A 144,179-nucleotide genomic window follows, 5' to 3' on the forward strand; every position below is an offset into this window, starting at 1 on the left:
GCGGCGATACCTAATATGTTTGTGATTTTTACTGTTTATTATGTTTTATATCCGTTCTAGGGAAAGGGGGGTGATTTGAACTTTTAATATTTTATTAATTTTTTTTTTTTTTTTAACTTTTTTTTTTCTTTTTTTTTCCACTATTTTTTAGACCATCTAGGGTACATTAACCCTAGATGATCAGATCGCTCCTACCATATACTCCAATACTACAGTATTGCAATATATGGCATTTTTGCAGGTCATACATTACAATGAGCCACTGGCTCATTGTAATGAACCTGCATAAGCCATGTAGCCTCGTGTCAAAAGAAGACCCGAGGCTACCATGGCAACCGATTTGTGACGATTTTCCCTGAATTGCCCTGGGATTTTGGCGCACGTGATCGGATTGTGGCGCATCGGCGCTGGTATGCATGCAACGGAAATCGGGGGGCGTGGCCGAACGAAAACCCGACGGATTCAGAAAAAACGCCGCATCTTTTTTAAAAAAATGCCGCTGGACTCGCACTTACCTTCACTAGGAATAGGCCGGTGAACTTCAGTGCATTCTGGCGGGCCTCGGGGAACTTCAGCGCAGCAGCGCCACCTGGTGGATGTCGGAGGAACTACCTTACTGAATCCCGGCCGAACCCGAATCCACCGCAGACAACGCGCCGCTGGATCACGAATGGACCGGGTCAGTAAATCTGCCCCAATGTGTCTCACAGATAACAAGCCCTAATTTAGCTGAAGGGGTTAATCTGCTCTCATTGTAGTACCAAAGTGATGGGGCATATATTTCTGCGGCGTTCTAGGGAGAAAGGGGCAAAATCAGTATATGGGTGGACCAAAGGTGGTAAATTGGCAGATAATTGGTAGCTTGGGAATTTGATCCTTCCTAAATCAGCCGCTATCTGGTAGTAGGGCCTGAAAAAGATGCATCTCAGTCTGTATGGCAAACAAAAGAAAAAAGGTTTCTCCATTGGATGGTAGAATAAAAATCTTCTTTTTTTATTTCTATTTAAGCATATAAAGTCCATAGTGCAAATAAACATGTAGCCGCTAAACCGACACGTATCAACTAATGATAGTCTTAATCATGTTTGTTAATCCGGTATCTGCTTCGGAGCGAAGATCAGTGCTCTTTTTGAATGTGAGAGGGCCAGGTGAGCTGAGTTTCTGGATTTGGTCACAGTCTGTATGAGTGTATTTTACATCTGAAGGAGACCTCCTACATGGAGCAGGGGAGTCGGGCTCTAGGCAGTGAGTTGGTCTATTTGTGATGCCAAGTATAGCATTTTGGCTTGTCTGGAGCAGGGGAGCATAACATGTGCCATATTGGTTGGCTGCACAGCCCAAAAAATCTCTAAGAAAGCAGGCAATAATGTTTGGAGTGTGGTGGTCACTGTCCTTCTAAAGTTTATCAGGCATCCACCCGGTGAACAGGTAACAGCAGTATGCAGTGGAGCTGTATTAACAGCTTTATAAAAGTACTTTTTCACTGAGACCTGCACATAGTTCACATCACCTGCTTGTGCCTCAATGGCCATTTTGCCTGTTCTTGCCAACACAGATTCTGTTATCTGGATCAACCTGATAGGTTGAAACATGCGCTGGGAAAGCAGTTTGCGTCAGAACAAGTGCATTGTGAAGAGTCAGCTTATGTCTGTACCTCTGAACATTCCTTTTACTTTAGAAATAAGAATGTGTATTGGGCATTCAAACTCTATATATCTAGTACCCAGTAGCTTCCCCTTCCTTTCATAAAAGCTTGTGCAACATCCCCCACCAGGGCCTAGCCTTTCTTCGGTGACTGTAGACAGCCGGGGCCCAGAATACCAGAGCAGCTTTGGGCACGCTATGGTCACAGTGCTTGGTATTGGGCCTACAGCCTGGCAGGTCTCCAGCAGGTGGTGTGTGCAAGAAATATAGATGGAAAGGCTGATGCAATAGGTTTCTCCCTGGGCCAACCCCTGAAGTCCTTGGATGATGGAGGTTGGGGAGCCTGTGATGGTGATGCAGCCTGATCCAGGGATTACACGGAGGCACGTTGTGCAAATCAACTTACATTTCTTTATTCAACTCCAAACGGTAGGCAACAGCCTTAATAGTAGCAACAGATTCAGCAAGCTGGAAAGTTGGTGGGAGATAGCTTGTCCACAGGGAGGATTGCTCACAACCTGGTAGTAGCTTCAGGCTGGGGTGGTAAGGATGAAGCCGAGTCCAGATGATGGACCTCTGCTCAGGGGCTTAGTCTCCAGACTTGCTCTAAGGTTGTCAGTCATTGGCCTGAGGCACCTCTGCTTCCTGGTAGTGTGTCTGGATGGCAGCTCTGCAGGAGCTGCGCACTGGACCTGCTTCTCCAAATGCTGACTAAAATTCAAGACCTTGCAGCACTGACATGTGGTGCACTCTGACCATGTTCTGCACTCTCTTCTGCTTACTAGAACAGACAAATGCTCTATGTTAACTCCTGCATTACCATGCAATGGCTACAGCTGCAATTACAAAGTTCTCCACCATTTAGAGACTTCCTGGAGAGGTGATCAGTCTCCCTAACAGCTCCCAACATGGAGAGGGGCGCTATTTGCAACTACCATCTTGCCTATGCATTGGCAGGGGAGTTGCACTTGATGAACTAGAATATTGTTTTTTTTATCTTAGCATATATATGCATCATTAATTCCCTGCAATGCCTTATGTGTCCGGCACAGTTTTCTCTGTATACTGTTTTTAGCCATCATAGCATTTTCATGTATTTTTCAAATGTTTGGCATACTATGTTTTTTTTCTTCACAAATGGAAGTCAGTAAGATATCATGTAAGGCTGTAGTTGTGCGTCTTCTCCTTGCTGGCTGTAAGCAAACTGGTAAGCTTCTATTTCCTGTCCAATATCCTCCACCCCGCTCTACCCTGTAGAAAACTTTTCATGTATTAATTTGGCTTAAGACCATAATTTCCTTCAGGTTAAAGTTTATTTGTTTTGTTATTTTATGCAGCATTGCATTTTTCTAATTACCATCCATAGTTTATATCACATACCTTATAGAAATGTATCTTAATATCATCACTGTGGGCATTTTTAAGGCTTTTACAAAGTCTCACAGAATCATGGAAGTCCTTTTAAAGCCTATAATGTTATGGTCGGGGTTCTGCTTACATAGAGCACTTCTTGAGGTATCTTATTCTAGTCTGGTACTTGTAATACTACCTGACTGCTCACTATTGCTGACTACAGTTCTGCCCTAATGCTTAGATATTTTGTCTGTTCCTTGTGATGGCGGTCTATTCCGATTGACCAAATTCCTGGATTTCTTATCCTGTTCATTGCTTTTGGTCCTGAACTAACTGGTCGTGTTTCAGGAATGTTGGTTCTTTTTTTTTACCTGGTGACTTTTCAGGCCATTACAACCTGGTAAACATGTAGTCCATTCCTCTTAGCAAGGATTAAGTGGGAAAACCACCAAATCCCATATAGGGAAGATCCGGGGCACTGGACTCAAAATGGTAGCATTGAAAACATAATTTCCATACACTGAATACACTGATACATTGAGTATCCCTGTGATTGTACTGACCCAAAGAATAAAGTAGTGTCTTTTGGGGCACACAGTGAAAACCAAGCCCACAAGAAAACGGCCTAAATGCATTCTTCACCAATTTCACTGAATGTGGAATTCTTTCCAGTACATGGAGAAGGCAGGTTCAGAATCCAAAGAATTATAAGAAAATTCTGCCCATAGCAATAGGGTGGACCAGTCATCCTGTTGGGTGGAGACAAAATGGTGGAGATAGCAGCCCAGGGTCTGATTAACCCTCTAAGCCTGCCCATTTTACTGCAGATGGTATGAAAAAGAAGCCCAGTTTCACTTGAAGTTGGTTACACAGAGAACACCAGAATTGGGAAACAAACTGGACCCCTCGGTCCGATACAATATGTAGAGGGAGTCCATGAAGCCGGAAGATGTTGATAAAAAACAAGCTGGCAAGGCGTGGAGCTGACAGCAGACCTGGCAGAGGAACAAAGTGAGACATCTTTGAGAATATGATGACGGTATTACCAGAAGAAGATGGAAGGTCTGTAATAAAGTTCATAGCCAGCTAGGTATCGGCAATGGAAGAATAAGGCCAGCAGGTTTTAGACGAGATGGCTTGTTTCCAGTGCAGGAGGCCATAAAATCCCGTACATCCTTGACCAGATCTGGCCACCAGTAGAAATGGGAAATTAGGGCAACAGAACGTTGCACCCCAGGGTGCCCAGCCACTCGAGAGCAATGTCCCCAAGTCAGTATCCTCTTCCATAGAGCAGATCGGATGTAAGTCCTGCAAGGAGGAAGCTGCCACAGATCCACAGGAGCAGTGAGAACCAGGCGTTCAGGTGGATTGATATGTCGAGGAGCAGGATCTTCCCCAATGATATTGGAGGCATGAGAGAGGGCATCGGCCTTAAAATTCTTCTACGCAGAATGAAAATGTATTAGGAAATTGAAGCGGGAGAATAAGAGGGACCACCAAGCCTGTCGTGAGTTGAGACGCTGAACAGTCTGGAGGTACAAGAGGTTCTTGTGATCCATATAGATACTGACTGGATGAATACCACTCTTCTAAGGCACGTTTTATGGCCAGGAGCTTGTGATCACCGATAGAATAGTTCCTTTCTGCGGACGAGAATTTCTTGGAGAAGAAGTCGCATGTGAAGATTCGACCCTTGGACCCTTTCTTAGTAAGAATTGCTCCAGCACCAACAGAGGAAGCGTCAACCTCAAGCAGGAACGGTCTCTCAGTATTGGGCTGGTTGAGCACAGGTGCACAGGCAAAGGCAGACTTCAGCTTGGAGAAAGCTCCTTCAGCCACCGGAGGCCACATCTTAGGATTGGCATTTTTCCGTGTCAGTGCCACTAAGGCGGAGAATCTTTGAATAGGCCACTGTAGTATCGCAGACAACTTGGCAGAATTCATCTGTAAGCCTATGTCAGAGATGATGTATCAGAGGAACGGTAGACTTTTCTGGTGAAACTGGCACTTTTCAAGTTTTGCATATAGGCGTTTAGCCCTTAGGTGCCTTAGGACTTGTCGCATGTGGACCTGATGAGACTCTAGGTCAGAAGAGAACACGGGGATATTGTCCAAGTGGACCACAACACAAGTGTACAGTAGGTCTCTAAAGATGTCATTGACAAATTCTTGAAATACTGCAGGCGCGTTGCACAGTCCAAAGGACATGACCAGATACTCAAAGTGACCATCCCAAGTGTTAAATGAGGTCTTCCACTCATCACCCTCACAGATAGGAATAAGATTATATGCCCCCTGAGAGTCCAATTTTGTGAAGAGTTCCGTGATCAGGGGTAGTGGGTACGGGTTCTTCACCGTAACCTTATTAAGACCACGGTAGTCGATGCATGGGCAGAGAGAATCGTCTTTCTTGGCCACAAAGAAGAAACCAGCGAATTAACCATCTCTACAAATACTCCTTGATGTAGGCCGACAGACAGTAGGTATACACAACCCCATGGATGAGATGTGCCTGGCAGCAGGTCAATAGGACACTCATAGGGATGGTGCAGTGGCAGAGTCTCTGCTTGCTTCTCTGAGAACACGTCACCAAATTCCATATAAGCAGCAAGGAAAGCCATCAGAGCCTTGGAGCACACCAGAGAGGCACGGGAGCCACAGGATGAAGTGTCACCAGACAGCGAAACTGTCATTCAAATCCCCAACAAAGAACTTCCCCAGTATGCCAATTGAGCACAGATGCATGGAGCTGTAACCATGTAAGACCCAGAAGAACACAGATGAGGTGGACCGGGGTAGCACGTAAAATTAAAGTCTGTCCTTGTGCAACACCCCTATTGCAGATATAGTGAGTTAGCTGGGCTTTATCCACCTGCATGGGTTCCTCGGTAGCAGACACAGGGGACGGCAGAGGAGGCCTTTGGAAGACCGGAGCCAAATGGGATAGTCATCAGATTCCGGCTTGCATTAGTTGAGATCGCAGTTCCTCCGAGAGTTCAGAAAAGCAGATCCCGTGCAGACAGGGCGTCTTTGATCTGACCAGATAGTCCTTTTTTAAAAGTAGCTATCAAGGCCGCTTCATTCCAATCCAGCTCGGAGGCTAAAGTATGGAGCTGGGCCGCGTAGTCTCCAACAGAGTCCACTTGGCGCAGATTCAGCAGAGCAGTTTCAGCAGAAGATGCCAGTCCCTCAAAGATGGACCGGAATTCAGTGAAAAGGTAGTGATATTGGCTGTGACCTGGTCCTTTCTGTCCTAGAGGGGAGTAACCCATGCCAGGACCTGATGATGGCTGATGATGAAGGCCACTTTAGAATGTTCAGAGACTGGGTGGGCATAAGTTCAGTGTGCAAGGAGCACTGGGTGAGTCTCAGTCCAAGAAGGCATGGAGAGTCTCAGTCTAGGTTCTGCTGGATGTAGAGAGGCGGAGTTGCAGGAACTTGATGCTGCTTCTAAATCGCCATCAATTGCTGAAACATGGTGGGGACACTGACCCTGTCCTCCTAGGGTGCGCGTGCGCCGGCTCTGTAAGATTTAAAGGCTTAGTGCACCGATAATTGCCTCTGACCAGCCACCTGCCCTGATAAATTCCTGGCCCTTCCTGTATCCCCTACCGGATGTTTGTGCTTCTATGCGGGGACCGCAGAGACCGCCTCTGAAACCCGGGAAGCATACAGGCTAGCTCTGGGAGCACAGGAAGGCACCGGGTGTGCCTGCGACCCTGGATATGGGTTGCAGGAGCTGCCGTGATAATGTGTACTCTACTCCCCTTAATCTTTAGGTGGCAATGGCCTTCCAGATATTCGGAGATACCATTGGGCACCAATTGTTTCCAGAGTTTTTGACTGGTTTAAACACGCTCCCTTCAAACATTGGGTCTGCTTGGATGAGATTATGACACAGAAGTCTCTCCAGTCTCTTCAGCCTTGGGTTGCACCCCAACTTCGCAATTGTGATGTCCTCCCATTTATCACTTGTCAATTTCTGTCTCTTTGGAATCGAAAACTGTCTAATGGAACCCTCTATAGCAGAATAGGTTCCCTAGCACCTCTATTTGACAATCCTGAACGCCTCCAGCCTTAAAGTGGCATTCTCATTTCAGCAATTAATGTTATTGTTTGTGTGATGAAAAGTTATGCAATCCGTAACGGTTTTCGAAATCTCTGCTTGCTGTCATTCTATAGAAAGCTTCTACGGTAACTTCCAGTGGACAGAAATATGACCATGGTCACACAAGTGCATCGGTGAGACCATAATCAGATTTCTGTCCACTAGTAGTAATTAAATGACATCTACCATCAGATTTTCCAGAAAATCTGGAAAATTGCTTTGCGATTTGTAAGCCTCCTAATATCCTAATAACATTTAAAAATGATGTCAACATAAAGCAGACATATGGTTAATTTTTGTTATCAACCAATTTGAGAGGTTGAACTAACTGTATGATGAGCATAACATTTAGAAATCAGAAATACTGTATATAATCTAGTAAAAAAACTATATGCTGAAAAACTCAAGATCAGCTTATACTAGAGTCAAGCAAAAAAATAAAGTCAAAACTCACATTTCTGGCGCCAACCGCAGGTCTTCTTTTCTTCCGTTGGCGCAGTGGGCACTGTTCAAAGACCCGTCGCTGACCTGGAGCTGAAGCAAGAAGAGGACCTGCCCAGGGCGTCGTAAAGGTGAATACTTACCGTAGTTAAGTATTACATGGGGCTGAATGGCTTTATACTACACGTGGATGACTCGCTAAATACTGCAGGGGCCTGACTATATACTACATGGGGCTGGCTGGCTATATACTAAAGGGGGCTGGCTGCCTATATACTAAAGGGGACTGGGCAGGGCCTATTCTAGCCTGTTTGCCACTTGAGGCAAAAATTGAAATGCCGCCTGAATCTACAACCTGATAAAAGAAAATAATGTGCTAAGAGCCAGTAGTCATTCACTGGCATCTAGTAGCTCACAGGTGACGATCAGCTTCATCTGGAAGAAAACTTCATTATGTCTTTTCCCAGGACTGTTGAATATGCTGCCAGATGTCTTCAGCTCTCAGCACCACATCTCCGCACTACACCTATAAAACACCACAGTTACTTACAGTATAAAGTCACCTAAAAATAGGAATATTGAAAATATAACAGACATAAAACAGGACATATACTACTAACCATGTATAAGTATAATTTATGTAAGGTGCTATTTTAGATTATAATTGTCACACGTGCACCTGCGTGCCTTCCCGTTGCCCCAAAGCTCTGCAGATTCACTTACCTCGCCGTGCTCCATCCACCTTCTCCTCGCTCCGACGTGTGCGTTCCTGCCTCCAAGGGCTCGTCAGGGTGGCCGTCTAAGATTTAAAGGGCCAGCGCACCAATGATTGGTGTTGGCCGACCGCCTTCCCAGATAAATCCCTAGCCCTTCCTGTGCCTCTTCCTTGATCTTTGTGCCTTGTGCCTTAGAGAAAGCTTTCTCCTGATGTCTCCTGGGTTTATGGTGATTTGCTGATGTGACCTCAGCTCCGTTCCTTTGCTGCCAGCCCTGACCTATTGCAACGTCCCTGACTCTGATCCCGTGCTGCCTGTCCTGACCTACTGCCTAAGTACGACTCTGTGCCTGCTTTCTGATTCTGTACCTTGCCTTGTCCACCTGTGGAGCGACCTGGTGGTACCAAGTCAAGCAGCAAGTCCAACCTGCTTTGCGGCAGGCTCTGGTGAAAACCGGGTGCCACTTAGACTCCGCTCCCAGGTGTCAGCTTACGTCATCATCCGTGGTGGTACAGTGGGTCCACTACCCCTGAATCCTGACAGTAATGTTGATAAGGATGTATTTATATGAAATGTGTAATTTAAAAATGATCTGTTGATGTAAGTTTGTTAATAAAGATTTTTTTTAAAAAAAGCTGCAGGGATGCAGGACTGCTATAATACAGGACTGAATACTTAGAAGTAATTTCCAGAAGATGCAAAATTTTACAGTGTAAATATTTCATGATTTGGCTCTACACACAACATACAGATGCACAGCGCCATCTACTGGTTTGTTATTATTATTAACCGGAACTCTGTTCTGTAGAAATCTGAAGAAATCTGTAAAATCTATAGAATTAAACATTACATTGAATTGCGATGTACAATGATTATTAAAGATTTATACTAGACATTCATTTTTCATGCAATAGCAATGTAATTTTGATGTGCTTGATTAATATTCTGGATGATTTCCCCATGAAAACACTATTTAAGTTTCAAAAATATAATTTGTGGACTCAGATGTAGGAATGAGTAAGAATGAGTACAATGCTTGGCTACAGTATCTCTAGAAAGTCTGACTGAATGGCAGCACAATGTAATGATCGTGGCCCCTTTCACTATGTGCCCCCTGTTCTCCACTATCCTGAGGTAAGAGATACTACTGGAGATAAGTTGTCTTTTGCTGAAATCACCATTTGACCACAAAGTATGTGGATGTACTAATTGTAAAAAAAACGTTGTCCCTAAGGGGCCAATCCCTGATATTAGATTCAGATGATTACATTTGTAAAATTAACAAGTATAATAATATAATACACTGTTCAAAAAATAAAGGGACACTCAAATAACACATCTTAGATCTGAATGAATGAAATATTCTCATTGAATACTTTGTTCTGTACAAAGTTGAAGGTGCTGACATCAAAATCACAAAAAAATCATCAATGGAAATCAAATTTATTAACCAATGGAGTCCTGGATTTGGAGTCAACCCCAAAATTAAAGTGGAAAAACACACTACAGGCTGTACAACATTGATGTAATGTCTGTAAAACAAGACAGAATGAGGCTCGGTATTGTATTTGTGGTCTCCACGTGCCTTTATGACCTCCCTACAACGCCTCGGCATGCTCCTGATGAGGTTGCAGATGCACTTCTAAGGGATCTGGACTAAAGCATCCAACATGATGTCCCAGATTCAGGTCTGGGGAATGAGCGAGCCAGTCCATAGCTTCAGTGCCTTCATCTTTCAGGAAAGACTGACATACTCCAGCCACATGAGGTCTAGCATTGTTCTGCATTAGGAGGAACCCAGGGCCAACTGCACCAGAATATGGTCTTACAAAGGGTCTGAGGATCTCATCTCGGCACCTAATGGCAGTAAGGCTACAACTGGCAAGCACATGGATGGCTGTGTAGCCCTCCAAAAAAATACTACCCCACACCATTACTGACCCACTTTCAAACCGTTAATGCTGAAGGATGTTGCAGGCAGCAGATCACTCTCCACGGTATCCCCAGACTCTGTCATGTCTGTTAAATGTTCTCAGTGTGAACCTGCTTTCATCTGTGAAAAGCACAGGATGCCAGTGGTGAATTTACCAATCCTGCACGGTGTTGGGCTGTAAGCACAACTCCCGTCTGTGGACGTCCGGCCCTAATTCCATCCTCATGGAGTTGGTTTCTAACCATTTGTGCAGACATATGCACATTTATGGCTGCTAAAGGTCAGTTTACAGAGCTCTGGCAGTGCTCCTCCTGTTCCTTCATGCACAAAGGCAAATAGCAGTTCTGCCAGTGGCGTAACAACCGCAGTAGCAGCCGTAGCGGCTGCTACAGGGCACGTGCTGGTAGGGGCCCGGGATTGGCGGCGGAACTTTGTTTGTGCCGTTTTCCTGGGCCCTTCTCTCCCTGCAAACAGCACAGCAGTAACTGTGCTGAATGTAGAGCCGCCGCCTGTACCTTGTTTACATGGTGATTTCAGGAAAAATTTTATTTTTAGTAGCTTTTTATTTTGTGTGTCATATATTTTTAAACACATTTGTGAATGTCACGGTTTTTGTTTTAGCATTTTTGGGAGTGTAAATTCTTGATGTTGAGTATTGTGGTATATATAACTCTGCTCACTTTGTGTTATTATTTTTAAATCCCTATTTGTGCATAAACCTCTAATTTGATGTGAGTTTTATGTAAAAACACTTAAGGCACTTTCAGTGTACTTTTTGTTTAATAATTTGTGTTTGTCACAAAGTTACATGAGGTGGTCAAATATTAATTGCCAAATGCATCTCCTGGTTGTCTTATTTCAAAATTATATAGGTTTTACTGGTGCCTTTACTTTTTAATTTGTTTTATTTTCTTTGCAGGTTGTGACTGTCTTAAAATTTATACCTTAAATGCAGATATTTAGTTATTTCAGTTTGAGTGATATTATGTGGATTTATTTATGTGTGCATATCAATATGAGACATTTGTGAACTACACATGTCAATTTATTACATTTAGGAGAAGTGAAGGTAAATTTTTTCTGTTTGGAGCACATTTTTGGCCATCAAAGTCAAATTTTAAGTATTTTTTATAAAATGTTTCAGTTTGAATCAAAATTGCATTTGAAGGCGCCTATGTCTATTAACTCTTTAATGCAATTTTGAAAATGGGTCAAGTGTCTGCTTTCAGAAAATATGTGGTTTGCTGCAGTTTACTTTAATTCATTTTCGCTGTAATTTCGATTTTATTTGTAAACGTCAAATTTGTAAAAATTGCTCTGGCCAATAACACGACAAAATATCCAGTGATGCCTAGCTGTGAAAGGGTTAATACCTCTTGGTTGAATTCCCAGGTGAAGAAGCTTATCATTTATCTCCTGTCTATATATCTATCATCTATCTGTCTAGTTATCTATCTCCTATAATCTGATATCCATTTATGTATCTCACTTTTTATTAATTTTTCAATCAATCTTTTATTTCTCTTTTCTGTATTTATCTCTCATATGCATCTACTGTATATATCTTCTACTTTATAGTTCTGCATCTAGAAATATCATCATCTTATATCTATCTTCTATCATAATAATTGTATATATTATAAATTCCTTTATATAGCGCAAACAGATTACGCTGCGCTGCACAGAGCTCCCCAAATCATTCCCTGTCCCCATGGGGTTCACAACTATTCAACCTATCAGTAAGTTTTTGGAGTGTGGGAGGAAACTGGAGAGAACATACAAACTCTCCCATATTAAAGTTTGTTTTACCATACTAGAGAGAGCCTCTTACTATCTGTGACTGGTCAGAAAATAGTTTTATTTTGGGGCCCCACTTTTAGTTTTGCCTAGGGCCCCACTTTGTCTAGAACAGGCCCTGTATAAATGCATATATACTGTATGAGTTTGTATATACTGTGTGTATTAGTGTATAAATGTATATATGAGTTCATAAATGTGTGCGTATAAGTGTATACAAGTATATAAAAGTAAGTGTATGAGTTTAGAACTTTATGTGTGTGTATATATAATATAAATGTGTGTACATGAGTGCATAAATGTGTGTGATTGAATAAATGTGTCGGTACCAATATGTATATCTTTTTTGAGGGGGCCCCATGCAGAAATCTGCTACGGGTCCCAATTTCTACTAGTTACGCTCCTGGGTTCTGCTGCTGGGTTGTTGCCCACCCATGGCCCCCTCCACATCTCCTGGTGTACTGCCCTGTCTCCGGGTAGCGCCTCCAGCCTTTAGATACTACACTGACAGAAACAGCAAACCTTCTGGCCACAGCTTGCATTGATGTGCCATCCTGGATGAGCTGCACTACCTGAGCCACTTGTGTGGGTTGGCAAGACATTGTAGGGAGGTCATACAGGAGGTATCTGTAGGCTACACACAATATTGAGCTTCATTTTGTTTGTTTTATTTTAAGGACATTACATCAAAGTTGGTTCATCCTGTAGTGTGTTTTTCCACTTAAATTTTGTGTGTGACTCCAAATCCAGGCCACCATTGGTTAATAAATTTGATTTCCATTGATGATTTATTTTGTGATTTTGTTGTAAGCACATTCAACTTTGTACAGAACGTAATACTGAAGAATTCAATGAGAATATTTAATTTATTCAGCTCTAGGATGTGTTATTTGAGTGTTCCCTTTAGTTTTTTGAGCAGTGTATATTATTTTTATAATATAATAGTAATACAACAGTATAGCGCCTCAATCACACAACCGTTGTGGAGACATGTATACAACAACAAGTTTGTGGCTAGATATACGTCCCCGTAGATGCCTATGTCGCCTATGTCGTGGTATGGTGAGCACGACGTGCTCCTATGGGGAGGAGAGGGATGAGCAGCGCTCATATCTTATCCTCTCTAACACGCTGCCATAGCCGGCAGAGCATACAAGCCTAAAGGTAGAATAGCAGCGATAAGATAAGTGTTCTATATGCAGAGTGAACCAGGCCCGAGCACATGCATTAACAGGTGCATATTTTAAACGTTACATTAAAGATGGTATAATGAAGACATGAGGAGATGATGATGGTGGTTATACTTGTGACAGGGAGGCTGGTGGCTTGTGAATCTTCCACTGTGTCCACGATGTTGTTGGTATATCACGGTACATAGCTGGGGTCTCTCTCCTCTATAACTCCCTGGGTGCTGAGACAGCCAGTGATGAGGGGGCCGCACTTGTGGAAGATGCTGGTGATGGTAGTCATTTCCCCCCTGGGTGCTCTCTGTTTATAGTGTCCCTGGCCCTGCAGCTGGGACACACAAAAATTCTTGTTGTGATATAAAAAATGAACCATCCACAGTTCCCAGCTGCTAGCTGTGGATCTATTCAGAAAACTATCTCTTGTGGTTCCTCTCTTATTGTATCTGAAGAGGGGCTGAACCCAATTACTACTCACAGAAATAACCGTGTCACTCTTCCTAAAATTCTCCTCTCACTCACAGCTTTACTACCTCCTAACAGGACCGCAGAACTGCTCCTTACCCCCACTCTGACTAACCCCAAACTAAACATAAGACTTCTCTACCACTATATCTACAGTAACAGTTGGTTTTAGTGATGGGAAAATTCCTCCCACTTTCTGGACCCAGCCAATAAGGATGTGGTACCCATCCGTCCAGATCTCAATCAGACTGTAGTAAACAGCCACTGGGGTAAACATTTAATTTGTTATGACAATTGCATAACATATACATACACTACATTGCATTAATGGGTCATTACTAGAGATGGGCAATTTATCTTATTAAAATTTCAATTCGCCGATTTCAACAAATTTTCTGATAAAATTTGATGTGACCCGAATCGAATCATGGATGCAGGCATGCAGGCATTTCCTGGCTGCAGAGAGCCTGTAGGGTGTTGTAGAAAGTTGTGCAATGCTCAAATATGCATAAGGAGCGTGGTTTGGTCTTAAAACAATGTTGTGTTTTAGTATGACACGCACATGACAGCCACCGTTCTTAGAATCACATCACTCTTCAATTCCATCCCAAGTGCGATGGGCTACATCAGTGATTTTCAACCAGTGTGCCGCGACACATGGTCGGGTGTGCCGCGGGGGAAAGTTCCCCAAACTATGGTGCCACCTGTGTTTTGTTTCCCAGAGAAATGTAAAATGAGAAATACTATAGTCATGAGGCTGGAGTACTACTACTAATATGCTAAGTATATGAGCTGGCACTCGTACTCTGGCCTCATGGCCATAGTACTTCTCATTGTACCCCTTTATTTTGCAGTATATTGTGTGTGTCTTTCCACCATTCCTGCCAGGATATCCCTTTTGTGTTCATCGAAACAGGCCGAGGTTTCACACTGAGTGAGAAAAATAAATTTAGAATCTATATTATTAACTATATGTATAATATGACTGTTTTAGTGTCATTTTGTGCTATTTTGGTTGGTGGTGTGCCCCAGGATTTTCTAAGTATAAAAAGTGTGCCACGGTTCAAAAAAGGTTGAAAATCACTGGGCTACATCATCATCGATTTGTGTTTTCCTGTCACTGCTATTCTCCTCAACGTATGCACAGACAACGACTTGCAAGTGCAACATAACCTCCCGTGCCACTCTCCGCATCTCTACTTTCCCGCCTACTGCACAAAGCAGCGGATATCTGCCCCACCTCTTCACTGTCAAGCAGCTATAATGAATGCATGTCCATATCACACATGGTTTGTGTCTCCCCCCTCTTTCATAGTGGGGTGTTGTATTTGCATAGTCTTCCAACTTGATTAGATGTGCACACATTTTTGGGAACCTTACCACCTACCTTTCCTTTTTTTTTGTGTTAAAAACCTTTTATTTATCTATAATTCATATTCACTCTTGCACTTGAATTCCTTAGCACTTTTGTACCTTTTATTACACACAGAATTTCCATACACTCGGATTGTAGATTGGCCTCTTGTAATGTTATGAAGGTGCAGCTATTACTTACCTTCCTCATGTGCAAGTCCTCAGTGTGCATCTACCCGGCAGTTATGGACTGATACAGTTCTCTGGCTTCTGGTCATGCGCTCATTGGGCCTGAAGACACAGTGGCTTCGAAAGGACACGAGCAAACGAGGTAACTTCAAGAGCCTTATAAAACAGGGCACACCTAAGGTTTACTTCACTTACCCCTGAGGCAGTCACAGGAATGTGCTGATAGGTGTAGGATGCCAGTCTGCACTTGACTCACTACGGACGTCCATTACTGTCCAATGGTGTTACTATTGCAGGTATACTTTGGTCTGTTATAGTGCTGTTCTCCTATTTTTCCACATTGTTATTGGACAGATATGTTGTCTTTATAGTGATTGGCTTTCATATTGAGTGGTTCCTAGTGGTACCTGGGCTGTGGGAACACCATTATCCCAGCCCAGGAGTTGTGGGTACAAATAGGTTTTGCACCATTGTAAGTGTTTTTATCACTTTTTCAGTGTGTCTTGTATACTTATTCTAAATGTATCAAATTAAATGTTTGTGCATACTATTGGGACAATTCATCAATTAGTCTTGCTTCTTATTTGATTTAAATACCTGTGATAAATATGGCCAGGTCATCAGTGTTGGTACAAATTACCTCTTCCCTCCAGTCTCATTTTGATTAGCTTAATTGAGCTTGGGTGTCATCAAATCTCCAGATAGCAGAGCTTCAAAGGACGGTCCAGCCACAGTGGTTTCAAGGATCTTTCAGAGGCTCCCCTCCATTTTGTATGACAAAGGGTCATAAAAATCCCAGACCAATATATTGGCTATGGACAGTTATGGAGTTACGGTCCATCTCAGCCCACGGGCAAATATATCTTTGGAACCGGCATAGCCAGGGGAGTGGATACCACTGACTCACTAGATTCTAGCATTCTTGGACAAAGAGATACAAATATCTCTAAATGGAACCATAATAGATGGGTCAGGTTTGGTATCAATGTGATCCAGGAATTTACCCAGATCCAATGAGACCAGAACCCTGACATATGACTTCCCCTTGAGAAGCTAGAACTTCTCCAAGGTTCTGAATTTAATACCAGATAGGAGGGTCCTTAGAGCACTCCTGTGGGTGTGCAGGGGTGTGTCAGCACCTAATATAATCAGAGCACCCCAGTGTCTTTTTTCTGGGAAACCATTTACCATCATGTGCCCACACACAAGGTAACTTACATACTGTATCATGATACTTGTAGTTCTACCTGTGTACTTTATACTCTGCTTAACTGTATGTTAACATGTCTCGGTTTAATACATGCTGCCGGGTTGGTTCCTCACCCTATATAATCCGGTTATGGACTGGGCTTATATTAAAGGGGAGCTGGTTGCGGCTTATTTGGGTTTAAAGGTTCTGTTTCACAGAGGCTAGTGAGAGGGATCTTATAGCCTTCAGGGTTGTGCTGTATTGTTGTGCCATATCCAGAGGTTGTGTGGACAACTCTAAATCACTTCCTGCGCCTTCCAGAACCTGGAATTACAAGAGATATTGCAAACTTGATTTCTACAACTTCTAAGTCAATTCTGGTTGTCTTTGATGTGCTAAATGACCACCTTCCCATTGGAAAAAACTCTTGATTCACTATGGCAGCTCTCAAGATGGTCATCATGTTTTGCATGTAGACTAAAAGATGGGCTCTAACACACATGTGTCATTTTCCCTTTGCTATCTACCCTTCTATCTATTCATCTATCTAGCACAGTCACCTTCTACCAAGAGAAACATCCTGCGTTGGGGATCAGTATGAAAACATAGAGAGTGCAATTCACTGTTACCCAGTTTAAAGGACATCTACTATCAAATGAATAATGATAAACCAGGGACATTTACTAATAGATCCAAGCACCGTGACTGTGGCAATCTTCATGACCTTATCCATGGCCTCCTTCCTTCTAAAATCAACTTTTACATTTATGCTAATGAGTCAGAAGGGTGTTACTAGAGCCCCTCTGTGCTCTGTCTTCACAGGTTGTTACACTCCCCAATAGGCAGGCAGAGGGGGAATTGCTGAGAGTGCAGGGGGGAGGGGTGTAACAGCCTGTGAAGCTACAGTACAGAAGGGCTCTTGTAATGCCCCAGACCTCTTCTGACTCATTAGCATAAATGTAACAGTTGATTTTAGAAAGAAGGAGGCCATGGGTAAAAAATACAAGAAGATTACCAGTCACAGAGCCTGGATATATGATTAATTGTCTTGGGTTTATCATGCTGATTTTAATGGTAGAGTTGCATTTCAGATGCATGTAGTTGCCATTTCAGGGAAAACTTTATTACCACAAAGGAACTAAAGTTTCATGACAAATTGATGTTTTCAGAAGCCTCTGATTAAATTCCATTTCTTCCACTTTGATGTATGAATCTCTACTTGTGCTTTGCTGTGTTACAATAAGTTTCTATTGTTGATTTTAAAATATGGAATAAAAACTGATGCTAAATCCTTTATATATTTACTAAATATGGCAACACTAAATAGGAATTAGATCAGCTTAGAATGTTCGCTTTATTAGAAACAAACTGTAAAACAGAGGAATGTATGGATTCAGTAGGCTATAGATGCTGAGGAATACAGATGTTATATATTTTGTCTATGATCACACCACTTAGCTGCTGTAGAGCTCAGATAAAACGGCACTTTCATAAAAACCACCTTGAACGCTTCAAGGACACTTAGCAGTGATTCCTGTTTTACGCAGCCTATAACTGGTAACAAGTGCTACTGTAATTTACCATTGCATTCTTTATTGTCCTTTGTTTCGTGAATGAAGCAAGTGCTATAATTCCTAATTGTAGTGCAAAATCAATATGTTTAGAGGCCTTTCCCTTCAGACAAGCGCTCATGGCTCGTAGTTAAAGCAATTCTCCTAATATTTATCAGTCAGATGTTCTTCTCGTTGATTTATTTTCTACTAGCGCTTTTATGTTTTTTTATTCTTATTACAAGAAGGATAACATTATGCAAGTGAAAGTCTTTTTCCTCAGCGGCACACCGGTGAGAATTGTTGTAACCACATTACTTCCAACTGGAAAATTGGTGCTTATATATTTTATGGGCCAAAGCTCTTGTATGTTTTCCAGGCAGTAGCCATAGCTGTCCGCAGGTTACATGTAATTACCAAGGGTGAAGTTTGTGTCATTGCTTCTTCCTGTGTTTGATTTATACAGTTGTGATGAAACAACAGGATTGTTAACCCGCAGCAGGGGTCAGAGTAAACTAAATGGCCATTATTGATGATTATACACATAATAAAACGTATGACGATGACAATATCTCACTATATTCACTACAAACTGAGCACAGTGGAAATAACCTTGTTAAGGAGAAGGCTATTTATCTTTTGCATTGCTGTGGATTTCTATGCAATCCTGTATGAAGGAAAAAATTTTAATGAAAGTGCAATACAATGTGACACTCCAAGAATACACAAGTGCGTTGATGTATTAAGGCATCCTCCAATCAATGTGGTATTTGCATTACCTCTGAGGAAACTTCTCATCCTCTTCTTCTTCATCATGGCCCTGAATTCCCCCGTGCTCCCCGGCAGCAGTATGTTACCATTCTTCTTCCATGATATTTGCATTTGTTCTTCCTCTATTCCTACGTTCCGCCACTAACAAGATCTAGCTCTACACCAATAACCAATGCATTTGCATTTACATTACAGGGAGCAGTACTCCTAACTTTACTTCTACTATGAAAACACATTTTCCTGTTGAAAAAGGCAGTTGTTTTTTGTTCCGATTATATGAGATATTTCTGCGCAGTCATAAATCAAAGGTGTCAAAGTTGTCTAATAATGTGGGAACTAGTATATCCTACAAAGAGCAGTGTAAATGACAAATGTAATGTCTTTTAAATTGTAAGCTCTCAAGAGCAGGTTTCTGATTGTATCTCCAAGCTAAGTCATTCTTAGAACATTTGCTACTTACATTTTGCTCTGTATAGCTTACTATATGGAAGACTATTTATTAAACCCACAATAGGGTTAATTTTATAGATAATAAATCCAATTATACTGTTCAACAAAAATATTAAAAACCATATTCCCTTGGCACACAGGGTGGCCTGACTATTTGAGTGACTGTACACTTTGCAGCTACCAGACTCAAGACATAATTTATGTTCCACCTTTACAAAAAGAGTGAATAAACGGATCAAATTTCATGCCACTTTTGGTGCAGACCTCCATGAGTGATTTCTGGAGCAGGTATATAGAGATGCTCAGCACAGGTGAAGATACTCAGAATATTGTCCTTGTTGTATCTGCTATCTCATTTCATAGAATACATGTTCAAGCTCTGCAGCTGGTAGAAGATCTTTTGTCATGATTTGTGAAGACTTACAAACCCAGCTTTCTGGCAAACAAGCCATGAAAAAGGGTACATATTGTTACACTTTGTATAGCACAGTGATTTATCCTCAGCAGAAAATCCACTCTTTCAGGTGCCAATTCTACGAAGTTTTTCTTTTCACTAATTTATAAAATCATTTACATGATTGTCCGCATGCCTACAGATCGACCAGTTAAAACAATAGAAGGATAGAAGAGGAGACACGTTTCGAGTGCCCGAACTAGGCCCATCATCAGTCCATCTTTGCAAGAAGTCCAGCAGAAGATATTAAAAACTGTAAGTAACAGTAATGAAAGTAATGAAAACTTCCTATATAGGATTGACAGCTGAAAGAGTATATTTTTACTGTGAACTCCTCTGTTGAGGATTAATCATTGTGCTATATGCCCAATTTAGTCATACAGACGTGGGTTCCATTGGCACAAAGCCTTACATTGTTGTTGTGACATCTCAGAAAGGTGAGCAGATCAACTTACTAATATCTACTGGTATTGGTGTCGGATAGTACTACAGTATATGCACCTCTGTATCTTGTTTCTCTTTTTTCTTTTTCTGCTTATTTATACTTATACTTACTATAGAATATTCTAAGCTAGGAGCAAGTAATAGTCTTATTGCTACAGGTGGGGGACCTTAATTATGGCTACTTGTGAGGGGTACATTAATTTTTTCTACTGGTGGATGGGGAACACTAATTATGACTACTGGTGGATGGGGAAACATTAATTATGGCTACTGGTGAGGGGGAAAAACATTAATTATGGCTACTGGTGGGAGGGACATTACTAATGGGTACTGGTGGGTGGGGGAAAATTACTTATGGTTACTGGGGGGAGGGGATATTACTAATGACTACTGGTGGGGTCAGGATATTACTAATGGCTACTGATAGGGGGTATGATATTACTAATGGCTACTGGTGAGGGGCAGGATATTACTAATGGCTACTGGTGAGGAGCCGGATATTACTAATTACTACTGGTGGTAGCAGGATATTACTAATAGCTACTGGAGGGGGCAGAATATTACTAATGGCTGCTGGTGAGGGATGCTATTACTAATTGCTCATGGTGGGGGGGGAGGATATTACTAATTGCTAATGGTGGGGGAGGCTATTACTAATGGCTGATGGTGGGGGGCAGGATATTACTAATGGCTATTGTGGGAGGGATATTACTGATATGGCAAAATTAATAATGGCTGTGACATGGCTACTTTGGGGGGCACTAGGGCTTGGCTACTGTGGGGAACACTGTGACTGTTTGCTGCTGTGGTGGTCCTGTGACTCTTTTAAATAAAATAAGTGTGTACTTACTTCCTCCGGTGCTGCTGATGTCCCACACTGCGGTCTGTTTGATCTGTGTACACATTTTTTAATTTTACATTTTTTCTAAATTATTTCTTAAACTCGGATAACCCCTTTAACTTAACCACTTTTTGGGACTTTTTGAGTTTCAGCCATTGTTTTAGTGGCTAGCACGCGGCCTCATTACTTTCTATTGGCTCACAAATCATAAAGCGGGTTCTCATTCATTGCTGACATGCTGCAAAAATCCCCCTCAAGTGTGACACTATAAAAAACTGAAATGCGGGAGTAGGGTTGAATGTTTTTATGCCCTGTTGGGAATTTTGCCCTGGGGCCTAGAGGACTCTGGTTACGCCACTGGCTGCAACCCTGCTATCTGTGTATGTTGCCAGTGAAGGAAGCCAGCTGTGTATCCTGCCAGTGCTGCAACCCTGCTATCTGTGTATTGTGCCAGTGCTTCAACCCAGCTATCTGTGTATGTTGCCAGTGCTGCAACCCAGCTGTGTATCCTACCAGTGCTGCAACCCTGCTATCCGTGTATCCTGCCAGCGCTGCAACCCTGCTATCTGTGTATCCTGCCAGTGCTAGAACCCTTCTATCCGTGTATCCTGCCAGTGCTGCAGCCCTCTTATCCATGTATCCTGCCAGTGCTGGAGCCCTGATATATGTGTATATAGCCACTTCTGCAACCCTGCTATCCGTGTATCCTGCCAGTGCTGCAACCCTATTATCTCTGTATCCTGCCAGTGCTGCAATCCTGCTGTCTGTGTATCCTGAACAGTGCTAGAACCCTGCCAGTGCTAGAAGCCCAGCTTTCCTTACTACCTGCATGGGAGCCCAGCTTTCCTGCAAGCCTGCTCTAGACTTTGCTTTCAGTTTTGTGTATTCTGTTTGGGGGCTTTGTTGCTTTTGCTCTGTTTTCCTGTGTTTTGATTTTTGTAATAAATGTTTTTGTACCAAAACCATTACAGTATTGATATGTTTTCATTTTCAAATTAACTCAAAATGAACATTGTAAATTAATTTCTTATTTTTTGTCAATTATGTATAGTCTGGGGAAACGGGCGACTATTGCAATATTTTTTGTAGTGTTGATGTAGATTTTTATTTATTGGGAAATATTAATATGTATTTATGTACATTTAATTATATATTATGTGTGTGTATGTGTTTTTTTTTTTACTTTTTATATCCCCATTGTGGTCATAAAAAAACCCAGGGGGACAGTTTCACTTTTTTTATCTATAAGAGTCCCAGTTACAGAGGAAATGACCCCTGTGGGGGCAAATGTCTGTTGCAGAACTGTACTGCAACTGATCAGAACCAGCAGCTTTAAATAACGCCTGAAGACCTGCCAATCACCAGCTGGGGTATAGAGCAGTGTCGCCTCTGCTATTTACTGCATAGCACTACTTCAGGCAGTCTTAGTGGAAAATATTCTAATGTTGAGCATATCTGCCGCCTGGTAGAGCTGTAATGATGCTTTGCTGTGTGATTTTCATGCATTCACCTTCCAGTCACTCAGCTGCATTGTCTGTGTCTAATAACCGTTTCATGTTTTAGAAAAGCTTCCCTTATCCTAGTTGGGCACATAAAACAATGTGGGGAGCTTTATCTCATTTCAGAAAAAAGCTCATTTTCAGTGCATCGTATATTTTATGATTTAAAGCCCTCAAGAATATCAGTTAAACAAGCTATATTATAATTGTCTGTGTAGAGAATGGCTGGACCATTGCACTGTCCTGCACCTCCTGTGTCACCCCTTCCCCCTAATACAGTAGATTGTAAGTAGAGATGAATGGACCAGAAGTGTAGGTTTGGGTTCAGTGTATGGGTACGTTTCTCCCGACCCTGACATATTGCCCAATTGGCTACCAATTGCCTTGTCTGGGTCGAATATGTCTGAACGCTGAACCTGAACCTACACTTCAGGTCCACTCATCTATATTGTAAGCCCTTGTGACCAGAGCCCTTATCACCGTTGTTTCATCTGACCATTTTATTGCTCTGTTATGTCTAAATGTATTGGTATATGATCTGTAAAGCACTAAGGAATATGATAGCGCTGTATGAAAAACAATTTATTATTTACTTATATAGATCTACGATTGATCATAATTTTATAAATACCACAAATGTATTGTTTTTTCTGGTTTGGACTGCCAACCATTTTTACTGAAGATTAGCCAATCTATTTTAAAACGAATGTACAGCTTTCAATATTGTGCCACTCTTAGGTTCTAAACCTTTTATACAGTATATCTTCATACTATATAAATCTTTGTGCAGAGACACTGCTTACTCCCACACACATTTAATTATAAAAGTTTATGTCTTTATGTATGGTAAACAATTTCCAAAGACTGGCTGCTGTCTTTATCCAAAGGTCATGCCAAACTATGTAGTCCAAATCTCCAAATTCCTAATATCACTTAAAACTTTCAAGTGGCCGAGGTGCTCTATCTTGTGGACCTCGCCCATAGCATAATTAATCCCATGAATAAACATTCCCTCAGGTCGCCTTAAATTTTTTATCAACCATGTCTCAGCACAACTACCCCTACTACCCCTTTTACTTCATGGTTTTGTATCCTCTGGGGGGTTCAGTTCCTGCATAACTAGTGGAAAACATATCCACTGCTCTTACGAGTAGTACAGGTACCTTTAACACATTGCCCTCTTCTGTGAAACTTCACATCTCCCAAAACTCTAATTTGAAATTTGAACTATCGCAATTGCTCTTGGTCTTATTGTATCATATATATGACTCAACTGTCCTATTTTTCTTAATGATGGTGGATTAAAATGGATTATGGCTCCATGCTAGTAGACTATGATTGGGCTCACATGTGGGAGTCAGTGCTCAGAACACTATACTGCTGGAGATTTCTTTTAAAGCTTTAATGCACTGGTCTTTGGTCCCTACCAGGTCCCTCAGTGACTGCATGATAGCGGGAGATATGCTTGACATTTAGTGGTCTTACCCTACAATCAAACACCTGTGGATTAGGATCTATGCTGGCGACTATTTACTCTGTTATGGGGCACAACATTCAGTAGTGCCCTTGGAAAGAATGGTTAAGAGAAAACTTAACTGGTATATGATCAACATAAAATCTCAATCAAATGACAGGCACAACAGGGGATTTGTATCAATTTATTAATTTGAACCTGAAAAGCCACATTTGTTAAAGATTTTACGCCATTTTTAGGCTGCTTTCAGACTCCACCAAAAAGGGGCATATCTTCGGTAACTAGAGGATGTGACCAAACAGAAAATAGCTGGTGTGCCAGAAAATTCAATATTGTGGCACACAGGGCCAATTCTAGCTTTTTTTGCTCCCTGAGGCAAAAGCTGAAATGCTGCCCCCCACTAAAAAAAAATCCTAGCCCGGATCTTCTTCTATATTCATCCCACTGTATTTACATATGCATCTTACACTATGCTCCTAAGGGCAATTTTTCAACGTGCTGTTTTCACTGCATTTTTAAATACATCCAAACCCCCTCTGCCTTGCGTTTTGGATGTGATTTGGATGCAACCAAAACGTGCAATGCATGACACCAGGTTCTGATTGCTTACCGATAGCTGTTGCTGAACTTCAGAAGCTCAGAGCTGGTGGGCGGAGCTTGCGAATCTGAGTTTCTGCAGCAAGTGCAGAGAAATCTCCGGAGGATCCTTTGCGGGGCCAATCAGAGGTTGTCTTCTTTTACAGAACCCTTGGAGAAGCTGTGATAGAGCAGCAGCAAAGCGATCATACTTCATCTGACTGCTACTCCACCAGTCAGTGAAGCCTCTGCACATGGGTCAGGCAGGGCCCTTTTTCTCCATCTGCAGACAAGGAGCAGCCCACCGGACCCTTCCCCATACAAAACATTGGCAGTCCGCTCCTAGTGTCGGGCAGTGCTGCTGTGCATGGATGCAGGCAGCGTGACCTCATCAAATGCCGCCTGCATCCTCCATGGCCATCTGCAAAGCTTGCCTCCGTGTCTGTAGTGATACTAATCATGGCAGTACGGACTGCCCAAGTGTGCCCAAATCACCCACAGCTTTTGTGCCGCCTCCTTCAGGGCTCCACATCTGCCGCCTGAGGCGAAATTTTCATCCCGCGTGGTGGCACAGCAAATTAGACCAACTAATAGGAGGTGTAAAGTACTCACCAGTATTATACTGCACCATATTAATCATCCAGAATTAGACAGAGTGATTAATCTGACGCAGCAGAGAACGGTCTAGTTATACTCAGCACTGGTCTAATGACCAATACATCTCCCACATTGTATATTTAACAATCTGGTCTCCACGGTGGGACTATACTCACTTCTCCCACAGCACAGCCTCCCTTCTTTCCCTTTAGGTTTATTAGACATGCTTGGCCCAACTTTGCTCTATTGAGGGAAGTGCCCTCCCTTCCCCCTCTTACCCTTGTTTGTCTATCTTCTATTCTTTTTTGTGACTGCTCTACAATTATTTTGTAACTGCTGAAGCATCGCCTTTGTAATTAGGGCTCTTAAAACCATGTTGTTTGATGTCACCTAGAAACATGCTCACCTATTTACTTTTTGTTTTATGCTACATGCGCTGTTCACCCACATCCACTGTGTTGTACTCTATTTCAGAAACAAAACATTTATTGTAAAACAAATTAAATACCGCTTTTTAATTTCAGGTGATATCATACTGACCTGCAAGAAAGGCTGAAATGCCATTTCTATGGTACAGTAGAATTCCATTATTTTCTCCAGCATACAAGAACACAAACGGTGAGTTGCTGATCAGATCCTGTAGGGTTCCTGCTTGATGACAACTCCTAAGGATGCCTTCTTCATTATGTAGGTGTTGAATGATCCAGATAAATGTTGCTAAATAAAAAGTTATTATCATATCCTATAAAGTACATTTATAAAGTAAAGCATATTCACGGAATATCACTTCAGCGACCACCTCCCCTGATTTCATAAGCAATAAGGAATCTGACTTCATAAGCAACCACTTTAAAACAATTATTTTGCAAATTGGAAAGTGAGAAATAACCCTTTCTCTAAAATACTAGTACACAAATCCCTAATGCACCAATGTTAAATTTCATTGTGTACCCAGAAGCATACAAACTTAGCCAAGTCCGATTCTGTATCAAAGTGGTGGACAAGGACCATGCCCCTAGTCAGAGGTACAGTGTTCATTTTTGGAGACTGGTCCACTCTCTCCTGTGCAGTCTTTAAAAGAGCAAACAAGTCACTTCTATAATCACAACTCTGAGTGTGACCCTTGATATATTACTCAACATGTTATATCACCCAGTGTCTAAGTGCAGCATGAAGAAGCTTTGAAGTGGTCCCTATTTGTAGCATTTTGTTGTGATTAGATTTAAGTTTGCTCCCAGGGTATAAGTGTGTCCTGCATGACATACTGCCAGATTGGTGGCCGTACAGACAATCCGGCAAATTGACGCCCCTACCTACTAGTCATGTTAGTGAATGTCAAATCTAGTACTTTTGAATTCACTGAAGGCCCAATTTGATCACCACAGAACCTCCTCTGACTTAAAAGTGTTTGTGGCTGGTTTCATCCAATCTCCCCCAGTTTAACTCCTTGCCATAAGATCCTTTTCTCAGTAAGGGTTCTGAAAAGCTCCTATATGATAAAAGTTCTTTCAGGGGTTCCAATCATTTTGTTATGCCCACAAAGTGTACTATTTCAAGATGATACAGGGTACATACCTCTTGCACTGTTGATTGTAAACTACTACTGTAACTTGGTGGTGTAGAGTGGGGATGGAGACAATCTAGTGGGGCTGATTCACATGGTCTGAACAGTGGTCCCTTTTTTATTGAGATAACATGCAAAACTGTTCCCAACATTAATTAAGACCTTTTTTCATGTTGCCCCATGGGGATTTTATCAATGTAAAATATCTGTCACCACACACACTGCTAGTAGGGAGCCAGATAATATTAAATAAAGTTTTATAAAGTAATGAAATATTCAGAATACTGCCACAGGCTTTTTTAAGATCAGCATAGCATAGGCTATAGGCCAATAATGACATTACTGGTCACAGGTGCGAAATATGTCCCAATTCAGTGATTAAAAATAAAAAAAGATTATTGACTACCTACAGTTTGCTCATTTTTGTAGCTAATGATTTTAATTATTATGTGATATCTGCAATCCTTTAAAATTTCACACAACTCAGTCAGGCATATTTATCAGTTAAGACTGCACCAAACTGTGCCACGTTGTAGTATGCAATATTTGGGCACTTTTACAACTTATATGTCAAATGGAGAGTTGCTTAAGTTTTGCCTTAGATAATACCAATGTTCCAAAAAATGTGGGTAACTTTCACTCTTACAAATAGAAGCTGAAAACTAGACAGTCTTTAGCTGCGACAGATTTCTCATTCAGCATTAGACACTTTGCGTCATAGACAGACACTCTTAGGGTGGTTTCACATTGGTATTTTTTCACATAAGTGATTTCTCATTGAACCCATTTTGGCGTATGAACACATACAAAAACTGAAGTGTGAAAAAGCCCATTGAAAAGATGGGGTCAGTAAGGCATCAGTGACAAATCACTGAAGCCAGGAAGAGACAACCAATCTCTATGTGTCTATAAGCCAAAATGGTTCAGTGTAAAATCACTGATGTGAAAAAAACACCAATTTGTGCCTATTAGTAAATCTATCCCCACCTATTGCTTTGGACTCCAGTTGCAAATAGTTAAAATCGGTCAGCAGTACTACTAAAAGTCTCTGGTGACGCTCTGTCAGTAGGCTCTATTATATTAGATTACAATTAACCATTTCCTTTGTGTAACTTCTGTGGAAGAGGCTGAATAACATGTCACAAGCAAAGAGTTGCTTACAGAGAAGGAATTAGCTGCATTATTGCTGACCGCATTACAAGTAAAAGCTGCAACGTACGCAGTGACTGTAAATTAAGCCTCAGGATTGTTCTCCAATTTGCTTTCAGCCTCTTGTTTGTATATAATGACTGAACCCTATACATATGGTACAATAAAGAATTTGTTAGTAGTACAAATAGAAGTGGAGCTCATGTCTGTGCTGAATGTTTAACTATTTCATCATTCTGATTTAGCATGGATAGTAGATTCCTTAATGCGCTGTGAAAATGAACTATAAACACGTGTCCCCTGGCATGTCACATGTTTCATTTTTCTCGTTTAAAAAAATTGTTTTTATTGCTTAGTTGTATTTAACCCCTTCATAGAGCACTGTAGGAAATACTTTGACGATAAAGTTCTTATCTAGCTTTATGTTATCCAATTAGTCATTTTCATAGAGCGTTGTGAAGGTTATTCCACACTGCACAGTACTGCGGCATACTCTAAATGATTGATTGTAACACCAAAAGCCACCAGTGCTCTACTCTTCCTATTCTTGTCCCAGTTGTAGATTCATGCAGCGATTGAAGCATAGGAGACACTCCAGGAGTGATGCGGCAAACCTCCTTCTTGCAGCAAAGTGTGGGAAGATGTTCGCTCCTTTGTACAGAAGGACAATGCCGTATCCAGGATTCTCATACAAAATCCCTATCTTTTTCTAGTAATACAACCCACTATTCAGTTTTCAATTGATGCATCCAAAAAAAAATCTGATATACTTGTAGAAACCTATGACAGTAAAATCTTTTGAATTATGGTGAAGTCCAAAAAACGAAGAACCAGCTTAATGCTGCAAAAAAAGTTTTGACACCTTCTGGGACATGAATCTGAAGGAGCGCCAACTAACTGATTAAAATCACACAGAAACAATGATTCACTTAAAAAATGGCTTAGTTAATTCCAACAACTTAGGATAGTGCTTTGTTGGCCACAGTCCCAGCCAATGCAGGTCCAGGGTCATGAGTTAGACCAATAGCATCATCTTCATCATCCATTGCCACTTTACTGGCTTGGACCCTGTTCAGTAAATTTTATGTGAGGATGTGCATATTCATTACAGTGTTTAACACTTCCGTTGTAAGAAGACCTGTGTAATAGAACATGCTGTTACATTAACGCAAAGCACTTAGAATATTCAGAATATAAAGAACAGTCCAACTTCTGCGATACTAAATTGTATCGACTCAATTGTTATCTATTGCACATTCCGTACTTTACTGCGCTTTACAAAAGGAGATCTCCAAGTCAGTCCATTGATACGGAATGTAGCATAATCCTCCATATTACACCATCACTGTTGTAGTATATAAACAAGTTGTCTAAGACGTTACATAGTCCTGAAACATCTTGCATTCTAGTAGTAATTTAACAGATTAAAACACAGTTGCCATATATATCTACAAAGCATTAATAGACCATAAACACGTTGCATAACAGAGAGGCAAAGAGTTAACATTCTCTTGCATGGAAAAGAAGTATTTACGGCTCTGGCAAAGCTTGGATAGAATGCAGTAAATGTTCATCTTTTACAGCTCATATATCACAGTTGCTGCATTCTGTATATTGAGGCAGCGCTCATGCGTATTGGCTGTGACTGAATATTTGGGTGTGCCCAGTCACCTCTGATGCAAGTATGATAAAGAAAGGTTTGCTGGTTAACCGTTTATCTTAGTCCTCTCATATGAGCTTTTGTTAGAAGGACTACAATATAGATGATGATTTTGTCTGGACATAATATCACTGCTGGTTGAATTCCTTTCATCACATATCTTAGCCAGTTTATACTGATGTAGGAACATTAAATTAAGCTTTTTAAAGATGTGGTTTCTGCGATGGGGAAAACATATGCAGTTACCAAACTCCTGATGTGACCTATGTGGTACAACTCAGAAAAGTAAAATACCAACTGTGTGACTATTTTTTTCATTGTCACAATCAGAATTTGCCCTTTTTATACTTCAGGCAACAACAATAATCAAATCAGATTGGGAAACAGAAAACCTCTAGTGCTAATTATAAGAAGGAAAAGTATGAAGTTCCCCACAGGTCAATTCCTGACCTTCAAGAAGCCTTGTTACATAACTTGGGACATGACTTAGTAGCCCAAAAATATACTCAACTGCAGACAGTAACTCACAGATGCAGAGACTTTGATTCTCATCAGTACAGTTCAGGAAACTGGTTTGGCTAGATGAGAGATCCTAGATCTGGCTTCATCCATACTAGAAAATGGCATGTGTACAATTGACCTAGATTTAATGGACCTTCAATTTTTTCACTGACCAAAATTGGATGATTTTACACTTGGTTCATTGGACAATTGGCACTTGAAGGCTTGCGACCATTAAAGAACATCTACCACCAGGATCAATGCTTGTAAACCAAGCACACGGACATATTGGCATGTTCCCCAGGCAGGATCTTCTTTAAGATCCCCTTCTTTAAACGTCTTTTGCTCTTGTTTTTAAAGGAAACCTACCACTTGAAGTGGCAGGTTTCTGATGGAAATACCGGGCACCAGCTCTGGGTGAGCTGGTGCCGGAGCTTATTTTCGTTAGTGTTTTAAACCGCGGTATCGCGGTTTAAAACACTTTTTAAACTTTATAGCCGGCGCAGGCAGGTACGCGCTCGGCGCTTACCATGCGCGCGGCTCTCATTCACTTCCTATGTAGCCGCGTGCACGGTAAGCGCCGAGCGCGTACCTCCCTGCACCGGCTATAAAGTTTAAAAAGTGTTTTAAACCGCGATACCGCGGTTTAAAACACTAACGAAAATAAGCTCCAGCACCAGCTCACCCTGAGCTGGTGCTCGGTATTGCCATCGGAAACCTGCCACTTCAAGTGGTAGGTTTCCTTTAAGAAAAAAAGGCATAAAAAATTATGCAAATAAGACTAGGGGGCTATTGGCTCCATAAACACATATGGAGCCGCAGGATCCTTAGATTCAATTAAATAATTTAAAAAATCCTTTTTTGTAAAAACCAGGGAATAAGCGGCACGCACCAGTATGTCAGTTGTCTTAGTTTTACAATTCTTCATCCTAGTGGTAGATGTCCTTTAAGTCATGCTGCATTTTTAAAACTGCATTAACCCAAAATATGACAGGAAAAAAATAAAATGCTTTGGTGTGGTACAATTACGTGTGGACATTCAGGTAGCATCATGGCCACAGCCAAATAAATATGATGACAATCACAGGTGTCAACATAAGCTCTCTGCTTCCTGAGGCAAGTTATTGAATGATGCCCTCTCCACCCCATCTAGTAGTCACAGGTTATTTTTTATAACAGTGTCACTGATGCTGACATCAGATATGAAGAAAAACTATTTTGAAGTGGCAGGTCATGCTTTGTAGCAGATGACTTTGCCCCTGATGCAACCCCCCATCTTGCTGCAAGTGGTACTGCCTGAGGCAAGAGGCTCAGCCCCCCCTCATGGCTGGTGCACCCCTTGTCTGGCAAGTCAGACTACTAGATATCAGGCACACTGATCTGATACCGAAGGATGATTGATCAATATCTGGGTCCCAGCATACACTTTCAACTTGAGCTTTGAATAAAATGAAGCCATTGTTAATAAATATGTGAAAGTTTTTTTTCTTTCTACAGGTGCTGCCATTTTTGTAGGGTGCATTGTATGTGTTGTATTATTTTGGTTTTGTTGACATTGATATTTATAAAATATAATTACATAATGTTATAACTTATCAGTTGAGGTACCTTTAACCCTTCAGACATAATTCATTAAATTGGTATTAATCCTTTTCCTATGAATATTGATTTCACGTAATTCTGCGGTACCATCCTCCATCAACAGGTGGGAAATTTGCCAGGAGGTTGTAATATTTCGGCAACTGGCACTCGTACTAGCCTGTCAAATGAAAGGGATGTTATATAGATAGCAGGGATAAAAGCCAAAGAAATAAGAGTGTGATGGAATAAATGAGGAAGAAGAGTTACTGGAAATGGATTTAATAACAACGAACGGCAGGCCAGCAAAATTGGGGTAAACTGCAGCAAAATCTCACCGCGTGTTTAATTATACTCTGCAATGCGGGTTCTTTACACACTGAGACATGAGCGTCCCTGCATGCAGAGTAGCCAAGAGGGTGTAAGGTTAAGGAAGATAGTTCGCACCTCCCCTGAGCCTCTTTATTAACCCTGACCTTGCCTGACCCCCCATGATCTCTTAGCCTGTTTATGCATTTCATACCACCAAAGGCTAATCAATAGTCTCTCTTGCATTAATGTTTCTGCTTCCCTTCACAGACTTGAGTTCCATAACACAGGAGAACAAAAGGAACTGATACAGGGATATGTAACATAAAAGTGCAACTCCCTAAATTATGGGATGAATAAAATGGGTAGAATTAGTGATACATGAAAAGTGTATAGTAAGTTGTCTGTATGGCCCCCTGTGCTAAATCCTACTAATAATCATATCCGGAATTACATGGAAAACCTGTTAAGAAAGCCTTTTAGCTTCACCAAGATCAAGAAATGTTACACTACATGAATCTAGCTAGCAAGGACTGAAGCCGAAGGAAATATGTCTAATACATAAGATGATTAAGTAATTACTTAGAGGAAATAATTCATGGGGGAAGGCAATTGTCAAAGCTAGGAACTGGTACTACAAGTCAGAGATGTGGAAAGGGACAGGTTAGAAGTTCTTGCTTAGCTTCTTCTATATGTGCTCAATCTGGACGTCTCAATGCTAAAGTTATAGGGGTATCTGCACACATTGTGGATTACACAGATTTTGTTGCAGAAATACTGCAGTGCAATATAGTCGCACTACAGTGAATGTGATCTGGAAACAGTAATGTAGACTCTCTGGGAGAATGAAAATCTGTACCAATTCTACACCAAATCCACATCAAATAAGAATCATGATGTGGATTTTGTGCAGATTGTTGCTAGAAATTATGTCAAATCCAGTGGAGAAAAAAAGGAGGAAAAAATGTTTGTGGAAAGAATGCATGTAAATCTGCAACAAAATCACACTACAAATACAGACAGTCCCTTGGTTACATACAACATAGGTTATTATGTCCCTCCTTGTCCCATGGACATCAAGATATGATGTCATAGCTAGTGGTCCAGTGATGCTACTTACATGCAATAACATTTCGTTTAATAGAGAGTTCAACAGTGTTAATTAATATTGTGTTCCCTGCATCCACAGCGGGAGCCAGCCAGTGGCAGAAGCAACAGAAAGAAGGGCATGTATTATTATTTATATGTTATTTTTTATGGGGGAAGCACTGTGTAGATAACGTCTTAGGGGTACTGTACATAAGCTAATTTATTGAGGAAACACTGTATGTATGCCAATGCAATGGAGCACAGTTCAAGCTGTAAACTTCTTTCTCTTCCTATGAAATGAGGATTCGGCACACAGGATGAGTTGAATGCTCAAAAAAATTGGAATGGGACCCTCTTCATGCTTGTGCTCGATGATTCAAAAAAATTTTCTTAAGAGATATGATTTCCCCAATAACTGGCAATATGCTTGGATTGGGCAATTGATGGCATGATTCTCCAGTTTTGTCATCGGTATCTTCTACATAACACTTCTCTGCCTTCTCCTTTTATGGATTAGATAATTACAGTTACAGCAATAAATTAGATGGATTGGAGCTGCGCAGCCATGAAAGGCATTTAACCTCTTTGCTACTGTTAGGGTTATCAGGTCCCTGCACTCTCTGCACTCCTTCTGCATTTATAACATATTATTGTCTATCTCAACAGGAGCTGCTGATTCTTAAAAACAGATTTATTTTATGATTGTATTTGGCTCATTCCCAGATTTGAAGACAAAGCTTTTAAATACTTGAGTTTTATAACATTCATTTAATGTACGAAATAAAACATTGTATTTATTATTTAAAGAAACTCCAAGCAAGAAATTCTAAGAACTAGAATTCTTACTCATATTTGTCACAGATGTAGTGGGACAATCATGGATTTCAGGCATTGGGCGCAGTGTCCTGCCATTAATTAAGTGTCTCTATGGTAGTGTCCTGCCATATAGCTGGATTCAATGGTAAAGCAGGTAGTCCTCTCTTCTCCATCCCTTGTATGCCAATATTGTGTTTTTTTGTGGCTGAAAGGTGTGATGTTATTATGTCATCTTCAAGTCATTCAAGGGCCCTAGTGGAGGAGATCTACTATGGGTGAACAGGTAAGGAGAGTATGTGAGTTTTATTTTACAGGAATTTTCTGATAGAATTAGCAGATTTTTTCAGGTGTAAGCTGCTTGCACAGGTATTTAACAAGTACCACTATTGTGTTGCATGCGACCATTTTGTGGCACAGCTGCACTAGCCTCCATGGAATACAAATTAGGGGGCGTTGAGTCGAACCGTGTGCCTGATTTAACATGCAAAGTCTGTTGCACGCCCTATGTTAAAGGTGCACCAAAAAAGTTGGTGAACTTTGTCAGGCCAGTGCAGGGAAGCAACAGATTCATGATTTCTGTTGCACGTTCTTAATGAATCTGTCGCACTCAGCATTATACACGGGCAGTGCACTTTTAGTGCAGTTTCCCACATTTTTAGCAAATGTGCCCCTGACCGTGGATCAGTTTTTGTCCACTGGAAGTAAACAAGGAAGCGTTTTGCTGAATAATGGCGAGCAGAGATCTAGAAAACAAGGAGGGATTGATACAGAAAGTATTTTGGAAAATTGTTTAAATGATACACAAACAATAACAAATATTTGCTGAAAGAGGACAACCCCTTTAAGTCTGCACCTTGTCCCACAAAATATTAACCTTTTTCAAAGAACCATGCTTTTTAATGAAATAAATCATAAATGTGGCGCACAGCTTGCTTGCCGGCTATGGCAGAAACTGCACTAGAATTCAGGCTCATTATAAATCTGCCCAATTGTTTCTAATCTTTTTGGTGGTCAACATGAAGGATGAAGAGATATTGTATAATTTATAATGAAGTATAATTGTGGGTAAGTGCACACCTAGTAATTAGTGATTGGATGTGTGCAGAATTCTATAATATGGCAATGTAAATGCAAATGTCTGTATCTTACATCTAAGCAATCACAATTCAGCAGCCAGAAAGTCTGCTAATTACCCTCATCACTGATATCTTGCTTGTGAATGATACCTATTCTAACTTGGTGCATTCAGTATTGAATTTCTGTAATAATCTCTGAAATGGTCATAGTGTTATCTGCATTGCGGACTGACTTCGGTTTAGTAAAATGATGCAAAATGCTGAGATGAAGGTGAAATAGAACTTGGTAGACCAGCTTTTAGCTCCTCTGTTTGTGCGCCAAAAAAAGTATATGGAAACTAGAAGAGCAGAAAAAGTGTCAGGATTCCACAGCTGCGGTCAAATTTTGCGACCAATAAAAAAGGCGTGACTGTTGAAAAATCTGCAATATTGTGGCCGACATGTGAAAAATATGGCGCTCAAGGCACAGCAAGATAAAAAAGTAAACCAAAACTGGTGGAAACCTTGCACAGGATGTGAGTCCTTGCGTCATAGAGAAATATTAACTGTTACAGTGATTGGATTGAAGTTTGGCCTGCAGACAGGAAGTCCTTGCATCATATTTCTGTATGATGCAGGGATTCTATTCCTTTACAATGTGTACAGCTCGTGGGATCACGCGAACATGGACTGTACACATTGGTGTGTTTGTACAAGTTAGCTCTAGAAAAATAAATATTTCTCCTTCAGCTGACCAAGAGGACATTGAGACACAGATACAGATGAGACTCAGCTGCAACCACTAATGCTTAGTTTTACAGCTGCAGCTTCACAGGCTGTTAGACTGTCTCCCCCTCTGCTCTCTCAGCACTCCCCCTTCTTCTGCCTGATGTAATATCACTGCAGCAGAGGATGTTTCAACACACAGTGAGAGGGGGGAAGTTCTTTTGCACACTGTAACAGCCTGTGAATCTGCAGCACAGAGGGGCTCTGGTAAAGCCCCCCAGAGAACTTCTGGCTCATTAGCACAATTTTAAATGTTGATTGTAGATTGAAGGAGGCCATGGATGACACATGTAAAAAGATGTCTGCATCTATGAGTAAGTGTCCTTGGTTTGTCATGCTTGATTTTAATGGTAGATTTTCTCAGTGATATGACCAAGGGCATCTTGGTAATTAAAGGGGTATTCTCATTTCAGCAAATAAATGTTACTGTTTGTACGATGAAAAATTATACAACTTTCCAATATGCTTTCTGTATTAATTACTCACTGTTTTCTTTATCTCTGCTTGCTGTCCTGCTATAGAAAGCTTCTATGTTTACTTCCAGTACACAAAATCTGCTCACTGTCACACAGGTGCAGTCCACAGCTCTGATTACTAACAAGCCGTGCACCTGTGTGATCATTGTCAGATTTATATCCACTGGAAGTAATCATAGAAGCTTTTTACAGAAGGACAGCAAGCAGAGATCTAGAAACAGTAAGAAACAGTGAATAATAGGAATACCCCTTTAAGGGTATAACTCAAGCAGTTCCCCCCAACACTCATGTTATACCACAAGGCTAAAATCACGCAACCATTGATGGTTCATGAATCAAAGACTGTGTGCTGCCAAGATTTCACGGACCAACCCTAGTCCCAAGGAGAATGAGTGATATATAATGTAAGAAGTCCCTTCTACCTTGCTTAGCCCCTCTCTGACCCGGCCTTTGAAGGCTTTAATGACCATGCATTTTAACAAAACTTCCTACCTGTGTAAGGGCTATAATTTTTTATAATATTATTTTTTTTAATATCTTGTGTGTTTTTTTCACGTTATATGTCCCCCATAAGGTCATACATTTTTTTTTCATGTACATGTTTTTACCTGTAACGGGGGCATCGGTTTTCACCTATAACGGGGACCCACGCTCAGGGTTCCCATACATATTGTTGTCAGGCCCCATGTGATCACAGTCATTTGCCAGTCTGCACCTTTTTTCTTCTATATCTACCGCCTTGCAGTACAATGCTGCAATTTGCTACAATTTTGTGGTACTCATGGCAAAGCAAATACAGACAAAGTAGAAACTTAGCAATTGTATGATTCCTTCCCCTACTCTCACAAGCCAGTAAGCACTAACCTGCACTGAACTCCCTCATCCCATCTATGTTAGTATCATTTTGTGTACTGCTGCTTGTCTAACCCTGTGACCAGCAATAGGCAGTTGTATAGTTATTGTTTGCACCCTGTACCTGTTCCTGTACCAGCCTTGTAACCCATCATACAGTTTTCTCTCTCTGGAGCTTTAAACACTCAATGTAAGATTACTCGAAATAGTTCGGTGGTTTAGTGCGGCTAATTACATTAGCCAATTCAAGAGCTCAAGTTCATTAAGGCAGAGACAACTGGCAATTAAATACAATGATTTAATCCTGCAAATGGTCAACACCACAAAGAACTACTGAGAGCGAGCAACAAGGGAGGCACAGGGCTGTAGTACAGGCTGTATGGCCGATATACAGATGTGAGGCAGACGAGAATACTACAGTACATTATATTTTACATTATTATTATCCAAATTTTAAATGAGAACTTTTTGCAAAAACATTTAAATAAACCCAATCCTGTGAAAGTAATCTTTTGCATTTACATGGGCATTTTTGTTCAGGTGTATGAATTAGGGACATTTTTCTCTGGATTTTCAACTGTGTTTGATGAAAGAGAAAAAGGTAGTTGATCACACAGACAGGATCCAAAGTAGACAAAGTGTAGTTCCTTTAGGCAGCCCTGTTCCACAGTTGCCTTTCAATGCACTAAAAGGAAATCAAAATCAAGCATGATAAACCAGGGGCACTTACTCATACATCCAGGCACTGTGACTGTGGTAATTTACTTATATTTTCTATCCATGACCTCCGTCCTTCTGAAATCAACTTTTAAAATAATGCTAAGGGGAATTGGCAATGCCCCCCAGAGCCTTTCTGGTTAATGATCGCAACTCGATGTAACCGATGTAACGTTTGCTGTACCACTAATAAAGAATTGGATTTTAGAAGACCCAAGTACCTGCGCTGGAGTTTGTTTGTTTTCTCTTTCTGGTTCATTAGTATAATTTTAAAAGTTGATTTTAGGATAACAAATTTAAGAGCGTTACCACAGTCACAGTGCCCCTAGTTTACCTTTCTTGATTTTGATGGTAGATTTTCTTAAAACCATAATATAAGGACTAATGTACATGGAAAATTGTATGGTTGTATTGTGATGGTCCAAAATCTGGCACTTAATTCCAGTTGTAGTTCAATACTTTACTTTACAATAATGTGTCAATGATGTTACAGAGAGACACCTTGTTACCTGAGACAACACCGGAAAATTGAGGTAAGCTCCATTACATTCTGCAGTCAAAATCTTGTCTGGCACTTATAGAGATTTTCTCTTTTATAAATATTGTACCAAGAGGAGAAGATGGTATTACACATCATCTGAGCAACCAGTCAATGGTGTCTGTGGTCTATGACATACCATGCTTTAAACCCATTGTTGGACACTACCTCTCCACCCCTTGGGAGGATCTTGTTTCCTCCTCCCTGTGTCGCATATCTACACCTCACCAACCCTTTGGTGGGGTCATAACACCTCAACAGAAGGTCATAGAGTGGTGGTCCTGGAGCCAAGCTCCCACCACATTAGAACACCAAGTAGGTGTCTATGCTTCCATTATGTGATGTGCATATCTCCCTATCCCAGAGTCTTAGGAAAGATCGGTGGGCAATCTTTCTTTGTCTCCAGATCTTGGAAACTTAGCTGATATGTGGCTAGGGAGTACCATAACTCCATCACCCCCATATTAAATTACAGTGCTATATGTCTAGTAGTATAATTTTGCAATAGGGTTGTTCTCCTTAGAAAAGTCTGCTGAAGGTGAGAAATTTTCCATTCAGAGCCATTGACACTACCCCCCTTCAGAAAACCTGTTATGTCCTTATACTTAAAATCACAGAATTGAAAAGGGATGAACCTTCTTTTATCATCACCGTTAATATGCTTGTTTTAGTGAGAAAATGTGTGGCCAGCAAACAGATTTTCCTTGACATAATAACCCGTTGTGTGATATATTTACCTTTACATATGGACTTTTTGGAAAACTGCACATGTTGCAGTTTGTTATATAGAAATAATGCATGTAAATCACTAAATATGTGACTTTTTAATGTACTTAATTAATGCAGAAATGTATATTGCATTTTCTATGCTGATTTTCCGCATTCCAGTTTGTGGATTACTTGCAAATTTTCATATGCCCATAAACACGCACAGAAATTGTCATTAAGCACCATTAATTCATTTTCAGCATCGCATGACAATTTCCGCATGGAAAAAAATAATTGGGGAGAATTCATTATTGCTTCTGCACCAAAAAATTATGGATTTGTGCCACAAAATCAGTCTAAAACACCTTCTGATACTTTCAAGAAGGCTTTTAGATCTTTTTTGGAGCTTTTTAGATTTGTTCAATGAAGGGGTGTGGTTGTTAGAAACGGCACATGTTTATGGCCGTGGCTATATGGGAATTAGTCCGTGTGCCAAAAAAAATTAGGAGGGTGCGCACATTGTGGTACACAGTTTAGACCAGGTAAAAGCCGGTCTTAACATAGAACTCTAGAGTCTTACACTGAAATAGAGTCATCATCACAATGATAAATCTAGCGCAGCACTAGACTGGTGTTGTCGAGGTCTGCACTGCAACACATTAATGAATCCCCCCCATTGCCTACATTAAATGTGTGTAATGTGTAGCAGATTTGTGTGCTCTAAAGGGAACCTGTCACCAGAATTTTCAATACTAAACCTACAGTACCCTCAGAATATTAAAAATCTTTTGTAGCTTTCCTTCATGTATTTTAAAAAGTTACCTGTAAAGAATCTCTTTCACGTCATATGCAAATTAGCAGAGAAGAAGCAGTGTTAGTTTTTTACACAAATAAACTTCACAGAACTGCTTTAGGAGAAGAGTCTCTTCAGGCACTTCTATCTTCAGCTTCATATCACCTAGAATATGTTTTTGGTACAATTTTAATAATGAGAATCTCAGCTGTACAACAGAGTTGAAATCTGGTGGAATTTGAGCTGTACAGAAAGAAACAATTCCCAACTAAGGCTACATTCACACACATGTATGGGGGACATATATACGGCCGATATACGTCCCCCATACACTTCTATGGGCTCATGGCACCATATGGGAGCGGCACCGTACCGCTCCGTAGCCCATGGAAAGATAGGACATGTCCTATCTTTCCACATGATACAGCACCCTGCGCTGTATATGCCTAAGGAGTGCTCATCACCTTCTCCACTCTGCAGCGCGGGCATACATCGTGTGAATGTAGCCTAAGGGAGACATTTATAATACACCGTAATGGAAGAAAAAGCAAGTGGAACCGTCGGCATCAGGCAATAGAAGGTTAAAGTTTCTTTTTTTAAATTTCTATTGCCTGATGCCGATGGTTCCCCTTGTTTTTTCTTCCATTACATTGTCTCCGGACCGGACTATCCATCTTGGCACAGCATCCACTCCTGCTGCTGATTTAAAGGTGAGCCGACACTACTTTTATGCTCTTTTGTTTTTCCATTTATAATACACCGGTGCTCCAGCCTCCTATCCGATGGGCAGCTGGTGTACAGGCCCTGAGAAACCTCTCCCTATGTCTTTATCTCCCATTCTATAGCACAGAGAATCACAGCCCTGATCCATTATGAAATCCATGGGACTTACATCTTAAATCATTACTCATGTGACTCCTTTTAGTATATGCCTTGGTAGGTAAATGAGAACTTTTTAACATAAAAGAGGGAATGGCAAAAAAAATATTTCATACCTTACCTGAGGGGGGTGTTGGTTTAGTAGTGAATGTGCTGGTGACGGGTTCCCTTTAATGAATTGGTTGAATGGACTGAGTTATATTCCACAATTTTGTTACAAATCAATATAAGCAAAGCTGAGATTTTTATTGTTAGTATACATAGAATATTCTTGTATCTGAAAAAAAAAGCTTGTTTAACACTTGCAAGTAGTGATAGTAATAAAACATTTTCCATTAGTTCTCTGTCTGGTGACAGGATAGTTTTGTTTCATCTCAGTGAAAAACATTTACTGATTCTCAGGATTTTAATTTAATTATGTAACACCCATTACATTTTAACTGTGCCATAACCGAGCGAATGCTGTGTAGTTTTATGTCGCTTCAGGTAATAAAGTACATCGTATTCATAAACCTACGTTGTCACCATGTAATGACTGAGAGAGAGCGAGAGATTAAAACACAGTAACAAATAATGATTTTGCCTTTCAGGAATTAACTGTGTCATTTCCTGAACATATTCTCCATTTTTGATACAGTGGCTGGCGTTTGGCAAGAACATCTTCTCAATATGGAGCTTGCTGAAGTGTAATATGAGAGCAATTTTGTGGCAGCAAGGGTGGAGGGAATTACAATTTCAGCATATTGGAATAGATTTTCTTTCCACCACCATGATGGTTGTTCACGAACACTTCCATAATACTAGGTCAGTATGATGGTGAAAACGTGAGTTGTGGCTATTATATTATATACCTTGTTGTAAAGGCCTACGATTACCACCATGCTGTGGATCTAGGATGACTGCAGCATCTACGCAGTTAGGCAGAGGAGGGAATTTCCAAAATTCATCACATTGGAACATCTGTGACACAATCACGTGGTTATAAAAGATGAGGGCCTGACAAAGGAAAAATCACATGTTCTTTTTACATTTGGGGACTTAAAAAGATAAAATAAGTTTAGAAAAGTTATCTGAATCATAGCCTTTCTTATCAAGACCATAAAACTTGAGTTTTTTATTGTTGATCCTCATGACATAGGTTTTTGAATGCAGAAACATAAAAACTAAGAATTTTGGAAGAAAAATGTACAAAAATGTACAATAATAGTAAAACTTAAAGAGGACCTGAGGACCAGTGGTTTATTCCGCAGTGCAGCCGCGATGTATAAGAAATGGCTTCACTGGGTGACTGTGCAGGAGCACAGAGCACCAGACAGATGTAAGTACATAGTTTTTTTTTTACTAGATGCCATGGAGGGACTATCTGAATGGCGATTTGTGTCTGTATTGACCTGTGGTTTGTTTAGTGTCCTTAATCACCATTACAGGTTCTCTTTAACAATTAATAAACATAATCAACACTTTTATCACTAAATTGAAATGATCCTCAGTTAATATGTATTTTATACAACTTATTTACACTGTGAAACACAACACACATTGTGGGATATGTATCATATACCGGCCCCTTAGATGCATCAAGAGGCTCCGTTTTCCTGACGTATTGGATGGCTGACTGCGCTAAAATACAATTCTAGATATTGCTAGTACCTGTGAGTGATTAGGTCTAAATGGTTGCAGGCTATAGTGGGTGCCCTGTTGCACCAGCCCACTCTACAGCTGGGCCTGCCCTCCTCTACACCACTGCCATAAAGAGGGAAATAATTGCAATGCCTGGTGGTTTGCAGAAAATTGTAATAATTATGCTTGCAGGACAGCAAACTATCGTACAAGCTCTGATGAATGTCCCCCCATTAATCGCTTTTTGTTCCCACAAAAACAAATTAAAGCAATATTTATGCGCTATTTACTAATTAAAGGGTGGCATTTCAATATTAGTATGCTCCTTAGAAACCACATTCGTGCATAAAAGGGAAAAAATTAAGGCTTTAAAAAAAAAAGAATACTTCCTAACAATTCCTATTACGTACTTAACTGTTATTTGTTCTAAAGAGGTTGATGGGGTTTTCCCAAGAAATAAGTTAGGCCCTATCATGCTTGCTGATTGGCACAGGTCTCAATGATGAGACCCCCCACAGATCATGAGAACATGGGTCCAAGGTGGTCAGAGGTACCTCCGTCAGACTCCTTGTCGCAGACGGCTGCACATGTCCGTTCTGCTCTATGGATCTCTTTGAACCTGGCAGAAATTGCCATGAGGGGTCCAACAAAAGTACCTCGGACCCCATTGGATTCTCCGTTCTCTTGATCTGTCGGGGTCTCATCACTGAGACCTCAACCAGTCAGCAAGTTAGTCCATATCCTGTGGATAGCTGTGGATAGATGTCTGTAATGCAGTTTTATTGAAAGTCCTTGTTTCCATTACAGCAAAAATTTTTGAAAATCCAATTGTCACTGGGACAAAATTTTTTTTTGTCTGGAGCAACAATTATCATAGTATCATAGTATATAAGGCTGGAAAAAGACACAAGTCCATCAAGTCCAACCTTTAAGAATTAAATAAATGTTTTAACCCGTGATATTTTTTCTCTCCAGAAAGGCATCCAGGCCTCTCTTGAACATGTACATAGAGTCCGCCATAACAACCTCCTGCGGCAGAGAGTTCCACAGTCTCACTGCTCTTACAGTAAATAACCTTTGTCTATGTTGATGGTAAAATCGCCTCTTTTCTAGGCGTAGACGATGCCCCTTGTCCTGGTCACAGGCCTAGGTATAAAAAGATTTTTGGAGAGATCCTTATACTGTCCATTCAGGTATTTGTACATTATAATTAGGTCTCCCCTCAGTCGTCTTTTTTCTAAACTAAATAATCCCAAATTTTGTAATTTGTCATTGTATTCTAATCCCCCCATTCCCCTAATAATCCTGGTTGCTCTCCTCTGCACCCGTTCCAGCTCTACTATATCCTTTTTATACACTGGTGCCCAAAACTGTACACAATATTCCATGTGTGGTCTGATCAGGGATTTGTATAAGGGCAAAACTATGTCTTTATCATGAGAATCTATCCCTCTCTTGATACATCCCATAATTTTATTTGCTTTGGCAGCAGCCGCCTGGCTCTGGTCACTAAAATTAAGTTTACCATCCACCAATACCCCCAAGTCCTTTTCAGCTCCAGTTTTACCGAGTAATTGACTGTTTAGAACATAATTATACTTTTTGTTTTCATGGCCCAAGTGCATAACTTTACATTTATCTACATTAAACCTCATCAACCATTTCTCTGCCCACTCCTCAAGCTCCCACAAAACCCTCTGTAATGCTAAACTATCGAACCTCAGTATTTATTACTTTACACAGCTTAGTATCATCTGCAAATATTGAAACTTGACTGTGTAAACCCACTACAAGGTCATTAATAAAAATATTGAAAAGAAGTGGCGCCAATACTGATCCCTGTGGCACTCCACTGGTAATGTCAACCTAATCTGAGAATGTGCCATTAATGATGACCCTCTGTTTTCTATCACTAAGCCAATTACTTACCCAAATACACAGATTTTCTCCTATTCCCAGCAGTCTCATTTTATATACCAACCTTTTATGTGGCACAGTGTCAAATGCCTTTGAAAAGTCCAGATATACAACATCCACAGCGTCCCCCAGATCCAGTCTTGAACTTACCTCCTCGTAGAAACCAATCAGATTAGTCTGACAGGACCGATCTCTCATAAACCCATAAAATGTACAGTTCCAACTTACATACAAATTCAACTTAAATAAAAACCTAAAGAACCTATATTGTACGTAACCCAGGGACTGCCTGTATACACTTATATATTTAGTCAGACAAACCTATATATGAAAGGGCAAATCTTCACTCCTTCACATTCTCAGATTTACTTCAAAAGAAGTTGTAATTTATAGTAGGTAAAAATAGCTGAAAAGCTTGCTCATGTTCCATGTATTTGCATTCTTGATTCTCACCATTTTGCACTAGCTTGCGTTAGTAGTGCTGTATAACATGCCACAGGAGCTATGTAATTCTTGATTCTGTTGCTGTTTTATTCTATTCTCGGCCCTGCACTGCTGAGCATCACTATAAATTTTCTGCACTGAAATCCCCTTCTTCATGTTGTACTCGGTAAGTAAACGTAAGAGATATATGCAACCTGGGAGAACACAAAGCAAATTTGAAGACATCAGTTCATCACTGCAGAAGGTGTCTAGTGTTTTTGTGATACATAAGATTTAATGTCCTTACTCTGTGGAACGAATACAGGGTAAAGTAAGACATCGACATTATTGTTATCACATTGGAAAAAATATACCGAATTTCACAAAATATAGTAAATAAAATTAAGATGAATACAAACCCCTATATTTGTGGAAAATACACAGTTATCAGCCGATAAGTAAAGACCTCTATTATCTCTATTCTATAAAGGAGGCCAATTGTCCAGGGAATTCTGAATGTCTTACTGCTTCTACAGATGCAGGTGCAATGTACAAATCTTCAGGAGATTAAAGCTGGTAATCAGCTAATTTTCATTTTAAGATATGATTAGAGATGAGCGAACACTAAAATGCTCGGGTACTCGTTATTCGAGACGAACTTTTCCCGATGCTCGAGTGCTCGTCTCGAATAACGAACCCCATTGAAGTCAATGGGAGACTCGAGCATTTTTCAAGGGGACCAAGGCTCTGCACAGGGAAGCTTGGCCAAACACCTGGGAACCTCAGAAAAGGATGGAAACACCACGGAAATGGACAGGAAACAGCAGGGGCAGCATGCATGGATGCCTCTGAGGCTGCTTAATCGCACCATTATGCCGAAATTATGGGCAACAGCATGGCCATGACAGAGTGACAGAATGAAGCTAGATAGCATGTAAAACATCCAATAATTGACCCTGACACTATAGGGGACGGCATGCAGAGGCAGAGGCAGCGGCAGCAGGCTAGAGAGTGGCATGGCGACATACCCTAATTGGACTCAGGCTTCAAACCAATGGGTGTCAGAGAGGAACCAAAGGAGGTGAGCAAGAAGCGCTCAAATAATATCGGTACATGATAAAAGTTTGCCAGTATATTTTGTGGATTACACAGCAGGGTGGCGACAAAGTTAACATGGAAGCCATGAAAACAACCCAAAATTCTGCCTGACACAGCTCGTTTGATAAGGGGACCATGTATGCTTACAGTTCATGCCAGTCGCTGCACTGGCTGCCAGTCTCCTTTCGAATACAGTTTAAAATAATAATAACCCTCATCCATAAAGCTCTGTATAATGCTGCACCCCCCTACCTCTCCTCTCTTATCTCAGTCTATCGCCCAACCCGTGCTCTTAGATCCGCCAGTGATCTTAGATTAACCTCTACCCTAGTGCGGACCTCCCACTCGCGTCTCCAAGACTTCTCTAGAGCTGCACCAATTCTATGGAATGCTCTGCCCTGGACTATCAGACTAATACCTAACCTCCAAAGTTTCAAACGTGCTCTTAAAACCCATTTCTTTAGGCAAGCCTATAACACTCATTAACTGCATGAAGTTTTAACTCTTCTACTAACCCGTCCTGTGTCGTCCTCCCATCTGTTATCCAGCAACCAACAGGCACCAGACTTCTCTGCAGTCCCACTCACCCTGGACCTGGTATATAAGATGACGGCTGAGTGGTTCAAGCGACAGCAATTCCATTTATTATATTTTTTTCTATTCCCTAAGAAGAATGGCTTGACCATTAAATATTCTTTTACCTCGTGTTACCCCATCATCTTCATAAACCGTAAGCTCTGGCGAGCAGGGACCTCACTCCTGTTGTTCCATACAAATGTTGTGCTCTGTTACATTACATTTGTATTTGTTTCCTATGATTTGTAAAGCGCTACAGAATATGATGACGCTATATAAATAAAGATTATTATTATTATTATTATGGAGGCAGTGAACTAGTAGTAGATTAAAGGTGCTGCAACTATGTTAGTTGGATCTTGGGATGGAGCTGGCGCTCTGCAGCCAGGCGAGCTTTTGCCAATCCAAGCCCCTGTCTCTAGGCTACTCCCCAAACAGCACTTCTAAGAACCTTTTGTATAAGATCAAGTGTAGTAGCGTTCTTATAAGTTTAGGATATGGCGGGTGAGGGGAATGTAAACAGATGCGCAAGAAGCGCTGAAATAATATCCCTAAATGGTAAAAGTTTGCAAGTATATTTTGTGGATTACACAGCAGGGTGGCGACAAAGTTAACAACTTTGATGTGGAATGCCCTGTAATAGCTCTTGGGCGGTGTGCCTTTTATCGCCTAGGCTCAGCAGTTTCAGCACCGCCTGCTGTCGCTTAGCGACGGCACTGCTGCTGTGCCTAGAGCTACCGACTGATGGCGCCATGCCCACGGATGGTAATTCGGAGGAGGAGGAGGTGGAGGAGGGGTGGGAGGAGGTATAGTAGGCCTTTGAGACCTGGACCGAGGTAGGCCCCGCAATTCTCTGCGTCGGCAGTATATGACCAGCCCCAGGGTCAGACTCGGTCCCAGCCTGCACCAAGTTAAGTGTAGTAGCGTTCTTATAAGTTTGGGATATGGCGGGTGAGGGGAATGTAAACAGATGCGCAAGAAGCGCATGATGCGCATGGAGCTGGCGCTCCGCTGCCAGGCGAGCTTTCGCCAATTCAAGCCCCTGTCTCTAGGCTACTCCCCAAACAGCACTTCTAAGAACCTTTTGTATAAGATCAAGTGTAGTAGCGTTCTTATAAGTTTAGGATATGCCGGGTGAGGGGAATGTAAACAGATGCGCAAGAAGCGCATGATGCGCATGGAGCTGGCGCTCCGCTGCCAGGCGAGCTTTCGCCAATTCAAGCCCCTGTCTCTAGGCTACTCCCCAAACAGCACTTCTAAGAACCTTTTGTATAAGATCAAGTGTAGTAGCGTTCTTATAAGTTTAGGATATGCCGGGTGAGGGGAATGTAAACAGATGCGCAAGAAGCGCTGAAATAATATCCCTAAATGGTAAAAGTTTGCCAGTATATTTTGTGGATAACACAGCAGGGTGGCGACAAAGTTAACAACTTTGATGTGGAATCCATGAAAACAACCCAAATTTCTGCCTGACACACCTCGTTTGATAAAGGGACGATGTATGGAGGCAGCTATATGGACGACTTTTGGAGGTAGCAATGGAGACAACGTGTGGAGGCTGCTATGGAGACAATTTAATTTGGATAGTGCCTGTATGTGGCAGTCCCAAACATTTTTCAAACCAGAGGAGCAGGTAGGTGGCCCTCCAGTAAAATGGAATAGATTGAGTGCCTGTATGTGGCAGTCCCAAAAATGTTTCAAACCAGAGGAGCAGGTAGGTGGCCCTGCAGTAAAATGGAATAGATTGAGTGCCTGTATGTGGCAGTCCCAAAAATTTTTCAAACCAGAGGAGCAGGTAGGTGGCCCTCCAGTAAAATGGAATAGATTGAGTGCCTGTATGTGGCAGTCCCAAAAATGTTTCAAACCAGAGGAGCAGGTAGGTGGCCCTGCAGTAAAATGGAATAGATTGAGTGCCTGTATGTGGCAGTCCCAAAAATTTTTCAAACCAGAGGAGCAGGTAGGTGGCCCTCCAGTAAAATGGAATAGATTGAGTGCCTGTATGTGGCAGTCCCAAAAATGTTTCAAACCAGAGGAGCAGGTAGGTGGCCCTGCAGTAAAATGGAATAGATTGAGTGCCTGTATGTGGCACTCACAAAAATTGTTTCAAACAGAGGACCGGGTAGGTGGCCCTCCAGAAAAATTAAATGCATGAAGTACTATAGCAAGAGCCAGTGGGCCCTGTCAAAAAATAGCCATTTTCCTCTGCTTTACTGTACAAAGAGGAGGAGAAGGAGGAAAATGAGGAGGAGGAGGAGTGGATCAATTATTCAGGTTGAGCTTCCTTCACCTGGTGGAGATTGGAAATTCTGAGAAATCCAGCCTTTATTCATTTTAATAAGCGTCAGCCTGTCAGCGCTGTCAGTCGACAGGCGTGTACGCTTATCGGTGATGATGCCACCAGCTGCACTGAAAACCCGCTCGGACAAGACGCTAGCGGCAGGGCAGGCAAGAACCTCCAAGGCGTACAGCGCCAGTTCGTGCCACATGTCCAGCTTTGAAACCCAGTAGTTGTAGGGAGCTGTGTGATCATTTAGGACGATGGTATGGTCAGCTACGTACTCCCTCACCATCTTTCTGTAAAGATCAGCCCTACTCTGCCGAGACTGGGGACAGGTGACAGTGTCTTGCTGGGGTGACATAAAGCTGGCAAAAGCCTTGTAAAGCGTACCCTTGCCAGTGCTGGACAAGCTGCCTGCTCGCCTACTCTCCCTCGCTACTTGTCCCGCAGAACTACGCACTCTGCCGCTAGCGCTGTCAGAAGGGAAATACTGTTTCAGCTTGTGCACCAGGGCCTGCTGGTATTCATGCATTCTCACACTCCTTTCCTCTGCAGGGATGAGAGTGGAAAGATTTTGCTTGTACCGTGGGTCCAGGAGAGTGAACACCCAGTAATCGGTGCTGGAATAAATTCTTTGAACGCGAGGGTCACGGGATAGGCAGCCTAGCATGAAATCTGCCATATGCGCCAGAGTACCAACGCGTAAGAATTCACTCCCCTCACTGGCCTGACTGTCCATTTCCTCCTCCTCCAACTCCTCCAACTCCTCTTCTTCTGCCCATACACGCTGAACAGTAAAGGACTCAACAATGGTCCCCTCTTGTGTCTCACCAACATTCTCCTCCTCTTCCTCCTCATCCTCCTCCACCTCCACCTCCTCCGATATGCGCTGAGAAACAGACCTGAGGGTGCTTTGGCTATCAACAAGGGAATATTCTTCCCCTGTCTCTTGTGACGAGCGCAAAGCTTCCGACTTCATGCTGACCAGAGAGTTTTTCAACAGGCCAAGCAGCGGGATGGTGAGGCTGATGATGGCGGCATCGCCACTGACCATCTGTGTTGACTCCTCAAAGTTACTCAGCACCTGACAGATATCAGACATCCACGTCCACTCCTCATTGTAGACTTGAGGAAGCTGACTGACCTGACTACCAGTTCTGGTGGAAGTTGACATCTGGCAGTCTACAATCGCTCTGCGCTGCTGGTAAACTCTGGATAACATGGTCAGTGTTGAATTCCACCTCGTGGGCACGTCGCACAACAGTCGGTGAGCGGGCAGTTGGAGGCGGCGCTGCGCTGCCCTGAGAGTGGCAGCATCTGGGCTGGACTTCCTGAAATGCGCACAGATGCGGCGCACCTTCGTGAGCAAATCAGACAGATTGGGGTATGTCTTGAGGAAACGCTGAACTATCAGATTTAACACATGGGCCAGGCATGGCACATGTGTCAGTCTGCCGAGTTGCAGAGCCGCCACCAGGTTACGGCCGTTGTCACACACAACCATTCCCGGCTTGAGGTTCAGCGGTGCCAGCCACAGATCAGTCTGCGCCGTGATGCCCTGTAATAGCTCTTGGGCGGTGTGCCTTTTGTCGCCTAGGCTCAGCAGTTTGAGCACCGCCTGCTGTCGCTTAGCGACGGCACTGCTGCTGTGCCTAGAGCTACCGACTGATGGCGCCGTGCCCACGGATGGTAGTTCGGAGGAGGAGGTGGAGGAGGGGTGGGAGGAGGAGGAGGCATAGTAGGCCTGAAACACCTGGACCGAGGTAGGCCCCGCAATCCTCGGCGTCGGCAGTATATGAGCAGCCCCAGTGTCAGACTCGGTCCCAGCCTCCACCAAGTTAACCCAATGTGCCGTCAGCGATATATAGTGGCCCTGCCCGGCAGCACTCGTCCACGTGTCCGTGGTCAGGTGGACCTTGTCAGAAACGGCGTTGGTCAGGGCACGGATGATGTTGTCTGACACGTGCTGGTGCAGGGCTGGGACGGCACATCGGGAAAAGTAGTGGCGGCTGGGGACCGAATACCGAGGGGCGGCCGCCGCCATGAGGTTGCGAAAGGCCTCGGTCTCTACTAGCCTATAGGGCAGCATCTCCAGGCTAAGCAATCTGGAGATGTGCACATTAAGGGCTTGGGCGTGCGGGTGGGTTGCACTATATTTGCGTTTCCGCTCCAGCGTCTGGGGTATGGAGAGCTGAACGCTGGTGGATGCTGTGGAGGATCGTGGAGGCGACGATGGGGTTTTTGTGGCAGGGTCCTGGGCAGGGGGCTGACTAGCAGCTGACACAGGGGAAGGAGCAGTGGTGTGCACGGCCGGAGGTGAACGGGCTTGTTGCCACTGAGTGGGGTGTTTAGCATTCATATGCCTGCGCATACTGGTGGTAGTTAAGCTAGTAGTGGTGGAACCCCTGCTGAGCCTGGTTTGGCAAATGTTGCACACCACAGTCCGTCGGTCATCCGGTGTTTCCTTAAAGAACCTCCAGACTTCTGAAGATCTAGCCCTCGCCGCAGGAGCCCTCGCCACGGGAGCTTCACTAGTTGACACATTTGGCGCTGATGCACCAGCTCTGGCCCTGCCTCTCCGTCTGGCCCCACCACTGCCTCTTCCAACCTGTTCTGGTCGAGGACTCTCCTCCGTCTCAGAAGCACTGTGTTCACCCGGCCTCTCAACCCAGCTTGGGTCTGTCACCTCATCATCCTCCGATCCCTCAGTCTGCTCCCCCCTCGGACTTCCTGCCCTGACAACAACTTCCCCACTGTCTGACAACCGTGTCTCCTCATCGTCGGACACCTCTTTACACACTTCCACTACGTCAAGAAGGTCATCATCACCCACAGACTGTGACTGTTGGAAAACCTGGGCATCGGAAAATTGCTCAGCAGCAACCGGACAAGTGGTTTGTGACTGTGGGAAGGGTCCAGAAAACAGTTCCTCAGAGTATGCCGGTTCAAATGCCAAATTTTCCTGGGAGGGGGCAGACTGGGGGGGAGGAGGCTGAGGTGCAGGAGCTGGAGGAGTGGCGATTTCGGTGACATGGGTGGACTGCGTGGAAGACTGACTGGTGGTGGACAAATTGCTCGAAGCATTGTCAGCAATCCACGACATCACCTGTTCGCACTGTTCTGGCCTCAACAGTGCTCTACCACGAGTCCCAGTAACTTCAGACATGAACCTAGGGAGTGTAGCTCTGCGGCGTTCCCCTGCTCCCTCATCAGCAGGTGGTGTCTCACCCCGCCCAGGACCACGGCCTCTGACCCCTGCAGTAGTTGGACGCCCACGTCCCCGCCCTCGTCCTCTACCCCTAGCCCTCGGGTTAAACATTTTTAAAATGAGAGTTATAACTTTATTTTTTTTTTTACTTTTTTTTGTTTTTTTTTGTGTTTTTTTTTTTTTTTTGTGTTTTTTGTTTTTTTTTGAGTTTTTAAAACCAAACAATGCTATCCTATTGCTATGGCTATTTTCTAGCCAAGTATCAAAGCACACTACTATGCCAGATGAGATGACACTGAGTTAGTGCCTAATTGAAATCCAACCCCTACTAAATTTTCCCACTTCGGTCTTTGCTATGGATATGTGCGTCACTAAGCGCAGAACACAGCGGTCGCAAGTCTCACTACAAATTGCTCAGAATTGGCTAGTACATGCACTGCAGAAAGTACAGCCACCAGCAGATCAACCAGAAATCAAATATATAGAACGCTACTGTATGCGTAAGTAAGCTCTTTGTATTCTCCTATGGCTATTTTCTAGCCAAGTATCAAAGCACACTACTATGCCAGATGAGATGACACTGAGTTAGTGCCTAATTGAAATCCAACCCCTACTAAATTTTCCCACTTCGGTCTTTGCTATGGATATGTGCGTCACTAAGCGCAGAACACAGCGGTCGCAAGTCTCACTACAAATTGCTCAGAATTGGCTAGTACATGCACTGCAGAAAGTACAGCCACCAGCAGATCAACCAGAAATCAAATATATAGAACGCTACTGTATGCGTAAGTAAGCTCTTTGTATTCTCCTATGGCTATTTTCTAGCCAAGTATCAAAGCACACTACTATGCCAGATGAGATGACACTGAGTTAGTGCCTAATTGAAATCCAACCCCTACTAAATTTTCCCACTTCGGTCTTTGCTATGGATATGTGCGTCACTAAGCGCAGAACACAGCGGTCGCAAGTCTCACTACAAATTGCTCAGAATTGGCTAGTACATGCACTGCAGAAAGTACAGCCACCAGCAGATCAACCAGAAATCAAATATATAGAACGCTACTGTATGCGTAAGTAAGCTCTTTGTATTCTCCTATGGCTATTTTCTAGCCAAGTATCAAAGCACACTACTATGCCAGATGAGATGACACTGAGTTAGTGCCTAATTGAAATCCAACCCCTACTAAATTTTCCCACTTCGGTCTTTGCTATGGATATGTGCGTCACTAAGCGCAGAACACAGCGGTCGCAAGTCTCACTACAAATTGCTCAGAATTGGCTAGTACATGCACTGCAGAAAGTACAGCCACCAGCAGATCAACCAGAAATCAAATATATAGAACGCTACTGTATGCGTAAGTAAGCTCTTTGTATTCTCCTATGGCTATTTTCTAGCCAAGTATCAAAGCACACTACTATGCCAGATGAGATGACACTGAGTTAGTGCCTAATTGAAATCCAACCCCTACTAAATTTTCCCACTTCGGTCTTTGCTATGGATATGTGCGTCACTAAGCGCAGAACACAGCGGTCGCAAGTCTCACTACAAATTGCTCAGAATTGGCTAGTACATGCACTGCAGAAAGTACAGCCACCAGCAGATCAACCAGAAATCAAATATATAGAACGCTACTGTATGCGTAAGTAAGCTCTTTGTATTCTCCTATGGCTATTTTCTAGCCAAGTATCAAAGCACACTACTATGCCAGATGAGATGACACTGAGTTAGTGCCTAATTGAAATCCAACCCCTACTAAATTTTCCCACTTCGGTCTTTGCTATGGATATGTGCGTCACTAAGCGCAGAACACAGCGGTCGCAAGTCTCACTACAAATTGCTCAGAATTGGCTAGTACATGCACTGCAGAAAGTACAGCCACCAGCAGATCAACCAGAAATCAAATATATAGAACGCTACTGTATGCGTAAGTAAGCTCTTTGTATTCTCCTATGGCTATTTTCTAGCCAAGTATCAAAGCACACTACTATGCCAGATGAGATGACACTGAGTTAGTGCCTAATTGAAATCCAACCCCTACTAAATTTTCCCACTTCGGTCTTTGCTATGGATATGTGTGCCACTAAGAGCTAAACACAACGGTAGCAAGTCCCCCTGCTAATTCCTCACAAAATGGTACTAGATGCAAATTAAAATAAAAAAAGTAGAACGTTATTGTAGCCCTAAGAAGGGCTGTTGGGTTCTTTGAGAATCACTCCTGCCTAACAGTAAGCTAATAGAACACCCTAACGCTTTCCCTGACCAGCAGCAGCTCTCTCCCTAGCGGCATCCAGACACAGAATGATCCGAGCAGCGCGGGCAGCGGCTAGTCTATCCCAGGGTCACCTGATCTGGCCAGCCAACCACTGCTATCGACGTGTAAGGGTACCACGTCATGCTGGGTGGAGTGCAGAGTCTCCTGGCTTGTGATTGGCTCTGTTTCTGGCCGCCAAAAAGCAAAACGGCGGGAGCTGCCATTTTCTCGAGCGGGCGAAGTATTCGTCCGAGCAACGAGCAGTTTCGAGTACCCTAATGCTCGACCGAGCATCAAGCTCGGACGAGCATGTTCGCTCATCTCTAGATATGATGTTATAAACATTGAAGTTATTATTATTATTATTATTATATATTTTATGCCAAGTGTCTCCAAAACCTTATAGTCTCTGCCATAGTGTGAATTACTGCTACCCAGACAGGATGACGGCAGAATGGATAGAATTATATTCAACAATATAACACTTTGTTTTGCTCTTTTGTTATCCAGAACTCATACTGGAGAAGTTCATTGCTCAGGATTGGCTTAGGGGAGACAGAAAAGGTGGCAAATTTGGTGAATATGGTGCTGGTTAGTCCACAGTCTGTCAATCTGTAGTCTAGTGTGAACACTACCTCATCATCAGTTGTTATGACACCTAGAAGCTTATCAAAGGCTCTCTGGCCTGTTACAACACTTATTACATCCTTATTGTGTTAAGCAAAAAATCAAAAATCGTCATCTTAAAGGCTGCCATTTTGGATCAAGGGCATGTTTTTCCTTTGGGAATGTAGATATGTCTTCCATTGGGATAAATGGATGTGATAGATGAAGTACCGTACTCACGTACTCACCTCTTTGAAAACTGAGAGCCACTTAGTATATTCAGTTTCCGTTGAGGCAAACTTGAGTCATCTTTATTTGGCCATTGGATAGAAAATGCTTTGATTTATGCAGCTACGTCAACAAAAACAAATGTTTGCAACAGGTAGGATTCAAGGCAATGAGCTTATTGATGTGGTCGATATATTCATGAGACAATCCCTTTGGGCTACATTCATACAGGATGGATAAGTTGCAGACTTTCTGCCAGGAATTTTGTTAGTTTAAAGGAAATCTACCATCAAAATCCATAATGATAAACCGGGAACACTTACTCCTAGTTCCAGGTACTGTGACTGTCGTAATCTTCTTATATTTGTTATCCATATCTGGTTGCAGACTTAGGGCATGTGCATTTTTATATCCAAAATATATAGGGCCTCTCAGCATGTAACTTTTGTAGTTTTATAGTTTTAGTATTTCTACAGTTTAGGAGACAACTTGCTGTTCGGTGGAGGTCTCAAAGGAAATGGCCTAACTTGCCTGGAACCTATCAATTGGGTAGGGCCTAACTTGCCCAGGACCTAACAAGTGGATAGGGCCTAATTTGCGTAGGACCTAACAAGTGGATAGGGCCTAACTTGCATAGGGCCTAACAAGTGAATAGGGCCTAATTTGCCTAGGACCTAACAAGTGGATAGGGCCTAACTTGCCTCGGACCTAACAAGTGGATTGGGGCTAACTTGCCTGGCACCTAACAAGTGGATATGGCCTAACTTGCCTGGGACCTAACAAGTGGATAGTACCTAACTTGCTTGGTGGTAACCTCTTTAATGCGGCATCTGTACATTATAGAGCTACTCTGTACACGGTATACAGCTACATACCTCCCAACCATCCTGGGTTTAGTGGGACAGGCCCGATTTTCTGTATCTGTCCTGCTGTCCCACCCTGCGGGAGGTATGAGCTGGGACATCAGCTCTGCGGGCATCAGAGTTCATTACAGTGATAGTGAAGAGAGACGACAGCTCCTCTTTTAACTCTTTAATAGTTTCTGACACGCTCCTTCCTAGCTTATTACAAGCAGCAGACTCGGACTAGTCCACAGGTGAACAGGTGAGAGGGGGCCACAGTATGGGGGGATATGAGAGGGTGCCCACAATATGGGGGGTATGAGAGGGGCCCAAAATATGGAGGATATGAGAAAGGGCCCACTATTCATGTATGAGAGGGGACCTGCAATATGAGGGTATGTGTGGGGGGCTACGATACAAGGCATAGATGAGAGAGGCCACAATATGAGGAGGAGATTAGAAGGGCCACAATAGGAGGTGATGAGAGGGGCCACACTGTGAGGGGGTATGAGAGGCCACAATATTAGAGGGAGGGGAGAGAAGCCACAATATGAGGAGATGAGAGGCTACAATCAGAGGAGTAGATGAGAGGATCCACAATATGTGGGGGAGATGACAGGCCACAATGTGAGCAGGAGGTATGGGGCAACAATATGAGGGGCAACAATATTAGGGGGAGATGGGAGGCCACAATATGAGCAGGAGGTGTGTTGCCACAATATGAGGAGGAGATGAGAGGCCACAATAAGAGCAGGAGGTGTGGGGCCACAATATGAGTGGTAGATGAGAGGGTCCACAATATGAGCAGGAGGTGAGGGGCCACAATAGGAGCTGGCAGAGGCAATGATTGCTTTGAATTAGTCCTACCATTGCTGGACCTTACATCCATGTTCACAAGATTGAATTTTAGGTGCATCTGGATAATCTTCTCCTTGAATGAAAACTCAGACACGCAGACATGTTTAGAATTAAATGCTTGTGGCTAGGTAAGTAGCAACAAAGCACATTACTACTTACCGAACACAAGCATTTAGGTCTAAACACATATGCGTTTCGAAGATTCTCTAGAATCTAAAATGAATTTTACAACACAATTCAATCACATCTTGTGCACATGGTCTTAGTTTGCGTTCACATTATGTGTTTGCATTGCATTTTAAAACATGTTGCAAACACATGGGGAAAAAACTCTCCTCAAAATACATCCATTAACATACATGTGTTTTGGGGTGCGTTTTGCCTGATGTGTTTATTCTGTCTTCCAGAAGCAATGAAAATGCATTCTGTAAACACGGCCTAAGAACATACAGGTAATGTTTCCATGTAGCGGTAAGTGGGCCATCAGAATCTATTTCACTGGTGGGTCCTAGGCCCCCCAGACCATCCATGACTAGCAGTGACTAGTGAGCCAGGCTGTAACAGAAGATTTCCCCTTGTGATCCAGAGATGAACCCATCACTGCCTTTTCACACTTGTAATATAAATTAGTGCAGGAATTTTGGTGGAGAGAAGTGTTTAATGTCAAAACTGCCTGTAGATGTGGCTGCATACTGGCTCGTGAATGCTGATCTTAATAAGGTTATGCTGGCTGAGGCCATGTTTTATTCAGTGAAACATTTTTCTTTAAAGGCTTATACTATGGATTTACAATAAAAGGAAAGGCACAAGACAACACATGAACCTTCTTAACAATCTTGATCAAACAAACAACCACATTCTGCCTTTTACCATTAGCATAATGTCAATGCTCATTAGATGCCATTGGGACTTCTTGGGAAGGGGAAGGTCATAGGAAAGGAGAAACTAGAATTTGTGGCAGGCATTTTATGTTCATAGGAAATAATAGAATTGTCTCTTTAAAGAGGATTTGTCAGAACTCTATATAATATTTTAATCTCCTATGATATATCAATCATATTACATAGCTTCTTTTAACTCTAAATCGTACCATTCTTCTACTATTTGTACCTTTTGAATGAAAGTAACATTGGATGTTAATAGCTGGGGCAAGTCCTTCCTCAATTCTTCAAGTTATTCATTAATTTGAAGGACCAATAACTGAGGAACGTATTATGCAGAGTTTTAAGCAAATATACTATTGAATTACCTTATTTCACTGCTATACAAATGTTTAACAAAACAGACATTAAATATACAGTTTGACACTTTTCCATCTACCATGATAGTATAGAAAAACAAGCATGGATACGCCACAAAGAGTTATTACATTGCAGAGATATGAGTCTAACATCATTGCAGCTAACACCATACATTTGTGGTGGAGTTAGCATAATTTTGCTTATACAGGCAGTCCCCGGTTATGTACAGGATAGGTTCCATAGGATTGCTCTGAAGTTGAATTTGTATGCAAGTCAAAACTGTATATTTTATAATTGTTGCTGCAGACAAACTCCATCCCCCCCTTGGTTACAATCGGAGTTTCACATTTTTTTGCTGTAATTGGACCAGGGATTATCAATAAAGCTTCATTACAGACACCTTACAGCTGATCATTGCAGCCTGGGACTATAGCAAAGCATCCAGAGAGCTTCTCCATAGGTCACAGGGGGCAGGGGGGGCCGTCTGTAACTAGGGGTCGTCTGTAAGTTGGGTGTCCTTAAGTAGGGGACCGCCTGTACTTATAAAATATGTGCATCTTGCAACACTATTCATTAAAATTAACCAACTAACTTTTCTGTGATTCAACATACACAAATTTAAAATGACCTCAGGGACAACTGATTTAATCATTTAACCGGTTAAGGACCGGGCCCAGTCCTGGTTTTTCATGTCCATTTTTCACTCCCCACCTTCAAAAATATATCATTTTTTATTTTTACATGTACAGAGCTGTGTGACGGCTTGTTTTCTGCATAACAAATTGCACTTCATAGTGATGGTATGTAATATTCCATGCCATGTACTGGGAAGCGGGAAAAAAATTCCAAATGCAGTGAAAATTGTGAAAAAACGCATTTGCGCCATTTTCTTGTGGGCTTGGATATTAGGGCTTTCACTGAGCGCCCCAAATGACATATCTACTTTATTTTTTGGGTTGGTACGATTACGGGGATACCAAATTTGTATAGGTTTTATAATGTTTTCATACATTTACAAAAATTTAAACCTCCTGTACAAAATTTTTTTTTTTGATTTTACCATCTTCTGGCGCTAATAACTTTTTTATACTTTGTTGTACGGAGCTGTGGGTGGTGTAATTTTTTGCGACATTTGATAATATTTTCAATGATATCATTTTTAGGACTGTATGACCTTTTGATCACTTTTTATAGATTTTTTTATATTTTTCAAAATGGCAAAAAAGTGCCATTTTTTACTTTGGGCGCTATTTTCCGTTACGGGGTTAAACGCATTGAAAAACCGTTAATATCTTTTGATAGATCAGGCATTTTCGGACGCGTCGATACCTAATGTGTTTATGATTTTTACTGTTTATTTATATTTATGTCAGTTCTAGGGAAAGGGGGGTGATTAGAATTTTTAGGTTTTTTTATTATAATTTTTTTTTTAACTTTTTTTTATTTTCTTTTTACTAGTTTTCAGACTCCCTAGGGTATTTTAACCCTAGGTTGTCTGATCGATCCTATCATATACTGCCATACTACAGTATGGCAGTATATGTGGATTTTCCTCCTCATTCATTACAATGTGCTATCAGCAATCGCCGTTCCCCGATGACGTTATAACACCCGCGATCGGTGCTAGGGTGTTACCGCGTGGGTGTTAACGGTAAGTCTTTGCTGCAATATGCAGCAAAGTCTTACCAGCTATGGAGAGGGCGCAGCCCGTGAGCCCTCTCCATGCAGCGGGACCCGACTGCCACCGTAATTACACGGCGGGCGGTCGCGAACCAGTTAATATACAGCAAACCCTTATTGCAGTCTTTATGTGGAACACTATAAGACAGTCTGAGCGGAGTGTAACTATATTGTAAGCTGCTACACAGTGATTTAAACAGGACATTTAATGATAAATGACTTAAAGAAAATCTACCATTTGATTTGATGCATTATGAACCAAACATACCTTGAGAATGCTGTAGCTACACTGATGCAGAAACATATCTTGTTAATCCCTGAACTGAGTGGTTTTGTTGAAAAAACAATTATAAAATTATGTTAATGAGACTCTGTCACTCCTGTGGCTACCTGGCGCTTCTCCTCTTACCCTAATTATGCACTGCTCCAGAGAATTATGTAATCACTGTGTTGTCCCTAACAGGCAGAAGTAATCAATTGCTGCACCATCCCCCAGCTGCTGTGTACGAGTCATCCAGTTCACGTAGACCAGTCCTGTCTGGATAGTTCATGAAGCTCTGTGTTTATGTAGACACCCAGCTTTCTCAAGATCCTGAATGTTATAATAGTTTTTTTGAGCAAAACCACTCAGATCAGGGATTAAGCAAGATATGTTTCTACATCAGTGTCACTACAGCATCTCAAGGTATGTTTGGTTCACAATGCATGAAAACAAATGGTAGATTTTCCTTTAAATTCTTGGAAAGTTTTATTAAATCCACCCATTCACAAAAAGGTTGTCAGTGGGTCATGGCGCCAAAAAGGGGGGGATTTATCAAGGTTTTCTGAGTGTGAGAACAGAAAATAATTTGTGGCACAACAAATAATAAGTAATGCAAGACCCCCATGGTTTCTGCAGTGTCTTTTAGCAGCAACATCTGCTGCCGTAATTCCAGCAGCAGCACTAATCTCTGTGTCCTCAGCCTCAGAGAGTCATTGTAAGGTCCGTGCCAAGACAGTTTCTCTGTATGTAGGTGGACTTAATTTGTTTGTATTTTCTGTGTGTGAAGTGTGGCTTAGGTTTCTCTTGTGTTTGGTATGATTGAGCCACACCCTGCAGTTCAGCTCTGTCCAGCAAAGGGTTTACTATTCTGATGGACCGCTGCTGCTGGAGCTACCTGCCCAGTCCTATCAGACCTCGCTGGTTATTTTACATATCTCAGCTTTGTTTCTTGCTTGTGCTATTCTATTGTTATTCTGGTTATTGTTATTGTGGTACAGATATTGTACCTTCCACTATCCATTCTGTACCATAGACGCTATCTACGTTGTGAGCAGGATCCCTGACCTTGCTTTCTGTGTTATTCGTTTGTAAGTCTTGTTTTGTGTCTGCGCTGTGGCTTAGGGAGGGCGCCCAGTTACTGCCCGCTGCTTAGAGTGGCGACCAGTAAGGCCCCATTCACACTTGCGTTTTTCATGCGCATGTTCTGCGCATGCTTTTGATGTGCAGAACTTGCATTGTACTCTGCGCGTGAAAAACACATTAAAAATGCATTGGAAACAAAAAAACGTATGTGAAAAACTGAGACACTGAACAAACTCTGAGGCCTCTTCCACACTTTTTCACGCGTGTGTTCTGTGTGTGCTTTTGACGTGGAAAACTTGCATTGCACTCTGACCCATTTGTAATCAATGGCTTTTTTCAGACTTGCTTTATTTTTCATGTACACAAGTGCGTTTTTTTAATGCTAGTTTAAATCTCGACATGCTCTACTTTTGCAAGCCACGCGGGTGAAAAACGCACCATACAAGTCTATGGAGATGCATCAAAAACGTGTTTAAGGGTCTTTATGATCTTTAACAGTGTTACACCATCAGCACCTTTCATTTCCTATTGTTATATGATATTATATAACATTAAACTGTGAAATGTTTCCTACCAAAAGAATCCATATATACCTTGTTAAACTGCCTTAAAGGGGTATTCCAGGAATATGAATGTCTGACACAAAAGCCCATGATGATATAAATAAATGAATACAACAATACTCAATGTCATTAGTCACAAAACGGAGCTTAAATAGTTTGATTTTATGATTTACAAAATGTATGGCCTCTCTAAAGTAGGTGGAGTTATCACTAAGATGGCCGCCTCTGGAAACTACAAGTTCCATGATCCTTTAGTTCTCAGTAACTCCTCCTCCCTCTTATGCTCTGCTAACAGTGATGATCTATCAGGTTTTCTTGCTCTGTTACCATATTAATGATATGTAACTGCCATCACCACAACTCTGTCCATACTGGATGCACTGCAACCAACCGACTACAGCCAAACGTAGTGGTGATCACATGACCTGCCCAGGCAGGTGCAGGACATGTGATGTGCACATGTGACCAGCGGCCATCTTCTGTTCTGCGACGGACCGCGCGGAGGAAATTAACGGACTGATTAAAGGGCCAGTAGCATTTTATTTCTTCATTACAGTCTATGTCACCAGCATTTACTGCTAAGGGGAGCAAAATTTTAAATAACAACTAATTACACATTAGTTTATATTTTGAGTAGCCATTTGCATATGAATTATGCTGATTCCTGGAATACCCCTTTAAGCAATTACTAGACATCTGCCTTATTCAATTTTTTACTAGCATTGCCCTACATTTAATGTGTTTACAAGTGGCATATTTAAAAGACAGAAAATTAGTTTGGATACAAAAGTTATGGATTTTTTTTAAAAAATTACTTTATTTAGGTTAAAAAGAAAAATTACATTTACAGAAACCAATTGAAAAAATTGATTGGATTTTTACAGACACTATAACCACTCTGTAGTCCTGCCTTCTGTCTGAAACACTACAGTCGGAGCTATCTACCTCCTGCTCTATCCCTATTGTAGGAGTCATAGGTCATTAGTAGTTGAAGTGTTTGTTAAACACCTTTGTAAACCAACATATAACAACATCTCAATATACAGTATATAACTATTTTTAACATAAGGTGCAGTGTAAATGACATAAAGTTTTTCCTTATTAAACAAAAAATTTGGAAAACATCCACTCTCTTATAATTATATGGTTTACTATTTCTGGACAATTGTCTTAAAATCTTAAATGAGGTAAATACAACTTCAGATGAATAACACCACACAACAGATTCCACTGTGTCATTTGTTATTTAACACAAATATAGGCTAAATTAAAATGTTATGTGTGAAAAAGGACCCCCATTAATCAAATCCTTCAGAACCACCTTTGTCAGCAATAACCTGAGATCATCTGTAGGAATTTGTCCCACTCTTTGTAATGTTGCTTCAGTTCATTGAGCTTTGTGGGCATTTATACTTAAAGGGGTTGTCCACTTTCAGGAATTATTTGATATGCTTTGTGTAAGGAAAAGTTATCCAATTTTCCAATACTTTTTGTATAAATTCCTCATGGTTTTCTAGACCTCTGCTTGCTGCCCTGTTGTAGAAAGCTTCTTTATTTACTTTCAGTGTATAGAAATCTGCCCATGTGATGTGATGGACATGCAGGTGCAGGAGCCATTATATCACAGAGAGTAATAGGAGTTGTGTTATAATAAAGGCACCTGCATGTGCATCACATCACATGAACAGATTTCTATCCACTCAAAGTAAACATAGAAGCTTTCTACAGAAGGACAGCAAGCAGAGATCTAGAAAACCATGAGGAATTGATACAGAAAGTATATTGGAAAAAGTAACTTTTACTTACACAAACCATATCAAATATTTGCTGAAATTGGACAACCCATTTCACTCTTTGAAGGTCCCACTGCATTCTATTGTAGACTTGAAGGGGCAGATTTATCTGTTTCTATACCAGTTTTCTGGTATAGAAGGAGTGAAATACTGGTGATTGCAAATTCTTGCAATACACAAAAAAAGGGAGTTGAGGGGCCCAGCGGTAGGTGGAGGTTGCTGTGCCGCGGGGATTCTTCTACGCTTGCTCTCTCCTGGCATAAAATTGCGCCACAGCCTTCATAACCGTGAACGGGTGCCCACGTGGGGCAGCGATGCTCTATCCTGGCTAACTGGGCAGCACAGCCGCGCTTGAACGCCTGTTTTCAGTGGCTATTAGTCTCATTAATCCACTGTTTAGTCTACTCCATATTGGTGGGGATCATGTTTGGTTTCTTATTATTTTAGTTGAGACAAAAAAGTCTCAAACAGTAATGTAAGAAACCAGACAAGGTGGTATTAAACCCCCCTAACCCAGTGACTGCAAGGCGCTCCAGCTGCTACACTGCATTTTGGCTTCATTTTTGCTGAATAAATAAGAATCTGGTGGAATCGGTAAGTTGAGGTTGCATTTATCTGATTGTAAGCCATAGAATTAAAATATGGATCCAATATAATCAACATTATGCAGATTTTTCATAAACTGGTTCCAAATTGCAGCAACACTGGCTTTAGTACAATAGTGTGTTGGATTTTCATTGAAAATGTGCGTGTTGCCAAGTCATAATACTGTAGCCGAAACACAGGGGAAGAACAATTTACATGAAATCAACCCCGTCTGCCTCAACGCAAGATCGATACAGAATGAATATGTAGATTATTAATCTTCTAAGGGTTTACTTCCATAGAATTGACCGGCAAATCTTCAAGCACTGCCCCCTGAATTAGAGAAGGGATTGTTGATGAAGATGCCGGTCATTATCATTAGTTATTCATAGCAGTCTGTGCTGTGATGTTTGTCCCCGGGATGATGTCGATGCTTCCCTCTTCCTTTGGTCGGCGGCTGCGTCATCAGAGTGATCAATGCACAGCTGCAGCTGGTTGAAGGGGACCAAATCCATTCAACAGTTGATTTGGTTCCATTTTACCAGCTTTAGCAAAGCATTCAGTCATGAGAAGAGGGACCGTTGTTTAGGTATGTACTGTAGCTCCTCTTTAGAAGTTCTGTTGAATATCAGGGAAGTAAACACACTTTAGTATCACACAATACATTTGTTTACCAAATATTACAAACATTTTTTTTTAAGAGCACAGTGTGAGGTCTGTCATAATTAGCGCCAAGTCATAAAGGACACACAGGATGGAACCACATGGGAACTGTAGCATTGTGGTTACCGACCACAACAAGAGCATTTCCAACACTTTCTGGTATCGCCTAAAGCGCCCAATCCCACACATTGTAATTTCCTACTGTATTACTTGTTGGGAAATATGTCAACATGCATGGTATCAGGCTGTATATCTAGGTAAAGCCCAGAAATTAATAGAACATTATGCACATTAGGAGCGGGCTCCCTAATGATTACTTTCCCAAAGCCATCCTAGCATCAACAATCATGATTGTGATCAGGGCCGGCTCCAGGTTTCCATAGGCCTATGGTCGACAGAGCCTGAGTGGTGACCCTTTGTAGTGAACTCACGTGGTGGCATTAAGAATACAGAAACTAAAACATTCCCTAGTTTATCATCCCAAACACCCCTCGTAGTTTAATTATATATAGCCCCTTCATGGGTTATAATATATACAGGCTCCTCGTAGTTTAATTATATATAGTCCCACATGGTTATATTATACACTGAGATTCGGGCCCCACCAACAGCTCTGGGCCCCCGGCACTTGCCCGGGTACGCCTGGTGCTGGTGCCGGCCTGGATTGTGACAGCTGTACCACAGAGATAGCATCTGTGAATGTGCCCTACACAGGCCATACAATGATGGCAGAACTCATTCCACCTAGTAATTGAAGCACTGAAAAACGAAAGAATATAACAAATGTAAGTAGGATACTGATATTCTTCCTTAGAGGACATCTACCACCATGATGAAAAATTGTAAACCAAGAACACTGACATTCATGGTGCGTGCCCCCTCTTGCAGGATCTGCTCTTATTTTAGCTTCTTATTCTCTGTTTTTTTTAAAACATTCTTAAACACAAGGGCATAGAAATCCTAAAGAAAGATGGATCCAAGAAAGGTGGATCCTGCCAGAGGGGGCACACACCAGCATGTAAGTGTGCTTGGCTTACAATCCTAGTGGTAGATTTCCTTTACACAAACTGGACACCAGAACAATTGATCTAAATGTTAAAAAGGTAATAAAAGCATAGAATACAAGTACAATATTAGTTATATCAGTATAGATATATTTCCTTTACTTTATATACTCAATTTTAATGTATATCGAGGTGTTTTTAAAATTTCCTCAAAACTGAACTTTAAGAACTATGCTTTATTGCTTGTTGTAGTTTTGCTTTATGATTTTTTTTTCAGGTAAAGCACATTAAATTGCTTTTTTTCACCTGCAAAAAGACTGCAGCTAAAACCCCATTTTTAAATTCAGAACTGATGTAGTTTTAAGTACACCTCAACCACTAAGTATGAATTCATCTTTATGAATGTCCAAAGCAACAGTAGTAAAATACGGAAAATTAAGAATTAAGGGATGAACTCCTTTGCATACAGCTTTTATGACCTTTTCCTATACAGAAATAGTAAAAAATGCATCATATCTGTTAAATACCCTGAATAAGTTTGAGTTAATGGCTGCTGTTAGTATGTGTGTGTTTTTACCAGTGTAAAATGGATTGCAAATCATCAGTCGGTAATAAGGTGTGAAACACCTTTTGGATGTGGGTCATTAATGCTTACTAGAGATTGGAAAGTGCAGATTACATGGGAGGAAGATTTATGATTCCCAGAAGCCTGATAACCAAATACACTCACATTTCTAGTAATTCATTTTCTGAGAAACCAGTGCAAAATGTAACAATGGGACCTGTGCCACCTACATGGCCATGTACCATACAATAATAATTCCTTTGTTTATATAGTGCACACAGATTATGCAGCGCTGCACAGAGCTTGCAAAATCAGTCCCTGTCCCCATAGACTCACAATCTAATCAACCTACCAATATGTTTTGGCATGGGGGAGATAACTAGAGGACCTGGAAGAAAACCACGGAAACACGGAGAGAACATACAAACTCTTTGCAGATGTGGACCTGGATGGAACATTAATCCAGAACTCCAGCGCTGCAAGGCTGTAGTGCTAACCACTGAGCTGCTTGCTGCCCTGTATGAGATTATGAATTAGTTTAGGCTTAGATCTTCTTTTTTTTAGCAATAAAAGAAGAATTAGCACTGGAGATGTTTTCAGATGCAGCAGATGAGCTGAAAAGTCAAAACTGTACTCACATGAATGAGCTGTAAAAGGTAAAGGCATTCATTTCTAGTAGGAAATAAAACCCATTGTCGAGGATGCCAGTGGTCTTGACCAGGTCTCTTGCTCAGTAATCTTCCACAGTATGGAATTACTACAGCACTAGGGTCAGCAACAGAAGCAAAGGGAGAAAAATATGTCGTCACCTAGCAGTACAGATAAAGAAAGGCATAAACCATGTACTGGCTCCATAACTAGATCTTTGTGATCTCTCATTCCTATTGTTTCATATGACCATGTTATATTCTGTAATGTATGATTTTATTTGTATTTGTGGCCCAAAATCTGTAAAGCGCTACAGAATATGATGGGGCCATAGAAATAAGTATTAATTCTTATTATTTACGACAGCCACAATAAGTAAAACAACGGCATGTGACGTCACGGTTGTCTGCAGCTCTTCCCGCTGGCACCGAAGATGAATAGACATAAGGGGGCGTGCATATATTAGGTTCCAATGGAGCAAGGAGGCGCTCAGGTAACCAAATGGTGTGCGCCTCTGGCTCATTTGCATAAAGTTTATAAGAGCATTTTTCTTTATGAAAGATGGCCAGGAGCATGACAGCAGCGGTCCCCCGTCCCCCGTCACCCCTAAAGTAATGAGCATACGTTTGGGGACAGTCTAGTCTACCACCCCTAAATGTGGTGTTCATTTCTTATTCACTGTTAAATAAAAGTCGGAAATGGAAAGCTGTACGTAAAATTCACTAATTTACTACAACTTTAACAGTGGATAACTTTGGCGACACTTAAATGCAATTAAGATATAACATTATGGGTGTGTCCAAAGTGTGTCCAGTGAAAACTGCATCACATTCAGTTTTGGTGTGGTTTCAGGTGCAATTTGTTACTTTAACAAGTGAAAGACTTGAACTGAACAGGTGAATCCCATTTCCCCTTCAAAATTAAATTTAACTGTTCAGTCCATGTCTTTTAACAGTTACATTAACAATACTGCACCAAAAATCACAACTTATAATGTTTGTTCGTAGGAAGTTTGTAGGAAGCAACTTTCAAGACATCTATACACATGCTATCTGCACAGGGTATATGGTATATGTGAAGGGGTTAAGGAAAGCAGCTCCCTGTAAATCAATGCTTGAGGGTGCTGTCACACGTCGCGTTTACTGCATGCGTTTAAAAACGCATTGCTACAGCTGAAGGGATATTTCCCTAATTAAACAGCTGTTAACGCTTGCGTTTACAAAACCGCATGCGTTAACCGCGATGTTAACGCATGCGTTAACAATGCGTTAACGCTTGCGTTTTGTAAACGCAAGCGTTAACAGCTGTTTAATTAGGGAAATACCCCTTCAGCTGTAGCAATGCGTTTTTAAACGCATGCAGTAAACGCGACGTGTGACAGCACCCTCACTTTTAAGAAGTCTTGCGAAATGACTTGGGATAGTAGCCAAACCATTAAGTCACTTCTAGAAGGTAAACACCCAACTCTAGACATTGCTTCTTGTCAGTTCAGTGTAGGGTTCTGTTTTGGCTACGTGAGAGTCCATAGATGTAGGTAAGGAAAGGGAATCTTCCCTTAGTCTATGTCCTGTGTTCTATATACACTCAATAACCTTTATTGGGTTTTGATTTCAATTGCCATACATGTGTTCAATTTTATTTATTAGTGAGTTAAACTATAAAATATCTATAGCCTTTAGCAGATTTGCTGATGGAAAACACCCAATAAGGTCCGTGTTTGTCCATGGAGAGGGACTGTAAATATTTCTTCAGTATTGTATCTGTATATACAGTAATTCAATGATGTGCACAGACCGTAAAGGACTCCTGCACAAGAGCAGAACATGCTGTGATAAAGTATTAATATTGTGAGCCATGACATTCATTAGCTAAGGCATTTACTATGATCTAAAAGACAGTAGGGGGTTGCCACTGGATGACAGCGGACTCTCTTACCTACTGGGCCTATACAGTTTGTGCCAATTTTATACCTGCCCTTTCATTCTATGTTCTATTGGCTAAAAGAAGAAATAAAATGCTGACGGAATTCTAATGCATTTTTTTTATTGTATGTTTGTATGACGGGTCCATATTACTGATGCATAACAATGCTTAACTATCAATTTTACTGGTTGGCTCTAGGAACCTCAGTGCGACACTGCACTTAGCTGTGGTTTCCATGAGTTGCTGCATGTTTATTGTTAGGACCGACTCCCGGTTTTGACTAATTAATACTGATGCACAAATACTGTAGTATGAAAGTAGCCTAAGACCAGGTACCGGCATAGCAGAATTTCTGCAACTGACATTCTACAGCAATTCTGAAAAAGGCTCTCAGTCTCGGGGGTGGGGGGTTATTTAAAGGTAGAATTCAGCGATTATAATCCATAGCCGTAATTGACATGCTGCAATATACATCATTGCACACCGCAGGGTTTTTTTACACAGCATGTGAATGCAATTTGTGTTTAGAATTGGTCTGCAATTTTTTCACCAATATATGAGCCACTTGGGGATTTTTGCTTTCCTCTGGATCAACACTATAGGTTTATAGCTTGGACATGAAGGACTTGACTCCTTATTCAAGCTAATCTACTATAATACTATGTGTGTAAATATTATGTATTAACACAACCAGACATGAAGATAATATTCAGGCACCAACCATTGGCAATTATCTTCCATGTATAGATCAATATATTTGTAGTTTAAACACGGGGCCCCCTCGTCTCCTACACATAACCAGCACGTCCTTTATAAATTGTGGTACTTTTTTTTTAAACAGAGCAACAATTAAGTAGGTTTTAAAACATCTGCTGACTACGTAATCCCATGCAGTGTAGTACGCTCAGCATTTTTTCACAGCTTTGGCGTCTAAATACTGCTTTATATGGCAAAACCCTAGCATCGTCGTTATAATCAATAGAAAATGAGACTCCATGAAAATGCAATATGTGTCCAATTAGTTATAATTGGAGCAAATGGTGATGCAGATAAACTATTGAAGTAAGATGTATTTATATTGTTCATTGGGTGCGTATTTCAATACTGTCACTAGTATAGCAGCAGACGTTACTTCTCTCATCATGAATGATGAGACTCTTCATGCACTTATCTTAGAGCGCCACTCTCATTACTTTGCCTAAAATTAAACTGTTTCCGTGAATTGACCTCCTTATCACAAATAGCATTATGACAAGCTCCAGCTGGAACAATGAGTATGACTTCCGAGTTTAAATAATATAGGTAGCATATTAATAATATGTATGTATATATGTATATATAAATCTGGGTGTGTATGTATGCCCGCTAAAGGAATCTGCACTGATGCATTTATCAGACAGTCAAAGACAGACATTCAATGAAAGACAGAGAGAGACCGTCAAAGACAGAGAGAGTCAAAGACAGAAAGAGACAGTCAAAGTCATACAGAGAGAGACAACGACAGAAAGAAACAGAGACAGACAGAGAGAAACAGTCAAAGACAGTCAGAGACAGACAAAGAGAGACAGTAAAAGACAAACAGAGAAAGTCAGAGAGAGACAGTCAAAGACAGAGAGAGACACTCAAAGACAAAAAGAGAGAGACAGCCAAAGACAGAGAGAGACAGTGAAAGACAGAGAGAGACAGTCAAAGACAATTAGAGAGACAGAGACAGTCAGAGAGAGACAGTCAAAGACAGACAGTCAAAGATAGAGAGAGAGAGAGAGAGAGTCAAACACAGAGAGAGACAGTCAAAGTCAGACCGGGAGACAAAGACATAGAGAAACAGAGACAGACAGAGAGAAACAGAGACAGACAGTCAAAGACAGACAGAGACAGTTACAGACAGACAGAGAGGGACAGAGAGACACTCAAAGACAGAAAAAGTCAGAAAGAGACCGTCAAAGACAGACAGAGAGACAAACAAAGACAGTCTAAGATATACAGACAGAGAAAGCGACAGTCAAAGACAGAAAAAGATAGACCGCTAAAGACAGAAAGAGACAGAGAGAGACAGTCAAAGACAGTTAGAGAGACAATCAAAGACAGTCAAAAATAGACAGAGAGAGACAGTCAAAGACAGACAGACAGTCAAAGTTCAACAGGGAGACAGTCAAAGATGGACAAAGAGACAGTCAAAGTCAAACTGAGAGAGTCAGACAGTGACAATCGGAGAGAGACAGTCAAAGACAGACAGTGAGAGACAGTCAAAGATAGACAGAGAGAGACAGTTAAAGACAGACAGACAGGGGCTCATTTACTAAGGGCCCCATGGACCGCACTTTCGTTGGACACCCCGACGATTTCAGTTTTGCGCCTCTGAGACAGGGATTTAAAAGGGGTTTTTGACGCATGAGATAGGATTTCATGCACACAAATCGGGAAGAAGAAGGTGAACTCCTGCGGACCTGATCAGGGAAGCGACACATGCAGAATATCAGGCACACGATCTTCATGAATCGCAGCAATTATAGAGCACTTCATTCTTCCCTCTACTGACAAGCTTTTTGGAGATGGAATTTTCATTTTCCAGCAAAACTTGGCACCTGTCCACACTGCCAAAAGTACCAATACCTGGTTTAACCACAGTATCACTGAGTTTAATTAGCCAGCAAATTTGCCTGACCTTAATCCCATAGAGTAGTGGTGGCGAACCTATGGCACGGATGCCAGAGGTGGCACTCGGAGCCATTTCTGTGGGCACCCAGACCATCACCCCAGAGTTCACCAAACAGGACCAAATCCACCAAGTCCCAGGTAACTTAAGAGATGCTGCTCTCAGCTCTATTTTAAAGCAACACTTCATTGGCTGTTCGGAACTGTGGGAAAAGGGAGAAGGTGTTGACAGAACTGCAAACTTCTGAAGGTCATCCTGCTGAACCAACCATTTTTCCTCTACCGAGAGACCCTGGAGAGAAGCTGCAACGAGAGTCTGAATTTGCTCTCCTTCTTTCAACTGTATTGTTAGCCTCAGGGGGGCCATACAATTGAAAGATGTGGAGGAACAGGTAGCAATAAGTTACTGCTTAAAATGCCATGTTGGCACTTCACGGTAAATAAGTGGATTTTGGTTGTAGTTTGGGCACTCGGTCTCCAAAAGGTTCGCCATCACTGCCATAGAGAGTCTATGGAGTATTGTCAAGAGGAAGCTGAGAGACATTGGACCCAAAAATGTAGACAAGGTTAATATTAAAGCAACCTGGGCTTCCATAACACCTCGCAGTGCCATCAGCCGATCATCTCCACACCACATTGATGCAGTCATTCATGTAGAAGGATCCCCGGCCATTGAGTGCTTTTACTACTTTTAGTACTTTTCATTTGGCCAAAATGTATATACAGTTGGTCTATAATATTCTAATTTTCTGAGATTTTTGGGTTTTCCTCGGCTGTAAGCCACAATCATCAGCATTAACATAAATAAAAAGTTCACTCTGTTTGTAAATCGTCTGTTTTGAATTGAATTCCTATAAAAAAAAAACCTTTTTGCTGATATTCAAATTTATTGCAAAGTTGTGTATACTTTGTATATCATTTTTTTTTTTTAATTTTTATTAGAGGTGGGGGCTGGAAGGCTAACCATGCAGTGGCGTATTCAGGATAGGGTCACACCCCATTAGATAATTACATTCAGCATTTTGAAAGCCTAGGTGTAGGTAGCTGTATGGCTATGGGCGCGTTCACACGTTCCGCTAGCGTCGTGTGAACGTGCCATATAGCTTAGCTTTTATTCTATGGTTTAGTAAAGAGTAGACACCCCAGTCACTAGTTATATAAATATAAGTGCACTAAAAGACTTGAAATTCTGTATTTCATATAGACATTTCCCTTTCTATAATGTACTGTAGTAGGAACTAAGAGGTCTCACGGACATTTGTAAAAAGAAAAGAAATTAGCTTTCCACTAAAAGTGTGATTATAAAAGAAAAACTAAGAAGATAATTACAAAATATCCAGGTTCAGCATAAGGAATCAATGTAAATAAATCAGGGTTCTGGGGATATACATTTGCCTCACTTATTGGGTATACAGTAGCAAGTGCATATAATAAAAAAGATCTAGTTCTTGGGTAAATGGAGGCTGCCTGGTTGTGTACATAGAAATCCCCTAATGTGCTGACACAGTCTGAATCAAGGTCACAGTCAGGACATGCTGCACATTGTCATTAAGGATGGGATGGAAGATCTACTCATGTTATGCAAACAATTTTCTTTCTGCATGCAGGAATCAAAGAGTAAGAAGCGTGCAGCAGCCACACATCCATGTAGGTCTCCGAGATTGCAGGTTACAATACATAAATCATGTTGTTTTTTAAGCATATTAAGCAATGATACCAGTATTTCATGTGCTATATATATATATATATATATATATATATATATATATATATATATATAAAACAATCAAGAGTACAGTAAATATGTATATTTTTGGCAATGGTTCTTTATAGATTGGAGTATTCAATAGCTATTTTGCAGCTGCAGCAGATTATTGCCACATTTATAAAAAATCATCATCATATTGGCTTATGTAACAGCATGGTCCTTTTCTTATTTTCTTGCTAATGAAACTGTAATAAGAAATGTGTGATTGTTTCAAGCCACTAAACCTATAGAAAAGGCAGTCTGAGGCTCTGGGCTATCTGCCATCACACAATGGAGTCCACTGCACCCTGGCTGCTGGTTATCCACTTGTTGTCTGCACTGCAATGCTGAGGTTTTCCTCCTGCAATCAGACGTGCACATATCCTAGGCTGAGTCAGCACCATTGTCTTTTTTTTTATTGGATGATCCGCAAATAACACTTTCAATTTATTCTAAAGTAGAGCAATTCATTAAACCCCCCTCCCCTTTAACATCTTCTGTCACCTCAGCCAAATGAAAGAAGAACTTGAGGCTTGATTCCTCTTGCCTATCACTTTAACTAATGCACAAAGTCTTTTTTATCTGCCACATACACATCACATGTACTATGTTTCTTTCCTTGGTATTGAGTAATTGAATAATTTAGTATTAGCTTTACACAGCTTATAAAATGATGTAACTCACTAGCATCCTTCTGTACATTAAGAAATTGGAGACTGGAAGGGATATACGACTCTCTAATAAACCTCCTGTCTCTATCCTACCTTCCTGCACCATTAATGGGGCTCCTGGGAGATATTGCAGAAGTAAACTTCCTGAACATCTTTACAGTAAGTCCTTTTCTTAGCGTTGATGTTATAGAATAGTGTTTCCCTGTATACAAAAGAACATGGGGGAGACTTATCTTTATTTTTCTTTCACATGGTAGAACAAAAAGTTGCAGATTTTTGAGCAGTTTGCTTTCTGCACATGTTTTGCGACTTTTCCATATTTGCACCACAACTTGTGGTGGATTTGCTTCATTTATCTAATGAATCCAGATGTTTAGACTAAAGTCAGTTGTATGAACAAAAAAAGTCTATAAAAGAGTGAGCAAAAGCTTGCTCGGTCCTAAGTGGTGAACATTACAGGATGACGCAGGACAACCAACTTTGCACCTTTCCAACAAAATTTTACCACAAACTCCTCTACACCAGGTAGCAATGTTAGACTAACAGGCACAAGTGCACAGGAAAATCCACCTAATTTTCCACGATTAGACTAAGAAACAAGACAAACTAGAACTGGACTGACAGGAAAACTAAAATGAAAAGATAAATCTCCCTCTTGGAGTCTCTGGAGCTCTGATCTATGGAGTCTCTCAGAGCTGCTGTTTGGTGTTTCTGAACAAAGACAATGCAGTTTATTTGCTTTAAAGAGAACCCATCAGGCAAATTAACCCCCTAAACTAAATATATATTTTTATAAACTGCCATTAGAAAGCATTGCCTCTATCCCTTCATTGTCCCTCTACATGCCTGTCCTAAAGCAATGACCTGTGAGATGTCCAATGAATCATCAGCATATTCAAGCTGTCCAGCTTATTCATGAGTGGGAGGCACAGCCACACCCCCAGCCTGTGTAATGATGTGAAGTATAATGGTGTAATGGCTCCTCCATGTGCTTCCAAACTATTACATACATATTTACAGATGGTATCCTAATATGTTGTAAGCAGCCCACTCAGCCAGCAGGCTTGATATGCCACAAATGACTAAGGCTATATATCACAAGAGCCACAGTCATTCCACAACCAACCAGTGGTCTCTGGTTTCTGATGCATTTTTTGGCTGCAATTTTGCAGTATTGTAGATAAGTTGGTGCCAGAGTGACGGCGCCTAGGCTGTCATATGTTTGGCCAAACTATTAGTGCCTGTTTATGGACAGATCTTTCAATTAAAAAAAGGCCTTCGTGGTTAGGGCTTCCATTTTAGCACATTTTACTAATATATTTTAGAAGTAAAAAGAGAATAATATATTAAAAATCACAATTAATACTCTGGTTATATATCCTAAGCATATTCCTGTACTCTAGCACTGTTTATTACGCCTGGGACACTTACTCCAACCATTCCTGTCAGAGGTATAGAAGAACATAGCTCAGCAGAATAGCAAAGTGATTTATATATCTACTTGTATACATCCCCGCACATATTCCCAGCATTCCTTATACTAGTGACATGAATATATTTGTTTATCAAAAGAAATCTGATTTTGTTTTCTATCGTTTAGCAGATTACATGGTGATGTCATAATCCATCACTTCCTGCTAATAAGCACCAACAGAGCTTCTTTACACGATAAAGCTACAAATATACCCGCTTTAGGGTAACTGGAAATAATACATGACAAAACTGCTCAGAAAATATGCACAAGTAGGTGTTGTCAGAACCCTCTGAATGGGATCAGGTTTCGGGCTTCTTTCCTTCTTAACCGCTCCCATGGCTGCTTTATGTTGACAGCTGCCTTTCAGGGTCTTTTCCTTGGGGAAAGCTGGGTGTGGACTGAGCTTAGTCAGTCAGCTGCCATGGGCGGCATCCAGGAACTCCTATATATCTGCCCAGTTCTGATGCAAAGTATTAGTGCTCTGAAGTGTATACCCACCACCAGACTGCAGGAAGAAGCGGGAGGAGGGGCACAGAGAATTTGCATACAGCTCATATATAAAGTAAATATTGACTTTATCTGTAGCTAGATTTTGGAGAGCAATGACTTAAACTAATATTTATGTTATTTACCCTCTCCAACCCAGAACAAACAGAGAGTACACTTGCTCATGTAAGCAACCATGAATTTTGCAGCCCCGTGCTTGAGCCTAGATGTAATAAAAAGAGCTGGTCCTATTACTGCAATCATTTTCAATAGTTATTGGCGCATGAGCAGAGATCGCCTTCGGATGACACATGGGATACATACAAAGGTCCACTAGACCCTTACACTTCTTCAACACAGAAAAACAGTTTCATATATACAACCTGTAGGTCTTATCTTTATCCATAACCAAAAAAAATGTGCAGTTTTTGTAGCTCAGCAATAATTATATGTGGGTGTTCATTTGTGTTGTAGTGTGACAATGGCTCAGTTCCTCAAGGGAATATAGGGTTATACAATAATACAGATTGTCATCACCTTTCATACAAACATGTTATAGAACCTTGTCCAATAATAATTGGATAAATTCAGGCATGAACAGAATGTTTGTAGACAGATTTCCCCCTTGATTATTGTGAGCAGCTAGTGTACTACAGGCAAATAAGAAGGTTTCCAGTTTGATAATTATACAGCTCAAAAATTATTATAAAATGTTCTGCTATTTTCTAATATGCTGTAAAGCAGTCATTAAAGACGTTTTTACAACATTTAAGAAGTCGCAAACAGCTTTTTATTTAGTTTTTTATGAAGTTGCAACTTGCATCTGGAATTAGGTGATAACTCAAGGAAAACTGCAGAAAACTTGATTATGATGAACTTTGAAGCAAGGTTGTTTTAGGTGCAGAAAAAGTCATAATGTGCCATAAAAATCTAATATATAAACCTAAGTGTATGTGTGTGTGTATGTACACTCACCGGCCACTTTATTAGGTACACCATGCTAGTAACGGGTTGGACCCCCTTTTGCCTTCAGAACTGCCTCAATTCTTCGTGGCATAGATTCAACAAGGTGCTGGAAGCATTCCTCAGAGATTTTGGTCCATATTGACATGATGGCATTACACAGTTGCCGCAGTTTTTTCGGCTGCACATCCATGATGCGAATCTCCCGTTCCACCACATCCCAAATATGCTCTATTGGATTGAGATATGGTGACTGTGGGGGCCATTTGAGTACAGTGAACTCATTGTCATGTTCAAGAAACCAGTCTGAGATTATTCCAGCTTTATGACATGGTGCATTATCCTGCTGAAAGTAGCCATCAGATGTTGGGTACATTGTGGTCATAAAGGGATGGACATGGTCAGCAACAATACTCTGGTAGGCTGTGGCGTTGCAACGATGCTCAATTGGTACCAAGGGGCCCAAAGAGTGCCAAGAAAATATTCCCCACACCATGACACCACCGCCACCAGCCTGAACCGTTGATACAAGGCAGGATGGATCCATGCTTTCATGTTGTTGACGCCAAATTCTGACCCTACCATCCGAATGTCGCAGCAGAAATCGAGACTCATCAGACCAGGCAACATTTTTCCAATCTTCTACTGTCCAATTTCGATGAGCTTGTGCAAATTGTAGCCTCAGTTTCCTGTTCTTAGCTGAAAGGAGTGGCACCCGGTGTGGTCTTCTGCTGCTGTAGCCCATCTGCCTCAAAGTTCGACGTACTGTGCGTTCAGAGATGCTCTTCTGCCTACCTTGGTTGTAGTGGGTGGCGATTTGAGTCACTCTTGCCTTTCTATCAGCTCGAACCAGTCTGCCCATTCTCCTCTGACCTCTGGCATCAACAAGGCATTTCCGCCCACAGAACTGCCGCTCACTGGATGTTTTTTCTTTTTTGGACCATTCTCTGTAAACCCTAGAGATGGTTGTGCGTGAAAATCCCAGTAGATCAGCAGTTTCTGAAATACTCAGACCAGCCCTTCTGGCACCAACAACCATGCCACGTTCAAAGGCACTCAAATCACCTTTCTTCCCCATACTGATGCTTGGTTTGAACTGCAGGAGATTGTCTTGACCATGTCTACATGCCTAAATGCCTAAGTCGCCGCCATGTGATTGGCTGATTAGAAATTAAGTGTTAACGAGCAGTTGGACAGGTGTACCTAATAAAGTGGCCGGTGAGTGTATGTCCGCTAAAGGAATCTGCACCGTCACGTTCACAATCACCGAATTTTCCATGGCCACTCCCTGTGACTCAGGAAACAAGATTTTCACCCTGTATTTTCCAAAATTCACTTATTAACCACCTTATACATGAGCCATTGTCTGCTGCTGTGGCAGTAAGCAACCAATCTAAGCTCAGTTTCTATTATGCCACAGGGCTTTATTATGAGTATAAAACAGTGGCAATGAGTATAAAACAGCTTAAATGTGAGGCACGGATGTTGCTAGGGTGGTAAAATATTCGGGGCCCCATGCATATGTATCGCACTTTCAGTTATACCCTCTCCTATACATAACCCCCTCACATTTGGTTGTGCCAATAACAACGTTACTGAGTGCATATACACCTATAGAAACCACAGGAGAAATCCCTACTTGTTACAGTGACTACAGGTGACGTGTCCACCTCACTATTAGGCCTGGCATCACCAGGTCTCCTCCTTAGCCATGTGTCCTTTCTGTGGAGTTCACCACACAGACATCTTATGTCCTTCATTGTCCCGCAATCATGGTTCTATTAAGGTGTGTTCACATGTTGCAGTTACAAACACATTGTAATCAGTTAAATTAACAAAACTGCACCCAAAACCACCTCAAAACTGATAAACTGTAACGTGTGACCGCACCCTGACACTGTTCTCCTGTCTGCACCCTACTGTAAGGCTGCGTCCCATACACAGCCCCCCTGTAATGTCCCCCAGTAGTGTCCCCACACACAGCCCACCTGTAATGTCCCCCAGTAGTGTCCCCACACACAGCCCCTTTAATGTCCCTCACACAGCCCCCCTGTAATTTCCCCACACACAACCCCTCCTGTAATGTCCCCCAGTAGTGTCCCCACACACAGCCCCCCTGTAATGTCCCCCAGTAGTGTCCCCACACACAGCCCCCCTGTAATGTCCCCCAGTAGTGTTCCCATACAGATCCCCTATGTTCTCCCTCTCACCTCTCTCGTGCAGCTCTGTGCACTGCTTGCCCCTGCAGGTCATGTGATTGTGGCATCATCACAGGTCCTGCAGGAGAAAGCAGTGTGCACTGTGCACAGATCAGGATGAGAGAGGGGAGGATGCCCGGGCAGCAGGACAAATGTTCTGCTGACCCGGGTAGATCCGGGGTCCGGAAAAAAGCGACACCCCTGATGTGAGGTAATACGTGAAGTAAAATGATAGATGATACATAGATAGATACAAAGATCTAGATAGATTTTTCTAGATATACAATTTTCTACCATTTTATATTCACTATAGAGCCTGTATAGCAGTGTTTATACTCGGAAGTGAAGCCAAAATCAGCATTTTGTTTTATTTATCTGTGGGAACCAAATATTGTGCTACACATAAAGGTCAAGTTGTAATAAACATTTAGGTGACCAGTATGGGGTTTTTTTTTCTAGGTTTAATTTTTTTTTTATTAGGCTTTATTTTAGTTTTTCCTAATGATTTTCACTTTTATTTACCTTTGTAGTGCACTATATTATACACTGTCGTTATTACTGACAGGCTAAATATAAGGCCCTGTCCTCCATTAAAGAAGTGACCCTGCAACGTGCTATAAATGCCAGCAGAGGTAAGTAAATTATCTAGTTCTGCAAAAGAACACTATGACATCTAAAAAGTTAACCACTGCCTCTGCTTTCCTACCTAGCTCTCTGCAAGCTGATAGCATAGTACTACTAGCAGATTGGGGGCCTGGTAGGTAATGATTCCTTCCAGGATCAGTGGATGGGGCACTATAGACCTAAAGACTTTTCTAACAGCAAATTAGGCAGCCCAGAGTTAATCAGTTAAAAAAAACCATTGTTTACAATAAAATGTATATGGTTTATTTTCCACAAAGTAGCATAAAAAGTATTTAGAATTTCAATTTTTTTTTATAACATACCTACAAAATGTAATATGCATTTAATGCTTTCTGTTACAGCGGTACAGGCAGTCCCAAACTTTAGAACACCTGGCACCTATTTTAAGATTCTCTGCACCCTGTGATCTTTGGTGAAGCTCTCTGGATGCAGACAATTTACTGATCTGTACCCCAAATATACAATGATGAACTGGAGTAGTTACTCCTCTAGAAGTAAAATAACAGGTAACAGAAACAACATATGGAACCACACAAAATGAATCATTTGGGGCGCAAGGTCTCAGTGATGTTTTGCACTGTGAGTTTACATTGTGGCATGTGGCTTTGTACATGGATTGTATTTGCTGCAACGGAAAAAAAAAATACCCATCAGAAATGACAAACAACATTTATTCACTGACGCAAAATAAAAAAAAATCCCTGGGATTGTCCAACACAAAAACAGGCACAAAAGCATTGATAGATTCCCCCTAAAGTGCCTTTTAGTGAGTAGTGTTATAAATAATAGTCAGAAAAAAAGATTACTCACATTTTCCTAATTCATGATAAACAGTTCAAGACTAAGGGGGTTATTTATCATACGCCGGCACTCGTGCGCCGCTGCTCTGGCTTTGGCCTCTTGATGTATCCGCCGGGGTTCTGCGCAGCGTAGAAATAGCGTGCATTCAGTAACGCCCTGCACCGACCCTTGGAAAATAATTCCAAGTGCTAGCAGGTCTTCTACACCACTGATGAATATCCCCCTAAATTCACATTATATTTGGTTATCATTTGCCAAGTAGTGGATTAGAAGATAGATGCTTTGGTGCGATACCCAAACCACCCACCAAATTTTATACTGAGAAGGACCTTCACCCATGAAATCCTCATACATATGTTCATGTTCTCAATACATGTATACAAGAGCCATTTCAGGACCTTTGAAGGTCCTCCAAAGGTTCTGAAACCGCAGATTGAAAGAAGGCATAAGGGACACATTAGTCATTCTCCAAGTAGCTGGACTCGAGTATGATATGTAGGAAGTGAATTCCAGAATTGTAGGAGTTATAATATTCATTCAGCCCAAGGCCCATGGCTGTCTTAATGAAAACCTATTCTGTATGGCACCTATAAACTTGTATATGGAAAAGGTATGTCAGAGGTGTAACTTAAAGGGCATCTAAATACTATAGGTTTGTGTGATAATCAGAAATATACAATACAGTAATCTGTCACTTTCCTGCATTGAAAGTTATATTAGCCCAAATCTGCAATTTGACACCTAAAGGGGTATTCTCATCTGGGCATTCACATTCAGATTCATTAATGTGCCATGTATAAACATTTCTTCAATTAGATGTCATTAAAAAATGTTTACCTGTGTGAAGATAATTTCTCATAAATGTAGTCATATGGTCCCTTAGAAACAAGACTGACTCCTTGGATACGGCCACCTCTGCTGGAGGGATTGCACAAAGAAACAAAACATTTTTGTATATGAAATGTCCGGCAGTTATTGTATATACTAGAGCCGTCCTATGATAATGAATGCTGAATCCAGGAGGTCAGGCAGAGCTCAATAGTACATGTCTGGCCACCACTGCCAAAATGTGAGGTGGTCGTATCCGAGGAAGCTATCTTGTTTCTAAGGGACAACATTTATGAGAAATTATCTTCACACAGGAACATTTATAACAATCCAATTGAAGAAATGTTTACATATGGCAGATGAATTAAATTAAATTTAAATGCCCAGATGGGAATGCCCCTTTAAGATTCCAAAGATGCTCCAAACAATAACTTTATCCTAGCGTACAGCCTGGCATTACTTCTAACACAGCAGATGCTTCTGTGCTCGCATGGCAATAACTTGTGAGTTCCACCACCTTTTTACTTTTTATTCCTTGCGGTTAGATGCTTATAGCTTACGCTGTATTTGCTTTTATGTGAGTTGTACTGTTCTATTCTACATTGTTTTATGCGTTTGTTATTCACATGGACAGTAGTTATTTAGTGAAGGGGCACTATTCAGTTTGTGTTTATTTTTAAGTGTGAGGGAATTATTCAGTGGGGGGCATTATTTAGTGTGGGTAGTATAAGGTGTGGGCTCCCTTCAGTGTGTATGTTTACAAAGAGGCCATTGAGTGTAGACACATTGGGGCACATTTACTTACCCGTCTGGAGGAGTTCACAAAGTACGGAGTGTCCATTGATAATGTACTCTGCCGCAATTTACTAAGATTGTGCGACCCGATATCCTGCATGCGCCGGAGTTCACCTGCTTCTTCCTGATGCATGTAAGTGCATTGTCTTGAGACACAATTCAAATCTTAAATCCCGTGCTCAGTCCGAATCAGTCGGATCATCCGACGACAAATCCCCTATTTTCTGTCGCATGAAAACCAGCTCAGCTGCGCCACTATGCGATCGCTGGCTACACAATCCCCAGTTAAATACCTGCCCAAGCGGTGCAAATCCCGAAAACTTCGAAAATCCGAAAAAGTGCGCTCCGCAGTAAATAAGCCGCATTGAGTGTAACATAGAGGTGTCATCATGTAGTGCAGGGCACATTGAGGGGGAAATAGTAGAGGCCACAAGTATAAATGGGGTATTCTCATCTGGGCATCCACATTCTGTTTCATTAATCTGCCATATATAAACATTTCTTCTATTCGATGTTAGTCATATGGTTCCTTAGAAACAAGACTGTGTGCTTGGATACGACCACCTCTGCTGGGGTGATTGCACAAAGAAACAAAAGGTTTTTTTATATGAAATGTCCGGGAGTTACTGCATGTCCTACAGCCGCCCTGTGGTAACGAACCCTGAATCCAGGATGTCATGCAGGTCTCAATAGCGCATGTCTGGCCACTGCTGCCAGAGTGCGGGGTGGTCTTATCAGAGGAATCTATCTCATTTCTAAGGGAAAACATGGCTACATTTATGAGAATTATCTTCACACAGGAACTTTTTTTTAATAACATCCAATTGAAGAAATGTTTACATATGGCAAATGAATTAAATTAAATGTAAATGCCCAGATGGGAATACCCCTTTAAGTGTAGGTTACTCTATTACATGCACATTTGGGAAACATTATTTCGCCTGCATTTTCTGTAGCTGTAAATGAAATGTACAATTGGTTTTGGCACAAGCATGTGAGGAGTAGAAACCAATGAAAATGTGGGTCTTTTATGACCATAGTGACGCCCCTGCTGCAGGTGGTAAATTCAAACTATGTCATATATTTTCTTAACCCCTTCCCACACCCTGATGTAACTGTATGTCATAATGCACGGGTAATTACATACAGTCATAGTGAAGCTGAGCCTTTGCAATCACCGCAGGATCCCAGCAGCATGTGAGAGCCAGGCTCCCACAGTAACTGCCAGAATCGCAACTATCGTGATACCCGGTTGTTTAAACCTATAGATGCAGCAGTCATGGTGACCGTGTTATCTATAGGTCATTACCAGGATGATCGTTGCTATGGCAGCTCTGAGGTCTGATTCAGGACCCCAGGGCTGCCTTGGGTCTAACATAGAAGCCTGTTAGGTCTAACAATCTAACAATGCTGATGTCAGCCTATGCAGAATGTCCACTGATTCCCTATCCCAAGTAAAAATCAAAAAGTGAAAACTACCAAAAAACACTACGTACTGGTTATCACCACGTCCGTTGCAATCTGTAGAAAAAAATAAAATTGTCACTGAACACGCATGGTGAACATCGTGAAAAAAAAGAACCCTGACATAATACAGGTACAGCTTCTCCCGCAAAAACAAGCCCTAAAACAGCTCTGTAAACAAAAAAGATTTCTATATTCTGCAAAACAAGTCAACCATATAAAAGCTATATAAATGAGTAAAAAAGCTATACTCTTGGTGACCCATAGAATATAGATAACACATTGGGGGTCATTTACTAAGGGCCCGTTTCGCGTTTTCCCTACATGTTACCCGAATATTTCCGATTTGCACCAATTTTCCCTGAATTGCCCCATGTTTTTGGCGAACGCGATGTGGCGCATCGGCGCCGGCATGCATGCGACGGAAAAGGGGGGCGTGGCCAAACGAAAACCCGACGGATTCGGAGAAACCGCCGCATTTTAAAAAAAAAAGTGTCGCTGGACACGCGCTTACCTTCACCAAGAATAGGATCGTGAACTCCAGCGGACCTCGGCGGACTTCAGCGCAGCAGCGACACCTGGTGAATCGTCGGAAGACCTGAATCCAACGCAGAGAACGCGCTGCTGGATCGCGAATGGACCGGGTAAGTATATCTGCCCCATTATTTTTATGGTATGGTGAACGGCCAAAAAAAAAATCTAAAAACCTTAAACCAAAATTAATGTTTTTTGAACCACCCTAAATGATGAACCTGAAAACTGGATCCCATCACACAAAATATAATCCCCCATATGTCAAAATTACTAAATAAAATTAACATTTTATGGCCTGTAAAATGTGACAATGCAGATCTGCTCTGTATGGCACTCTTTCAGTTCTATGCCTGGCCATGTGCCCATACAACAGTTTACAACCACATATGGGAGATCCTCACATTTGGGAGGAATTGGGTATCAAACTTTTTTCCTTTTTTAATACTTTGTGACTGTTAAATTTTTGGTCAAAAGTAATGTATTACCAAAAATACTACAGTTTGTAAATTCTACCTCGATTTTGTCATAACAGGGGTTATACAGCTAAAGAGTTAACAAACTTCTAAAAGTAGATTTTTTTATACATTAAGGTGTGTAGTTTCCAAAATGGCATAATTTATGGCGTTTTACTATTATTTAGGCCTCTCAAAGTCACTTAAAGCTGAGCAGGTGCCTCTAAATACAGGTTTTGGTGATTTTCATAAAATGAGAAAAATTTTCACCCAAAATTCTGAACCTCGTAACAAGCTAGTATAGAGAGAGGATGCATAAAAAGCCACAGCGATATAAAGCAGACATTTGGGAAATGCTACTTATTAGGGTGGTACGACTATCTGCCTAAATTGAGAACTTTGAAAATGAAGAATTTTTGCCAAATTTCCATTTTTTTCATCACTACACACAAAAGATATCATCCAAATTTTTGAGCTAATTTAAAGTACCATGTGTGATGAGAAAACAATCTCAATATACCCTGGATATGTTAAAGCGTTACAAAGTGATAACCACTTATAATGACACAGGGCAAATTAAAAAAAATCAGACTTGGTCCTAAATCCCTAAAATGACTTAGACCTTAAGGGGTTAAAGAAAAATGTTTGTTCTGTATTTGTTTTTCTCCTCAATCCCTCTAAAGTGAACAGAGTACCTATGTCTAAACAAAGAGATCAGACAGATAAAGAGAGGAGGCCAATACTTCAGGGCATTGATGCAGGGCCGGCGCCAGCACCCGGCAAACCCGGGCAAGTGCCGGGGCCCACAGCTGCTTGGAGGGCCCACTCGTGGCCACATCTCATTCCCCAGCAGCCGGGCCGTGCCGGGTGCTGGCACCGTAAAGTGGCGCTCCGCTTGCGGCAAGACGCTGCCGTGAGGTGAGACCCCCGTCCCAAGCAGCTTGGCTGTGCCGGAATGCTCACGCAGTAAAGTGACGCTCCGTGTGCTGCTGGACGCTGTGCGGCTGCCGGCAGGAGGAGGAAGACAGCGAAGGGGGAAGCTCCGGACCTAGAACAAGAATGAGGTGAGTACTATTCTTTTATTTTTAATGCTCACATTAGGAGGGGACTGTATATAATGAATGGGGGGGGGGTGTGAAGATGGGGCTCTATATAATGAACGGGGGGGGGGTGAGGAGGGGACTGTATATAATGAATGGGGGGGAAGAGGAGGGGACTGTATATAATGAAGGGGGGGGTGAAGATGGGGCTCTATATAATGAACGGGGGGGGGGGGGGGTGAGGAGGGGACTGTATATAATGAATGGGGGGGAAGAGGAGGGGACTGTATATAATGAAGGGGGGGTGAAGAGTGGGCTCTATATAATGAATGGGGGGGTGAGGAGGGGACTGTATATAATGAATGGGGGGTGAAGAGGAGCTGTATGTAATGAATGGGGGGATGAGGAGGGGACTGTATATAATGAATGGGGGGTGCGTTCAGGGGGCTGCATATAATGGGTGGTGAGGGGGATGCATATAATCCCTGTGGGGGGGGGGGGCTGCATACAATTAAACTATGGGTGGTGAGGGGGGTCTGGGCTGTATATAATTAATCCATGGGTGGGGGCTGCATATAATTAATTTATGGGGGTGAGGAGGCTGTATAAAATGAATGCAAAGGGGCCCACTGAGGTTCTGTCGCCCAAGGGCCCACTGAAACCTGGAGCCGGCCCTGCATTGATGGCACACCTTTTAGAAGCTAAGTGCCCAAACTAGTACCAACATGGTTATTTAAGCAGTAACTTAGTTTTAACTGATCAATCCTGCAGCCACTTTCAATTGTATCAGTGTCTTGAGAGCAACAATACAGTAGAATTATTATTGTTATTATGATTATATTTTATATTATGATTATTGTATGATTATATTATGATTATTGTATGATTATATTATGATTAGTATAGTAGAAAGAAGGTGGAAAAATTTAGATTATCATTGTGGCTTCCATCCAGGTTCACCTGAATAGGGAGACTCAGAAGGCTTGGTGCAGGAGCTCCAATGATAATTCAGCTCTGTCCACACCTTCTCCCACCTCCAGCAGTCCCTACACTTAAATAGCACTTAGTGTGGCACATTCTGGGATTCCTAGAGAAGGAGACCATGTCTGGCAAACTGTGCAGGGATGATGGCACCAGTGCCATAGTTCCGCCATAGGAGTTGGATACTATTGCTAAATGTTAACAGGGTATGACCCAGTTCAGACGTAAATCTCTGTTCCTTACCTCCCCTAAAAATAAAAGTATAAACTGGATGTTTACGCATCCTATTGCCACCAAGGTAAATTTTATGTCTTCTGTTATATTAAGGAAATCATCCGTTATTCATTAATGTTTTTTTCGCTGTAAAAATTACCGTGGCTGAAGCATTTTTCCTTTGAAATAATAGATGTATAAAGGATATTATAATTTTTACACTGAAATTGATGGGATACAAATTACAGTGGCATTCAGTTACTTCAGGAGGTTTTTTTTCATGATAGAGAGATAGATATAGATAGGCATAGATACTTAATCTTTACATACGGTATATCATATATATGTATATAGGTATATCATATACAGAGACAGAGAGAAAAGAGAAATAAATGGATAAACAGATTATAGATGATAGATCGATGTGCAGATTGTAGATAATAGATACAAGAGATTGATAGAAAAGATAAAAAATAAAAAATCAAGAGCAGCACAGCATTGCCTAAATAGGTGGGTGCTAAGCCACGGCCCGGAATTCTTAATACAATGCAGAGAAAAGGCAGCACTCCAATATTCAGAAAGCAAAAACGGTGATCCTTCAATCCATATTAAATTATCTGCTGCTTGAGGAAGTTTTTTAACCTAAACTTCGTGCTTAGTATGGAATAAAGGATCACTGTTTTTACTTTCTGAATATTGGAGTGCTGCATTTTCTCTGGAATAGATAGAAGAGATAGATGATATCTGTTTGATTGCAGATGGGAAGTTTATTTAGAAACAATAGTAGGTGCAGAGAAAGAATCATTTTTACAAAATACCAAATATATAGCAAAGTTTACTATTATCATCTGCACTATTCATTCTTGAAAAAAAGGGTTTCAAATTTTAGTTACACATTCAAATAGTTGTACCCTATGTCAGACATTAAATACAGAACCCAGAATACCTTAAGAGAATCTGATAATCTTATCAATATAAACAGTTGAGATTACTTTAATATTGTCTATTACAAAATTTTGGCTCAATTTATGCCCAAAAAATACCATACATGTTTTATATTTTTTGCCAGGATTATGTTTTATGCACTATGGCCCAGATTTAAAACTGCATAAAAATCTCCCTGTCCCCAGCACTTTTCGGCACTTATTCAGACTTATTCCAGAGGTCGGAGCCTCTTATTGAATATCGGTGAGGACCGTTAGATTTTTCAGTTGACCATTTTTTAAGACAGACATAACTTGACTTTAAATGCATCAGTATGTTCTAATATGAAGGTGTCTAGCAGAATGCGCCAAATCAGTGCAAGCCAAGCTAAGAATATATGTCGACCCTTTATTAATATTAGACAAAATTAAAGGTTAGTAAACCTTGTTTAATACACACCAGCAAATAACATCCAGTTATAAAATTTGAGTATAAGGACCTCCTTATTGTAAATACATTTTTAGGGAATAAAAATTTCCCTATGACACCGCAGTCTGCAGAGAGTACATAGACTGTTTTGCTCCAGCAATTTATCCAATAATCTTTTGCAGAGGTTCTTCTAAATCCTGTGCATTTATTTACTGCACTTCTCAAAAGCTGTTGAAATGGCAATAAATAATTGTAGAGCTCAGTGACAAGCATCAGAAATAGTGGAAATCCACAAGAGCAAATAGTTATTACTAGGTAAATTTCTATCCTAACCTGACTTCAGGAAATGTGCTGCTCATCAGATAGGTATCTCAGGTGTATTAGTATTTCCTGGAAAATCTACAAAACTCAGTGTAGTGTCAGTTCCTGGCAGTATTAGCTATATCCTGGGAATCAATACACTAGCGAACCATGTGCCTATTCATTCTTCTTAAAGGGGTTTCTAAAATGTTTGCTAACTAAAATCCCAACAGCAATGGCAGGCCAAGTGACACGCGGACATTAGCAAATGTGGGTTCAGAACTAGCTTTCAGCAACGTAAGGTCTAAACAAGCACTGCTACTCTGTACAAACCTATGACTGGTAATATGATACATCTGAGAGGGTTTAGGAGACAGGCTACTATCAAAGAGGCAACATTTACATAGGGCAATCAGGTTCCATAGGTGACTGAATCTTAGAAAAAGCTTAAACTCTTCCCTGTTTATTAAATATTTTTGTTTGTATAATGAAAAGTTATACAGTTTTCCAGTATACTTTCTTTATCAACTCCTCATGGCTTTATAGATCTCTGCTTGCTGTCATTCTATAGGAAGCTTCATTGTTTACTTCCAGTGGACAGAAATCTGACCGTGGTCACACAGGTGCACAGCTCATCATAACACACAGTTTTGATTACTCTCTGTGATATAAGAGCCGTGCACCTGTGTGACCACGGTCAGATTTCTGTCCACTGACAGTAAACTTAAAAGCTTTCAACAGCAAGCAGAGATGTAGAAAACCATGACGCGAGGAATTGATACAGAAAGTGCATTCGGAAATTGTATAACTTTTTATGATACAAATAATAACAGTAATTTGCTGAAATGGGAACATCCTTGTAATCCTTCACCAACAATATACATTTTACTTTTAAATCATGGCGATACATAAAAAGATATTACACTGATAGATAAACATGACATAGAAGCTGCTTCTGTACACACATCTTTCACAATACTGATATAAAACATGTCCTTAACCCCTTATCACCGACACTTGTTTTCAGCTTAATGACCAGACTCTGACATGTGTCATAATTGGTTATAACTTTGTAAAGCTTTTACATATCCTGGTGATTTTTAGATTGTTTTCTCGTTACACATTGCACTTCATGTTAGTTGAACAATTTAAGTGATAAGTTTAGCATTTTTACGCCTTTCACCGTGCGGGTTCCATAATGTTTTAGAGTTATTGTACAGATTGAAACTGAAATATGTAGGGTGTTTTGTATACTTTATTTGATTGTATATGTAAGTGTGATGACTAGGGAACTTTATTTTATTTTTTTTATTAATAAAAATGATTTCACTTTTTTTTTAAACTTTATTTTTTCCACACTTGGGCTTGAACAAGCGTTCGCCCGATCACTTGTTCAAGCCCTTACACACTGCAATACACAAATATTGCAATGTGTAATGTAAGTAACTGAGCAGGCTGATGCTTGCTCAGTTACTTACAGCCAGGTCCTGTAGGAGGCAGAGCCCAGCATACAGACCAAGCATCCTCGTAGCACACGCCGGACCTCGGGGGTGCAGCAGGATGCATTGGATCCCCTGGTAAGCTCATCCAGGAGGAATTACACGCCACGGACATGCTTGACTGCGACTTGTAAGGGGTTAAAAACACATGTACAGGTGTTTTAGCCTGGTCTGGGCTGTAATGACACAGCCTGGCTGGACTCGATCTCCTGCAATCTTCTTCTGACACTCCGCCTTTCTACGCCACCACATAAAACCCAATACAGCTGTAATAAAGGGGTAAAAGGAACACTGTCACCCGGTGTTGTGTTTCTTTGAACTATAGAACTGCAGCTAAAGATCTAATTCTTGGGTATTTCTTTAACTGCCTGTAATATTATTTTTGGCTCTCATGACCACAATCCTGATAAGATCTTATCTTTAATTTGATTCAATGTACTATAGAACAGACAATTGGGGCATCTGAAAAGACAGCTTCTTAACTACAGCTTTTTAACTTGACTCAACTTAGGCAAAATATGACTCTTCTCTGCTCGTTTTCCAATTACATTAGAGAGGAATTTATATAGGTAAATGGCTGAGATTTCACATAAAAGAGGAAATTCTAGAAAGGGCATTTCATACCCTATCTTAGGGGGCTAGGGCTTAACGGGGAAAATTCTGGTGACAAAGTATCTTTAACCATAAACTGGCAACTTAAGGCATATATGACTTATTTTGTAAACATCCACCCCAATAAACCTTTGTAAAAAATAATTGTGGGTAGTTCCTGCACCTTGACGTAGAATTATGTCATGGCGATCGCCCCAGGCTCAGAAGCTGAGCCTTTGCGATCACCACGGGATACTGGCAGTACATCATAGCAAGGATCCCGCAGTAACAGCCCAGATTGCGACTATCGCATTCCCGTCTGTTTAACCCTATACACGCCACGGTCATAGTGACCGTGGCTTCTATAGTGCATTACAATTAGCACCCACCGTGAAGAGCACGGAGTTGTCGATCATTGCCATTGCAGCCCTGGGGTGCGAAGGAGGACCCCAGAGCTGCCTTCATGAAAAGCCTGCTAGATCGTGCCTCCTGAACAATCTAGAAGTGCTAATTTCAGCCTATGCAGAGAGAGCATAGGCTGACTATGTAATATGCTTCAATACATTAGTATTGCAGTATATTACAATGAACAAGTGATCAAATGATCCCTTGTTCATGTCCCACCCTAGTACAAAATAAAACAGTAAAAAAAAGTTTGAAAAAAAGGTGCATTTAAAAAAAATTATTAGATAAGAATAAAAGTCCCCTGAAGTCCCATCCCATGTTATAATAAAATACAACATAAAAAGTAAAAATCACCAAAAAAAACAACATATTGAATATCACCACGTCCTGTACAATAAAATAAAATTGTCACTGAACCTGTACGGTGAAAATCATTTAAAAAACCGCAAGAAAAGCAAAAAGTATGAAATTTTCACATCTGACCTCATGAAAACAGCAAAAAAAGAAATCAAAAAGTAAAATTTATGATACCAAGAAAAAGTACAGCTTGTGACACAAAAAGTGTGATGCTAATACAGCTCTGCAAACAAAAAAATATAAATGTTATGCCCATTAATACATAGTGATGCAAAAACAAGCAAATTTCTCACAAAATTAGTGTTTTATTCTGCAAAACCATAAAAAAGCCATATAAATGGGGGATCTCCGTAATCTTGATGACCCATAGAATAAAGATAACACATTATTTTTATGGTATGTTGACTGTCTAGGAAAAAAATGCTAAAAACCATAAACAAGTATTAATTATTTTTTTAACTACCACCAAGAAAAAGTTAATAAAATCTGATTATTAGCTATTGAATCCCCCGTAAATGATGTACCTGAAAATTTGATCTCAGTGGAATCCCCCCATATGTCCAAATTACAAAGAAAACAAAAAGCCTATAAAATGTGACAATGCAGATGAGCTCTCTATGGCGCTCCTGCCCGGCCGTGTGCTCATACAGCAGTTTACCAACACATATTGGGCATCCTCCTAATTGGGAGAAATTGGGTATCAAACTTTTAATGATGTTTTACATCATTTATAACTTTTTGACTTTTATGAGTTTAATTTTTGCCCAAAATTAAAGTATTGCTAAAAAAATTCCAGCTTTTAAATAACACCTCCATTTTGTTTTAACCCCTGTGAAACATCTAAAGGGTTCACACAATTCTTATAGTAGATGTTTCACACATTCAGGAGTTTAGTTTCTAAAATGGCATAATTTAGGCCTCTCAAAATCACTTAAACCTGAGCAGGTGCCTCTAAATAAGGGTTTTGGCGATTTTCATAAAAAATGAGATAAATTGTTGCCAAAATTCTGAACCTCCCAACAACCTAGAAAATAGAGGATGCATAAAAAGCCATGCCGATATAAAAGCAGACATTTGGGAAATGTTAGTTATTAAGTTACATGCTATGACTATCTGCCTGAACAGCAGAAAATGAATAATTTTTCGAAAAAAATTTTCATGACACAAAAGATATCATCAGAAATTTTTTAAGTACAAAACACCCTGGAAATGTTAAAGCGTTACAAAGGGAAGATTTTAAAAATCAGGCTTTGTCCTAGAGCCCCAAAATGGCTTAGACCTGAAGTGGTTAAACAAGAAAAGAATCACTATGATTCTCATCAAGTTAATTCTTAATAAGAAAGTTTACAGAATTGTATTGGTTCTGCTTTCTATTTAGGTTTTAACCGTAAAAACTTCCCAGGTGTTTAGAGACAGTCTGTCTACCCTCTTCTCTTACTATCATTTAATATTAAAAGCGTGACACAGTGAATGAGCTAGATACGCTCACAGGCCTGCGATTTTTCACAAAATAAAGCCTGGACAGCGAGTTTCATCCTGGTGGAGCCTCTCTCTGGCCCTGCCGCAGTCAGCTCTTTGAATATTTAATGTCCTGATGAGCGTTTCCACCTGCTGACACAGTCAAAGTGGTACAACAATACACACACGAGTACAAGATCATCAATTGACTCTTCTCACAGTCTGCTAGGTCAGGGTTTTTCTCTCTTTTTAGCCTTTTTTGCGACTTCACCTTTTGCGTTTTAATTGATCCTTTCATGACTGGATTGAATCACAGGGAGCTGTATATCTATGAAGTGCTTAACCGGTTTGCAGGTACATGGTCACGGCTGAACCACATAGAGCTTTTTATTTAAATTGTGTTTTGTAAAAGAACTTGCTAAACTGACTACTTCTACTATGGCTAAGCTGAGAAAAGGTGTAGGTAGGATACAGAGTTTTTTTTTTATTTTTTAAATTTCAGTCCCTGTATCATGCTCCAGCTCCATAGGGCCTGTATAACACAGTCTATCAATGTTGTGTGGACTCTTCCTCTAACCTGATTGTCTGCTAGGCTTTAGTTTCTATTAGGTTCACCGCAGCTTTACCGCTTTCTGTTTTACACTTCCGTTAGAACAACGTAAAGTAAAGTAAATACAGACCCTAAATGGAAGCCGTTCTGTTTAGTATTAGTTACAGTGAATTATAAACTTCCCCTATAATACAACCTACATGATGCTTGTTAAACGTAACGGGCAGTCTGTGAATGCAAGGACATACTGAGGCATTTTGTAGGTAGTTTACATAAAGCAAAAAAATTTTGTTATCCAAATTGGATATAGATGTAACCTTAATGGCAACTTAAAAGCTATTCTTTTAGTCACCTGATTGTTTACCAGAAATAACAAAACTGGGCCACACAACAATGTGACTCCTTCATAAACCTTCTAAAAGTTCTTACACTTCCATGAACTAAGGATTTAGCAATAAGTGAAATAAAGTGGAAATGTGCAAAGTAAGTGAACAACAGTTGGCTCCATTATTATGTTACATTCAGACGAAATGTAAAATAGGTCAGTGTGACTGGAGGAATTTACCCTATATCTGGGGTCATCCACTTTAGCTTCATGTTAGGGAAATCATTCTCCTGTCCATTTGTTTTGATCAAAAATGGAATCAAGTGAGAGGGGAAAGATTCCCTTACATTTCCTTAGAGACTGTTTCCCCTTCCCTTGTATTAGATTCAATCTAATTTCAGTAGGAAAAAAAGATGTACAGGAGAATGCATATGCTAAACATAAAGTTAAAAGGGTCTACTTTAATAAAATAATAATATAATACAGTACATACAAGATTTGTGATATTTATTAGGAGGTCAAAGAGAGAAGTATTCCTCCACTTACTAATAGTAATTTCTGAAATATATTCTCCCAGCAGTGAAGTCTATTAAACATTTACATATACTTCTGAAAAATTAGGATTATGTAATTCCGAATCCTTAGCATTTGTTGGATTATTGAATCCTGAATTAAAAGACTTGTATGTACATACGTACAGATTTAATCATATGAAATATCCCTTTGTAATTTGTTCAATGCTTATATTTAGTTTTATTTCTCTCATTTTACTTTTTAGGGGGTTTTTTATAATTTTTTTTATATTTTAACTTCTACTGTAATTAACTTTTTGCATGCTTTGGATGCCGGTAATAAAAGAAAGGATCACATCCCGAGTTTTCGCTTTCTACTATTGTACTATAAAGGTTACCCTTGTGACTAGGGCACTGCACCAAAAGAAAGCCGCGAGTCTGAGCGTCCTCATGTACCCTGGATGCATATAGCTTTATTCACATCCAAACTAGGCTCCTGTCGGTCAACAACGCGAGAAACTATAGCACACTAACCAAGTACATGTGTTTCCTTTTGAATACACTGAAAGCTTAGCCAACTGTTTCACGCTGTGGCACTGTATTGCTTGAAAATCTGGATGAACGCATCAGTAACATTGTAAAGCTGCTGGAAGCTGCAGACCCTTTAAGCTTTTAAAGGACCCGCAAATTTATTTTAACCCAATTCCTGAAGATTCTGTTGATATGGAAGACACGGGGTTACATTATAAAAGTATTCATTAGATGGATAGTTAATTAAATGGATAGTTAAAAAATGTTATTATCAAACACGTAATCATTGTGTGACCTCACATAACTTCTGACCTCCTGGCATCTCCATAGAACTCTATTATGGCAATGCATTGGTCATATTTGCAGAGGTGTTATGTTATACGAAGATATTCTTAGTGCCTTAAGTCTTCCCTAAACTTTGCTCTGTGGAGTCTGGAACAACGCTTGCCATGTCACATCCAGTGCAGCTAGTCCCCACCTGAGATACATACTTCTTTACATTCCACAGCAGTGGCACTTCCATATGGACATATAAAGAAGTATGTGCCCCAAATGGGGTGTTCGTCCTGTGAGTCCAAAGTATTGTGATGTGAAGAAGCTGGAAATAGATTAGATCTTCAACGTTTTGCATACTATTTTTTTTTTGGTTTTAATCGGAGGGTTAGACTACACACATCAATGTAAATACCATAATACAAGAGATATGTATATCACATCTTTGATATGTGTGCATACTGCAGTGCACCTACACACCTTTATGATGTACTTATAGCAACCACTTGCCTCGTATACAGTGCAAAATATAGTTTCTATCCACATGATAAACTACATATCATATCACCCCAAATTATTTTAGTCGTTTTCTTTGCCAGCTTAAAATCATTTCTTAAGTTTTCCCTTAGCACATTGTCTAACATGCTTCCCCTGACAATATATATACAATAATTAGAATACTGCATCCATATTCTCTATAAAAAGTGCAGATCAACCTCCGATATTATAAATAACATTAGTGAAGAATAATTCAATCTCTGTGACCACATATGAAATGACACTGAAGACTGAGCGTGATAAAAGTTCTGCATAGAGTACCTCAATGCAGGACAGTGTTTGAGGCATTGTGCACTGCAGACATCATTTCATAGGGTCATGCCCCCTGACAGCAGAATTGGTACTACCAAGGTGACTGAGCTGATGTCAGGTCATAAGGCAAAGTGATAAAACAAGGATGAGACACAAACAAAGAACTAGGAAGAGTTCTTACCTCTAGGGTCCGTAGATGTCACTGCTGCAGGCGCTTCTTATTGTAAGACATGTGCCTCTCTCCGCACTATAGACAAAGGCTGTGCCCTCTGCTCACATATTATTTCTGTGTGTCCAGTATCTTCACAGCAGGACAGAATTATTACATGAGCAGGCATCTGAAATGAGAGATAAATCAGGGCAGCCCAGAAAGCGGATAGGTTACAGGCCACGCATTTTGGTCTCCGTGTCAGTCTTTCTCTCTTTCAGCACTTAACACCAATCTGTCCCTTCCCTTTGTCTCTCCCCAGTTGTCTCTCTCTCTCTCTCGCTCCCTTTGCTCACTCATTCCTTTGCATCTACTCTGAGCTTTAAAGCTCCCCTAACAATGTAGAGTGGGTGCTACTAGTGAAAATGATGATCACAGTGAATAGAGGACTATTATGAGCCGGATTTAGGCATCTGACTAAATGAAGAGGTCACCGTGGTGTTTCCTGCTCACTCAGCATTGCTGTAATGGTATGCTCAGCTGGTCAACTTACCTGCCTCATTTCACTGTATCCCAGGCCACCTCCTCCCAGTGCACATTACACACACAAGTCAGAACTATGCAGATCAATAGCAATTTACAGGCTAATGTGGAATGGCTGTTTTAGTGTTAATGAATTTTGCTGCTTTTGTTGCGGTGTTCTTAATGAAGGACTGGAATAAAATCACCATAGCGTGCAGACCATGTGTAGCCTTTCTCTTTCCTTGCCGTAGCTAAAGCCTTTTATGCGAACAAGGCACCAGAAGTCTCTTCTGTATATGGAGCTAATTGAGTCAATAATCCAATGCTTTTGCTACTGACAAGAGAAAGTGGGATTGAATTCTTTCAATGGACAGTCTTCCCAAGGACTGATTAATATCTGTAAACCCATAGGAATACAAGGGGACTTCCCAGCAGTTGTGTATTTAGTGAGCTTTATACATCTCTTAGGATGATGATATCGGTTGCATACAAGCAATCAGTAATTTATCAGCTATACTGCATATAGTGTGAGGATTTTACACTATTATGCGCAATGCAAAAACATAGATTTTGCTGATACGATTCTTCTCGCTTTTTACTAAGTAAATTGGAAAACTATTACTGAAAATTGCTGGAATTGGTTTAGGTGCTAAATAGTTTATATTTTAAATTACTACAATGGATCTTGTGTTCTCTTACCAGAGGAGGCCAGCATAGAGGTTGTTAAGTTTTACCCCAGGGCAGTTAATCGAAGTATTGTCATGCTACGTTGTATCTCTTACAAGACCTATTCATTGAAGTTGAATGGTAGAAGTGATTTTCATAGTCTGCAAAAACTGTTCTCTTGTTCTGAAAATATGGACTATGTGTATCTTAGTCATAGTTACACATGAATGTCATAGAAAGCTAGTATTGTACATAGACTATAAAAAGTGCTGCTGCGACATAAGTCACTTATATACCGTATCTGTAATCTAGTTATCATGGCAGTGGAGAAATACTATCAAAACTAAAACTTGCTATCTAAAACAAAATCTAATACAAAATTTTACATTAATATAACAAAAATGATACAATAAAACATGAAAAAATGGATCTATGTCTCTAGGTAACAAAATACCATTGGTAACAATAACCTTTAATAGATACCAATAGATTTGACACAAAAAGGAGAATGATTCCTCAAGGGGTTTTTAATATCATCATAAATAAGCCCAGAAAAGATTCACACATGAACGTATTATACAGAACTCATCTGGAAAAGAGGTTTGGCCCACCACTGTTTATAGTAACACCTCCGTAGCGAAGAATCTCAATATCCTAAGGCACACAGGGTAAAGGCTGTCAAACTCCAACTCCTCTGTGATCACCACAGGAGCTCATATCTCTCACGTGCCTGTAGTATGTGGAACTCTGCAGTATATCTTTACTGAGAATACTCATGAGATGCTACGTGCCACAATGACATGGATCCTCCAGCAACGTAACTTAGTCTAGGCTGCTGGAGTGGTGAGGCACCTTGTGCGTCACATTATCAACCTTTCTTACTAAGAAAACCCTTTCCACCTTGGACAATTAAAACATATTTTAGAGATGAAATTGTGTGATACATACAAAAATCTCAAATTCCTAAAGCTTAAGTATATACCTGTATAAACACATATAGATATTTGAAATAAACATGAAGCTTGTTCTGCATCACAAAATAATGAATTTAAACGACCATTTATATACAGCAAAAGCTGGAATGTTTACAAAATCTCAATATTCACATAGCATTCATATTTGGTGGGCAATGAGCTAAGATTAAAAACTTTTCTATTTCAGACAAAAAATTGCAAAAATTGAGTGTCCAGCATACAACTTGTCATGTCTACATATGTCCTTGGTCTCAGAGATGTACACACAGAGTCATGGATTAGCTGCGCATTCCATATGCATCCATATTCTACTATAGAGGTTTGCCGCTTGGCTAAGCATGTCTATTTCCTTAATGATGTGCATGAACAAAATTTATATTCTTAGGAATTTGCATCATGCAGCTCGTCACTTTATTATGTACACTATTTGTGGCTTTTATTATTATATGAATGAATTTACTATTCCATGACACAATACCAGTTTTACTCTGGAGAAGTGTTATTTAATAACATTTCATAGGAAACGCCTGCCGTGACCACTAATTAAGTGTGGAATATAATTCCATACAGAGGATGTTCCTTACTCATTAAACAAACCCTCCACTCTTCCCAGCTTCTGTCATGATAGTCGCTATACACAGCTTGGATTAACCAGTTCCGTAAAGAAGGGACAATGCTATAAAGCCTCTGGCTGTACAGGCCTCTGCCGGCATTGAATAGGTTAACCCTGGCCAATGATTACATGTCAAAGTTGTACGATTCCAGCCTGATCCATCTACTTCAGTTGCTTGCTCTGCAGATTTCTGCAGTGAGTAATTTCATCCTGCACAAACCCAACCAAAGAAGCATATTCATGCACCTTAGATGGCAAGCACACGGAGGAGGCTGGAATCAGAGATGCTCATCTAAAGTCAGCAGGCAAGTTTGACTGGACCAGGTAATGTTTTGCTCCAGCAATAGGAGAAAACTGCTCTGCTGCAGCCAGTGGAAAAGATAAGAGCATAGAGAGAGACATACCCTGTTAGTAGAGTCTGTTGCAGCAGTGGAGTCACCAGAGCTCAAGCTGAAAGCTGAATCAGCTTTTGAGAGTTAGGGATGCATAGAGGAGGGTCATAGAATCACAAGGTAATATTATGCTGCAACCGCCTTCCCCTCGCCCAGAGCCAATCTCTAATGCAGGAAAGGAGAAAGAGAACAGGCCCTGTAATGGTATTAGTCCACACTTTAAGAGAGAGAGAAAATACCAGCTTCCCCCCACCCCCTCATCAGCTTCTCCACCTCCCTTACACTCAAGCACCTTAACACAGCCCAATTCTTTTTGCATCATCCCTAGGGATGAAGGGCTGCGATGGATGGGATAGAGAGTCTTAAGGATAAAGATCTCCAGCAAGATGGGAAGTGGCACATGGAGAGGTGCATGAAATAGAGGCAGCATTCACAGCCTCAAAGCTCCGCACAGGGACATTACTAAGGAATGGGTGTCCACAAACATATGCATTGATGGAGGGTGTGCGTATTTACTCATTGCAGGGTTATGTTATTCTTGGCCGGTCATGAAGCTGAGTGAACATTTTGTGGCAGAAGTGGGCCAGTCCTATACGGAAATTTCTGGCTCAACTCACACAATAAATGCAAGATGTCAAACAGATGATAAGATGTTTCACACCTGTGAGTTTTTGCCAACTAACCTGGCATGTTACCTAAAATAAGGAAATAGTGTCCTTGAAATAACCTTCCAAAAGCCATGTCATTATTCAGAATTCCGATGAACTTTCAACAATCGAGTCAGCAGGGAGACAGGTCAGAATATTTGGGTTAAATACATAAGTACTGTATGTTTTTATGGAATTAACTCTTGGACTACAAGGACAGTGGTCAGAAAGATGATCTGCGTTCTAAGTACTTATACACCCTGATACAACCAGCAAGTGGCCTCATCTTCTAGGCCTGTGAGTTCCAGACTTCCATGCCTTTTTGGTGTTATTTTTAGTTGATTCAAATTAAGAGATGTCCTCTCTTGTATCCTTTCCTCCCCCCTTGTTGTGTTCCTGCCCTTTTGCTATGGGAAGCAATCAAAGCAATATGACAGGACAGAATAATCTGCCTGTAAATAAGTGGATAAAGATATATACTGTTATATGTAAAATATGGCCATAATGAAAGATGTGTAGCTCATGCTGGAGATTTCCATATGTTCAACGTACAAGTCAATCACACATCATGTTATGTCTTAGTTATGATTTGGCGTTACCTTGTAAATGAACCCTTAAAGTCCCCATATAAAAGCAGTAAGTGTCTGCTAACTCAGTGCTGAATGTAAAAGAACTTGATTCCACTAATCTTTATTGAGTTCCTGCTTGATTCCACTTTAAAGAATATATTATACAAATTTCCTAATGATTCATCAGTCTGTTTGTGGTAGAAATAGGTCCCAGGTCTGGATAAGGGTTTTAGACAGTTTAGATACCTTTTATACTATTACAACAATACAGGGATTCCTTTGTGAAAAGGGATAAGGCATAGTGGGAAAGGGGACCCCCAGCTAGTGGCTGCTTTTATTGATGACATAATAATATTTAATATATTATTTATTCATAGTGAGGAAGTAACCTGGGCACCTGTTACTATAGGACTGCTAAATAGATTTTATCTTAATCCATGTATTTGTAGACTAGCTTTGCTGCCCCATCCCTGTTAAAGCAATATGACAGAAATATGGCAATATGATATCACTCTGGCAATATAACCAAATGCATTTTTATTGGTGGCCCAAAACAACATATCTATGGGGCTTGCAGGCCTCCTCCTACTCCCCATGCCTAGCTGTCATCCTGCTTTGTAGAAAGGCCTAGACCCACACTAGTGACGTTACTGGAGATAAGCTGCATAAAGAGCAGAAAGCTGGAAAATTGAGAAATCTGGAGGAAAATACACTTTAGTCTGTTACTACACCATTCGCGAAAGAAGAACGAGCACCTTGCCAAGCCCTCGTACTCCATTTTAAATATATTGTTCAAACTATGTGTTCTTAATGCATTGGTACCTATTTCCTACTAGATTTGCACATGAAGTGGCAGGATATCCCTCCAACAGTTTCAGAGACTGCTCTTTGATGGCTGATATGCTCCATACATGGTGGTCCGCCCTATGGCTTAAATGCCTGTGGTTTAGGGTCTGTAAACTTATGTACTCTGTTACTGTGTTATGTGCTACGATCTCCATGAATTGCTGCTGTCCATGTGCTTCATATCAACTTACATCCTTTTTTCTTTTTGCACACTAAGCAAACAGTACCTGGTGCCTGAAAGAAACCCAGCATTGACTTCTCCGAAGATAAACAGAAGCTAAACTGTTGTATCTCACCTCTATTTCTCGCCTATTTGTCACTAGCACAATGTATTTCTGTCAATCTGGTCTTTATGGTGAAAATATGCTCATGCTTCCAGCATTGCTGCCTCTCTCCTCTCTTTTGAGACACTATTTCGTATGGTGTCAGTTCCTTTATGGGACTGCCCCCTCCCCATTTTTCACTCTCCCTTTTCCCCAACTTTCTCTTTTTCTTATTTCCACTCTTTCTTCTCTTGTACTTATTTGACTGACTGACTCCCTAGCTGTCCTCAACTCTTTGCCAGGGCTTTCTAGCCCCATACTGGAAAACACTTTGAGGGGCATTCAACAATTGTGGCACAGGGTTTTTTTTTTTTGGCACTCAAATTGTGCGCTCAAAGTCAGACTGGGATTTTAGATTTTTCCAGAGGGCTTAATGAATTGGCAGATGAACGCAAAGGATCAGAACTGTCTCCATGTTAAAGAGGGTGAAATAGAGCTTGGTAGACCAGCTTTTGGATAGTCTATATGTGTGCCAAAAATTGCCCCAAAAAAGTGTTGGGAACATAGAAGCGCAGGAAAAGTGTCAGAATTACCAAGCTGCGCCAAAATTGAATGAACAAAGAAAAAAGGAGTAATATTGCGGCACCTACACTTCATAAATATGAAGCACAAGGCGCAGCAAGGGGAAATAAAGACAAACAGCTAGAAAGTCATTAATAAATAGCCCCCTATTATGTTTTGAGTATGATCCAGCAAAAGGATTGTTGTTATATACAGTTATGCACATGCCTACAGCCATTGTTATGTCATATATACTTTAGTGAAGACTTTATGGTAAAAACAAAATGTACAGTCCGGAGTGAGAGCTATATATGATATTTTAAATCCCATCTTTATATTTGAACTGCTGGAACCACAACATTAATGTAGCTTTTAAAATGAGATTCTCATCTTTGAAATTACAGCAGAACCATAGTACTAGGTGCCACTTTATAGTCGACTGAATTGTGTCTTATTTACATGGCGGTGGCAGCAATCCAATGTAAGATTGCATAATACTATAATAATAATCTTTATTTATATAGCGCCATCAAATTCTGCAGCACATTCTGCAGTACAAACAGTCTTATGGAACAATAGGATAGGCCCTGCAACAATTTCAATTGTCAGAAATGGGCGGATTTTGAAGATGTTTCTGACATGTATGCACCAAGACCGAGCAAGAGATTGAACATACAGTGCAAAGTAGAGGTCGGGGTCCAGCACAACCCCAAGACAGTGGGCCTGCTGCCTCTGGATTATCGTGATCCTACAGTCCGAAATGGAGAGGTCCCGGTTGTGTCGGTAGCCATAGGTGTTTATGGGGATGTATATCCTAAACGTTCCCAAAACATCAGTGTGAAAGGGGCCCTACATAGAGTATCAGTGGAGAAGCAGGCAGTAGTTTTATGTAAGAAAAGATAATGCAGCAAGCAACAGGAGTCATGTGTAATGTATGTGGCTATCCTAATTTACAGCTCCATGTTTAACACAAGTCTTCTGCAGTCTGACCCCCCATTTGTCTGGAAAAATAACGGACCACCCTAATGTAAGCTAAACAGCGCTTGTGCTACAACCCCTTTAAGGCCTTTGTTAGTTACGTAATTTCTAATATAATTTTTAAAATGACTCTATAGCTAAAACATCAATTTCTGCTCCTGATGCATTTATCATTTCCACTTCTCCATGTTCCAGTTACAATAAGATAAAGGAGCATGGAAATGTTCTACTGCTTGCCATCTCTAAGATGAAGAAAAGTTTGTTCTCTGCTGCTACATTAGTGGATTGTATCTATTCAGTGGTTTCTATGGAGTACAGTGTAATAAGACGATGGAGGTGATATTTTCTTACAATGTTTCCCAGACAGCTACTCTAGCTGATCTCTTTTGTCTCATCTGTCTTCTGACAAATCAAATGGAATAACCCAGATGTGATTGTCTTGTCCCAGAGAAGCACTCTATTTCTTCTGGTGCCTATGCACATCCCTAAAGGAGATGACTTAGGTAAAAAGGAGAAGTTATTCCGTGTTTGATATTTAGAACTGTTCACTACAGTACTTTTGCTGCTTTAACTATGGGCAGTACAGATGTCAGGGTGCTCACAACTCTTCCAAAAGGCTTTGGGGAAAGAGATCCATCCAAGAAAAGCTGAACTGCAAAGTGGATACACTAGAAGCTGCACTGGAATAAATTGTATTCAGTGGATGCTAGATTTTCTTCACTTTCATTTGGAAAGTGAGAATTTGATAGGTCTGAAAAAATATCTTCAAAGCAATGCACTGAGGATTTCCCCATAAAGCAAGGGTGCCAAACCTGTGAACCATGGGGATATTCTGTGCAGTCTGAACCACATGGGCACAGACATACATGTTCATAAATATTTAACATGAAGGAGATAGGAAATTCGCCCAGTGTATAAGCCCAGTGTGTGGCTATATATCAAGTCATATGTATGCAGAAAGCAGTGAACTGCCTTTGACCATTTGATGGGAGTGCAAGTAGAAAAAACACCACTTACCAGACATGTATTTCAAAAACCATTGAAATGCAGTACAGCTGTATTCCTTGGCTGAGACACATAGGGGGTTATTTATCAGAGCCAGCTTATGATAGCCCTGCTTCCCCCTCCAACACAGATGGATACATCAAGAGACTTAAGCCTCTTGATGTACACTGGGCACAGACCCCTTTAAATTTTTCACTCTTTGTTTCATTGCAGCCAATTGGTAAGATCAAAAACATTCTTTTTTGCTCATTAATTTACAATCTGCATCACATCTTGACAGAAAAAACAGAAATGTAGATATTTTTGCTAATTTATTAAACAAGAAAAACTGAAATCACATAGTCATAAGTATTCTAACCCTGTGCTGTTACACTCATATTTAACTGTCCATTGCCTTCTGATCTTCCTTGAGATGATTCTACTCCTTCATTGGAGACCAGCTGTGTTAAATAGAACTTCTTGGACTTGATTAGGAAAGGCACACACCTATCTATATAAGATCTCACAGCTCACAGTGCATGTCAGATCACATGATAATCATGAGGTATAAGGAACTGTCCAAGGAGTTCAGAGACAGAATTGTGCCAAGGCACAGATCTGGCCAAGGTTATAAAATATTTTTTGCAGCAGTCAAGATTACTAAGAGCACAGTAGCCTCCATAATCCTTGAATGGGAGAAGTTTTGTACAACCACAACTGTTCCCCGATATGGTTGTCTAGGGAAACTAAGTAATTGTGGGAGAAGAGCCTTGGTGAGAGAAGTAAAGAAGATCACAAAGATCACTGTGGTTGAGACCCAGAGATTCAGTAGGGAGATGGGAGAAAGTTCCACAAAGTCTAATATCACTGCGGCCATCCATCAGTTGGGGATTTATGGCAGAGTGTGCTAATCCTCTCTTCAATGTAAGACATGTAAAATCAGATTCTCTGGTCTGCTTAGACGAAGATTGAACTTTTCGGTGTTAATTCTAAGTGGTATGTATGGAGAAAATCAGGCACTGTTACCTGTTACCTACCAATGAAATGGTGGCTATTTCATGACAATATTCATGAAGATGCACATTTTTTTTCTTGTAGAACTAGAAGATCAGTTTATTATTTATTTATATCTCTGTGTGTGTGTATCTATCTACCTTCATATTTCTCTCTTCTACAGATGTAGCAACATTTAACTAACATGTTAAATATGCTGTAACATCAGTTTCATCCTCAGTTCGTGCTGTACTGATTTTATCTCTGCATACCATTAGACTTTGTGTGAACACAGGCTTAGCTTGCTGGCTATCTATATTGCACCACACCCTTATCCTCCTGCAACCTGTTCTGGTTTAGCAACAGTTAACAGTTGTGATTGACAGAGCTCTTCTCCAAACAGTCTGGAGCAGATATTCCTGTTCCCCACAATCTATGTATTTGATGTTGTGCTTACTGTGTGAAAGGGAGACTTTGTTTTCTGTATTACTGATATTTTGAACTCAGCTCTATTCAGACTATTCTTCTGCGATTTTGTACTTTGTTTCTATCTTAGTTGTGACCAGGCTTGTCGATTCTTCTTCTCTGTTTGTGTTCTTTGCACTTTGTCGTAGTGAGTGACCACCTTCTAGTTGTTCCGCACTGTTTAGGTTATGTAAGGCAAGCATTCTATGATATCATTAGACATCTGTTTGAAGGAGTTTTCAAGGATTTCATATTGATGGCCTATCTTGACCGATAGGTCATCAGTATATAACCTTTGGGGGTCTGACACCTGTACCCAATCAGGGGTCCTGGCTACCTCCAAGCACCAAATCCTTTACAGTGGGTGGAGCTGAGGCGCCTGTTGTACAATGTATTGAGGCATCTTCTAGCTATGTCCTTCATATACTATAGATTCCATATGTGACCTCAGGATTGGAAACAATCAAGCCACCTTTATTATAAAATTAATGAAATTATTTACTTAATAAAAATACTGGTATTATTAATTACCAAAGTAGAAGGCCCATTCTATGTGGTAGCTCCTAGTCTATGGGGGATATGTGACCTCAGGATAGGTCATGACTGAAGTTCTCCAGGGCAGAGTCCTCTCTTTGGAGAACTCCCCTTTAGCTGAAAGACTCTTAATTTTTAAGACTTTTAACTATTAACTCAGCTATTAACCCATATTATCTTTTACAACCTTTATGGCTATGAAAATGTTAACATGTAATTTGTAAGATGTGTTAGACCAGAGGTAATGTTCAGTCATTTCTATTTGTATGGAAGGATTTTATATGCAGCCTTTTTGATGGACTGGAAACAATTAAGTTCTCTAAATACATTTATGTCTAATAAAAGCCACCTTTATTATAAAATTGATGAAATTATTTACTCAATAAAAATACTGGTATTATTAATTGCCAAAGCAGAAGGCCCATAGTCCTAGTTTATTCTGGCTATTTGTATTAGAGAAGGGTGATTGCATCATCCATTGCATCATCCAGCTATTTTTGCCTGTAAACACTGGACCCTTATGTTTTTAGATTTTCTCTTGCTAAGGTCTGTCATGGTCATTCATATAGTCTAGGTTATGGGGGATATGTCACAGGGCTTCTGCATAGAAGCTCTAAAATAATCGCAAATGTTAGTTTATAGCACTCGCGATTATGTTCCCCAATCCACCACCTTCATGTCGGAGGGAGGTGGCGTGGAGGTGGCATGAAGGGGGGATGCAGCCGGCTGGGAGGTAGGTGCAGTCGGTTGGAAGTGGGCCTGGGCGGAGCCTCTATATGTATCCAGCTGAGCCGGAGCAGTGGCGGGGATATTGTAAAATAACCCCCTATATGTGCAACATCCCCCACCAATATTCTGCTAAATTTCTTGGGTACCTGAGTGGCGAGGGCAGTCTAGTGCTCCTCTGCGGTCATAGTGCTGAGCACCAAGAGAACAGTCCCCGTCTACAGCCTGGAAAATCTCCAACAGGTGGAAGCGCAAGAAAGGAAGAGGCTGACCGTGTACAATATTTCTCCGTGAGGCAACCCCAATGTAGATGTAATGAGATCCCTGGGTGATGGTAAATGGGGTGCCCTTGATGTTATCAACCTGATGCGGGGTTCATTCAGAGACAAGGGATGTCAACCATAAAACTCACAGTTCGGTTATTCAGGAACACAGCAACGGCCAAAACAGCAGTAACAATCAACTGGTTCAAGGTCGCTGGTTGGATGGTGTTCAGCAGGAGTTGCTCACAGCCTGGTATAGGTAGCTTCAGGCTGAAGATGGATGGCTGCTATAGCATCAGGGTTCAGAGGCAGGCCCTGTTATAGCTCTTATAGATCAGGGTCCTGCAGCAACAGGCCTGGTCTGCAGGCTGTGTGCAGTGATGTGTGCTGTTCCTCAGCAATCCCAGGAAAGAGACCACCAAAAGACCCAGAACTTTCCACCCCAAAGGCTTATATAACCTTTGAGAGTGTCCAACCCAGGTGTGTTATCCAACCAGCGGTTTTATACAATACAATATTAACAATGCATGTGATTGGTCACAATAAATAACATTCCTTCCAGCAGATATTTAAGCAGCTGCAGTACCCAATGGAAAAAGCATTGCTAAGGGAAGGACATATCACATTAGGTAAAATACTCTATCTTAAAGGTGTCTGTCCTTTGAACCTATCCAGATTGCAGGTTAGTTGACCATACTTCTCCTACATCTAGAAGGCATTAACGGTTTTCAATTTCGTAACATAACCCGTCCTCTGAAATCCTTATGTCACTAGAATCCCAAAGAACATAGAACATTAACATAAGGGACACAGTCATGTGACCCCCTAAGAGTTGATTTTGTGAACTAGACAAACTAGTGTAAATAGAATACCTCTTCCAACTTCCTAAAGGCCTATGGCATGAGATTAGGTAGAGTAATACAGTATATAGCATAAGTCAGGTATATACAAAAACATGTGAACATTGGTTCCTGAGGGTATGGTCACAAGTCGTGTTTAACGCATGCGTTTAAAAACGCATTGCAAAAGCTGAAGAGAGATTTGCCTAATCAAACAGCTGTTAACACTTGTGTTTACAAAACGCATGCGTTAGTACAAGTGTTAACATTTGCATTTTGTAAACGCAAGTGTTAACAGTTGTTTAATCTTTTCAGTTGTTGCAATGCGTTTTTAAATGTGACGTGTGACCTAAGTGTAATCCAAGGTGGGGCTGTGAAAAGCCTCTGGAAAAGTCCCATGGTATTGCCATAGAGAATTTTAAAAAAGGCCTACCAGTTTGCATGTAGCTATGACGAGAAGGATCACATATAGCGATATGAGGTGCTATCTAAGCAGAATGGCAGTGTGTGTCACAAGGGAGAGGCACTGTGGGACTATGGTTGAGAGCTGGATTAAGAACACACTGCTCGAACATGGTATTTCACAATTTTAGATCAGAATTTGGTCAAAGAAGCTTCCAGTTGGGAAACACAGGTGGAGCAGGTGCAGTGTAATGGGTCCCAGAGGCCAATAGTGTGGAGGGCAGAGGTATAATAAGTATGAATGGAGGGATAGAGAATAAGTATGAATGGAAAGGGGAAGGGGATCAAACTTAAATGCAAACTAAACTAAAAGTAAATTAAAATGCAAAGGGATCATATGAATGTACGAATGGATGAGAACTCAGCCTGCATTTCCTCTAATCTAGTATTCAAAACTTCCAGTTTGCTCACTATATGTTTGATTTAGTGAAATTGTAAGCTTGATAATGATTTTTTAGTTGTATACAGTTTTTTTTATTTTTAAGGGGACGTTACTATGGGGGCTGCCATAGGGACATTACTAGGGGAGCTGCCCTGGGGACATTAGATGGGGGGCTGCCATAGGGACATTGATTTGGTGGTTGCCATGGGGACATTACTATGATGACTGCACTGGGGGCATTACTAGGGGGGCCGCCATAGAAACATTACTATGGTGGCTGGACAGGGGACATTTCTATGGGAGCTGGACAGGGGACATTACTTCTGGGGGCTGTGATTTTTTGAAGGGGCCCTGCTTTGGACATTTTATTAATGAGGGGAGGCTGCTACAGATTTCGTTAATGAGTAGCGGCTGCATTTCCCACACTAAGCGTATACTCAAGTCAATAAGTTTCCCTCGATTTATACTCAAGTTTATGTGGTATAAAAAGGGGGCTACAGAAAAGTAACGAGAGGGGGTTACAAAAAGAAGCACTATAAAGGGGGGGCTACAGAAAATGGAATGCGCACTATAAAGAGGGGCTACAGAAAAGAGGCCATTTTAGATCTGGGCTGCAAGAAATTACACATTATATGGGTTGGGGGTTAGATATGGGGTATTTGCTCGGTATAAGATTTTTTTTCCCAGGGACCATGGTTCCCGTCCCAGGAAAAAATTCGGCGGGCATCCAGTCCTCGAATACATGTTGGGGTCCACTGCAGTAGAGCAGATGAAGATGCAGTGCCATCTTAATTCACATCAATTTCAGCATTGCAGAAACCATCCATTAGTAAAGAGTTACAGCCAGTGTTAGCAGTAACAGTGTAGCATCATTAATTGGAATGAATGGATGGGTAACTTTTATGAGAGGTCAAAATGGCAGAAATATTGTCTTCCAAAAATGATTGGATTAGAAATTCACATGCCATCTGTGAAGACATTGCCATGCTGTGCCACTCTCTAGAATGTGTCTCACCTAGACTTGATGTGGTTTTAATCATAGATGAAGGGGGACTGAAAACATAATATTGGATCTTTTCTTGGATTACATTGTGTGATTGAATAACAATGCAGAGAACAATTTCTTTACACACTGCGCTGTACATGTACTGTGCAGAGTTCCTGAGGCTGTATGAAGAGGGCTCATGGGTGAGCAGTATATTGCTGTATATTGCAGCAAACAACCACCGCTAATACCTGCAATAACCCCTCTGAACGTAGGTTGCGCATGGGCGCCACCATCTTTGTTACGATTGTTGCTCCCCATGATGTCATCGGGAAGTGGCGATCGTTTGCCATGATGCCCTGCATACCATGCCATTTCTTGACAGAGACCCAAGGCTGCATGGCATCTGCAGTTCTGTTACAATGAGCCAGTGTGAAAACGCCATATACTGCAATACAGTAGCAGTATATGGTAGAAATGATCAGACTATATAAAGTTAAAGTACCCAAGAGGGTCTAAAAATAGTAAAAAAAAAAAAAAAAGGTAAAAACACAATAAGTAAAACCTCCTAAAAATTCAAATCGCCCCCTTTCTTTAGAGCTGATATAAACCGTAATAAACAGTAAAAATCACAAACATGTTATGTATCGCCGCATCTCAAAATGCCTGCTCTATCAAAATAAGAACTGTTATTGCCGGCAGTGAACCACGTAACGGAAAATAGCGCCCAATTTTCAGAAATGCTACTTTTACACCATTTTTTGTCACATAAAAAATGTAATAAAAAGAGATATAAAAGTCGCACACTTCTTGGTAGCAATGGAAACGTCAGCTCATCTCGCAAAATATAATGGGGCACATTTACTTACCTGTCCAGAGTTGTTCACCGTAAGTGCATTGTCCGTGTATAAAGCACTGTGCGGCGATTCACTAAGATCGTGCGCCTGATATCCTGCATGTGTCGCTTCCCCGCTCAGGTCCGATGGAGTTCACCTTCGGCTTCCTGGTGCATGTAAGTGTATTGGATTGCGACATAATTTGAATGTTAAACCCCGCGCTCAGTTGGATAGTCCGACGGCACGCTCCCCGATTTCTGTTGCATGAAAGCCGGCGCAGCTGCGCCAAAATCCGATTGCGTACGACACAATCCCCTGTAAATACTTGTCACAGCCATGCAATCCCTGAAAATGTCAGAAAATCCGACTAAAGTGCGGCCGCGGACCCTTAGTAAATAAGCTCCAATGTCTTACACACCTCCATACATCTTAAGATGAAGTTATTAGTGTCAGAAGATCGCAAAACAATTATTTTTTCGTACACATTCTTTTAGTTTTTGCAGATGTGTTAGAACACAATAAAACCCATATGACTTTGGATCGTACCAAACCAAAGAATTAACCCCTTAGCGTTCTGCGTCCGATATATTCGGATGCAGAACGTTGGGCTCTAATGCTGTTGCCAGCTGTAACTTATAGCCGGCACCCTAAGTGGGTGTTTGACCCATTAAATGCCGCGGTCCTTGCAATGTGCCATTTAAACTGCCTTCTGGGGGTTTGCGTGGGGCGCCGATTGTTACTATGGCAGCCCTGAGGTCCGATCAGGACTCCAGGGCTGTCCGCAGGCAGTGTCTGTAAGATGGCGCATGTGCATAGGCCTTCACAGCTAATACCCTGCAATACATCAGTATTGCAGAATATTATGACAAGCAATCAGATAATTGCTTGTTCATGTCTCATGGTGGAACTAATAAAAAAAAAAATTTAAAAAATGATATTCAATACAAAATAAATTTATTAAAATGGCCGTAACAAATAAAGAGACAGATAAAGCACAAAAAAGTCTAAATCATAACCCAAACCCCATATACATAGAATCAACGCGTCTGTAACAACCCGTTGAATAAAAGTAAAAGTGATTGAACCCGCACAAAAACCCGCCGTAAAAATTTTTTTTTTGTTTTTAAAAACAGCCAAAAATTTGGATTTTTACCTATTTAATCCCACAAAAAATGCAATAAAAAGTGATCAAAAAACATATGTACTCCATGTGTGCTCAAAAGTAATAAACATATAAAGCAGCACATGTCAGAATACAAAAAACGGAGCTGAGCCTTAAGCTATAAGGTGTATCATTTGGAGCGTGCAGTGAAAGTCGTAAAATCTGTGCCCACAAGAAAGTGACAAATGCATTTTTTTGCCAATTTCTTTACAGTCATTAAGGTGATCCAAACCTTCCTGCAGCAGATATGGAGTCCAGTGTGTGCCCAAAGGCTGCCGGGTCCCCTGCATGTTGGGCTCTGCCTCCTGGAACTGTAACTAATACATCATGTGTCAGCATGCCCAGTTACTTACATAACACACTGCATTACATTTGTATTGCAGTGTGTAAGGGGTTAAACAAAAGATCAGACAAAAAAAGTTATGTGCCCCAAAATGGAATCACTGAAAAGAACATCTCTTTTTGCAAAAAATAGGCCCTCAATGAGCTCTGTCAAAAGGAAAATACAGAAGTTTATTGTCAAGTTGTTGATACGATTTTGTACAATATTGTTTTTCCTCACTACAATTGGGCAAAGAAAAAGTAAATTAGGTTTCACCATAATAGCAGTGAACCAGAGATGGCATCGCCATCTTTTCGGGAACTTAACCTTAATATTTTTTGGTTGACAGAGCTAGTTTAGGGCTTATTTTTTACGTGTTGAGTTGTTCTTTCAATTGGTACCATTTTGGGACACATAACTTTTTTTGATCACTTTTTAGAACATTTTTGTGAAGGGATTTTATGAAAATTTATATTTTTGGCGAGTTTTTCGGGTTTTGTTTTGACGGCGTTCACCGTACGGGTCCAATAATGTTTCTGACTTATTGTACAGATTGTTACGGACGCGGCGATACCAAATATGTGGGGGGTTTTGGTGATTTTCAGGTATTTTTACTTTATTAGATGTGTATAGGGAATGTTTGTGTTTAGGGGACTTTAACTTTATTTAATTAATTATTTTTATTAAAAATTGTGTTTATTCAGTGTTTTTAACTTTTTTTTCTTTAATTTTACAGGTTAGCTTGAACAAGTGATCCACTGATCACTTGTTCAAGCTATTCTTCACCTAATACAGTGTAATACAGATGTATTACACTGTATTATGTGACACACTGCTGCGCATGCTCAGTGTGTCACAGCCGGGTCCTGCCAGAAGGCACGGACCCGGCACCCGGAAGAAGATCGCGCAGCCCCGGGCACCGGCAGTCCCGGGGCTGCGATCAGAGCAGCGGGACCCCCCCGGTAAGCGCCGCGGGGGGGTCCGAATCCAGTTAAATGCCCCTAGCACGCCGCGGTCAGCGCGACTGCGGCGTGTTAGGGGTTAACACCCGCGATCGGAGAAATCTCCGATCGCGGGTGTTAGAGGAGGGTGTCGGCTATAATATATAGCCGACACCCGCAGCTTCTGGCCCTGGCTCCATTCAGGAGCCGGGGCCAGAAGTTTGACGTACTATTACTGCATATTGCGGGAACGCACCTCCCGCCATGCAGTAATAGTACGTCAGATGTCGGGAAGGGGTTAAGTCTTTGCATGCCTTTAAGGTGGCCTTAATTGGCAATCTCTCCATAAGGAGAACACCTACTGTCTGACCATACTATATATTGTTAACATACAGCTCATTTGTAACAGAAGACCATTGCAGATAAGGTCAAATGACAGGTCTGGGAGACTGTGATCCCTCTCCACGAGGGGGCCATCTAACAACATTTTCATGGCCATCTAACAACAATGTGACTATGACTAACAGTTTGCTGAGTCAACCAAACTTACATTGTGATTACTGTGACTGCAACACGGGCCCTTTTAAATTTTTTTAGAGCCACTTTAAGTTGCCCCTCCACCCTCTGTACATGAGTGATTAGGGTCTGGCCAAAAACTCTTTACACAGGACTGACTAATATGTTTTGACATTATGTTTTTTGTGACTAGCAGACAAGAGCTGTACATGTTTGATGGGGGAAATGGTCTTAGATAGACACAATTGTAGACTAGCTATACATAAAACCAGAAAGTATTGATTAGCTGATGATTGTGATTATGTGATTATTTGATCTTAATATCTACAATATTTTATTACTACTCTGATTGATCATAATTAGAGATGAGCAAGCACTAAAATGCTCGGGTACTCGTTATTCGAGACGAACTTTTCCCGATGCTCGAGTGCTCGTTTCGAGTAACGAGCCCCATTAAAGTCAATGGGAGACTCGAGCATTTTTCAAGGGGACCAAGGCTCTGCACAGGGAAGCTTGGCCAAACACCTGGGAACCTCAGAAAAGGATGGAAACACCACGGAAATGGACAGGAAACAGCAGGGGCAGCATGCATGGATGCCTCTGAGGCTGCTTAATCGCACCATTATGCCAAAATTATGGGCAACAGCATGGCCATGACAGAGTGACCGAATGAGGCTAGATAGCATCTAAAACATCCAATAATTGACCCTGACACTATAGGGGACGGCATGCAGAGGCAGCGGCAGCAGCGGCAGGCTAGAGAGTGTCATGGCAACATACCCTAAATGGACTCAGGCTTCAAACCAATGGGTGGCAGAGAGGAACCAAAGGAGGTGAGCAAGAAGCGCTCAAATAATATCGGTACATGATAAAAGTTTGCCAGTATATTTTGTGGATTACACAGCAGGGTGGCGACAAAGTTAACATGGAAGCCATGAAAACAATCCAAAATTCTGCCTGACACAGCTCGTTTGATAAGGGGACCATGTATGGAGGCAGTGAACTAGTAGTAGATTAAAGGTGCTGCAGTTAAAACTATGTTAGTTGGATCTTGGCATGGAGCTGGCGCTCCGCTGCCAGGCGAGCTTTCGCCAATCCAAGCCCCTGTCTCTAGGCTACTCCCCAAACAGCACTTCTAAGAACCTTTTGTATAAGATCAAGTGTAGTAGCGTTCTTATAAGTTTGGGATATGGCGGGTGAGGGGAATGTAAACATTTGCGCAAGAAGCGCTGAAATAATATCCGTAAATGAAAAAAGTTTTCCAGTATATTTTGTGGCTTACACAGCACGGTGGCGACAAAGTTAACAAGTTTGATGTGGAATGCCCTGTAATAGCTCTTGGGCGGTGTGCCTTTTATCACCTAGGCTCAGCAGTTTGAGCACCGCCTGCTGTCGCTTAGCGACGGCACTGCTGCTGTGCCTAGAGCTACCGACTGATGGCGCCATGCCCACGGATGGTAATTCGGAGGAGGAGGAGGTGGAGGAGGGGTGGGAGGAGGAGGAGGCATAGTAGGCCTGAAACACCTGGACCGAGGTAGGCCCCGCAATCCTCTGCGTCGGCAGTATATGACCAACCCCAGGGTCAGACTCGGTCCCAGCCTGCACCAAGTTAAGTGTAGTAGCGTTCTTATAAGTTTGGAATATGGCGGGTGAGGGGAATGTAAACAGATGCGCAAGAAGCGCTGAAATAATATCCGTAAATGGTAAAAGTTTGCCAGTATATTTTGAGGATTACACAGCAGGGTGGCGACAAAGTTAACAAGTTTGTTGTGGAAGCCATGAAAACAACCCAAAATTCTGCCTGACACAGCACGTTTGATAAGGCGGCCATGTATGGAGGCAGTGAACTAGTAGTAGATTAAAGGTGCTGCAGTTAAAACTATGTTAGTTGGATCTTGGCATGGAGCTGGCGCTCCGCTGCCAGGCGAGCTTTCGCCAATCCAAGCCCCTGTCTCTAGGCTACTCCCCAAACAGCACTTCTAAGAACCTTTTGTATAAGATCAAGTGTAGTAGCGTTCTTATAAGTTTGGGATATGGCGGGTGAGGGGAATGTAAACATCTGCGCAAGAAGCGCTGAAATAATATCCGTAAATGAAAAAAGTTTTCCAGTATATTTTGTGGCTTACACAGCACGGTGGCGACAAAGTTAACAAGTTTGATGTGGAATGCCCTGTAATAGCTCTTGGGCGGTGTGCCTTTTATCACCTAGGCTCAGCAGTTTGAGCACCGCCTGCTGTCGCTTAGCGACGGCACTGCTGCTGTGCCTAGAGCTACCGACTGATGGCGCCATGCCCACGGATGGTAATTCGGAGGAGGAGGAGGTGGAGGAGGGGTGGGAGGAGGAGGAGGCATAGTAGGCCTGAAACACCTGGACCGAGGTAGGCCCCGCAATCCTCTGCGTCGGCAGTATATGACCAACCCCAGGGTCAGACTCGGTCCCAGCCTGCACCAAGTTAAGTGTAGTAGCGTGCTTATAAGTTTGGAATATGGCGGGTGAGGGGAATGTAAACAGATGCGCAAGAAGCGCTGAAATAATATCCGTAAATGGTAAAAGTTTGCCAGTATATTTTGAGGATTACACAGCAGGGTGGCGACAAAGTTAACAAGTTTGTTGTGGAAGCCATGAAAACAACCCAAAATTCTGCCTGACACAGCACGTTTGATAAGGCGGCCATGTATGGAGGCAGTGAACTAGTAGTAGATTAAAGGTGCTGCAGTTAAAACTATGTTAGTTGGTTCTTGGCATGGAGCTGGCGCTCCGCTGCCAGGCGAGCTTTCGCCAATCCAAGCCCCTGTCTCTAGGCTCTCCCCAAACAGCACTTCTAAGAACCTTTTGTATAAGATCAAGTGTAGTAGCGTTCTTATAAGTTTAGGATATGGCGGGTGAGGGGAATGTAAACAGATGCGCAAGAAGCGCTGAAATAATATCCGTAAATGGTAAAAGTTTGCCAGTGTGTTTTGTGGATAACACAGCAGGGTGGCGACAAAGTTAACAACTTTGATGTGGAATCCATGAAAACAACCCAAATTTCGGCCTGACACACCTCGTTTGATAAAGGGACGATGTATGGAGGCAGCTATATGGACGACTTTTGGAGGTAGCAATGGAGACAACGTGTGGAGGCTGCTATGGAGACAATTCAATTTGGATAGTGCCTGTATGTGGCAGTCCAAAAAAGTTTTCAAACCAGAGGAGCAGGTAGGTGGCCCTCCAGAAAAATGGAATAGATTGAGTGCCTGTATGTGGCAGTCCAAAAAAGTTTTCAAACCAGAGGAGCAGGTAGGTGGCCCTCCAGAAAAATGGAATAGATTGAGTGCCTGTATGTGGCAGTCCAAAAAAGTTTTCAAACCAGAGGAGCAGGTAGGTGGCCCTCCAGAAAAATTGAATAGATTGAGTGCCTGTATGTGGCAGTCCAAAAAAGTTTTCAAACCAGAGGAGCAGGTAGGTGGCCCTCCAGAAAAATTGAATAGATTGAGTGCCTGTATGTGGCACTCCCAAAAATTGTTTAAAACAGAGGACCGGGTCGGTGGCCCTCCATAAAAATTAAATGCATAAAGTACTATAGCTAGAGCCAGTGGGCCCTGTCAAAAAATAGCCAGTTTCCTCTGCTTTACTGTACAAAGAGGAGGAGAAGGAGGAAAATGAGGAGGAGGAGGAGTGGATAAATTATTCAGGTTGAGCTTCCTTCACCTGGTGGAGATTGGAAATTAGGAGAAATCCAGGCTTTATTCATCTTGATAAGCGTCAGCCTGTCAGCGCTGTCAGTCGACAGGCGTGTACGCTTATCGGTGATGATGCCACCAGCTGCACTGAAAACCCGCTTGGACAAGACGCTAGCGGCAGGGCAGGCAAGAACCTCCAAGGCGTACAGCGCCAGTTCGTGCCACATGTCCAGCTTTGAAACCCAGTAGTTGTAGGGAGCTGTGTGATCATTTAGGACGATGGTATGGTCAGCTACGTACTCCCTCACCATCTTTCTGTAAAGATCAGCCCTACTCTGCCGAGACTGGGGACAGGTGACAGTGTCTTGCTGGGGTGACATAAAGCTGGCAAAAGCCTTGTAAAGAGTACCCTTGCCAGTGCTGGACAAGCTGCCTGCTCGCCTACTCTCCCTCGCTACTTGTCCCGCAGAACTACGCACTCTGCCGCTAGCGCTGTCAGAAGGGAAATACTGTTTCAGCTTGTGCACCAGGGCCTGCTGGTATTCATGTATTCTCACACTCCTTTCCTCTCCAGGGATGAGAGTGGAAAGATTTTGCTTGTACCGTGGGTCCAGGAGAGTGAACACCCAGTAATCGGTGCTGGAATAAATTCTTTGAACGCGAGGGTCACGGGATAGGCAGCCTAGCATGAAATCTGCCATATGCGCCAGAGTACCAACGCGTAAGAATTCACTCCCCTCACTGGCCTGACTGTCCATTTCCTCCTCCTCCAACTCCTTCAACTCCTCTTCTTCTGCCCATACACGCTCAACAGTGAAGGACTCAACAATGGTCCCCTCTTGTGTCTCGCCAACATTCTCCTCCTCTTCCTCCTCATCCTCCTCCACCTCCACCTCCTCCGATATGCGCTGAGAAACAGACCTAAGGGTGCTTTGGCTATCAACAAGGGAATCTTCTTCCCCCGTCTCTTGTGAGGAGCGCAAAGCTTCCGACTTCATGCTGACCAGAGAGTTTTTCAACAGGCCAAGCAGCGGGATGGTGAGGCTGATGATGGCGGCATCGCCACTGACCATCTGTGTTGACTCCTCAAAGTTACTCAGCACCTGACAGATATCAGACATCCACGTCCACTCCTCATTGTAGACTTGAGGAAGCTGACTGACCTGACTACCAGTTCTGGTGGAAGTTGACATCTGGCAGTCTACAATCGCTCGGCGCTGCTGGTAAACTCTGGATAACATGGTCAGTGTTGAATTCCACCTCGTGGGCACGTCGCACAACAGTCGGTGAGCGGGCAGTTGGAGGCGGCGCTGCACTGCCCTGAGAGTGGCAGCATCTGTGCTGGACTTCCTGAAATGCGCACAGATGCGGCGCACCTTCGTGAGCAAATCAGACAGATTGGGGTATGTCTTGAGGAAACGCTGAACTATCAGATTTAACACATGGGCCAGGCATGGCACATGTGTCAGTCTGCCGAGTTGCAGAGCCGCCACCAGGTTACGGCCGTTGTCACACACAACCATGCCGGGCTTAAGGTTCAGCGGTGCCAGCCACAGATCAGTCTGCGCCGTGATGCCCTGTAATAGTTCTTGGGCGGTGTGCCTTTTATCGCCTAGGCTCAGCAGTTTGAGCACCGCCTGCTGTCGCTTAGCGACGGCACTGCTGCTGTGCCTAGAGCTACCGACTGATGGCGCCATGCCCACGGATGGTCGTTCGGAGGAGGAGGTGGAGGAGGGGTGGGAGGAGGAGGAGGCATAGTAGGCCTGAAAGACCTGGACCGAGGTAGGCCCCGCAATCCTCGGCGTCGGCAGTATATGACCAGCCGCAGGGTCAGACTCGGTCCCAGCCTCCACCAAGTTAACCCAATGTGCCGTCAGCGATATATAGTGGCCCTGCCCGGCAGCACTCGTCCACGTGTCCGTGGTCAGGTGGACCTTGTCAGAAACGGCGTTGGTCAGGGCACGGATTATGTTGTCTGACACGTGCTGGTGCAGGGCTGGGACGGCACATCGGGAAAAGTAGTGGCGGCTGGGGACCGAATACCGAGGGGCGGCCGCCGCCATGAGGCTGCGAAAGGCCTCGGTCTCTACTAGCCTATAGGGCAGCATCTCCAGGCTTAGCAATCTGGAGATGTGCACATTAAGGGCTTGGGCGTGCGGGTGGGTTGCACTATATTTGCGTTTCCGCTCCAGCGTCTGGGGTATGGAGAGCTGAACGCTGGTGGATGCTGTGGAGGATCGTGGAGGCGACGATGGGGTTTTTGTGGCAGGGTCCTGGGCAGGGGGCTGACTATCAGCTGACACAGGGGAAGGAGCAGTGGTGTGCACGGCCGGAGGTGAACGCGCTTGTTGCCACTGAGTGGGGTGTTTAGCATTCATATGCCTGCGCATACTGGTGGTAGTTAAGCTATTAGTGGTGGAACCCCTGCTGATCCTGGTTTGGCAAATGTGGCACAGCACAGTCCGTCGGTCATCCGGTGTTTCCTTAAAGAACCTCCAGACTTCTGAAAATCTAGCCCTCGCCGCAGGAGCCCTCGCCACGGGAGCTTCACTAGTTGACACATTTGGCGCTGATGCACCAGCTCTGGCCCTGCCTCTCCGTCTGGCCCCACCACTGCCTCTTCCAACCTGTTCTGGTCGAGGACTCTCCTCCGTCTCAGAAGCACTGTGTTCACCCGGCCTCTCAACCCAGCTTGGGTCTGTCACCTCATCATCCTCCGATCCCTCAGTCTGCTCCCCCCTCGGACTTCCTGCCCTGACAACAACTTCCCCACTGTCTGACAACCGTGTCTCCTCATCGTCGGACACCTCTTTACACACTTCTTCCAGTACGTCAACAAGGTCATCATCACCCACAGACTGCGACTGGTGGAAAACCTGGGCATCGGAAAATTGCTCATCAGCAACCGGACAAGTGGTTTGTGACTGTGGGAAGGGTCCAGAAAACAGTTCCTCAGAGTATGCCGGTTCAAATGGCAAATTTTGCTGGGAGGGGGCAGACTGGGGGGGAGGAGGCTGAGGTGCAGGAGCTGGAGGAGTGCCGATTTCGGTGACATGGGTGGACTGCGTGGAAGACTGACTGGTGGACAAATTGCTCGAAGCATTGTCGGCAATCCACGACATCACCTGTTCGCACTGTTCTGGCCTCAACAGTGCTCTACCACGAGTCCCAGTAACTTCAGACATGAACCTAGGGAGTGTAGCTCTGCGGCGTTCCCCTGCTCCCTCATAAGCAGGTGGTGTCTCACCCCGCCCAGGACCACGGCCTCTGACCCCTGCAGTAGTTGGACGCCCACGTCCCCGCCCTCGTCCTCTACCCCTAGCCCTCGGGTTAAACATTTTGAAAATGAGAGTTATAACTTTAATTTTTTTTTTAACTTTTTTTTGTGTTTTTTTTTTTTGTGTGTTTTTTAGTTTTTAAAACCAAACGATGCTATCCTATTGCTATGGCTATTTTCTAGCCAAGTATGAAAGCACACTGCTATGCCAGATGAGATGACGCTGAGTTATTAAAAAAATAAACGTAAAATAAAAAAAGGAAATGGCAGACTGTGCCTAATTGAAATCCAACCCCGGGCCCTAATAAATTTTCCCACTTCGGTCTTTGCGATGGATATGTGCGTCACTAAGCGCAAAACACAGTGGTCGCAAGTCTCACTCCAAATTGCTCACAATTTGCTAGTAGATGCACTGCAGCAACTACAGCCACCAGCAGATCAACCAGAAATCTAATATATATAACGCTACTGTAGGCGTAAGTAAGCCGTTTGGATTCTCCTATGGCTATTTTCTAGCCAAGTATTAAAGCACACTACTATGCCAGATGAGATGACGCTGAGTTATGAAAAAAATAAACGTAAAATAAAAAAGGAAATGGCAGACTGTGCCTAATTGAAATACAACCCCGGGCCCTAATAAATTTTCCCACTTCGGTCTTTGCGATGGATATGTGCGTCACTAAGCGCAAAACACAGTGGTCGCAAGTCTCACTCCAAATTGCTCACAATTTGCTAGTAGATGCACTGCAGCAACTACAGCCACCAGCAGATCAACCAGAAATCAAATATATATAACGCTACTGTAGGCGTAAGTAAGCCGTTTGGATTCTCCTATGGCTATTTTCTAGCCAAGTATTAAAGCACACTGCTATGCCAGATGAGATGACGCTGAGTTATGAAAAAAAAATAAACGTAAAATAAAAAAGGAAATGGCAGACTGTGCCTAATTGAAATACAACCCCGGGCCCTAATAAATTTTCCCACTTCGGTCTTTGCGATGGATATGTGCGTCACTAAGCGCAAAACACAGTGGTCGCAAGTCTCACTCCAAATTGCTCACAATTTGCTAGTAGATGCACTGCAGCAACTACAGCCACCAGCAGATCAACCAGAAATCAAATATATATAACGCTACTGTAGGCGTAAGTAAGCCGTTTGGATTCTCCTATGGCTATTTTCTAGCCAAGTATTAAAGCACACTACTATGCCAGATGAGATGACGCTGAGTTATAAAAAAAATAAACGTAAAATAAAAAAGGAAATGGCAGACTGTGCCTAATTGAAATACAACCCCGGGCCCTAATAAATTTTCCCACTTCGGTCTTTGCGATGGATATGTGCGTCACTAAGCGCAAAACACAGTGGTCGCAAGTCTCACTCCAAATTGCTCACAATTTGCTAGTAGATGCACTGCAGCAACTACAGCCACCAGCAGATCAACCAGAAATCAAATATATATAACGCTACTGTAGGCGTAAGTAAGCCGTTTGGATTCTCCTATGGCTATTTTCTAGCCAAGTATGAAAGCACACTACTATGCAAGATGAGATGACACTGAGTTATTAAAAAAATAAACGTAAAATAAAAAGAAACTGGCAGACTGTGCCTAATTGAAATCAAACCCCTAATAAATTTTCCCACTTTGGTGTTTGAGGTGGATATGTGTGTCACTAAGAGCTAAACACAACGGTAGCAAGTCCCCCTGCTAATTCCTCACAATATGGTACTAGCTGCACTACTAGTGCCAGCAAGCCCAGCCACAAGCAAATAAAAAAAAAAAGTATAACGTTATTGTAGCCCTAAGAAGGGCTGTTGGGTTGTTGTAGAATCACTCCTGCCTAACAGTAAGCTAATAGAACACCCTAACGCTTTCCCTGACCAGCAGCAGCTCTCTCCCTAGCGGCATCCAGACAGAGAATGATCCGAGCAGCGCGGGCAGCGGCTAGTCTATCCCAGGGTCACCTGATCTGGCCAGCCAACCACTGCTATCGACGTGTAAGGGTACCACGTCATGCTGGGTGGAGTGCAGAGTCTCCTGGCTTGTGATTGGCTCTGTTTCTGGCCGCCAAAAAGCAAAACGGCGGGAGCTGCCATTTTCTCGAGCGGGCGAAATACTCGTCCGAACAACGAGCAGTTACGAGTACGCTAATGCTCGATCGAGCATCAAGCTCGGACGAGTATGTTCGCTCATCTCTAATCATAATCACTATGTGGAACTAATGGTAATTTATGCAGCGGAATCAGATGGATTATTAATACTTCCCCTTTCTCTTAGTATTTGTATATCTGTTTTTCTCTTGGTTTTAGGATCAACTAGGTCACAGAACCATCAAACTAAAACGAAAACTATTAATATCCTATTTATAGGACATTAATAGGTTATCATGGGGTGTGACACTCAATACCCCTGCCAATCAGCTGGCCTCTACACAATGGACACAACTGTCTGTGCCAGGCGTCACAGTAGATCATTTAATTTAAGCCATTAATGACACGTGTTGTAATGAATGTCCCATTGCGTAAAGAGTGTATGTAGAAGCTCATAAGCTGAGCCCTCCTCATACATGGAGGGTATTAACTGCAGTTAACTGCCACAATCGGTGCCAATGTGAACCTGTTAAGTGGATTGACCGTGGCACGTAAACAGTGGTAGTGTCAATAAAAAGCTCTGTACACTATGAAATAGTTATGATTTCCATACTAAGAAAAAACTAAACTATGTAAATGGTTTTCCATGTTCATACTGACCCTAACAATAAAGTGTATGTGTTATTTGCACTACACAGTTGAAGCTGTAGAGACAAAGCTTGTAAAATAGTGACACAATTGAGTTATTTGGAATTTTTTTCCAGCTTCCCATTTGCTCAAAATATTAAATGGTGACAATTGGAGGTACATATTTTACTGCATGGAACAAGCCCTAATATGGCTATTTAAATGAAGAAATAAAAAGGTAAGTCTTTTGAAAAAATGGAAAATGGCCTGGGAACATTAACTGTGAAAGACGGAAACTGCACAAAAACTGCTTTTTTCTGTGTATAATGCTCGGTGCGACCGATGTATTAAGATTGTGCACCAGAAATCGGGAATCTGTCGCTTCCCTGCACTGGCCCGACAGAGTTCACAAACTTTTTTGTGGTGCACCTTTAACATAGAGCATGTGACACAATTTGCATGTTAAATATGGCGTTCGGACCGAATCAGTCGCAGTGGCGCCACAAAAGGGTCATGTGCGACATAATAGCAGTGCATACACTTCTAAAATACCTGTGCAAGCTGTTCTATCCTAGAAGAACGTGCGAAGTCAGACAAAGGTGTGGGGCAAAGCCATTATTAAATGTGCCCCACTATCTGTACTTCAATGTCATTGAAGAATAAAACACTATAATTGGAAATCTTTACAAAATATTTTCTGATAATTCAACATTTTATGTAAATCTAAAATGTGCAATATTATGAATGTGTTACATATTTACATAACTTTAAATCTTTGTTTATTCCAACATATCTTTACTTTCGTTTATTTTATAATTATGCTAATTTACATGGGAGGTACTGGGGTCTGGAGTAGCCACGCGTGGAGTGGGAGCGACAGCTACTCTAAGCCCCAGTAGCCTTTTTCATTACCTACTACAGACAGTCTTCAATGCACAGCTTTAGCTATGTGACCTCGTCTGCGAAGCCCAAGCTACTCCACATGCACAGAACTCTAGCTTTTGGAGATATACTACTGCACCCCTGATGCTGCCCCCATATTGCTGCAGGTGATAATGATTCGGGCATTTTTAGGTAGATCCATGATGGTAGTTTTCCTTTAAAGGGGTATTCTCATTGGGCTTTTACATTTAATTAATCTCCCATACACATAACTTTCCTCAATGAGATGTTATTAAAAAGTATATATCTGTGCGATAATAATTTCCCAGAATTGTGTCAATAGTCATGTTGTGACCGCCGCTTCTGGAGAGATTGCACAAAGAAACAAATAGTTTATGTTTCATTTAGAAGTAACTAATACATTTCAATAAAATGGGAATGCAAAAATTTAAGAATTAAAAAAAACAGCCCAACATGTTTGTTTAAAGGGAACCTGTCACCCACTTTTACACCACTACAACAGAAGCTTCAAAAAAATGTCTTCTTTAATGTTAACATTTGCCTGTTTTTCTATAAAATTTGCCTTCAAAGTGCTTGTGCATGTGAGCTGAGAAGAGCCACTTTTTGCCTTAGATGAGTCACTTTTATGTGCTGGATGCTGGACTTTATAGCAGTTAGAACCATGGTTCTGTTGTCATTGTAAATATAAGAATCTTATCTTTCAAATCTGTAATATAGAACTAAAGATACAGGCAGTTATAGATTTAGCAGGGAATTGGATCTTTCTGCAGCCTTCAGTTAACTGCCTGTATGTCCAGAGGGGTGAATGGCGCTCAGCCCTCACATCTCCATGCAGCTAAAATGGGGTGTTTGCAGTTTGCAGCAGGATTATGTCAAAAAGTCCCAGATAATGGGGATATGAATGACTTGCAGGCATGTACTAGGTATTATAAGAACCTCTTTGCTACATGAGGGGCACCCAGAGGTCACACAGTTGTGGGGTTCCATGGCAGCAAGGGGACAGTCACTGCTTTTGTATAGTACATGGCACTGATTTTTGGTTTACGAGAGTGTATCATGGGTAACTCTAAGTAAGCTATACTTACAGTGGGAAGCAGATGGAGAAATAATAATATTTTTTTATATATATATAGCGCCTACATATTCCACAGCGCTGCACAGAGCTTGCCAAATCAATCATAGGGTCATATTTGTAAATGCTCCAAAATTGCATTTATTTTTATATATTAAAAGTCAGGAATGAATTTGAATGCTTGCCATTTACTATGTCATGTCTTTACCTTCATCATGTGTGCGTTTCTTCTATAAATGACATTGTACAGTAAAAGAAGCGTAAGGGTGAATGCATTATTTAGATACATTGGTTTTTGTGTGACGTACTGTCAGCCTCTTTCACACTGTGATGGTGGGGGAGGGATAGCAATTGATGAAACGCTTGGACAAATTGTGCTTGCTCTACTGAACACTTGTTATGAATGGATGTTAAGTCATTGCAGATCCTGAAAATGTGTTTAGCAAATGAACTTCTTCCTGTGAGTTTCTTGTCAGTTGCTAAATAAACGTTCTAGTTGTTTCAGGTTTCTCTTACATACGACTATTTTCCAGAACAGAGTTTTGAGGGAAAATGTTCATTTTATTTTTCCAAGCCTGTAGTTTTAATGAACTGTCCTTTGGATAGGCCGTCAGTATTCTTAGGTTAGGAAAACATTATCATATGCAGGGTATATACTCAGATCAACAAAATAACACATTCTCGAATTCACTGTTATTAACAAAAGTACAGCATTTCACAGATATAATTCCAAACTGTCTCTATTAGTCCGGGTGTATACAATTTTGGTTGCAGTAGGATGCGACCATAAGTCTTCAGATTTTTATGGTCGGGCAGGACATCACTAGCATCTCCAGTCTGCTTGAAGCGATGTGATCTCTGCCCCTCCCCCTCCATTACAAGAGGAGCTTACACATAGACACACACAGACACTTCCTGCCAGCAAGCAGCGTACACAGACTTTCTCTACAAGCTTCAGATAAGATGATGGGGCACAATTACTTAGGAAGTCAGAAAATACACCAAAAGTGCTATTTCTGTGTATGAAGGACCGATTTGGCAAGCTCTGTGTAGCATTGCATAATCTGTAGGCACTATATAAATAAAGAATTATTATTATAATGTTGGGTGTGGTGATTTACTAAGAGTGCACCAGAAATCAAGAATCTGATGCTTCCTTGCACTGGCATGACATCTTTTTTTGTGGTGCACCTTTAACATAGGGCGTGCAACACAATTTGATTAAATACGGTGCTCGGTCCGAATCAGTAAGACCGACTGACGTTACATGAAGGCTGGTTCAGCTGCGCCACACAAAAATGGCGCAGACACTTCTTAAATACGTCTGAAGTTCGAAAAAAGTGCAGAAAAGCTCTTAGTAAATGTTCCCCAATATCTTTACAGCAGGGGAAAGAAGCTGAGTGTGTGTTATAGCTGAGTTAGCAGAGTGTCATTGTGTGTGATATACATCTCATGGATCTCATCATCTCTGATCTCTCCTTTTCTATCTGTCCGATACTAGTGAATGTTCTGAAGCTAAATAAACGTATAGATAAACCCTGTATCCTCATAATTTAAGCACATTGTCAGCACACACCATCTCATAGCACGGAATCATGAAGTGGGAGCATCTAGCTGGCCTTGAGGCAATGGGGGGGCACTCTGGCTGGCCTTGGGGCACTGTGGGGGCGCAGTGGGGATGCTCTGGCAGGCCTTGAAGAGTACCTGTTCACACTCTGGAAATTTACACTGAGCATCACTGAATAATAGGAGCTAAAACAGCAATAAAAATGAGTAAAATTGTAAAGTAAAAATGATTTTTATTGTGTAAACATCACTAGTGGGTAATAATTTGAGAACTTTCTTTAATGGACAAATCCCTTTAAAGGGAACCTGTCAGGCACATCTATTCCCTCAAACCAAGGGTCCTACCACAGTTAGTGTCAGTGGCTCCTGTGAATTGGAAAATGAAACCCACCCAGGGCCGCTTCTTCCATGAGGCGAGGTGAAGTCCCCGCCTCAGGCGGCAGATAGCGGACCCCATTTAAGAGCGGCATTTTGCCGCTGGTAGCACGGACTTGCCAATGGCTGGCAGGTCCGTGCCACCTGTAAAATAAATGCGCACCGCTCTGCAGGACCCAGGTCGGCGTGATGACGTCACCACGTGCCGACCTGTGTCCCTCCACAGAGCGGCTGCTGGCTGGAGAAGACGAGGTAGCTGCGTGGGAGCACTGAATGGTGAGAGCAGTAGGGGGATCGCTAGAACATCCTCTCATCACGATGTGTATCCTCAGCACATGGATTGTGATGAGACCATGTGTAGTCACTGCTTTCCCCAGCAGTAGCTTCACCCTCCGGGCGTATAAGACCCCCGGAGGCTGAAGGCTGAAGGACCTTTGGGATGTCATGGTCACATGACCTGCCAGGGAAAGCAGTAACCACACAGCGAGATCTGCATCTGTGAGGTGAGGGGGAGAACATGGGGGGCTGTGTGGGTCACATTACTTACTGGGGGGCTGTGTGAGGACATTACTTTCTGGGGGCTGTGTGAGGACATTACTTGCTGGGGAGGCTGTGTGAGGACACTACTGGGGGGCTGTGTGAGGACATTACTGGGGGGCTGTGTGGGGCACATTACTTGCTGGGGGGCCTGTGTGTGAGGCACATTATTTACTGGGGGCTGTGTGAGGCACATTACTTACTGGGGGCCTGTGTGTGAGGCACATTACTTACTGGGGGGCTGTGTGTGAGGCACATTACTTACTGGGGGGCTGTGTGTGAGGCACATTACTTACAGGGGGGCTGTGTGTGAGGCACATTACTTACTAGGGGGCTGTGTGTGAGGCACATTACTTAATCGGGGGCTGTGTGTGAGGCACATTACTTACTGGGGGGCTGTATGTGAGGCACATTACTTACTAGGGGGCTGTGTGTGAGGCACATTACTTAATTGGGGGCTGTGTGTGAGGCACATTACTTACTGGGGGGCTGTGTGTGAGGCACATTACTTACTGGGGGGCTGTGTGGGGCACATTACTTACTGGGGGGCTGTGTGTGAGGCACATTACTTACTGGGGGCTGCGTGAGGAACATCACTTACTGGGGGGCTGTGTGAGGCACATTACTTACTGGGGGGCAGTGTGTGAGGCACATTACTTACTGGGGGGCTGTGTGTGAGGCACATTACTTACTGGGGGGCTGTGTGTGAGGCACATTACTTACTAGGGGCTGTGTGTGAGGCACATTACTTACTGGGGGCTGTGTGTGAGGCACATTACTTACTGGGGGGGCTGTGTGGACACATTACTTACTGGGGGGCTGTGTGTGAGGCACATTACATACTGGGGGACTGTGTGTGAGGCACATTACTTACTGGGGGGCTGTGTGTGAGGCACATTACTTACTGAGGGCTGTGTGGACACATTACTTACTGGGGGGCTGTGTGAGGCACATTACTTACTGGGGGGCTGTGTGTGAGGCACATTACTTACTGGGGGGCTGTGTGAGGCACATTACTTACTGGGGGGCTGTGTGTGAGGCACATTACTTACTGGGGGGCTGTGTGTGAGGCACATTACTTACTGGGGGGCTGTGTGTGAGGCACATTACTTACTGGGGGGCTGTGTGAGCACATTACTTACTGGGGGGCTGTGTGTGAGGCACATTACTTACTGGGGGGCTGTGTGTGAGGTACATTACTTACTGGGGGGCTGTGTGAGGCACATTACTTACTGGGGGGGCTGTGTTTGAGGCACATTACTTACTGAGGGGCTGTGTGTGAGGACATTACTGGGGGGCTGTGTGTGAGGCACATTACTTAAAGGGGGGCTGTGTGTGGGCACATTACTTACTGAGGGGCTGTGTGTGAGGACATTACTGGGGGGCTGTGTGTGAGGCACATTACTTACTGGGGGGCTGTGTGAGGCACATTACTTACTGAGGGGGCTGTGTGTGAGCATATTACTTACTGGGGGGCTGTGTGAGGACATTACTTACTGGGGGGCTGTGTGAGGACATTACTGGGGGGGCTGTGTGAGGACATTACTTACTGGGGGGGATGTGTGGGGGACATTACTTACTGGGGGGCTGTGTGGGGGACATTACTTACTGGGGGGCTGTGTGTGGGCACATTACTTACTGGGGGACTGTGTGGGGGAACATTACTTACTGGGGGGCTGTGTGGGGGAACATTACTTACTGAGAGGGCTGGGGACGATGTTGGGGGGGGGGTGGCTGTTCAATATAGGGGGAGGCTAAATTAGGGCACCTAATTGAATTGCTCTATATGCTCTAATTTGGGAGACTAAAGGATGTTTTATGTTGGGAATAGTTTGTTCAGTCATGTTGTGAGGATAATATATATTAGAATCACAATCCACTATACTGTAAGTGACTGTGGTATTTTTAGGGGCGCCATGGTGAGTTGTGCTGCATGGAGTTGAAGACATTTCTTTGTAAATTCAGAGGAAAACAAAGGCCAGAAGAAATACCCTTCCGGATGGAGTAGATGGTCACCTGTAAGGTACTAGAGGTCACTAATATCTGGATAATATTGGGGATAATATTTAAGGCAACAAATTGTTCCACTTTAGCATTTACGTATATAAATCCCAAGGTATCTTAAGTCCCACCCTTTATATCATTTTATCATAATTTCACTATGCTAACAGGAAGAAGGAAAATAGAATTTCCGCATTTTATTGCAAAATTAAATAATCAACTAAATTATTCAAACAACTCCAGATTATCCAGGTACAACAAAGGTTACGGGGATCAGTATCAAAAGCCTCTCTTAAATTCTTTGTAGAAGTTTATATTGTTTGTGTTGCATTTTATCATTTTTGCTGGAGTTCGTTATTATAGCTGGAATTACAAGCTGCGTCACTAAACTCTTAAAACTTCCGCTGCAGATGGCCCTCATATAAAAGCTGTTTGTATTGTATAGGTGCTACCATTGTGTACTCATTGATACGGGTGAGTGGCTGTGGACTAGATAGAGGCTTCCTGGGACACCAAACTCATTCCAGGACTTAGTAAACTAAATAATGAAGAAGCAGCTTGCACTGCTAGTGTATTTGGTAAAGTAAATTTCCTGTGTGTGTATTGATAATGCTGATGTGACACTTGATGTCCAGGGTCTGCTTTCAGCAAAGTGCATAGCTATACATGATATTTCCAAGTTGATTGGTAGAATGTAATGTAGAAACAGTTCAGAAGCACATTTCATCCCTGTGTCTCCTTTAGGTTGTCCCTCTAATTCACTTCTGGCTTTTCCTGGTTTGTTTGAAGGTTACATTTACAGTCTTGATTGAAAAGAGATCATATCATCTTGTAATGGGATCCCTGTAGATGTACTAGTAAGTTGCAGCTGTCATTTGCTCAGTCAAAAGTTATGAGTTTATCCTTCTGCAATGTTCTGCAGGTTTCTAGCGTACCCTAATCTTGTGGTGTGCATGTTATAAAACACACCATAACGGTATATTCACAACTAGCAGATTTGCTACATGGATTGCACATGGTTTTCTGAAAACCTCATCAACTGAAAGGGCCTTTTAAACAGGTTCATTATTGGGCTAATTTTCAGAAATAATAATTTCTAGAAACAGTCATCACTATAATTATCCAGTGTAAAAAGTGCCAGTGATCAAACAAGCAAATCTGCTGTAAGCTCTTGTCAGCAGGGCCCTCACTCCTATTGTTTCCTCTGACCATATTGGGACTGTGTAATGTCTTGTTTCAATATGTACCCCATGATCTGTAAAGAGCTGCAGAATATAATGGTGGTATATAAATATTGATTTATTTATATTATAAAGCACTTAAATACCACCTAAAGTCATTTGGGCACATTTACTTACCCATCACGTTGATATCGCCGATACGGAATGTCCGACGAGGATTTGGAACTGCCGCAATTCACTAAGATCATGCATCCAATTTTCTGCATGTGTCGCTTCCCTCGCTGAGGTCCGCCAGAGTTCACCTTCTTCTTCCCGGTGCATGTGAGTGCTGATCTTACGACAATTTAAATTCTGCAGTTTGTCCGAATCAGTGGGGTTGTCCGACATCCACTCCCCCCGATTTGTGTCGCATTCAAGCCGGCACCTATGTGCCACAATCCGATCGCATGCGTCAAAAACCCGGGGCAATTCCGGGCAAATCGGAAAAAAAAAACGAAACCTGGCAGAAATGTGTCCGACGGACCCTAAGTAAATGTGCCCCTTGTAAATAATGCAAACTGTATACAAATAACCAATGTGTGCATTCAGATACAGTAGCATTGGTTATTGCATGGCAACACAGCCAATAATGAGGAGCGATAGGGAATGAATATTCCTGTTCATATCCCCACATGTTGGTCCATGTATACCGGCCCTGTCTGTAGTCTGATGATGTGTAGACAACAAGGCCAGTGCCTCTTCTGAGGAAATCATCACTTACATTACCCGCTATTTCCAGCAGTATATCTGGCAACTATTCTTTAAGTTCCATTTTTGAAAATGGCAATTATGGATAGAAAATAAAATTGTTCTTTTTCTCTGATGGGGAATAGTGTGTGTTGGGGGAGGGAAGTTATTTTCATTTTTATTTATTTTTATCTTTCTTTTTTTTTTCTTGTGGGTGGGGTTGGGAGGGGTTGGAATCTAGAGAGTAAAAATTGTTTAATTCTACAATGGTGTTGCAATATAACATATTTTTAAAAAAAAACAACTATTCTTTGAGTTAAATGATCACTACTTTTCGGGGAATATATTAAGCTGACATTTTGCATGCCAGTCTTAATATTCCCCCTGCCAGCGTACGGTATCCTGGATCTACAAAGAGGTTTGAGGCTCCGGCCTCTTAGTAGATCCAGAAGGGATCTTTGCCTGTTTTCCAGCAGAAAGTATAGTAAATACAGCGGGCATTCTTGCCAGCTCCCCTCCCCATCACGCAGGGTGGAAAGGGTCAAAAACCTTCAGAGTTGAGGTTTCATACATGCCTTCTCCGCCAAATAACGGGTGCAGAGGGCTTACATGCTTATATGACCCCTTTGTGTGCGGTCTTTCTCCCTCCTTAAAAAGTCCCGGAGGCTCCAGATTACATAGAGAGGGTAGGAGTGGGCAGGACATAGAAGAGAGAGTAGAGATAACATCAATGTATGTCACTCCACTAATCATATAATAATAATCTTCATTTCTATAGCGCAATCATATTCCTTGGAGCTTCACAGCTCATGGGATGCAAATACAAATAAAATAAGACATTACAGAGTAATAACACAGTCATATGAAACAATAAGAGTGCACGTTCTGCTTGCAGAAGCTTACAATCTATAAGGTGGAGGGGGCTCAGGAGGTATAAGAGCCTGTACAATGGTCCAGATCATAATACTTGGATAAAATAATTAAATAAATAATCTGCTGCTTGAATGAGAGACTTTTGAGGCTTTGGTAGTTGAGTATGAGCCTGATTGTCCAGGTTAGGGCATTCCAGAGAATTGGTTCAGCTCAGGAGAAACCCCGGAGATGTGAGTGGGAGGTTCAAATAAAAGAATAGACAGCCCCCCTATTATTTCCTCCACACAGCACACGGAAATGTCCCTCACACAGTCCCCAGCTATGTCCTCCACACAGTCCCTAGGTATGTCCTCCACACAGCCACCAGTTATATCCCCCATATAGCCCCCAGTTATGTCCTCCACACAGCCCCCAGGTATGTCCTCCACACAGCCCCCAGGTATGTCCTCCACACAGCCCCCAGGTATGTTCTCCACACATCCCCCAGGTATGTTCTCCACACAGCCCCCAGGTATGTTCTCCAAACAGCCCCCAGGTATGTTCTCCACACATCCCCCAGGTATGTTCTCCACACAGCCCCCAGGTATGTTCTCCACACAGCCCCCATGTATGTTCTCCACACAGCCCCCATGTATGTCCTCCACACAGCCCCCAGGTATGCCCTCCACACAGCTCCCAGGTATGTCCTCCACACAGCCCCCAGGTATGTCCTCCACACAGCCCCCAGGTATGTCCTCCACACAGCCTCCTCAATGTACCTTCCCCTTAGGCTGCAATCACACACATGTATGGGGTACGTATATATACGGCCGATATACGTCCCCCATACACTTCTATGGGCTCATGGCACTTCTATGGGCTACACGTGTGGCACCGGACCGCTCCGTAGCCCGGGAAAAGATAGGACATGTCCTATCTTTTACCGTATTACGGCACTGCGGCCATATATCGCTATGGAGAGGGGTGGGGTTGAGCGGCGCTCACCTCCTCCTCCTCTCCCCGCGCTGCCGTGTGCCCGCCGTGCTATGGTGCGACAGGCACACGGCAGTGTGCATGTAGCCTTACACTGCAAAATTACAAAAGAAACACTAATACTCACCTCAGCCTACCCTTCCACTTCTTGCTGTGTACTGCTGGACAGGGTTGCGGTGATGAAATCACCACGCATCTCCTTCTCCCGCCAGTGTAGTCAGCTGCCTGAAGCAGGAGATGCTGACGGCTCCATTTAAATTGATCAGATTAAACAAAAATTTAACTTTCTAACCCCAAATTATAAAAGTTTTTTGTGGAGTGAAGCTGGTGGTCACCATGAGTGGACCTCATAAGCTGATGACACACTGGCCACAAACAATGACCATATAGGCAGTCCCCTACCCTACTTACAGACGACCCCTAGTTACAAACGGACCTCTGAATATTGTTAAATTTCTGTACTTTATCCTTAGGCTACAATGATCAGCTGTAACAGTTATCAAAGGTGTCTGCAACTAAGATTTATTTTTAATCCTGGTTCCTATGACAATGCAACATTTTTAAAATCCAATTGTCACAGAGACCAAAAAACTTCTGGCTGGGGTTACAATTATAAAATATACAGTTCCGACTTACATACAAATTCAACTTAAGAACAAAACGACAGAACCTATCTTGTACGTAACCCGGGGACTGCATGTATTTACGTCTAGGTGGTCTTCTCTTGTGGGGAAGGTGCTTTGTGCTCCCCTTTGCTGTTTACTAAAAAAAGGATTGTGATTTTCCATTAGTGGAGGCTTCAGATGGTTCCTTTCCATAGCTAGGAGGCACAGTCACAGTTCCTAAACTTGCAGTTCTTAGTGACAATTAGGCTTTTAAACAAATAGATGAACATGGCTGCTGCATTCAGATTTGAGAGGGTTGAGCTTAGCATGAAATTAAAATACCAGTATTGAGTCAATAAAGCAATTTCTGACCATTTCTGGCCTAGCTGTGTATTCATCAATCACACCTCATTGCGACCCAACATCTCTCAGCATCCCTATGTAAGTATCTATATGTTATAAATTGATACCCACACATACTAGAAAACCTGTGCCTCTACAGTGAGGTTCTTTATATCTACATATACCTATACATTTTATCAAAATGAATAGATTTTATCTAAATTATTATTTTATTCTAAAAGTGTTCCAAACAATTGAGGTGGAGCTGGTAGGTTTGACTATAACCGGAGCAGTAGAGATGACATGCAGCTCTCACACGTTCTCCACTAGTCACCACTTGTGCATCTCACAGCAAACTCTCAGACCTGCAGTGCAGTGTGTATGGGGGGAGGCTGAGCCCTCTGCATTTCCAGCCTCCTCATGTGCTGCCCTCAAGTTCCTTCTGGAGAGAAGGGAGAAGGAGCCGCCTGCTGGGATTTCTGCAGTGAGATAAATCATGTTCCCTGGACATCTTCCAGCACAATCTCTACGGACTAGTAAAAGAGGAGCCCAAGTACAGTAGAACTTTCCGCCAGCTCTGCATTATAGCCCCTACTATTTCATATGAGGCTACACTCCTCCCCAGCCACCATGTTTATGTGTTTGTTATTTTATTACACTTTATTTTCTTTCTTATTATGATTTCCACACAGTTATTATATATAATACACAGTTTACATTAAGTCTGATTGATATCACATTATATCACATGTCTGCCTGCATGCAGCTATCCATACATCATTTTCACCCTTTCTTGTCTCTTATTACTGCATTACTATTGCTACCTTTATAGCTTTACTACCTATTATTTCTTTCTACTTGAATGGTATACTGTAATTGTCTCCTTCTGTATAGTATTAATACACTACTCTCCACTACCTATATTGTGTTAATGCATTACAACTTCCCATCTATACAGTATGATCTCCAGAAAGTTATACTCTAACTGTGCTACACTACTACCTCTCATTACTGCATTTCTGTTATACATTTATACCAAACTATTCAGGGTGGTGTAGGCCACTAGGCGCAAACTGGTCAGGGCTCTACCCACAATTTGTTTTCTTCAATAAAGTAAATGTTGCCAGTAAATATATAAAGCCCCCATAATAAATATATACAGCCCCCAATAATAAATACTGTATATTCAGCCCCCCCAATAACAAATACTGTACATATAGCCACATATTGATAAATATATACAGCCCCCCAGTAATAAATATATACTGTCCCCCAGTAATAAGTATATATACCCCCCAAGTAATAAATATATACAGCTCCCCCACTAATAAATATATAGAGCTTCCCAGTAATAAATATATACAGCTCCCCAATAATAAATATATACAGCTCCCCCAGGCACGTGAAGCCGTGCCTATGGCTTCCAGAAGGAAGGGGGTGTCTTTACAGGGAATGTAAACAATTTTCTATCATCTTTTATAGAACTGCTGCAGCCGGAAGGCTGGCTGGCTGTCCCACTATCACTGCAGCAGGGAAGGGGTTGGGCAGTGGTGAGGCATGGTGGGACAGGATCACTGCATGTCAGATGGGTAAGCGGCTATGTAATCCTGCAAAGTGCTACTGATCATGCCGTCTTCCAGGGGTCCTGCCATGAACCCAGGCCAGTAGCCACTCATCCACACCAGTGTGCTTAGAACATCTCTGCTCTCTGTAAAGAGGTTGTGGAGGAGCACAGTAGAGGTGACCTCTGGAGTCTGCTTACTTTATTGTTGACCAGTCCTCAAGATTTCTCCTTCATGCTGTAAAAGCCGACCAATAACAACAAAAAGGGGAGCGAAAGTAAAGCCTGAAGTTTGTGTGTGCAGTATATGAATGTATAGGTGCATTGATGAAAAACTCCAATTTACGTTCCACATCATCCGACCTTAGAACTATTACTGCTTTACTACCCTTTACCTGTACGGCTGTGTGCCTCTTAATACATCTTTACTTTCATCTTTTTCCACCTGTCAAAAGTGCATTACTATCCTTTATATTGTTATTTACACTGTATTAGTATCATCAACCACCTGAACAGAAAACTTTGAACTATCACTGCCCTCCACGTTTATGACATCATTGGGGCACATTTACTAAAAACAGTGCAAACCTGTGCAGTTTGCCTGTGTATAGTGCAGAGGGCGCCAGATTCAGAATTTCTGGTGCACATTCTTCTTGAATCTGGCGCCCTCTGCACTGCCCTGACAGAGTACACCACTTTTTTTTTTTTGGACACAATTCTGTCGAACTTTGCAAGTTATATCTGGTGCATGATCTGACTTAGCACAAGAAAGCCCATTTAGTGCAGAAACATGAAGAATAGTGGCACCGAAAATTGTGTTGAGTGTGCCAGACATGTTGCGCAGACACTTCTTAAATACATGTGCAAGCAGTTTGCACTGAAACGAACCTGCAAAGTCCGAGAGAAAACTGTCGCAAGCACCTAAGTAAATCTGCCCCATTATGTTAATACCATTCACCAAGAGAGAATTACTTGTATGTTACTAACCTCTGCTTTATTAATTAGGTTACATAATTACTACCCTCCAGCTATACAGAATTATTACTACTTTCACCTATACAGAATTATTACTACCCTCCAACTATATAGAATTATCAACACCCTACATCTATGCAAAATTATAAGTATCCTCCACCTATAAAGCTTTATCACTACCCCCACCTGCACACTTATTACTACTCTCATCCTATACAAAATTATAACTACCCTCTACCTGTACATTACTATTATTTTCCTCCAACAGTACAGCATTATCACTACCCACAAGCTGTAAAAAATGATTATTTCCCTCCTCCCATAGAGAATAGTATAGGAGGACCCAAAAGCTGTAGAGAATTGTTACCATCCTCTCCCTGTCCAATATTACTGCCCTTCACCTGTACAGAATTATTATTGCACTCCACCCGTACAGGATAATTACTGCCCTCCTATTGTACAATATTACTGCCCCTTACTTGTACAGAATTATTACTGCCCTCTACCTGTACAGAATTATAACTGCCCTCCACCTGTACAGATTTATTACTGCCCTATACCTGTACAGAATTATTACTTCTCATCACCGTACAATATTACTGCCTCTCGCTTGTACAGAATCATTGCTGCCCTCCACCAGTACAATTTTACTTCCCCTTATTCATACAGAATGATTACTTCCCTCCACCAGCACAATATTACTGCGCTCGCCCCATACAGTATTATTGCTACCCACAACCTGTACAGAATTATTACTGCCCTCCTGTACAGAATTGTTAATATATTCCATCTGTACAAATAGTTTCTATCCCCTACTTGTACTGAATTATCACTACCTTATTACTATGGTCCTCCTGTGCACAATCATGACTGTCCCCCGCCTGCTCATATAGTATTATTACTAGCCTCTTCCTGTACAGAATTATTACTACCCCCATATTCCCAGAACTATTATTGCTCTTCACCTGTACAGTAATATTAGTACCCTCCATCTGCACCTCATTTATTCTACTGTCACTCCCAATCTTTACAGAACTATTACTATCATCTACCAATTACTTATTACTACCATCCACCTATTGTAGTGTTGTCCTGTCCTATCATTTTCATGTTCTATGACTTTTCCCATAATCGTAGTAATACTTTTATACACCTATGTTTCATAATAAGTAAGAAGCAGTGCAGCAAATTTACCTTTGCCATTATATTATTTAAGAAAGTAATACATTTCTATCACTGCATTTCCCATGGATTCTTTAGTTAACCCTTTGAAAACCAGTCCGTGCACAGTTTGAATTCTATTCACATATATCTATATGACTTTGTAAGGACATCAAAGGGATGCCAAGCTTTTTAGATCCCCCTGTTCAAAACGCAGAGTCCCGGGTGTTTTCTCTAACTTGTGCCAAAGTCCTTCAGAAAGAAAAGAACACGGTTACAGTATTTGGCACCACTGATGTGATATGACTTCAGCCCCAGAGTTGGACGGCGTTACTTTGCTGCAGTGTAAAATAAAATGCTACGAATGATATGTCAGGGGGAGGAACAGCCCAACTCTATGCGTTCTGGGCCAGCATTGTACATTGAGTAACAGCACCATGCCCGCTCTGTTAACCCAAAAATGAGGAAACAGTTTACAAATAGAATTTACAAAGATTCTTTGATCTATTTTAACATATTGTTTTGGAGGACTATTGTAATATTTTGTATAAATGCATACATTACTGTTTAAGCTTGAATTTTAGCCCTGCAGCTTCATTGAGTAATTCTCATACTAGCCAGTATATGGGAAGGCCATATTTTAAGTTCTAGATTAACTTCTATTTATCCAAGGAGACCCCTCACCATCCCGGCCCTCAATATCAATCAGCACTACCTGCATCTAAGGCTCACACAGCACTGATGACTGGACACAGGCAGCGATGGTAACACTGCCTGGGCCCCATTGTGCGACCCAGGCACTACCCCACCATTACTGCTTGGGTGAAGTCGTCTGGGTCATAGTGAGGAGCAGACACCATTATCCGCCAGAGCCCTGAAGAGCCCTGAAGAATTAGAAATCTTGAACATTATATGCAATTCTCCACAATTAGTAGGACACATGCACAGACAATGGTTTTGTCTTTAGTGTACAGTCTGTTACTTTAACTGACTATACAGCTTACAGGGCTTGTCCTATCCTGGCTCACTTTCACAACCCAACTAATTCATTAAATTTTGAGTTAAAATAAATCAGAAGAAAAATAAGAAAAGACTTTTTTTCCTTTTTTCACAGAGAAACTGAAAAAAGTTGCATGAAAGAGCCCTTAAAGGCAACCTATCTAGTCTATTTGGGGCACTAAACCAACTACAGGTTGCTTGCTAAACCGGTGGCTTAGTGTCTGAACTTGGCCTATATAAGCTGACCACATTAAAAAATGTTACTTTCCTACTTAACTTGGTACAGAGCTATCAGCACCTGCTAAATGCTGCAAGTGACGGCAGTGTAATACACCCTGGCTTCACTTGCCAACCAGTGTAGGCACAGCGCTTGCTCAATGAAACCAGTGTGCTATGCTGGCTTCATTAAAGCATCATGAGAGCTGGTGGTGGCACAGAGAACTCTAGATGTGAGTCTCATTGACTCACATCTAATGTGCCAAATCAACCTGAAAGGTTGAAGACCTGTCATTGGAATTTTACCCCTCACAACAGTAGTATTTGCTGTTAAAGGGTTAAAATTCCTCCCCATCCCCTAAAATTATCTGCCACTGAGGCACGATACCTTAATAACAGCTATTATGATGATATGCAAATTAGTAGACATGAGTCAACTTCTGAAGAGAACAGTCAAGTTTTCTCCAGGCTCTCAGTGAACCACACCTCTTTCTTTTGACTGACAGTTCCGCCTCTCTTAAAATCTCAGGCCTGAGACGACAGAAAGTCCTCTCTCTCTCCATAGCAGAATGCTTTGACTCTCACTGCTTGGTGAATTTTGCAATGAGCACTGTGTGGGAAACTGTAGATCTTCTCACCACTCCACCCACCTCATGATGGCCAGGACCAAGTTGAGGTGGACTGGACCACAAAAAACTTTTGAGAATGATATTACTGGTGGGAGGAGGCATATTAAAGCCAGGATGCCTGCACTGAACTTTTCAAAAAGGAAATGTAGGAGTGAGTAACGTTTATTGTGCCTGTTCTTGATGACAAGTTCCCTTTGTAAGGCGTTCTTCCAGGATTTAAAATGAAGAGTCTGCAGTATCCACATTAACACTGCAGTCTTTTCATTCCCTGCTAAGAACACTACTCTACATAGTATGGTGGATGTACTTGGCATTGCAGCTCAATCTCATATACTTGAATAGGACTCCACTGTAAACGGGCCATATGACAAATGAACATGTCATATCAATTTATCACTTATTCTAAGAATAGGTGTTCAATTTTGAAAAACTTGAAAACTGAGCTATGACTGCATCTCCTGTGGTTCAAGAGTTGTCAACTCCAGAGATTCTCATGTGGGTTCATAACAATTGGATCCAGCACCTTCAGGTCTGAATTCAGCACCATGGACAACACATTGGGGGGGAATGTATTAATCAACTCCGAACAGACTTCTGGCTTCATTTGCGCCAAATAACGTGTCTAAAATGCCTTGAAGCACATTTATCACGGCTCATAGATCTAGTCTGGTAAGGGTTATAACCTCTAGGTAAGGGGAAGGCTCTACACAGGGGGCCACACTGTTGCACACATCTAGATTGAATAATAGGAAGTCTAATGTTGGTTCCAATAGTTCTACACTGCACCTGCATTACCAACACAGCAAAAGCTGTAAAAGCCGTGCATTAGTAATCTTCTTCGATATGCTACTAATAGTTAGCAAACATCCAGACCTGGCCGTCGTCATGCAGTGCTAGACTAAAGCATTGCAATGCTTAGTTCTCTTGGTTTGTATTATATATGCTATATTAGCATCTTCCTATTGGAAAAGCTTCCCTTTGATCCTATTTAACATCTTCCAAGATTTTGCTTTAAAGGGACCCTGTCACCAGATTTACCCCATTACACTACAAAAGCCCCCTCAGGTAGAGTGTAAAATATCTTTTCTAAAATTCTCTCTGTTAAGGTGAAATTTTGCCCATTTACCTATAAAATTCTCCTCTTAAGTTATGGGAAAATGAGCCAAGGAGTATCATATTTTACCTGCAATTAGTCAAGTTTAGAGGCTGTATGGGTGAGGTGTCACTTCAAACTTGTCATATATAAAAAAGACCTCTCAGCAGAATTTTACCCTTCACACCAGTAATACCTGCTACTAAAGGGTTAATAGTGCTCCCCATATAACCCAAAAATTATCTATAACTGAGGCACTGTACCTTAATTACAGACAGTTTCTGATATGCAAATGAGTAGACAAAGAGTCAAATTTTCACTAGAAGAGTCATGTTTTATTGGCAGCTAGTGAACCAGAAGGTAGGATGGAACCGGTGATGTCACTTTTAATATAAGGACAGTGACCTCACTGGGGAAAACCCTGTATATCGGCAGCAGCCAATCACCTTTTGCTACTGTTGTGCACACACACACCCCGCCCTCCTGCATTCAGGGGGAAGGCGGGGTCCCTGAGCGTCTGTGCCATATGTTGTAAGAACACTTGAGAATGCGCTCCATGTGTCCTTACAACGGATGGCACAAAACGTGATGTGAACTGAGCCTTACCAGAATGCTGTCTCTCTCACTGCATGGTGAATTTAGCAGTGAGCTCTGTGTGGGACACTGCAGATCGTACCATTTCACGCAGCCCAAGATGAGCGGAGCCAAGAGGCGGTGTGCTAACATAGACTAACATAGACAAAGGCCATAAGGCAAATTTACTGGTGGGAGGAGACAGATTTATGCTGGGATGACTACACTGCACTTTTCAACAACGGCACAGTGGCGCAGTGCATGTTTACATTAATTGTGACTTTTTATAGGTAAAGGGGTGAGATTTCACACAAAAGATGGAATTCTAGAACGGACATTTCATACTCTACCTGTGGGGGCTAGTAATTTAATGGGGTATCATAGTATATAAGGCTGGAAAAAGATGCAAGTCCATCAAGTCCAACCTTTAAGAATTAAATAAATGTTTTATCCCCATAACCCGTGATATTTTTTCTCTCCAGAAAGGCATCCAGGCCTCTCTTGAACATGTACATAGAGTCCGCCATAACAACCTCCTGCGGCAGAGCGTTACAGTCTCACTGCTCTTACAGTATAGAACCTTTGTCTATGTTGATGGTAAAATCGCCTCTCCTCTAGGCGTAGAGGGTGCCCCCTTGTCCTGGTCACAGGCCGAGGTATAAAAAGATCTTTGGAGAGATCCTTGTACTGTCTGTTCAGGTACTTGTACATTGTAATGAGGTCTCCCCTCAGTCGTCTTTTTTCTATACTGAATAATCCCAGATTTTTTAATCTGTCAGTGTATTCTAGTTCCCCCATTCCCCTAATAATCCTGGTTGCTCTCCTCTGCACCCGTTCCAGCTCTACTATATCCTTTTTATACACTGGTGCCCAAAACTGTACACAATATTCCATGTGTGGTCTGACCAGGGATTTGTATAAGGGCAAAACTATGTCTTTATCATGAGAATCTATTCCTCTCTTGATACATCCCATAATCTTATTTGCTTTAGCAGCAGCCGCCTGGCTCTGGTCACTAAAATTAAGTTTACCATCCACCAATACCCCCAAGTCCTTTTCAGCTTCAGTTTTACTAAGTAATTGACCGTTTAGAACATAATTATGCTTTTTGTTTCCATGGCCCAAGTGCATAACTTTACATTTATCTACATTAAACCTCATCAACCATTTCTCTGCCCACTCCTCAAGCTTCCACAAATCCCTCTGTAATGCTAAACTATCGACCTCAGTATTTATTACTTTACACAGCTTAGTATCATCTGCAAATATTGAAACTTGACTGTGTAAACCCACTACAAGGTCATTAATAAAAATATTAAAAAGAAGTGGCCCCAATACTGACCCCTGTGGCACTCCACTGGTAACGTCATCCCACTCTGAGAATGTGCCATTTATGACCACCCTCTGTTTTCTATCACTAAACCAATTACTTACCCAAATACACAGATTTTCTCCTATTCCCAGCTGTCTCATTTTATATACCAACCTTTTATGTGGCACGGTGTCAAATGCCTTTGAAAAGTCCAGATATACAACATCCACAGCGTCTCCCAGATCCAGTCTTGAACTTACCTCCTCATAGAAACCAATCAGATTAGTCTGACAGGACCGATCTCTCATAAACCCATGCTGACGCTGGGTTATAAGGTTGTACACAGTGAGATACTCCAGGATAGCATCTCTAATAAACCCCTCAAATATTTTCCCCACCACAGCAGTTAGACTCACGGGTCTGTAGTTTCCAGGATCGCTATTTGATCCTTTTTTGTATATTGGTACCACATTTGCTATGCGCCAGTCCTGTGGAACATAACCAGTCCTCAGTGAATCTTCAAATATTAAAAATAACGGTCTGTCTATCACCGTACATTGTTCATGCAGAACCCGGGGGGGTATGCCATCTGGCCCCGGTGATTTATGTATCTCAGTGGTTGCGAGGTGGCGCCGTACCTCTTCCTGGGTTAAACTGTTGACATTCCAAAAAGAATTTACATTATTCCTCATCGTGTCTTCCACCAGGGGATTTTCCTGTGTAAAGACAGTTGAGAAGGCGACATTCAGTAGATTGGCCCTTTCCTCATCTCCTTCCACCATGACCCCCATGTTATTTCTAAGGGGACCCACACTCTCTGTTTTTAGTTTCTTATCATTTATATACTTGAAAAATAATTTGGGGTTATTTTTGCTCTCCCTGGCAATATTTCTCTCAGTCTCTATTTTTGCGGGTAAAACCTGGTGACATTGTCCTCTTCATTTTTGGGACCTTCTAACCCAGTATGTTAGAGCTGACACTACTCTTGGAAGGTAGAGTTTAGAAAAAAAAACTTTTTGCTTGATCCTGTGGGCAAAGTCTGAGCTACCTAAGTTGCACCAGATATAAGAAACAGATTCCCCTATTTCTAGAATGCTTATAGATCAGCCACCAACTGGACTTATAAATAAATCAGACAATAACTGTTATCTGTAGACATAATAAGTACTGAACAACATGTGGATAATTGATCCAGGGAACTAATCCAACGCCATTTCTGGTCTCAGAGTATTGTCTTTTATTTCTGGATTGAAGGCAGCCAGATTTTTATTATAAGGGAGCACTCATTGCAGAACCAATAGACACACTATGAATGGTGAAAGTAGGGGGGAATTAAACTACCATGGGCCCTGGACTGGAAGTCCCTCTCTTTGTTATCTCTACAGGGCAGTGTCAGTTGGCCACGAGCCCCCCAGAAGCCTTGGGTGCCAGGCTGCCACCCAAACCACCTTTATTATAATTTGTTACTGGGTGAAAAGCCTATGGGGACAAATTAAGGCACAGAGATTAGATTTATTGAAATCCTATTAAAGGCTATGTTCGCATTGCAATTTTACTGAACTTGGTTTTGCTATCCCAGCCCCCAGGGAGATTTGCATGATTCCTGTCAAACCCATGTAAAGCTGTTAGGAGGTGACTTAGCTCCTGTGATTTACTGCTCTGCCTCACCCAAATAGAGCTTCAAGATAATCCGACACCTCAATGTGCTTCTATCCATCTTCCTAGCAATTTAGGATTTAGGGGAAACTTCAGTGTGAAAAGTAGATTAGGAAGCTTTTTTTGTATTGTGTTGCACTACTGATTTATGTAAAGTTTGATGAAAAGTTAGCAACTAGAGATGAGCGAGCACTAAAATGCTCGAGTGCTCGTTATTCGAGACGAACTTTTCCAGATGCTCGAGTGCTCGTCTTGAATATCGAGCCCCATTGAAGTCAATGG

General features: G+C 41.8%; 1 long non-coding RNA gene across 3 annotated transcripts; it reads right to left on the bottom strand.

Moving 5' to 3' along the window:
• Window positions 1-25,477: 25,477 nt before the first annotated feature.
• Window positions 25,478-98,717, bottom strand: LOC140064250 (uncharacterized). 3 transcript variants are annotated; one of them, XR_011847738.1, is made up of 5 exons: window positions 98,653-98,717; window positions 95,507-95,663; window positions 41,350-41,494; window positions 31,511-31,661; window positions 25,478-28,879 (listed from the first exon to the last, which is right to left on the bottom strand). It is a non-coding gene; the product is annotated as an uncharacterized lncRNA (long non-coding RNA). The 3 variants fall into 3 exon arrangements; XR_011847737.1 differs by lacking the exon at window positions 98,653-98,717 and having other exon boundaries at window positions 95,507-95,915; XR_011847739.1 differs by lacking the exons at window positions 31,511-31,661; window positions 98,653-98,717 and having other exon boundaries at window positions 95,507-95,913.
• Window positions 98,718-144,179: the final 45,462 nt, after the last annotated feature.

Source organism: Engystomops pustulosus, chromosome 6 (assembly GCF_040894005.1).
Source record: "Engystomops pustulosus chromosome 6, aEngPut4.maternal, whole genome shotgun sequence".
Lineage (NCBI taxonomy): Eukaryota > Metazoa > Chordata > Amphibia > Anura > Leptodactylidae > Engystomops > Engystomops pustulosus.